Here is a 144,179-nt window from a genome sequence, read left to right as displayed (position 1 = left end):
CTCTTTGTGAGACATTTTGTGAGGTGAACTGAAACTAAGGTTGAATTTTTGGGAAGAAAATGCAGCTCTGTGTGTGTGGTGTAAAAAGAGCTCTGCTACTACCAACATGAAAACATCATCCCAAAGGTGAAGCAGGGAGGAGGGAGCATCACGATTTGGGGCTTTGCTGCCTCTGGGCCTGGAAAGCTCAGGAGTATCCGGATGATGCCACAAGACAATGACCCTAATCATCAAAGTAAATCTACTGCAGAATGACTTCAAACAAAGGGAATCCACCTTCTGCAGTGGTCTAGTCCGAGACCAGACCTTAATCCAGCAGAGACGCTGTGGAATGAGCCGAAGAGAGCTGCTCACACCAGACATCCTGAGAACCTGTCTGAGCTCAAGCAGCTCTCAAAGGAACGTATACAAACATATACATCAGCCATATATCCTCATCTTCACCTGACGGGGAAGAAGCTTGGAATATGCAGTGAATGCGACTCTTAGGTCCGTGGGAATTTGTCGGCATTGACGAGATTATCGCCCCCTGCTGGTGCTGCACCTTCGTACAGGTGGGTTCCTGTTACGTTTAGATGAAGCAAAACATGTCACTGTCACGGTGGACCTGTATTAAACACTGGGTTGGCAGGATGTGCTCGTTCAAAGCTGCCAAATGGAAATAGCTTGTATCTCATCGATAAAGATTTGGTTACCTACATCTGGTATCTTATGTACGATCGGAGGCATGACTACTTTTATCTGTGCAACTGGTCCAATATTTAGTGACGGGACGGTAGAACAAGGACATAAAGAGAGAGTCTTTGGCAAGTAGATCCCTGTGTGAATATCCCTTAATGAGCTGGTGGGCAGCATATGAATTCACCCCCCAATGGAGTACAGACTGCTAGTTAAAAATAACTGTGGATATGACTTCCTGCGACTAAAGACATTTCTTCCTGGAGATGATGATCATCTGAGGAGCCGGATGGATTCGACCTGGACCTGATGAGCTCGTTAAGCTGGACCGAGAGCTGTGAAGGCTGCCTATTGATTAATGCAGGACGTGGTGAAGCAGAGATAACTGCTGCACAATACTGACAGCTATAATAAGTTCACTCAGAAACTTTTACCTAAGTCTGGAACTAATGATGCCTTTCATTAACTCTGTGATATATTTTCATTGTTTTATTAAAAAAAAAAAAAAAAAAAAATCCTATTTCAGATCATTTATCTTGTCTTGTCTCAGAAACAGTGTAAAAGGTTTTCAGTTTACAAATATATAAAATACACAGAGAAAAGCAGCAAATCATATAATTGACATCATTTTCGTACTCATTGAAGCATTCAGAGGTTATATATGTCAACGCCTGGGAACGCCTGGGGATCCTCCAGGAGGAGCTGGGAAACGTTGCTGGGGAAAGGGACGTCTGGAGCATCCGGCTTAACCTGCTGCCACTGCGACCCGTCTTCTGATAAGTGTTAATAAATGGATGGAGGGATGGATTATATATAAAGTGTGATTAGTGTAATTTGGTATTACTGGAGTAAAAAACATAAACAGCGAGAGTTCGGGAATTACCATTACGATTAAGGCCTCCCTTCACCTGGAGACAGTATTCAAGGATATAGATTGCTGGAGGAAACAAGATAATTATAAGTAGTTCACAAAAAATTCAAGGGAACAGTTTGGCCATAAATTACTAAATTGAGATTAAAAAAACACTAAGGCTCATAAAGTTTTGTTGTTCAGGGTCGTGCATACACCAGAATCATTTCTATATATTTTGTGGCATTTATAAGGTGACGGTTGCTTGTGTGATGTATTTTGTGGGTCAGTGTTTGAACTGAACTTGGATCTGCCCGGTGCTCCAGCTGCAGCCTGAGCTCACAACAGCTCCACAGCTCGGCTGCTGGAAGGTCACCAGTTTGCAGAAATGGACGTCTGAAGGCTGAAGCGTCCGACCTGAAGGTCCAGCCCGGGGATCCAGGTCAGTCCACGTCACATTCAGATCTCGTCAGGGATCAAGTCTGAAAAGGTGAGTGCCCCTAATTGGACGTGAAGTGCAGAGCAAAGTGCAGAGTCTTCTGATAAAACATGTCAAAGCCAGTGACCTCAGCTCTACTGCAACAAGGGGACACATTGTTTTACATGATCACCCCCCCTGCACACACACTGTGTCTGTGTGTGTGTGTGTGTGTGTGTGTGTTTCCCCTGACATCAGGTGACTCAGTGGGGGCGTGGTCTGTACAGCAGCTCACCACCACACCTGCAATCTATCACTCATCATCTGCAGTGTATCTGCCCCGGCCTCTGTTTGGCATCACATTTAAAAGTGTGAAATATGAAATATTGTTTTGTTTCCTGTTTATACGGGACAGGTAAAGATCTGGAGCACACACACACACACATACACACACTCTATTAGTGTGTTTGATGTGCTCTCTATAATCCTCCACACCAGCAGTAGGAAGGAGTTTTTTTTTTGCCGCTGGGGGAAAGCCATCATGTAGAACAGCTGCTTCAGGCTCCGGCTGATCGAATTATTACCTGCTTGATCTGACCTGCCTGCTGCTTTGTAGTTTAGCAGCTACTGGAGGCAAACAAATCCCTGGAAAACGGCCTCTGCCCCCGCAAATTCTGACATGATTTTGAAATAACTTTATGATGAAAACAGTTATTTTGTTAGAAAAAAAAAAAAGAGTCACTGTCAGAGAGAGAAATTACAATCAATCAAATGATGGAAATGTTTGCCTCAGTTTGATCTACCCTACAAGTCAATCAAACTTTGTTGCTTCTCTCGACTCGAGCTGGTACCATGCGATGGAAAAGGGCTAAAAGTGGATGGTAATCCAAACCAAAAACCATCTCAGTGTAGTTTTACATTTCCTCTCTCAGGCTTCTGTGGTGTAGTAGTAGTGTTTCATTGTGACATCACAAAGTTACAGGAAGTCCTGACGGCTGGTTTTAAGGCTCAGTTTCTGAATACAGGCTGTGTGCATTTCTCTGTGGACTGAGGCTTTGATACTTTCACAGTATTAATATAGAAGCTAGAGCTGATCTATAATCACACTACACATGGACACAGACCTTTAGACTGGAGGAGCTTGAACATGAGTGGCTCTTGTGTCCTTGTTATTCCTCAACTTACAGCAACCTATGTTGCTACCAAACAATGACAGTTTAGCAAGAATACACTGCATCCATGTCTCACTATGGTGATTGTGAATCACTGCAGTGATGAATGTGTTTTCCCAAAGTTCAACCAATGAGGCATTGTTGTTGTCTTGATTGTGCTTTTATTCTGATTATTAATTTATTCATCAGATTGATAAAAGGCTCCTTGTCACACACATTCTGTTCGATGTTTTATTCACTAGTAGACATTATAACCAACTACACCTCATAGTTTGAAGACTAATTTAAAGTTCAGCGATTAAACAGCTGTTGTATGTTTAAGTGTTTTTCTCTCTTCCAGCCGCGATGCTGATTACTCTGAGGTGAGCAGCGAGCGCAGCCGCCGATACAACTCATTTAATGGCACACACTACGCTTTCATGGCCCCATTTAGATGATTGATTCTGGGTATCTCAACCAGCTCAGCTATGCATTAGTGATGAATGGCACGGTGATTTAATGTTCTCTTGTGGAGGCACTTTGCAATCAGCTAATTCTGTAAACAACACAACACCTGTGTTCTATCAAGACAAAAGAAGGCAGCATGTCACAATAAACATGATTACACAGAGGAGTCGGTGCTGGGGAGTTAAAAATGTGAACAGGAATCTTTTGTACATTGATTTATTTGGTGTTTTTTTGGGGGGGGTTTTGAGCTCCTATACTCACTTAGGAATTTCTTATATGCAACATGAAACAGTATCTGAAATGTTTGGAGATTTATTATGTGTCATGGCTGGTTGTCACATGAAAAAAATTTGCTAAAGTATCTCCTCATGTAAGGTATTTGTGGGTTAAATGGCTGCATGCTCGAAGGAGATTTCTGTAATCTCCTTTGATGCAAACACGATGCAGGATGAACCACAAAACCCTCAGGGTACAATGACATAAATCCTCTGTTGCCTCGGTCACAGCGCACAGTTGTTAAACCATCACAGAGGACATGGTGTTACGACTGTCAACATTAGTATTTGTATCAAAACAGATCATTCCTTCAAGCACCAAGGACAAAAGAATGTGTCCTATATTTCCTGCGTCTTCCTGCACAGGCAGATGGATAAAAGGCCTGGAGCTGAAATGCTGATGAAACCTGAGTGTGTGGCGGTGATGGCGACAGCTTAACACACTGTTCTAAATTAACTTTTTGGCTGAGCTGCAGGGGACCGCGTTGAAATGCGGAGCTCGTCAGGTGTAATTGAGAAATGAAAAAAATAATGCTTGATTTTGAAAATTTTGATTGTACTTAATAACACTCTAAGTGCTCCGCCCAGACTGACTGGAGTAGTCAGCAAGTAGAGATTAAAAGAGGCAAATTGATCACATAGTCAGGCAATAGTTGTATTGCTTAATCATTTTTCCAGGATGTTGTCATGTATTAAAGTTAGAATTTGTCAATTTTCCACATTAAAATGCCTAAAAACAACTAGACTGTGTTCTGTATGTTGTTGAGTTGTGTTCTTACATTATCCCAAATGTTTCCATCAGTTTTCAAACCAGAGAAATCTGCAATTTTAATCATGTTAATGGTACTGATCACTGATAAAAATAATAGATTTTTATTGTGAAACTGTTTTATTCAGTGTTTCTACTTGTTTTAATCTCCTGGTGTGTTTGTTGTGGAGAGGAGGAGACCTCTGTGGATAATTCAGCTGCTGGTAAAAACCTCTGACCCTGAAGGAATCCTAACCAGGAGAATCTGAGGGGTAATGGTGGTGAAGACAACAACTCCCATAATCCCAAGCTATTTCACAACATCAGACAATGCTGTCTTTTGTGATTGGTTTGATTGAGAAACCCCTAACGGCATTTTGAATTTCTGAATTTCTACACATAACGATACTGAAAAGTCATCAACAGCAGTCAGCAACTACTCTGTTTTCCAAAGCTGTATTACATCCATCATAAACTCATGATTCATGTTTTGCTTTAACGCCTCGGGCTGTCAGCCTCTTGATTTAATAAATCTGATGTTCTCCACTATATAACTCTGGCATTAATGACATGATTAGCATTCTGCTGATCTGGTAATACCTGAGCTGGTACAACATTATAAGAAAACAAACTGAGATCACTGATCCTTGTGAGACAAAGACGGGGGGGCAAGGTCATTATCAAAGTCATGAGCCAATTTTATTGCTGCTAATTAATGCGATTTTTCAAGCAATCTTTGGCAAGAACATATAAAGGCTCAATATATTATCCCAGGGCATTTTGGGAATATATCAGCATATTAAGTGCTTGACATTATAATTTATTATCAACACTGATCAGCACCTGCATCTCAAAATACATCTGGAAGTCACAAGAGATGTCATTAAACTAAAATTAATTACTAATGAGGCAAAGAAAAAGCGCCAAAGAGGATGCAACATTAACATTGACCTCTCCCAACAAATTATCTCTTAATTCTTCTGAAAGCCTCATTTGTCAAATTCAAACTTCAGTTCAAGGGTTGACTGCTCCTCTACTAAGAAATACCCCCAGGCCCAGCTAGACTGTGTGTTGCTAACGAGCTAGCTTATTGAAGAGTTTTGTTGCTGTGCTAACATCTCGCTAACAATAACAATAAGAGTTTTGTCTTTGTTGCAAAACTGAAAAGCCTCTTGCTGTCTGTCATGGTTTTTCATTAAAATTGTTAATTTACTGTTATTTGCTACATCCATTAAAGAAGCTATTTGTAAGTTTTGCTAATGCTACATTGCTAAGATTAGCGTTAACAGCTGTATATTTGCCAGTCTTGCTAAGAGCTCCAGCCATCATTGCATTAACAAGACAAGAGGTTGTAATACGTCCCCATGAGCAGCGCTATTTCTTCAGGGCAGCCTGGACGCTACAGTGACTCGGTATTGGAAAGTAACAGGCTGGACCGTGGCTAGCGAGTTAGCATGCTAACTTCAGTAGAAAAAAAGAAGTCATAGAAATAGAAGCAAACAAGAGGGTTGCTTTCAACAGCTGGACACAGCTCTAGTTTAGTTTAATGTTTGAACTCGCAATGTTTCTTCAAGACTGGTAAGTAACCAGCTGCTAATGCTAATGTTAGCTATGTAGGAATAGCAATAACTTACAAATAGCTCCTTTAAAGTTACAAGAAGTGAATTTATAAAAGTTAACATTTAGTAGTCTGCAGGTGAAATAACAGATAAAGCATTATGCAACTCTGACATGTACAAAGTTGTTATTTTGACTAACAGCCAGTGCAGCTGCATCGTCGTGCTTGGCAGCTTTTTTTGTGGCCATTTTTTCTGCTGCCGTCATCATTACACATTTATCTGGACTTGGCAGAGGGAGATGATCGCCATTCCTAATCACACTTGCAAATCTCTAATTGGCTTGGTTTTGTTTTTATAACTGGGGAACCAGCTGAATACGTGAGTGCAACACCAGACCTATATATGTTTTAAATCATTTTTGAATCCCTGAAATGAAATCACAACTATTTTCTAATGGTAGAAATTTCCATTTCAAAGTCTGTATGAACATCTAAACAGTTTAATTTTTCAGTCTTTTCTGTTGGACGTGAAATGATTCATGTTTTTGCTACTGAAGAAGTCCGAGTGTGGCTACCAGTGAGGGTAGGGGTGAAAGTAAGCAGCATGTGTAAATATGAAATGGAATAACTGACAAATTCAGTATTACCTTCCAACAAAGTCTGTGTAATGTGTTTTTTATATGACGGCAGTGTGACAGAGCCTTGACGCCTTGAAGCGCACAGACTGGACGCTGCTGCTGCATGCTGGTCTTCCACAACAATAACAAGCATCAGAAATAAACATATGATAAGCACATAGGAGCTAATGGAGGGAAGAAGGAGTGGGGGTGTGGGGGGTGTGGGGGGATGTTATTATGGCAGAGACGAACATTTGCTTTAGAGCCACATCTTGAAAATAAATGGACCTTCAAATTCTGCACGGCTGAGGAGAATTTTTACACAATTTGCTTACGCGTAGCTAATGTAATAACTCACCGCCTGAATCAACACTATTATTTCTCAGATGTGGAGAATTCGCTGAGATTAAAGCCCCTTTCTGATGACAAATGGTCCCTGTTTTACATCGCACACAATCAATAACTGGTGAGACACGAGCTAATTTTGTTGCATTTTCATCTAAATTATCAACCAACTTTGCCATCTGTGTTTCATTAGGCTCCATAAAAGCACTTTGATTGCAAGATGTAAGAGATGAAAGAAAGTGAATATGCGGTCACGTGATGTGTAGACTAGAAAGCGGCTGTTTTCACGCTGCCTCTTGTTCACGGAGGCGTAGAAATTGATTGGATTTGCCTGGAAGTGAGTCGCTGAAACAAAGCTGTCAGGTGCCCTGGGGACACACGGCGCTGTGTAACGTCATTGGGTCACATACATGTAGATGTGCTTTGATCTGATGAACTACAGTCAAAGCTAATCAGGCTGTTTTTCACTGAGAAACTAACGTATGGATGTGTGCAGCTGGAAGCCGCTGGGAGATGGAAGTCCTCATGTGACCTGCACATTACATGATTAAAACTCATGTGTGGAAGTTTGGCTTTACTGGAGTGTAAGAACTACAGAGAGACGGACAAATCCCACACTGGATTGGGTCGAGAATATATTAGTGAATTGTCCAGGGGCCCGACGGATCCGGGGCCCCAAAGCCTCGGCCTCCACTCTTGTGTCTCCGAAGTTACATTTCTATACAGAGAATGAATGAAGGTTTGGCCATAACTCACACTTCATACACTAATTATGACATAATTTAACTCAAATGTCTATATGGATAAAATTAAGTGATGATGTTTTATATCCAAAAGGTCAAAGGTCAACTTCACTGTGACATCATAATGTTCTGGGAAAACACTTCTGGCCATTTCTAGAGATAACGAGATAATGAGTCCGTTACCTCGACAACAAAGCTGTTATCTCGAGATAACAACATATATGTGATATATATATATAATATTTGCGACTTCTGTAGAGATGTCATTGAGTGGAGACCAGAATCCGTTGCAGCTGGTGGTCATGTTGTGGGAAATGTGGTAAAATATTAACTGAAGCAGAAGCAGGAAAAAGAAAGAGAAAGAAAAAACAAAAACTACACTTTATCTCAAAATACAAAATGATCATTACAAATGAAAGGTATGTGACAGAGAACAGTCACTTACATACAGTGTAGTTTCAAAGTGTCTCTGCCGCTTTAGAAAAATCTTCACACGTGAAGTGTTTCTCACGCCACTATCAACGCTCACATCGCTGCCAATTTTCACTTATGCTCGTTTCACTTTCCCTCCCCCTCGTCAACTGTCTGTCTGTCTGTCTGTCTGTCCGTCTGTCTCCCTGACAGCGGCAGCAATCCGTCGTGATGGAGCGCTTTATCATCCCACACACACTAATGGAGGGAGGGAGAGAGAGAAAGAGACAGACAGGGACCAATTACCATCTCTGTGCCAGACTTAAACCCCAGAGATTGTGGGGTTGTCTCTGGGTTTTTCATTATGCAGAGGATCTTTTCATCGAACTCGCTTTAGCTCAATTCAAGAAAACTCATAACTTCCTCAAAGAGAAAAACAAAACACGGAGGAGCTGGAAAACTTGAGCTGTTAATCAATGCCGAGAGCCTGTGGAGCGAAATCGTTGCTCGCTCGGAATCTGAAGTTGTTTTTTTCCCCATATTAACAAGTTGTCGTGTCAGACGCACACACTTATTTATACAAACATGACACTGATACAGAAGTCAGCTGTGAAGGCTGCAGCTTTGTTTCCCTCTTATGTGATGTGATGTTTTTGATGTGACATTTAAATCTTTCAACTAAATATGTCGGTCTAAATGGAGCACAAGTCACAAAACTGTTTATAAAAAATGAAAATAAAAAGTTCCCTAATTGGTTCGTCAGATTCTTGATCAGAAAACAAACTGTATTTTCTTTACTTTAATTAAGACGCCACACAAGCTGCTGCTTCTACACACCTGTACATCATCATTACTGCAGATAAAGTTGATTGATTGATGGATTGATTGACTTTATTGTCCACCTCAGTAGAAACTGAGGCACTGATTTGTGTTACCAAGGCGACTAGGATAGATTTATCTTAAACTGAAGTGATTGCGAGATTGTGATTGGGTGATTTATGATACTTTTGTAAAAACAACATAAGTTATAATACTCTATTGTTTCTGTTGATTGTTTCAACACAATAGCAGAAAATAATTTCATAAAAAGTACAAGGCCCGGCAGCTGAGCCGCAGCTGCTGACGATGTTCAGATAGAATTGTTGAAAAGGTTAGAGGGCTGTTTATCAGACACCCACTGACTGAAAAACAATCCACAGCTTCTCTGTCGCCGGGTTCGCTGCAGAAAACAAACGGCTGTGCGGCGAGAAGGGACGTTTGAAACTCCCGTGTTGGAAACATCCGCCCCTGGACTCCTGCAGACTCATCATCATCACAGCATCGGATTTAATGTCAAATCAGGGTTTTTGTAAAAGCAAACGTGATATTGTTTTCTTGCTGTGTGTATAGGTAATTATATGGTGAGAATAAACAATTGTGTATAATTGCTTTGTCAAATTCTGAAATACCGCTGATAAACATGCGTCACGGGAGAAGTGGTCCACTTATTTCTGTGGGCTCGTATTGTTTCAGCTTCCTGATGTCAGCAGCTCGCTGTGTGTGTGTGTGTGTGTGTGTGTGTGTGTGTGTGTGTGTGTGTGTCTCTCATATAAATGATTGTTGTAATGGTTTTAGAAGATACCGACAATGTTGTGTGGATGTCAGATTGTGGAATATGAGTCATTTTGGAAGACAGCGACAAACCATATTTGGTTTTGAAGAGTTGTTGACATGATGTATTTATTGTAAAACACCATTATAATCTCTAATGTTTCTAATAGAGCGAGTAACTATAATGCAAAGGCGTGGTGAACAGCAGAGCGGCTTCAGGCCTCCGTCAGTATTAAAGTTGCGTCTGACTGCAGACGGTGAATTAGCTCCGCAGGTAGAAAAATAATAACTGCAGAAAATTGGTATGAAACCTGTAGAACTCTCCGCTGCTTAACCGCACAGAAATAATTGACAGAGTACGTCTGTAACGAGATGACATCCATCAGAAAAATAACCACACAGCCCCCCAAAAAACATTTCATTATCCTCTGATTTCTCTCCTGTGGAAACACAAGAGTCGGATTCGTCAACGACGGCATCAGAGCTAAAAATGGAAGATGATTGACGCACGTGTTCGTACTATAGTAAGACAAGGAGTAACCTTCACCACCGAGTAAACAGGAATCTAAATGATCACAATGAAATGTTCACTGCTGAACACACGTTTCTCTCAGCGGCCCGACTCCTCTTTCTTCTTTTCCTAACTTCCTGTCTCTCTTCTTCTTCTCCTCTTCCTGTTTCTCTCGCTCATGCACCCTCCTTGTCTTCCTGTCTTTCTTCCTCACTCCCTACCTTTTCTTTTTCCCATGATTTCTTCTATCGTCGCCTCACAAATGAATCCTTTTCCATTTTTAATGCAGCATTTTGACAAATGATATTTCCCTTATTCTTTTGTTTTTCATTAGTTTTATAATTATTTACACTTAATGAGGATACTTTAAATTTTTTTACATCAAATTTGTAAATGTTTGATGATGCGTCTGCGCTTCCTAAGTCAAAATATAGTTTCAATACGTTTGATTAGAGAAAAGTTCATCCTCTGAGAAGTTCGACTGTGCTCAGTAAATTAAGAACGTTTAGATACAAGTGAATATTCACACAAAATTTGATGGAAATCTGGTAATGATCACACATGAGCGAGAAAACTCTTTTCAGTTCTCACTTTTTCCTGTGAGGAAAGAGAAACGTGGCGATCCTGCAGCTGCTGCGCTCAGACTGTATTTTTACTGTGTCTGTGGGAAAACTTTGTTTTAACCTTCGGTGTCTGGATGGGCGGTTCCCTTGGTAACAACTGACTGACAATTGAGAGCCGGTGTTGCTAGGAGACGTGCCGTCAACTTCCATGTTGCTTTACTAACTGGAGTATGTCAAGTCTCAAGTGTGTGTCAAGTGCGATGCTGCAGCTCAGTCACAACAACTTAGGTGACACAAATGTTCATCAGAAAATAATCAAATAATTTATTGATTTATTTTCTATTTTGTATATTTGTTTATAATTGATTAATTTCAAACAAACGAAATAAAAGCATTATTATTATTATAAACATTCCCATTACTATTATCCTTATTATCAATATCGCTTAGCTTTTTTTTTCTCCCTCTTTATATCTTTTCTCTCCTTCTCCACCAATAACTGATACGTATCTGTTACACTCACACACACACACACACACACACACACACACACACACACACACACCACAGGTTTGTCTGTTGTGATACTTGTCTTCACTTGTCTTGCGATCTCTCTGCTCTGGATAATGTGTCTCTCTGCTGGTTGTTGCCGGGCAGGTTTCACACAGTGGATGCAAAACCAGAACAATGAGCTCCTGGACATGAGACTTAAAAAACTCTGGAGAACTGCAAACCTGTGGATAATTCTCTCATCCCTGCGAGCGAACACTTATCCTTCCTTTCAATGCTCCATTCAACTTCTAAAAAACGTCTCCTTCTTTAAAATCCACATCGTCACGACTTTCAACGATTCTGAAATCTCTGGCTTTGAAAAGTTGAAGAACTGAAACATTCAATTGAGCTTAATAGTTGTTTTCTTTTTACTTTCACACATGATGATGATGATGATGATGATGAGATGATGATGATGATGGGATCGTACTGAAGCCTTTCCACCCTCTTGAAAACAACACAATTGTTTCTATATGAATGCAGATTTGAAGGTGACTGTGAAGGTCTCTCTACATTTCCACGGTGTGATGACTTGTTTCTCTCGTCTCTCCCCCGCCCCCCACCCCCACCCCCACGCCTCCCCTCCCCCCACACCTCCCTGCCTTTAAAAGAGATGTAGAAGAAACCTCTGTAACCAGCTCTTTGCTGCCGAGTGTGATACACGCTGGATGAGCTCCAGTGCCCTCTATTTCTCTTCTTTCCAGCCCCCCTCTGCCTCCACGTCCTCCCCCTCTCCCCCTCTCTCCACCTCCCCCTCTCCCCCTCTCCATCTGTTAGTCAGATGAAAAATTGGAGAAACATTGTTCTCACCATTTCCCATGACCCAAAATAGACCTGGCCTACTAAGATGGCCTCTTCTTCACCTTCCCATCAGAATCAAGACAAGAATATCTCGTTGGAAAAAGAAGAAGAAGAAGAAGAAGAAGAAGAAGAAGAAGAAAAAGTCTCTTTTTCTCTGGTTTTTCATCCCATTATTAAATAACTTTGACTTACTTGAAAATGTGGAACAGCGGCAGTTACTTCACTTTAAACATGAGAAAATGTAGAACTGATGTAAAAATCCAGCCGAACATGAAATGAACAAGTGAAGGAAATGAACAATGTTCGGTCCGACTGCACCATCAGCTTATAGTGAGCAGAGATATCATTAAAACAAGGAAATGATGACAGAATGTGTTTCTGAATATACAACCACTACTTAGAAACCAATTCAAACACTATCACAACGGTGTATTTCATGCAGATATTAATGTGCTGTATAAACAAAAGAAAAAGTTCCTCCCTCACGTTATAAATGGCGACAGGAGCGAAGGGGAAACGTGTCGGTGACGTAGTTTAAAGAGAGGCTGAGTCCACGTCAGGAGGAGGAGGAGGTGGTGTGTTCGATTCCCATGTGAAAGTAGCAGTTTGTGTCGTAACCAATGACAACAAAGTAACCACGATCTTGCCCTAAGCCCAACCGAGTAGTTCTTGTGGCTAAGCCTAAGGAAGCCATGACCGTTTCTATAGTAACAATGGAGACGAAGGTAGGTGCGCTGCTGTCGGCACAGGGTTTATTATTGTAGCCAAAACATTACTGGTTGAAATCTAAGTAGTCTCGTATGTCTGAATAAGGGTAAGGGTGAAAATGAGAGCCAATCAGTGATGAGGAAAGGACAGGAAGTGAGGTCGGTGAGGAAAGGAAACTACACCATCCCTCACCGTGCACTCTTTCTCTCTCCTTAAACCTCAACCTTTCAGGAGACTCACCTCACCACATCAGCATGAATTAAAGATTGAGGGCGGACACAAGTTTAGAAAGTTTAAAAAGAGGTAGATCGTGGACTCGTTGAAAGTTCAAGAAGAGGAGAAATATCTTTGATAAGCAGTTACTGTCGGGTTCTGGGCAAATTCTCAAAAGCTCGTCAACTTTCTAAAATGTGCCAGAAATATTCAGAAAACAGCCTGTTATTAACTGTCGAACAGATAATACAGAGATAATACACATAATGTTCAGCAGCAGAGAAAAATAAACTAAACACTGCACCAGCAACATCAAAAAAAGAATTGTTGTTTAAGTGTTTCATTTGCAAATGTTCGTTCAAAAGTGCCGTTAAAATCATGAATAAATGTTTCTAAACGTCAGAGGACGAGCAAAGTTAATTACTAACCCTGACGGACACACACACGTATATATATATATATATATATAGGCTACATGCTCAGTCTGGCTTACGCTCATACATATTCACCAACTGCAGTCATTGTACAGAGGCAGCGGACCTCATCTCTGCCACATACTGTCGGGTGTAACACGGCATGAAAGATGCATGCACGACATTTTGGAAAGAGGTTACACCCCACGAGGGAATGACTTTCTGTTCTGTTTTGCTCTGATTGGATGGTTGTTCTTTTTTAAAAGTAGTAGGATCTCTCTCTCTCCCCTTCTCTCTCTCTCTCTCGCTGTGCAGAGTTTGAATGAGAAGTGAAGGTCGTTCTGTCGGTGCTGAACCGAGCCTGGCACTGTTTTAAAAGAATCGAGCTAAATCAGCAGAGCTCTGATGGGTTTTAGTGTGAGAGGTTTTTTTTTCTGGTTTCTAAATAGGTTTGCTGAGTAATGAAGGTCATTCTGTATCTTCTCTGTGGCGAGGCATGGAGTTTTATCTCTGAATTGCAAATGGGAATGATTGTGGAATTAAGGTCACCCTCCGGGTCCGTAATAATGTGTTGTAATGTTAAAATAAATCGAGTGCTTCTCCCAAGGACCTGAATCTGTTTGGCGGACGAATTGATTCCATTGAAAACGTCTAAATCAGTTCAAGTGTTTTGTGTCCAAATATATGACACTGCTAATGTCTACATCTGGCAGAGAGAGGAAGCTTAGCTGTACTTTTGCATCAGAGGTCTCGTGCATGGGAATCACATGCATATTCTGTCACACGCTCCATTGAGATGAATTATTGTTCGGGGCATAATGAGGAGAAGGGGAACTAAAGCCTCGGTTTGTTTCGGTGACAGTTTACCTCCCGTAGACTTTTGATTATCTTAGAAATTAAAAGACCATTAGAAAGCAGATGGAAATATCAAGCAGGGGATTCATTCAGATGAAGTAAAAAGCCTGTGATTTTTACTACTAAAGGCACTTAATGCATATGTATGTTTCATCTCATCAGAATTCAACGGTTCTGTTGTCAGTCAGTTAATGTGCATTAAAGGGCAAGTTAGAACAAGTCACTGAAATCATTGCTCCTCTTCACAGTGACAGTAAAGACCAGCAGAGACTAAATCTGCCGCCCTCATTCACTGCAATAATACATACTAAATGTCAGATGGATAAATCAGCCTGCAGTGAATGATGATGAGGACAAATGATGATTTTGGCCTGTTGAGTTCTGTGTTAAAATAGACTTTTAACTATTTGAATTTGTTGTTTAAATCAGATTATATCTCCCTGAAGTTTAAAGGCTCCATTGTATGTTTACAGTCATCCGTATTAAAGCTGCTATGTGTTTATCAATGTTCTTTTTATGGGAACAAGAATTTATGCCAAAAGAATAATTAGAAACAAAATAATAAAATAACATTTCCACACATAAGACCTTTAATATACAAAAGAAGCAGGTTCTTCTCCAGCTTCTAAAACCATATAAATACTCTTAAATATTCAAAGTGGCTCGTCCCTAAAAATTACTCTTAAGGGCTTCATTCATTGTAAAAATCTTTTAATTGCACATTTGCATGTTGACATGAAGTGACTCAGGTAGAGCTCCTTATTTATTCTATGGAGAGAAGAATTTATACAGAATAATCTGAAACATAGAATTAAAAAATAAAATTTCTCCACGTGGGACCTTTAATATGCACAAACAAACAAGAACAGCTGTGGTCAACAGCATTTTTATTTTTAGACAAACGAAATGTTGAAAAACAGGTGAAAGAAATTTGAAACCTACAGCGAGACCTTCCCCAGAGCAGATACCGAATCACAACAGAGCTCATTTTTATATCTTACATAACAGAAAACTCAACGCAAACTCTTCAAATTAACAGTTGAGTTTCATCTGCGGGAGACAAAGTGAAACAAGCTCCCTCTGGCAGCTTTGTGTGGATTCACCAATCAAAGGGAATAAACCGAACGCTCAGCAGTGCGTCGCTTCTGTGTCCATCAGTTAAGTGATCCGATTTTACATGGCGTCTAACAGAGGCCAGAAAAGTAGCAGCCACTTAAACACTGACTCTGAAAAGATATGTCCATTTCATTATAGCCGTGACCAATAGACACACACGCCCACTCATACATCTCTCTGTGATGGTCCAATTACAGTAATGCTCTCTGGCGTAATGTGCTGCCCTTGCTATATTGCAAAAAATCAAACAATAAAACAAGAAAAATGTTTTTTTGTCCCACACAAACAAATCTTTCTCTTGGCTGTAAACCGCCGCCGCTCGGCCAAATACTTGTTGAGTGCCAGCGAGTCTGAAGCTCGATGCTCCACCTAAAACATAAAACTTGAAAAACAGAACCCACCGGCTCGTAACATTTACAGGCAAAAAAGAAAGAAAAAAAAAAAAAGAATAATAAATTCTTGGACAGATTCTTTGCTCTGCCAAAGTCCCATGTTTTAACTGCAAGCTTGCAGAACTACAGCAGAACTATTGCTTGACCCTCAGAGGCGATTGGACCTTCTCTCAGATGTCATAAAGTAGATCTGCTAACCACTGAGCAGGGACACATTAGTCCTTCTTTATGGCACACTTATTTAATTGAACTGTACACTTTTTTTTTAACTATTTAAAATCTGTTGCTAAAACACAGCTCAGGCTCAGGCTCAGGCTCAGGCTCAGGCTCAGGCTCAGGCTCAGGCTCAGGCTCAGGCTCAGGCTCAGGCTCAGTTCCAGGCCCAGGTCCAGGCTCAGGTCCAGGTCCAGGCTCATGCTCAGGCTCAGGCTCAGGCTCAGGCTCAGCTCAGGCCCAGGTCCAGGCTCAAGCTCAGCTGAGGTCCAGGCTCAGGCTCAGGCCCAGGTCCAGGTTCAGGTTCAGGTTCAGGCTTAGCTCAGGTCCAGGCTCAGGCTCAGGCTCAGGCTCAGGCTCAGGCTCAGGCTCAGCTCAGGCCCAGGTCCAGGCTCAGGTCCAGGTTCAGGTCCAGGCTCAGGTCCAGGTCCAGGTCCAGGTTCTGCTGCTTTCTGTCACAGCTCTGACTGCGAGTTACTTTTTTTGCCCTTGTGTTTCCTCCTCCTCGTGTGTGCATGTGTGTGATCGGCGTTCCTACACACCTGACGACAACCTACTCATCTCCAAGTACCTCCGGTTCACCCTTCACTCCCGACCAGATTGTCTAGAGTTGTATCTCTTGTGTTTTCCCTCGCTGACCTGATTCTCTGCTCCTCAGTGAGCCAGAGCAGAACTGCCAGACTACAACCTCTGTCTTCAGCCGGACACCACCTCCCCGCCTCCCCCAAACAGCCAGCCGGCCTCCACCTTCACCCTTCACCGCCCTTCAAACATTTTCCGAATAAATACCTTGCCAACACTCCAGCTGAGCCTGCTGTCTGCATCTGGGTGCAGATGTTACCTGAACCGTCACACTTTCCTTATTAGCCGATGTTTAAGCGAGGGATGGGGAAGTGTCGTCATGCAACTGTTACCTGGGAGACAGTTTGGGACAAGCTGACAAACTGACTTTCGATCTCAAATATCTTTACAACATAAGCTTCTGTTTAAACTAGAATTACCTGCTCATGGTTTCATGAATATATATCATATAAAATATCAACCATTTGTGTGAAATTTTGTCTCAACTGTTGTGTGAAGTCTCGAGTTATGGCTAAAAAGTGTTTTGTGAAATCTAATCAGTTCATCCATGAGTCCTGATGAATTCACGTTCCTGAGATGTCGTGTCCACGAGAATGGGACGGACGAACAGACGGACAAACTCTGCTTTATTCATTTCTCCACCAGTGAGTCTCCAGGTGCGTCACGTCATAAGATTTTCTATTAGAATATGTCCAGAAGAACTAATATGAGCTCAGTTATTGAAATGAAAACAGATAGAAGAAGAATAGCAGCTCTCACGGACACTGACCCTAGATTCAGAAAAGAAATGTCTTCGGTTGTGTGCATCATCCTTGTCCCTGCAGCTCCTGACTCAATGTTCAGCACATGTGGAAGATCTGAGACTCAATAAACCCAATAAAGAAAAGCTCTTTTCTCTGTGACTGGCTGCTCATCGCTTTCACTGCAGTGAAAAGCACAGACCTGCATGGGGCTAGAATATGTTTTTATATCAGTTTAGAGTGTCCATAGCAACGATCTTCCTCAGGAGAACATAATCAGACCAATGAGATCGCCCAGACATTCCTACAGTTATCAGAGGGAATATGAACATTTCAGTCTCTCAGGCATTCATAAGATCTGCTATGTGAAGGATGTTGGTAACTATGTCTGTATCAGACAGGTGTAGAAAAAAGAACAAACAAAAGGTGAATTTTCCTGCTTTCAAAAGGTGTTTGTGAGGCCGCTGTGTTGTAAAACATAAAATGTCCAGTACATGTCGCTGTACTTACAAAGATTTAAATATCATCCCATCGCCTCATTTAATTGAATTCTTCTTGGGTAAGGTGTTTTAATCTCTCCACACCTTCGACGGCCATATTGTTTTTGGGTTGTCCGTCCATCACACGGCAACTTTATGACTCTGGATAAACAGATGTAACCTGGAACTAGTTTGAGTGGCGGAGGGATAAAACCATGTGATTCCAGCTTTTTTAAGTCCTGTTAACTTCAACATGTATTTTTATTTGAGCCTGACGGTGTCTTTAATCCTGAACACACCATCGAAGGATGTGTCTGGCTCATGCACCTACTCATCTATTGATGTGTCATGTTCTCATGTTATTAAGACCTTTCTGTTTGAATTTGTCAGCACATGAAAATGTTACTGAGGCCAGCGATCTCTTGCTGTAGGTGGTAACGGTTGCTGGTTGTATTCGTCTTCACTTCAGCCATTTTAATCAGCTTCAGACTGTTCGGCCAGAGTCTTGGACGTTCACTCTGAACACACAGAGTGAACCACTTCTCCTGGCCTGTTCTTCATGTTAGCATACCATGCTAACATCAAAAGCAATTAGACAATATTGCGTTGAGTGTTCTACATGTTGCAGTCATAAATGTATCAAATAGACATTTGCATAAATCCAGGGCTCTGGAGAGAAGCTTGTTATTTACATCCTCCATATCAATGCATAATTACATACTGACAATGCAGGTTTTTTCTGATGCAACACTAACCCAGCCACTGTCTGTCAGTTACCCCCTCCACTTTGACTTATTTCTCTGTTCAGTGGCTGCAGGTTGAGATTCGTCTCTCAGAGCCCGCTCTGCCTCACAGTTATCACTCATTTATTCTCTAATCTCTCCATCCAGGAGCAGCCCTGGTCTGGCTCCATATGGCAGAGAGCTGAGGTGGCAGCTGGCCCTTTATCGCAACACAGAGCCCGGCCAGGTTACACACACACACACACTCACAATCACACACACACACACACACATATGCAGTACTAAGCACACAGATAGAGTGCAGACAGCAGCACCTGCACTCTTGCAGGACCTGGCCAGATTACACACTGTGTGACAAACACACACATGCGGTTTTAAAAATGTACACAGAGACTAACATGCAGTGGGACAGCATTAGTGCACACACTGATTGTCAGGAAACTGGCACAAACGGCCGGTGGAGGAGGTGGACACCGGTGCACAGCACAGACACACAGGAGTTAGACAGACTGGGGTGTAAATACAGTTTGGTGACAAATCTGTGAGGGGAGCACAAACAAAATCCAACGGTAATGAAAACAGAGTCAGTGTGAGAGAGCACACACAGTCAGACGGTGCACTTCGACCACAGAATCCTGATTCCATGCACAGTTGAGAAGTCGGTTCAGAATCTGCAGCTCTGACACTCTCCTCCTCCATCAAAGGTTTCTTTTTGCATTTTACTGAAGGCGCCACAGCTGTTGGAAGTCGAGCGCCTTCTGTGGTTGGCCCCTCTGTCATTCTGAGCAGCTCCACATTGTTCATTCAAAGTGATGCAGCGCTCTTCATGTCTCGGTCAGAAGTCACTTCCTCTGTCAGTTCATGCCCAGCGTGCTGGAAATCCAGCATGGGACACAGTCCTGGCCGTGGTTTCATTCTGACGCCGCGTTAGAATGAATTACAGCTTCTGTTGTTTAGCATTCAGATTGTTTATTAAACTAAAACATTATTTTACAGTTTTATTCATCTCACATGGAGCATTTCAAAGTAAAACAACAAGTACAGAGAGTTTAGCATTAGCACAACCGCTAACACTGTGTCAGCCGCTGCAAGTAACAAGCTAATGTTCACGCCCTCGTTGACACACCCCTGACAGGTCTGGGTGGCAGGTAACAGACGTCTGAGCTGAGCTGACTTTACTCCCACATCCTCCTGGTAAATACCGAGAGGACGTGAATATGTTGGCTCGGATCCACCGGTGAAGCCGGTGCAGTCCTGCTGAATGGATGGGACAGAAGCTGAATCGTCCGGCGGTCTAATGTATTATCAATGACTCGATTTCTGCCCACTAGCAGTCAGATGCATTGATACAGTGTGGGTTGACGGTTGAAAGCTCCATTGTCCGCACTGTCAGTACAGCTGAGCCCGAGGCCAAACCGGCATCACTCCTCTGTGTAATGTATGTGGCGACTTAGGACTGAAGAAACATTGTGTACGAGCAGCTCATTAATCAACTCCAATAATCTACCGTGTTATCAATACGTCGACTGCTGGTCAGTCTGAGCCAAGTCTATTGATGCAGCAGAGGTTTTCTTCTCTAATGTGTAATGAATGGGGGTGGGTGGGGGGAGGGGGAGGAGGGGGGAGCTGGAGGAAAGTACATGAATCCATAAGGGCCTCATTTGTAACGGCTGATTTATGTTTAAAGGTAATCGTAGGCTCATTTCTTCCTGCTGGCTCATATGTTGTTAGTATAAAACCTGCAACAGGAAGAAGCTTCATTAATGGATTTTTCAGCTGCATGGGGGGGGGGGGGCTGTAAACACAGCAGCACTTTACAAAGTTGATACTGTGTGAATACAGAGTGAAACTGTACACATCATGCGAGCTCCAAACTTTGACACTTTTTTTGCCCCTCGACTGGTGAAGGTGTAAGAACAGCTAAGTTATCTCTCCATGTTTCATTCATCATCCACCACATTGCTTTTTATAGCCCAGTGTGGCTTTAAGGCTTCCACTTCCTTTAAGAAGGCAGATTGTTCATTTCTGTTACGTGTCGCAAAAATATTTTAGGTTGCATTCACATTTACATATAAAGCTAAATATATAAAATTACACACAGAGGCCGCTGTGAAAAAAGCCTCCACCGATGGGATCTGTCCAAGAGAGGATTGTTGCATCTGCAGAATGCATTGCATAAACCTGTTCAATCGTTTCAGCCTATTTCACTGGAATAAGTTGTTAAAGCGGCAATCTGAATATCTCTCTCTGCCAATCAATATGGAAACGATCTCTTTGCTCTGCTCTCATGGAGAAAGAATCGCTGGGGAAATAAAGGCAAAAAAAGAAGGAGATGGAATGGGGGGGAAAATCCCTCATTTACGAATTCATTTTGACCACATTTCCGCGCGCCTGAGCGGTTCATATCTCCGCTTAATGTGCTTTCATGGAGGCGAGGGTGTGAAGCTTCTTAAAGGCAGAAGAAGCCTCTCGACAGCAGCTGCTGTGAGAGTCGTTCCCTCCGTCACAAGTTAAATGAAGACTGAGGGAAATCTGTGACGACGGCATTTAAGGGAACAAAGAAGAAATAGTGTGGAATTCTTCCCAAAGTAAAATAATACATGGGGCAAAGTTTGAATAGAGTGAGTGTATTAATAATCTTCAACATGCTGCACTTTAATGGATCTTTATTTTTATGTCTTGTTAGTAGCTTGGAGCAACATCATTAATATCTAAATGACTTAGGTACGTGTTTTTTTTAAGAAATGTGTTTAAACTTGCAAGTTAAATTCATAATAAATTAAAATAAAATGCACCGAAACCTGAATTTAAAACCGAGGTCTGTACTAAACCGTTACACTCGAACTAACGACGCATCAGAAAATGTAGGTATCGACCAGTTATCGGTCTGGTCCATTATCTGATGCAATGTTCAGCTATTTCTAATATAAGTTTTTAATAATAACAATAATAATAATAATGATAATAATAATAATAATAATGATAATATATGATAAAACTATTCATGCATCTTTGGGTGAATCAGCTCCCTGATGAAGACAGCTCCAATTAATTCCAGTCAGGCTCTTTGCAGCCTCTGCACACAACGGATAATTACTAATATACACTCAGTTGTCAGTTTATTAGGAACATCCAGCTGAAACTGACGCAGTCTAATAACAGTCCTGCAGCACATCCTCCTTCATGAAGCTTATCATGTTTTTATTAAACTTGTTGCAGAGAGGCGTTGCTTCATCGTGTGATCCCTCTGAGGATGTGGTGTGTGGAGATGTTGAGCTGTATTGCATTGCACAGGTGGCAGGTGTTTCTGTTACCTTGCCTGTCTTCGTTGATATAAATAGGGTGGACAGAATAATAGAAACGCCCTTATGTAGCAGTAGTTTTGTTTTGGCATATTGGTTCTGAATATCAGCCATCGGTCTGTTTCACCAGTTTAAATGTTGGAAGCAGCAGCAGCAGATTCAGACAGCTGAGGCTCATATTTCTCTTTCTTTCTAAACATGTCATCGTGTCATTTAATCTGTTTGTCTTTCTCTCTCTCTCTGAGCTCGTTGCTGTCAGCTACAGTCGCTGGGGGGGGGGGGGGGGGGGGGGGGGGGGGTTCACATCATGTGCTCAACTGCCTGTCATGTAAAAGCTGACTGAATGCCCAACGTCCAAGTCACTTTGTCAAAACCACCGACAGCTGGAGAGCAAACATAACCGCACAGCAAACACCTGCAACACGAATCATCATTTTAAAATGAAGTTGGAAATCTCGTTGAAAGTGAAACGGTGTGAGAAACTTCCTCGGTGGAAATCAGTTGTATAATTAAGGAGCGCAGATTCTCTGCAGGAGGAAGACTTTGAGTTTGACCTTTCTCTATCCACAGTGGGTTCTCTCGCTTCCCCTCCTCACCTGCAGCTACAGGTGGTGATAATTAAAGATTTAATAATGTTCTTCCTTTCTCCAGCGGCTGTGCACCATCGTGATCTTTACTGAAGCAAACGTACGTTCTGTGTAAACGGAGTAACACAGTGTTAATCATAAATGAACACGGCTCCAGACGCCTCATCCAAACACGTGTTATTGGAATATTGGCGTCGCTAAACAAACTGGATGACGCGTAGTTTAACAGTGAACCGAAACGGCCGCACGCACAGCCAGTGTTAACGAGCAGGTGCTGATCGGTCACGGGAACAACTCGGCGCACTGACTCCACTGTGACTTTCATTGACAGCGAACAAGGTGTTTCACCTGTGGCTTCTTCAGGTTCACTCAATACACGGGTCACATGACCAATTATCACCATCGCATCACCAAAAAAGACAAAATGAAGACGGTGGTTGATTCTGACTGACGTGTGGTGCAACATGATTGTGACAGTCTGCCAGGCAGCGACAGAAGGAAACTCACATTGTGATCATTCACTGTGTATCAAAGAAAAAACACAATCTGAAATATAGCTGATAAAATAGATAATAAAATAGATTTGAAGGTCTCATTCTAAACTAATGAAAACAAAATGATTATTTTCATGTGATTAACACTAATGAAAACATAATTCTGAATATTATATAGACCCCGTTTAATCCGACACACATATAAATCCTGTTCCAGCATTTTGCCCCAGAGGCGTCCTGAGTCTTGGATGAGGTCCTGCATTATTTGACTTTCATGGAAAACAGATAGAAGCTGAACCTGTAAAACACTCCATTCTTCTCTTTGACTTGAAATATCTAGTACGTCTACTTGATTGCAAAGTCGAGGCGCTCGTCGGAGCGCTGGAGCAAGAAGGCACCGGAGCACAGCTGTATGATCTTATTCCTCATCTTTTTTATTCCCCCAGTCCGCTCTGTCGCCCTCTCCATAACTCACTGCACTGTCCCTACTTCCTGCCTGGAGTTACAAAGCCTCCAGACTGGTGTTTACATGTTCCAATGGCGGGAACACATGGGTATGTCTCAGTTTACGACTCATGATCACAAGAAAATCATTGACGAAGGCGAGGACTCACGGAGTGACTGTTTGCTAAACTCCTCCACTGAACAGCAACTGATCACTCATAGCTTAGCAACTGCTCCAGTAACCCAGGCAAAACACGTTATTTAAGGTCAAAGGTCAAAGGTCAGTGTCACCTCATAAAACACTTTGTAGCCATTAAGACTCAAGATTTCACGCAGCAATTGTGACAAAACTTCACACTAATGGTTCATATTTTCTATGACTCTGGATAAACAGGGATGCAACCTGTCTGAGTGGTGGAGGGTGATTCTAGTTTACTTAGAAAAAAGTTTAAATTTACCCAGAATTCTTCAGCTTTGTGTGCAGTCTTTCAAGTCTTTTAGATGTAAGCCACAGTCAAACCTTATCTTTGTGAAACCGGCCCCTCGTCAGCTGTCGACATTAAAAAACTCATTTTTCTCACGCATTTTTCTACCAACCTGTGGAGCTAGCATTAGCTTGATTAGCTACTTAGACACAGCTGATAAAATACCCCAGCAAATGTCACCTGGCAAATCTGACAATGAAGAACCCATTGGCTCAGAAATAACTACAGATTTGGAGTGGTGAATCTGCCACGTTCATCACAGTAAACTGCATGTGTCCGGGGGGGCAACAGTAACTAGGCGGGGCGGGGCTCAGCAAACACACAATCTTCAAACGTTCGCCACATTTTGGAAAATAGTTGGTTTAATTTCTTATCCGCAGGATGAAACGTTGGAAACCATCTGCACGCTCCTTTATCTGCAGCATTTATTGTCCTTGAAGGTCAGCTAGCTGTAAACAATTATTACAGCTTTCATCTCTCCTTCTTAGGGAAATGCACGGCGCTCAAACAGACATGTTGGCGGCACCATCTGCTGAACTCATTAAGGCTGCTGTTTGTGTAGAGGCTGATGAAGGTATTAAAGGTAGCAGTGGGGAGAAAATAAGGTAGAAAATGAGAAGGAAAGTGGATGGGCCGGCTCTGTTTACTGAACGGAGCGGAGCTTTATGAAGGTGGGCTGCGAGGAAATGAACATTATTCGGCTGGCTGGGTATGATCACCACTTAGGGTGGTTGATGAAGCATCAGGAAGAGACAGACAGAGGGGATGGAGACGGACAAACGGAGAAAGGATTAGGTTTGCAGCGTAGCTGTTTTTTTCTGTGAGGTTATTATTTCCAAAATGGGGGATGGATGGCTGAAGGTGGATCAGCATTTAGAGAGTAAACAGCAGAGAGAAACAGAGCTGCAAAGTGGCGGAAGAACCATGTTGTTTGATTCAGATAATTTGGCTTTTGTCCGTAATGGCGGCAGATGAAGACACTCACAAAAGAGTCAAGGTCTGCTGCTGTCAGAGGTGACACTCACACCATGACTGGCGGCTGTAATAGAGAGTTAAAAGCAGGGAAAAGCTCTTAGTATCACCGAGAACATACAATTGCAAAGATGTTTAAGTGAAGACACGACTGTAAGAGAAGCACCTGTTTCATGGCTGCTGCGCTGAAGCTCTTATCGCTGCGGGGAGCGTGAGACAAAATTCAAACATCACAACACAAAGGAGGAGAGTTTTTGAAGCTGACTACAGCTGTGGTTTCTGACCATCACGAATCAGATACCTAAACATGGCTGATATTCAGAGATAGACAGATTTCAAGCTTGCTATCTCAGGATAATGATCGTATGATGTGAGGATTAGCTTGATATTTTTCTTCTAATATTCCCAGAAGATTTAAATTGAGGATTAAATGGTTTATTATTTTTAATAAACCAAACTGTGGAAGTAAAATCATCAGTTGCCTCATTCAGTCATGAGCTTCTCTCCTGAGAAACAAAAAACCAGCGTTCTCCCGTTCAGACGTCAAGAGCTGCACGTGGTTTTTGGTTTCATGTAACTTTAGGTTTCATGTGTCTTGGGACAAATACACAAGTAGCAGACATGTGTATGTAGAGCTCATGGATGTTTGTGATTGGTTGTAAGCTGAAATGTATCTCGACCAATCTGTGTCTGTTTCTTTGTCCCTTGTTCTTGCTCTGTAGAAAGAGTTAGCCTGACTCTGACTTTTGAGACACACACACACAAATAAATAAGACGTCTGCAAAAAAACGGAGGTTGGCAATTTCTCAGCGGAGAGGGGAGCACATCATGAAGTGCCCGGGGGTCAGAGCTGACACAACAGAGAGCAACAAAAACCAACAAGAGGCGACAACGTCTGAGAACGGCCACAGCAGACGTTAAACTGGGATGGGGTCATCTACTGTCCCACAGGTGTCTCAGACAGTTTCCTGGAGGCAACAAGAGAAGTTACTCTGGAAATGTCACAGACACTAGCTGCCAGGTGGTCATAGTGTAGCAAAACTACAGCCAACGCTTTCAGCATGAATAAAGAAATAGACAGAGAGCTGATATAATGTTAGGGATGTGGAAAGAACCAAAGGAGACAGATTTACAGAGGGCACTGGTCCAGGAACAGCTCTGGGATTGTAACAGCCTAATCTTTCTTTCTGTGCCAGTTACACCACGAGTCCGAGGGAATACTGATGGTGCATAATTAATTTATACACAAAGAGAGCAGGCTCCATTATAGTCAACACAGAAGGATCCCTGCATGGAGAATGTTTGACTTGGCTGCTGCACACCACCAAACAGAGCGGCGCTGTGTTCATAACAAAGTCCAGCTGGAAGAGTTTTTGTGCATAAAATGAATAATTGAATTAATTCAAGTGACAAATATGATGTTAATCTGTGACATTCGCTGTGTTCCAAGACTGATCGTGGTGTATTTGACATGATTGTGGAACCTGCTTTGTCTAATAATGTCCTCAGTAAAATAAATAAAATAACAAAACAACAGTGACTGCACCACAGTGATGAATAATAACCAATCAGTCTGTGATCTAGGCATGAGTTAACATACTCACAATGCTAACATACTGATGATAAGCAAGTAATGGTCACCGTGTTTATCGTGTTAGTTTAGCATGTTTAGCATGCTAACATTTGCTAATTAGCATGTGCTGTGCAGGAATTTGGTCATAAACCAAAAGTACTGAATAAAAATGTGACCTCAAGCCCCGCCCACCTGGACCCACCATCCAACTTTGCAGGATTTGGTTTCTCTGAGTGTTTTTACCTGAAATCTGCTTTATTTTTATTGGATCAATCAGAAAAGAGTCAGCCAATCAGAAGAGAGGCTCAGAGCCTCCTCTCTTCTGAGGAGGAAAGAAGAAGAGGAAAATATGGGACCTTTAATGCGTCCACAAAATTACACGGCAAATGTCAAACCATGAAATACTTGTTGAGAGATTAAACTCAGAACTAAAACATGTCAACCTGAAGTCACTAGAGGAAAAGTAAAACATTTGCACCTAATTACAAACATATCAAATAATAGCAACACTGTCAGTCATACGTTTCATTTTCAACCTCAGTGTAAATGAGTTGCTTCTCTTGTCGAACAGATTCCAGATGTGGCAGCACAATAAATTCAGAGGCTACTTTTTAAAACGACCTTGAACCAGTCCAGAATAAATATGAACATAAAAGCAGCTTCACACAAAGTCGTCTGTTCGCAGCAGGTACAGGTTTTATGGCTCCTTCTCCTCTGTTTACCCACATGATAGATTGCTGTGCCACAGAATTTAGCCAGAAAAGCGGAGCAATTATATAGAAAGCATCAGCTGATAAGAGCGAAGTGGAACCATAAAACAATTCTGCTTCAGTTCCACTCCTCCACTCAGCACACCAGTCATGCCTGATATTATTTCGCTCAGTCTTGCCATGTGCAGTGATAATTCCTCTGGTGAATTACCACTTCTTGACCTTTCATGGCATTAAGAAAGGGCACTTTCACACATAAATTGTGTATGGAGTATTTCTCCAGCCTCTTTATCGCCAGCTGAAAGTAAGCAAAGGCAGAAAAGGAGTTTTTTCCAGCTATATCAGCAATATTACTGATTTAATACATTTTCTCCCAGCTTACCACCAATGGTAATACAGCATTTGAATAATAGTGTCACTGACTTTCATTAAAACATAACAATATGTGCTGGAAGACATGCGCAAATCCTCGGCTTCAAGTAAATATGAACCTGTAGCACGTCCTGCTGACTCAGTGTGGTTTTGTTTTTTTTAATCTGAAATCATGCACGTCATTTTCCAGAATTATACACACTCTATTTATTCTAATGTTTTCTTTAAAAAGATAATGTTCCTGAGCCCCACACATCAGGACTTCATGGGGTTTTAACTGCTCAGAAATGCCTGAGACAGCGTTGTATGGATTTACAGTATATGGACAATTATCATAGAAACAAGTCAAATAAAACATGTTTACCAAAGAAATATGTTGCTTAGTGCAACTGCAAACATCCAACAAAAAAGTTTAATGAAAACTATTACTGCTTTTAGGGCTGCAATACTTACTTCAACAACTTGGGTCCTAGTCAAACCTAGTTTGACGTCAAATCCAACGTCTTTCTGGCGTTTCTCTGCCGCCTGGTGTTGCTCGCTCAGTTCTAAGGTGAGAGTTTACGCATTCACTGTTGCTTCTTCACCACAAGAAGGTTCTGGGTTCGAACCAGGTACTCCGGCTTCCTCCCACAGTCTGAACACATGCTGGTTCATTTGTGACTCTAAATTGCCTGTAGGTGCGACTGGTTGTTTGTCTGAACCTGCCTCTCGCTCAATGTCGGATGGGATTACCCCCCCGCAACCCTACGAGGATAATGGATGGATTTATATTTTGTAAAAGTCATTTTCACTCACTTTGTTGCACAGTCTGACTGCCACTTCCAGAAAAAGAAAATGCTGACCTCCTCTACTTGACCTTAAACTGCTCCATGATTAATCATTGTTACAAATGGCAGCGGATTTGCCTTTTTTCCCTCTCTAACCTCTGACACACACAATGAACTAATCCTAATTTCCAAACCAGTCAAGCATCATCCTAATCTCCTCTAACCCTTGTATGTGACAGGCAGGCACAGACAGAGCAGGGTTAACTGAAGATTAGCCACATTGTTTAACAGAGTGGACTTGAACCCAGGGTGTGATTGAGTCTCTCTCCCTGTTAATCCTGCTCTTTCTATTCCTGCTCTGGACGCTCAGAGAGAGAGAGAGAGAGAGAGAGAGAGAGAGAGAGAGACAAGCTTATTCCTCTCTCGTTCTCTCCATCTGTACCAGCCTTAGTTGTGACAATTCAATCTGTTCAGCGTCTTCCTGCATGAATTATGGATAAACCCTGCAACCCCTGAATGTGGTGGGGATTTACGATTTATAACTCCTCCTGCTCGTGTCACTGCCTCAGTGTGGATTTGAAAGAGGTTGGAGAAAAATCAAGGTAATTCATAGCGCATAAAGCAGAGGAAATACCAGTATTATTATCATCTGATGGTGGACCGCCGATCGCCTCCTCGGCGCTGAAAGCCATTAGCAGAGCTCATTCAGAACGGGCCGGGCCGTGACTTCCCTGATAAGCAATTACTGAACCGTCATTCTGTCTCGATGAACTGAGCCATAAAATCTGCTCCGCCAGGTCAAATAAGCAGAGAGGCATCACACAAGACTCAAGGAACAAGGGAAATACAAACATGAAAAAACAATATACATGGATACAGAGGCGCACCCAGGAGAGGCCAATCAGGCAAATGCTTGGAACCCCCCCCCCCCCACCAAAGGAGCCCCTCATATTGGCACATTTTGCAATGACAATTATAAACCCCTTATACCTCCCATAAAGACACTATACAGTGCACTGCTGTTGCCCCACCCAACCTCTATTTCTTCAATGTACTGTAATTGGCTTCTTTGCCCCCCCCCCCCCCCCCCCCAGAGTCTAGCCTCGCCACTGCATGTACAAGATAGTTTGACCGTGAGTAAATGTAAAGCTCTCTTTTGATGGTACACTTTAGACAAATACTACATGAAGTCACAAATTAACATATCAATAAAAACAGAAATATACACTATAAAGTAATCAGCACTAATTAAAGCAAAACATAACTTTACATAAAGAAATCAATCTGAGACTCGACGTACTGCGCCACACTGCTGTCCACTAGGTGGCAGTAATGCTAAATGAATGATAAAATGACATTAAAACAACAAACTTCATATTCAGTTCAACACTGAATACTGAACCTGTTCGACTTCTGAATTATATTCATGAAGTTTTTATTTTCCCTTTCATTTGAACACACCCGTCTTCACACCTCCTCTTCATCAGTCACCGTCTGCAAACTTTCAAATGTAGAAAATGCTCATTGAGTGTTCGGCAGAGCTACAGAGCTACAGAGCTACAGAGCTACAGAGCTACAGAGCTACAGAGCTACAGAGCTACAGAGCTACAGAGCTACAGAGCCCTAAACCTGGAAACAAGTTCGCATTTCTGCACCTCCTTGTTTTCTGTAATAATTCGAAAGCAAATAGAAAAATCCCATTTGACAATAAACACATTTGATACAACTCATTTGGCATATTGTAGATGCTATGCAAATTGCTGGATTAAAAATAAACAATCCAAATAAGGTAATGGCACGGTCTATGTTGCAACCAACATCTGACTTAATGAGTAAAATATCATAACCAATAGAACTGATGGTCAAATGAGACACATGTTGTAACAGAGAAGAAACATTAAAGGCTCTGAAAACATATTTTCCCAGTCGATGTAAAAATCTAATATAAACACACTGTTTTCTGTCAAAGCAGATTATTTGAGTGTTAATCTCTTGATACATTATCATTTACAGTGTTGGTTTTTAACATTTATGTAGCTTTTTGAGTCATGAATATTTAATGCTTTAGAGAAATACTGTGATTTACTGAGGAGTGTAGCTTATGTTTAACACAAACAGGACCATATAAAACACTAGTGTTAGCATACTCCTCACTCAAGTGCCTCTTAATTACATTGAAAACCCTGTAATTTAAGCTCTCCACAGTGAAGCAGAGAATAGCATCATCATAGCAGGTGGTAATAGTGGAGCCAACGATCCAGGGCCCCAACACGTGTTCGGGCCCTCAGGAAAACTATAATTAAAATGCAGCTTTTTCAAACTGGAACGATTTTGTTATTAGGGAAGAATTCTCGACTGAATGAATAGCTTGGCAGATTATTGACATATTTTTGTGTCTCAATCAATATTGAAGCCTTTTCTCGTGCTCCTGTAAACGTGATGTGGAGAAAATGGGGCTGATGTGCTGAGATTTCAGGTTGTTCAGATTAAAGCACCTTCAGTATAACGCATTATTGAGATTGTTTCTTTGCTTATGAATAACCACTGCAGATGCTTGTGTTTAGTTTTTTCCAGTATTTGTGCTTGTGGAAGGGGGGGGGGGGGGGCCCACTGAGCTCTCTGTGCAGCAGACACCTGCCCTGCCTCCAATCCAACTCTTCAATTGGAATAATATTTAACAAAAGCTCTCGTTCAGATTCTGGAGTCAAGCATCTTTGGAGCATCTGTCTGAATGAATAGCATTGAGAAAAAACTGCATGAGATTGTGGGGGCGGGGGGGGGGGGGGGGTCTTTCTTATTTGCCTGGGCCCCCACAGACCCTAGGTTCGCCACTGTCTAGAGCCTGAATGTTTACTTCCCTGGATCCACTCTATTCTCCCGCCAAGTCTTCTTTCAAAATAATGAGCTGCATCAAGCTGCTGTAGAGACAATCAGAAAACAATAAGAGGATAGATGTTTGTCCCTTCAAAACAAAAGCACCAATCCTGTCACTTGCAGGAGACGGTGAACATGAGGTGTATGTGCAGATCAACGTAAATCCTTTACATACATTAAGTATGGAGTGACACTCTAGCAGGTAAATAGTTAATACTGAATAAATATAAAATAAATAATATACATATATATATCAAATATACTGAATAGTTAAAAGTATGTTTCATTGCAGAAGCTTTCCTGGTGTATTGTGGCCAATAAAATGCAATATGTAAAGACAAGAGCACAAGGGAACATATCTGAAAAGTCTCAGTCGCATATCGGAGCCAAAAAAGAGAGAAATTGCTACAGAATGGAGGTTTGCAGAACCTGGACTGACACAGTATGGCTCCTTCCAAATTGTAAGGCAGAAATCTTTTCTGTGACATCCTACAGCTTAATCACACACACCGTGGGAAGAGTGTGTTCACAGTGTGTTCACAGTGTGTTCACAGTGTATAATTTGATGGATTAAAGCTAAACTCTCATTTTGCAGCATTTAGGAACAATTAACACATGCAGGCAATGGAAAAAACCCTCAATCACAGGGATTCATTCGATTTCAAATTGTGCAATTAAACTTAAATGCAACACTGCAAAGAAAAGAAAAGCCTGATGTTGAGCACATTTTAGCCCACATGTGTTTCATGAGAATGTCTTTCATTGTGAATCTGGAATCTACAGTGAAGGTGTCATAAATTCCCATCCATACTGTTCCATTATATAAATAATGGAGGCTTTTTTTTTGTACCTGATAATAGTCAAAGTAACGTGTGAGTCTAAGGGATCTTATTGTGAAAGTCGTGGCCGGACGTCGCGTATGTTTGGATATTCCAACTAGCTTGAAAGCAGTCCGTCCCCCCTGCCCCCCTCCCTACCTCCCTCCCACCAGTCAGAGTGAAAGTTGTCTCCGCTTGGAAGAAGCAGGGAGTCTGGACTCGCCAGTTTCCCCACCGCCGCTGCTTCCACACGCTGCTGTTCTTTCCCGGGAAGAGATGAGGCGGAAAGAGAAGAGGCTGCTGCAGTTCGCCGGGCTGCTCATAGCCGCTCTCCTTTTCCTCCCGAACGTCGGGCTGTGGTCTTTGTACAGGGACCGAGTGTTCGACAACTCGCCCGACACAGTGGACGGTCCGGGCGGCATTCACCCGATACAGGTAAGAGAAGCCTCTAACCTTCAGTGGGTCTTAAGAAAACGTAGCCATGCTGCGTATTTTTCCTCACTCTTCAAGTCAAGGGACTCCCGAGGTGGAGTAGAGCTTTGATAGATTCTGCTCAGTACTTGACCGTCTGAAACAAAGGCAGACTCTTCCACACGCCGACTGTATCTACTGTACCGGCTGCAGCGTCAGGACCATGGAGAGCGCCTTAGTACTTTGAGCGCTGCACAGGTTCAGCACCACGGAGAGCGCCAGGACTGAGCAAGAGAGGCTTCTTGGTTTTGTTAACCAGCATCTATGAAGCCTGGAAATACTGTCCACTTAGTTTGATGTTTTACTGGGTTAACTGGTGTATGATGCAGTTTTTTATATTTCATATTTCCAGCAGTAAAAGAGGCTGTAGAGACACTGAGTGGTAAGAAGTTCTGCGTCAGATTATCTCCTGTAAAGTCATCTGTGCTGTTCGCTTTGTTTGCCTTGGATGTGATGTATCTGGCAACATCATTCCTGATTGACTGTACTTTAGACGGTTTCACTCAGTGATCATGATGGTGCAGCCCTTCAGCATCTGGTTTGTAGCTGTTGCCATGGGGAACAACTGAGGCTGCCACTGGTTATCTGCATAATCTTAATTTTAGTGAATGAAATGTCAAGAATGTTGAGAAACAGCCACCATAGGTTATTTTGTCTGATTAACTAAAAACTACATAAACAGGGTAAAGGTCCAAAAATTCACCCTGAAGAAGCTGCAACCAGCAAATAGTTTGGCATTATGACATTTTAATTAATTCATTGAAATATATTGTTGATTAATTGACCAGAAATGACATTACAGCTATGTTATATAACTAGAATTGGCTTTTACAACTAACTAACCAGTCTACATTAAATAGTCATGAAGTGCTTTGTCTCTTTGTTTCTTGTATTTACGCTCAGTTTCTCGAGCATCTCCCTTCAGTAGTGAGTGCTTTAGATCTTCACATCTAGTAGATCAATGACATCACACCAAGCTGTCGTCAGGTATCTTGTTCATGCTGAACGTGTGAGGAGAAAAGCCACCCTGAACTCCAAATGTGATTCACAATCACAGCATGAAACAGCCACTTTTCCACTTTGAATGAGCTCAGAATGATAAAGATTTCAATTTGTCTGAGGGATTAAATATAAATACTGATTCTACAGCACTGAGGTAAAACCACCACTAGTAAAGGCAGGTCATTTAGTATGAGTCGAGTGAAAATTCATGCTTTACCAGACAGCGTAAATGTATGTGTGGCAATTACATTCAATGATCCACCGTCACAGATGTGACAAACAGCAGCAGGTTGAGATGAAGACGAAGGTTCCAGATCATGAATTTCTTCCTAGAAGATGAGAGCAAGTGATTAGAATTTATTATAATATAATATAAGACTGACTGATGAACCTGCCAGTTTAATAGATGGTACAAAGCAGGTCTTTTTTTGGCTAATATTTATTCTGCTCAGATTCACTGTATCAGGATTTGTGTATGTGAGTATCTGAGCAGTTTTGCATTTTCAGATAAAAACTGTCAGATTCACCTATTTATGTTTGTTCTGCGGGAAACAGTCGCACCATCGCTCTGTAAATCAGTAACTTCTATAATTAGTTTTAGCCTTTCAATTGATTTTTTTTTTTCATTTTCCAAAATGAGGGCTCCCAGTCATTCATCCCTAAGAATCCCTTCATGGCACAGTGTTATATTCTGTATAAAATTAGAATAGATTGCTGCTGTACAGTAACCCTCCGCTTCATTTGATATCATCCTGAGAGAACATTTCGCATAGATTCCCCTTAATATCCCTCAAGATTTCAACAACTTAAAGGTTAATTTAATGTATCTTCATTACTGAGTTGCTTTGGAACAATGATCATATTTATTCTGATTAAACTGGTTCTACGCTCCTAAAGACTCCCAGAAATACAGTGAAAACTATGTAAACGTGAAATTAGAGCAGTTAAATTAGGCTTTATTCATGGTTTTTAGACATGTACTTCATGCGCAGGTGTTCAAAGCCGTAATCGTTGGATGGATTATGTTCAGATGCAACATTTTTTTAATGACTGAAACACTGGATGTTGGTTGTACAAAGCAGACGACTGTCACACCAGAGACCAGGTTTTCGCATCCACAGTTCGTCTGTGGTTTAGGCAACGAAGACACTTTGTTTAAGGTCAGGGGAACGTGGTGGTTTTGGGTAAATGTAAATAAACGTATTGTGTCTGAATTCACTGTGGACTCTAATAAACCAGATCAGGATCTGTCTTGAACCTTGACCAGGAGCTGCGAGAGTCTAAACACCATAAAACAGTGCGATGATTTAATGTAATAAGTGTATAATGTAATACTTTATCTATCTATCAGTATCAACATACAGTATTATAAGTATAATTTACCAGATACATAATTTAACAAATGCTCATTACGTTAGTAAATATAATCTAGTCTGATGAGCTAATACAGTCAGTTTGATGGCTGGATGGATGTATAATAAAAAGGATTGTCTTTTGCCCATTTTATGTGACAAAGGCTGCTTTTATTGAGGGATCTCAAATCTCCTACATGATCAATATAACACTACACCTATTGATTTAGCATTTAATTACCGTGAGCAGCAGGTTTTGGCTGACATGAGGATTCTGTGATTGTTTTTTATTTGTTGGAGCTTGTAGAAAACTCTGAGTCGTGAGACCTGAATGATGTGGTGAAGCAGGAAGCTGGTATTTTACTCCCACTGGACACTAAGATGTCATCATGTCGGCATCATGCGGAGACTGAAGGGCGTCTCGGGGGAACAGCAGTGGGACAAACGTTCATCTTTCTGTTCTCTTCCTTCCTTGTAAACTTTGATTAGTGAAAGACAAATGGAACAAAAGGACAAATGAGGGAAGAAGTAAGGAACAATATTTGTGACTGTGTTTTCTGGGTGTGAGTGTTCCCTGTGGGCTGTTATGGCTTCACTGAAGTAGATAAAAATCAATACTCTAATCCCATTCAGCCTCTTTTTTCCCACATAAGTCTTGTTAGAGACGTTTGTTGCAGATATTTTCTCCCCCTCGTTGGGTTCTGTCGGTTTTGCTTGTAGAAGACACAGTGTTTAAACCATCAAAATAAGATCAGAGCAGATTAAACACAAACACTATGAGCTGCTGCCTCATTCATGCACAATCTCCCTCGCACTGATGTGTTAGATCAAATAGAATATAAATGAATAACATTCGCACATATTGTTTTTTCTTTACTTTATTTACCCAGGGAGGAGGACGAGGAGGCTTCAGAGTCCTTGTTTGCATTTATTTGGTGGCACTTTATCACAACCACATTTGTAGTGCAGAGATTTGCAGTTTGCAGTATTTCTTTTACTGCCCCATCAGATCAGACCGACCACCAAACAAACACAAGCACAGACATGTTGGAGGGATTCAGGATTCCTCTGCGCCTCTTAGGCCTTTTCCCCAAGGGTGAGGACAGGAGGATGAATAATGAAAAGCTCTGACTGTTGAAACTGTTGCACCTCTGGTCACACGCCCCCAATCTGTGACATGAAGCCAGGTGTTCTGAGAACCTCTCACCGACTCAACCTCGCTCCTGTTGCATAATTTGGTTAAAGCTTTCCCCCATGAACTGTCCCCTTTAAAAAAAAAAAAAAATGCTACCTTGTGTTCAGTCACGTGTTTCCGGTCCGTCCACTCAAAGCGAAGCCGCCGATGTGGACGGCGCGAGCGCAAACGCTGCGCCTCAGGCTACACCCACAAGAATATGTTTTAGTTTTACCACGTGCACACCTGGCGTTCACGCGACACCGACACTGACGTTTTACTTTGAAAACTCCGGGCTAACGTTGTAGTCTGGATACTTCAACTGGAGACCTTTGGGAACAATGGCGCAGACTGCAGCCTCGCCTCCTGACTGGGATCCGACCAAAGGTAACACCATCAGTTTCACCCTTTTTACACCAAAACCTGCAGGAATTTAAAATGCGACAGTGGCCACAGTGTTTGAGGGTTCAACAGCACCGTGCTGGACAGGTGACAGGTGTGTTTACAGCGTCTGAGCTCTGAAAGATGGGAAAGGGGTGAAATTGATTGTGTTCACCTGGGTGTTTGGGTGCCATTTTTTCTGGGTGTGTGGTTTTTAACTTATAGTTTTGAGCATGTTTTGCCTCCACTGTGACGGCCACAGGGGGAGAGGGGGTGACCACAGGTCGGACTAGCGGTCAGGACTAACCTTTGGTGGCTTGTGCTCTACCAGGTGAGACACTGGGGGTTTTTGACCGGTGGAAAAAAGTTGCTTTTGTTTTATCACCTGGAACACGATCAAATTGTCAAATATGAAGAGTTCATGGTTCAAAAAAAGAGCTACTGATTAGCGGGTTTGTAATAATTGTGATATCGATTTGAAATCATATTGTTCCCGCTGTAGTCTGTCGGCCAGAGATCAAGTTGTGTCCAAAGTGTAAAATGAAGGTTTCAGTCCAGTCACTTCCTGTTTCCTGTGTGACTCAGAGCTGAGTCTCCATTTTATTCTTAGACTGTCAATTCTGATCAAATTTGACATTCTGCTGTGAAACAGGGCGCAAAGTGAAGAAGCAAAACGCTGGCTTCGCTGCTTTACTTAATAAAATGGCCTTGGGGTAACTTGCACGGTATGTGCACACCAGTGTGGCTAAATGCCTTTCAGCAGCACACTGACAGTTCTTTGTGTTAAACCAATTGATTTGCTCCTCTTAACCATATTGAGAATTGATCGCTGTAGTCGAGGGAAGGAGCCACCTGTCTCAGCACAACACAGCGTGACTCAGGCCCAGCAGAGCAGAGCAAGGCTGTTTCAGACGGCCGCGTGTACATCATGGGGGGCGCTGGGAGGAGGGTCAGGGGAGGAGGTGAAAGCCACATCTGTCCTTTAGTAGCCCCATGTTGAACGGAGCCAAGCTCAGAAGCAACAAGCGGAGACAAGTCACCCATCTGTAGTCTGAATCCTGCTGACAGAGAGACATTCACACAGAGGGAGAGAGAGAGGACTGCAGGGCTGCCATCGCTGCTGCTGCTGCCGGTCATGTGACTGTCGCTCTGAGACAAAGACAGATTCGGTTTGTGGCCTTCATCATTGACTCAGACGTGAATCTGTGTCATCATAACGCCACACTGCAGATTCTGGTGCGTGTCCATGTATGTCTAAATCATTACAAGCCATGACAGTGTGGCTGCTGCTATTGTTTCTATCTCGTGTGTGTGTGTGTGTGTGTGTGTGTGTGTGACCATGGCACAATGTGGTCCTACTGTGTCAGGAACAACCACAGAGGTGGTTTTGAAGGCTTTGGCAGGTGTTTATATGACTGTGTGTCTGTGGACACATTTTGTCGACATGAAAGCATCACAACCTGCAAGATACACAAAACGTTACAGGTTTGTAGTTAAAATTAAAATTGCTGTAGTTGAGATTAAAGTGAAAGCTGAGCTTGAAGATGGGTGTGGTCTGACAGACGTCGGCGGCTGGTATGATCCCAAGATGGTATCTAGTTAATTTTGTTATTTAAAACGATTATTTGTCAAAGTGCTTCACAGAAAAGCACAAATCAAACAAGAAAATTAAAAGAAAATTGTATAAAATGATTAAATATAATACAAATAATATTTAATAATACAATATATAAAAATACAACAGATACAATAAAATAAAGTGACTAATTTTTAAATTTTCAAAAGCAGAAGATCCTCGTATCTAAATCACAAAACAGCTGTTTTCTGATCTTCTGCCTCTGGTTCAGTTTCAGCAAACTGCTACACTTGGTAAAGGCTAGAAAAAATTTTATCGTCATGGTTACAAGAAACCAAAAGACAGCACCTAAATCTGACCCAACCATCGACCCCGACCTCTTTCCGAGGTTTTGCTGTGGGACAGAGTCACGCTTTTAATAAATGTGTTTGATGATTCTTTTGATGAGAGAAAAACCTGATCATTCACATCTCACCTGGTGTTTTTTTCCTTGATTTATATATTAAAAAAAAAAAGCTAGTAATGGTGATTATTAAATGATCGTCCTCAAAGAAGCTGCTTATTTGCCTAATAAGCCTTTTCACTACAACAACACATCAGAACACATTAAGCTGAAATATTCCCACTTTTATAAAATGGAGGCTTTTGAGCATTTAACGTCAGGGTGCATTAAAGACAAACAGTCCCATGAAAGACAGCAGATAAGAAGCTGTAATTATACAGTGTTGTGTACAAATGGATAATAGCTGTTTGTAAAAATTATGTTAAAAAAACAACCTAGAATCACCGCCTGCTTGGTATCTGCCCCCGCTACACAGACCAGTTTCTGGTTATGTCCCTGTTTATCCAGAGTCGTATAAAATATTAAACATTTTTCTGACATTTTCTGAAATAGTTGCTGTTTGAAGTCACCACCAACGTCTAACCACTTGGTTCATGAGTCCAGCTCAACGTTTGTGCCACATTTTAAAGAGTTCTCGAGATATCGTGCTCACAAGGCCAAAAGCAAGTTTTGTGAGGTCACCGTGACCTTTGACCTCTGGCAACCAAAATCTAATCAGTTCATCCTTGAGTCCTAGTGAAGGTTTGCGCCAAATTTGGAGAAGTTCCGTCAAGACGTTACTGAGATATCGCGTCCACGAGAATGAGACGTACGGACGGACAACCTGAAAACAGTATGAGGAAAAGAAAAACACTGATGCTGATGAAGCTCATCTGACATGACTGAAAGCTCCTTAAGAGCTAATAAATTGACCTTGAGGTGACCTTGTTTTGCTATTTCCAAGGTCAAGAAGGAATTTTGTCCAGTTCACAGATCAACTCACATTAAAGTTTAATTCATGCAGAACAGCACGCTCCCAGATTTACTGAAATACTGAATTATAGTTCGTCTTGCGCGGTGAACACCGGCAGCTCCCTCCTCTCAGGGGTTCAAGTGTCTCTCCGTCTTTTACCGCAGTCAAAATCTGTGGGTTTTTTTGTTTTTAGCGTTACCTCTGTACCAGCAGACTGCATTTTATTCACATAGAGTTGAAAATGCTGTTATTTTCTAAGCTTCATCTAAAAGCTCAGTGTCTGTCTGTGGAGAGCAGTGAGTCGGCGACCGGCCTGCCGGCTCTGCCTGTAGCTGGGATGAGACGGGAAGCTGCTCTGGGTTCTGGTGGAACCACAACTCCGCAGCACTTAATGGCCATCGTGCAGCATTTCTGTGCCGTTATTCCCCTGCTTTCCTCTCCCTCACACATGATAATAAGGAGCTTATTTGAACAGCTCGGATGGGTTTGGACCGGAGCCAGCGGAGGCTTCAGTTCCAACACAGCTGTAAATTAACACTGATATCCGCAGCAGGTCCATCACGACACGCTTGTTGCTGGAAATTTGTAGTTGTGTCAAAACGCTGTGCAAGAAGCTTCTTTGCTGTTTGTTCAACCAAATACAAAGATAATGTTTTCTAACGTAGACCGACCCTGACCTCTGGCCTCGTAGGTATTTTTGGTTCTATGTGCAGAGGTGTTTGAGATACACTCCTTGATCATATCCTCAATACAGTGGAGCTGAATTGAATGCAATGTGTGTCCTTCAAAATAGTGATTGCATTTCTGAAACTCTGCAGCAATGTGTGTCTGTTTTACCGAGACAACATCCTGCTTTCTCTGAGCAATCCACAGATCTCAGTGTTGACAGGTTTCATGTGGGGACTATTTCCACGGTGGCCCTGAGAGCTCAAAACACTGTAACCTCAGAAAACACATGCAAATGTACCAAATACAAACAACTTCAGAAAACATCTTCATCGATTTGAGCTGCAAATACACACAACACAACCACACACACAACCGAATACACACAACACAACCACATACACCACCAAATACACACAACACAACCACACACACAACCGAATACACACAACACAACCACACACACAACCAAATACACACAACACAACCACACACACAACCAAATACACACAACACAACTGCATACACAACCAAATACACACAACACAACTGCATACACAACCAAATACACACACAACACAACCACACACACAACGAATACACACAACACAACCACACACACAACCGAAAGCACACAACACAACCACACACACAACCAAATACACACAACACAACCACATACACAACCAAATACACACAACACAACTGCATACACAACCAAATACACACAACACAACTGCATACACAACCAAATACACACAACACAACTGCATACACAACCAAATACACACACACAACACAACCACATACACACAGACACAGAGTTGTTTCCAGGGGACATTAAACTTCCGTTGTGTTGTGAGTGTTTGCAGCTCGTGTGTTGTCAAATTGATGAAGATGTACTCTGAATGTGTTTGTGTTTTGTGTGTGTGTGTGTGTGTGTGTGTGTGTGTTTTCTGACCTCTCTGGGCCACCGTACTTTTCTTTTAGCAGAAAGTAGTTCAGACGGTTCCTGTACACATGAATGCGGACTTGGTTGCACACGGGAGTTTTTGCTCAATCGCATCGACTTGTCAGGATCAATTCATGACAGTAATTGCAGTAAGTGCATCTCGGCTCCATTTTTCAAATTAAAGAGGGTTGAAGTTTGCTGTGACTGCACCTGAAACACTTCAGAGAACCTTGACAACAACAAGCAAAAAAAAAAACGAGGAACGAAAGAACCCTGCAGCACTGAGTTTGATCAGCGTTTCATTGTGATTACAAAGGGAAGGAGGGGAGGCTTTGAAGCATTTTTGTCAGCCTCATTTTCAATACTTAACAGGCTTTTAAAAAACAAAACAAGCTCTCTTTTAGCAGGAGTGTGTGCATATGTACCGAAGTGTTCAGGAGGAGTAATATGAGTTTAAGTTGCGATATCTGCATGTTTCCCGGCTGTATCCACCAACATTATTAATATCCCTCAGCTGTTTGGGAGACTCAGTCGGCTGTAGCCGGGTGATAGCAGGATTGCTTTTAGCTGGAGGTGCGGTTGTGTACAGTTGTGCAGTTTGCCCTACTTAGTTTGTGTTAGTGAGGTCTTTTTTATTATTTTTTATTTGTGCTCGTACTGAAAGTGTGTCCGTCCAGTTAGTGTGTTCCTCTGAGTGTGTGCTTCCTTGTTAGTTTGTTTGCTCACTGTGTGTGCAGATGAGAGAGAGAGAGAGAGAGAGAGAGAGACTATTGCTCTCCTGGTTTCAGTCTTGGCTGCAGAGATTTGTGCTTTTTGAAACACAAAAAGCATCAGTGAATTTGGTTCCCAATGCAGAGCGATAAGGTCTGGCTCACTGTCGGCAATCCAGTTCATCCATTTCTTCATGGACCTTGATCTGCGCACAAGGTAAAGTGCAGTCTTGTTGAATCAGGAAAAGCTCAGTCTGTTGCATCAAAGTTGCGAATGCACTATCGATATACCACTGTATTCTCCAGCATGACGAGCTCCTCTAACAGGAAGTAAGGCTACATCCACACTAATACGTTTTCATCTTAAAACAAACTCTGTCCAGACGAGCGTTTTAGCTCTGTATCAGAAATAATCTCCGTCCGTACTAACACGCCTGAAAACATATCACAATATCGTTCACAAACACTGGGCGCCGGTGGAAACAGGAAGCAGATTGCAGACTGCAGTTGCTTAGTTCCAGAAAATACTTCGAATGGGGAACGGCAATGGCGAAAAATAAGAGCAGAGATTTCTTTGTTTGGACTGAGGACGAAGTCGATCTGTAACTAAAGTAACACAAAGTGTATGAGATGGTTACAGTGGCGGAGAACATAGTCTGGGAACTGTCAAATTTGACAATTTATTCATGTTTTAGTCGCTTGTTTATTCATCCAGAAATTCAGAACAGATTTTTGTGTGGAGCTCTGCTAAAACATCCAGCGCCTTTTAAAACAGCAGCTGCACTTTGAGCTTTTACGTTTCTCTTAGTGCAGTTAGAAAAAAAAACATACACAAACAAACAAACAAATAAAACGACACTGCATGTGAACACCCCCGATTCCATCCCACAATCTTTTCATGTCCCTCTTCTTCTTCTTCTTCTTCCTCGTCTTTACTCTGATTTAATAGCTAAAATCAAAAAGAAGTGAGGGCCTGTCTGTAACCGTCCTCTCTGCCTATCTCATGAAAACAGCAGGTGAGCTACACATTTTGTAAGATGTTCATACCACAATCCATCAATATCTGGGGCAGAAAGCCCGAGACCGCAGGAGGCAGAGGACTCCACGAGTCCTGGCCTCTTTCTGGTCCTCTGGCTGCTCTCTCCGTCTCAGCAGGACTCTGGATAATGACTCCTTTTGGGAGATAATGGACTGTGCCGCGGCCTCGCAGAGCTCCTCTTTGAGGGGGGTTTGAAGTGACTCTCTGCAGGGGCCTTCGCCCGGAGGTCCTCTGCCTGGAGCCCGTGTCTGGCTCAGACAGGATGGAGAGGGGACGCCTGGAGGGATTTGCATGCGGCTGCTCGGCCTGTCGGAGAGTTTTGTACATGCTGTTTCACAGCTTCCCTGACGCAGCACAAAGGTAAAACTGACACCTCCTGTCTTTTTAGATTGTGTCTCTCGCAGCTTCAGTGGGATGATGACGCTGCTCCGTGTTAGTAGAAAGATATTTTTGCTGCCTGTTACCTTAAAAGAATTAATTGTCTTTTTTTAGTTTTTGTTGTCAAAATGAAAAACAAGAACATTAAATGGTCGAATTCTGGTGTTTGCAAATTTATTTTTTCATTTTCGTTTATCTATCTGTCTGTTGGCTTGGCTTGTATTTTGAAATATTTACCTTCCATGCCACCTGACTACCTTTTTTCAATTCAACAAGGGGGGGGGGGTTTGTAAACACCAGAACTGTTACTTACAATTTGAAGTTTTTTAAAATTCTGGCATTAAAAACATGTTCCTGTTTTTCTTTATTTCTGTTTTTGGTTTAAAAGGGAACACACAGACCTGGAATGTGTTCTGTCAGGGCTGTATGTCTGAGACCTTTTTGTGGAGTTCTGCTCCTTAGTTGCCAAAAAAAAACCATGAATGAAAATCAGTGAATGCAGCTTGAGTTCCCTCCCTGCGCAGCATTGAGGCTGATAGCAGTATTATCACGTGTAGATCAATCATATGACATATGACTTCATCTCTCTCTATCCTGGCGTCTCATCGCGGCAGGAGTAGGTCAGTTAGTGCACGCTAAAGTTTTGCATTCTTAGACGAGGGAGGGAGCGAGGGAGCGAGGGAGGGAGCGAGCGAGCCACCAGCACAGATTCACATGTCTGTGAAGTGGCTGAAGGTGGAGGAGGAGGAGCAGAGGGTGAGGCAGAACAGGAAAGGTAATTGTGTCTCTGGGGGTCGAGGTAGATCTGCCTCTGATCTGACAGAACAGGAAGGGGAAGAAAAAAAAAGAACAGGAAAGATTCCTCTCCTCTCTCAGCAACTGTCGACTCTCAGCAGGAGGAGAGGAAACAGAAAAAGGAAGTATTGACCCAAGGTGGTCTGATTCATCCTCCTCGGAGAATGAATGGGGAGCTCTGTTCTTATCAGATTTACTGCTCTGCTGGTAATACCAGCTTTTCTTCCATGCCAAACAAAGGCAGTCCAATAGTACTCCTCTGTCTCTCCGTGTTCACTCCTCCTCTTTGTTGTGCACAACAGATCTGAAGGCGGCTGAAAATGATCATCTGTTCAACAGCGAGTGCTAGAAATAAGAAAGCAACAATGGCACCAACAATTGGTTGATTTTTGAGCCACCAGCTGACATCAAAGGTACCACAAAGCTTAGCAACATTAACTTGAACATTTTAACCTTTCTTTCTTTCTTTCTGTCGAGAGTTACATCAGTGATGACAGAGGACGACACACACAAATGTGCAATAACCAAATGTCCGAAGACCTAAGATCCCTTCAGGGTTTATCTTAATATTTCCTTCCTTCATATAAAGATACAGATTTTGTACAGTGTTGTGATTTAATGCTTTTTTTTTTTTTTACCAGGAAACACTCTCAACATTAGTTTAAATATTAATAGTAAATCGTTGTACTCTGGAGGATTCTCCTCGCTGCAGTCGTACAGCAGAAGAGCCTGGAACATACTGAGGGCGATACAAACACTACCCCAGTGGTATTGATTCAGCAGAGACCTGCAGACAAACACACAAAGCATCTGGAGGCTGGGTGGCACCAACCGCCTCGTCTGATAAAAATCTGACAGTCTTAACTCTTGAGTTTCACTTTTTCTCTACAAAGTTTTTCACTGAGCTGTTAAAAAAAAAAAAAAAAAGTTCAGAGGTCACTGGTATTTTGTTCGGATTTCGATGTCACTTATCCCACAGGAGAAACTTTTTTCTCTCTTATTCAATAATGCATCCACTGAAGAATAAAGCCACCGCCACAAAGCATGGTGACGTAACTCTTTGCAGAAAAAGGTGATGCCTCAGAGGTTAGCGTGGCATTTCTATTCACTGCGGTCTTTTCTTTCATTGTGTGTTTTATTTTCTTTTTGCTTTGTGCTGTTCGAGACCTTTTCAAGTCTGGTCAGGTGCGACGTGTAAGACATTTTCAGAAAACAGTGGGAGATGGCAGACAATAGTTAGCAGATATTTCAAGACCAAGAAGTAATTGAACAATAATGAGTAAAAAGTACAATCCTGTGAGGAGCTGGGATGCAGATGGCTGCCGCTAAGCTCTTCCTTCCTTCAAGACTTCCATGTTATAATGGCACATATCCAATTTGCATTGATAACAGTGGCAAATTAACTACTCAAACTTCTTTGTAGTTTTTCACAATGGCTCTTTTTTCCAGATGTAATTAGAAGCAGCTTCTCAGCTGAAACGACAACTGTTGCTGGCCAATTTTATCAGCATTATCTAGATCGTCAGTTAAGCTAATTAAGCTAGTTAAGATAATTCACCGATGGCTGCATACAGGAAAAAGTCACCGTCCTCATAAAGAGCAGATGAAAATAAGAAGCTGTCCTTATATTTCAGTCCTACATAGTGGATGTTTAACTCCTGAACTGTCCTCTTTGTGTTGTAACCTGTAACCCGACATAATGATGTATTTAGCTGTTTCAAGACGTGCCTCCTGTGCATAGTTACAGTTGCTAAGCTGTGATTGGATGGTCAGTATTTGGGTGAGGGGGTGAGCAAAGAGTCGACCGCACTGTGAGAATCCTCTGTCTCTGTCCGTGGTGCTGAAAGAGTCCAAACAAGTTCCTTTTAAGAGTTTTCACAATCAGTCACTTTTTTTTTTTTTTAACACACACACACACATTCATGCATTCATTTGGGGTGTTGGGACTTCAAAATTCACTGAGCCACATAAAGCTCAAATCCACCTTCCCAGCAGTCTTCAAGTCTTTGGGTGTCAATATGGTGATCGTGAGCTATTTGACCGGACACACTTGAACTCAGTTGGACTTCACAATTTAATGAGCATCACAATAACTGAATCCTTGACCTCTGAACAGTCCTCTGACTCCTTCAGGCTGTTGATTAGACCTTTTGTATCTGTCCTTTTTGAAGTCGGACATTAAGTTCCCCATGGATTGAACCCACAACCCACAAAGAAAATCATCCAACACCCTGAACGAGTTGGTCAGACACTTTTGAGTCTTAACTGTGAGTGTTGGACTTCAAAACTTACCAGTCCTTGTTACCAAGTTGAACTTCTGAACTCCCGAACAGTCCTCTAATACGCTGAGCTATTTACTTTAGGATGGTTTAACTCTTCTTCATGAGCTTTTGACTCTGTCGTTCGCGATCTGTCCAAAGGAAAAGTTGTGACCACCTTCGGCAGGTAATGGAGGCCAAGTGAAAAGGAGACCTGTTGTACTTTGTACTTTAAACTTGTACTTGTAGCATGCAAGCACACACACACACACACACACACACACACACACACACACACACACAAATACATAAAAGGTCTTCAAAGTGGAACTCATAATGTTTATTCCTACCTGGGGACAGACACTTTGTAAGCATCAAACATTAGATGAATTGATGAATGGACCATTAAAAGGCTACATGAAAGTTAATTAGTGATCACTCATGCAGGTGAAATTGGCCACTTCCATATCTTCCTTTCTCTCTCTCTCTCTGTCTCTCTGAATGTTTTGCTCAATAAAATATGAATTTCCATTACAGCCTGTCACTTATCACACACTGTGCTTTGTAATTAATGATTGAACAGTTGATGGAGATAAAACATGGGCTGCGTGGCTGGTGGTGTAGCTCCTGTGATGCCCTATTAACTACTCTATGCTGCACCTTGAATACTGATTGAGTAGAAAAGTGCCCGGAGCAGAAATTTGTTTGTGGCAGCGGGAGGCCTCGTCCTTGTGATGATGGCCGTTAGGAAGGAAGCAGCAGAGCACACAGCAGGGAGGCAGACGAAGCATCACAAAGAGGTTTTTTTTTTCTTCTTCTTCTTCTTTTGTACAATGTGAGTGCGACTTACACCGGCTTTTATGAGGTGGGTATTGGAAATGTTTGATAACACACAATACAGGTCCTCAGCAGTGTGGATTCACTCGTGCACCACCCGCCTTGACAGTTGAATTGGATCTTTTTCAAGTGTTGGGGTGAATGAGATGAGGTCAGGCCACCCTGGGGCTGTTATTTAGTGAAGCGGCAGCAGGTGAAGCTCTGTGAGACATAAGAGAGATGATGATTAGGTTGCTAAAAGTTTGCTCGTATCTTCTGAACAATAGCTTGTCGGTGGGTGTTCTGTATGTTGTATGTACAGTGACGATGTACATCACAGCTTAGTGACTTTCCTCCCAACCTGAGTTGACAGGATGTCAGATGCTGCCCTGCTTTGGCGAAGAGGCGTTTTTATTAATGATTGGAATTTATTTAAAGGAGCTATATGTAGGTTTTTTTTTTTTTTTTTTGCTATTGCTGCATAGCTAACGTTAGTATCAACAGCCATTTACTCATCAGGCTAGAAATTGCGAATTCAGCATCTAACGTCATTCTTTTACTCTGTATGGTTAGCATGCTAACATCTTCTCCTGAAGTTAGCATGCTTTCCGATACCGAGTCACTGTAGCGTCCAGTCTGCCCTGAGGACGTGGCGCTGCTCAGAGTCCATATAATAACCCCTGGTATTGTAAAAACAACGATGGCTGAAGCTCTTCAAACTTACATACAGCCCCTTTAATGTGACGGATATCTAACGCAGTAAAAACAAGCTGCCGGATACAAAGTGATCACCGTATCTCCGGCTTTTTATATGGTTCAAATGTTGGCAAACAATATTCACCCTCCCTCTAAGGAGTGTACCAGCAGGAGGTGTGCTGGACCTTTGTCGCCGTGGTAACAGTGACAAACACGCCGTTAAGGTTGCGAATGTTCATCGACTCTATTTTGGAAGCTGCTGTGACCGGAACAGAGGAGCTGCTCCTTCTTAGCTGTGCGCTGGTGTAACGCAGAGTGACAGTGAAACCAAACTGAACCCAACAGAATTCTGTTTAAAGGAAAATGAACTGAATTAAAATGAATGTGCATCTATGGCGGGGAGGGGGGAGGAAATGAAATGGAAGTTCTGCTAAAATGCTGGGTTAATGTGGTGTCCAGTTCCATCTCCTGCATATTAGTGTTGAATGATTACAACAGCTTTTCTGGGAGTTAATTCCCCCGTGTGTTTGAAAGAGAGAGAGAGAGAGAGGGAGAGGATAGAAGAAAGGAATATTTCCAGTTTTCTTGTATGTCTATCTGTAGAAAAACAACACCTAAGCAAAGTCACACCAAAATGCTCACAGAGACTCCGATTGCAGAAAGTTTTTCTGTCTCCTTGTCTCGTTTCTCAAGGTCTTGTTAGAGCAGAAAGCCTCGCTGGAATATCCTGGTGACGTGTACTGAAAATTTAATCAAAAGGAAACGGGCCGGCTCAGTGTCGCTTCCTTTTATTTGGAAACACACAGACGGAATCTCCTCGCATGTCAGGTCCTGGCTTGACTGACACCGAGAGGAGAAATGAAACTTAAAAAAGACAATTGTACTGTCATTTTACTTAAATACAGTAAAGAAAAAGCAGTTTTAAAAGAGATAGAAATCTTAGTTTTTGTCTTGAGGATCAAAGTCGAGGCTGAATAAATCCCTGTGATGCCTCCCATCATTTATTGCAGCGTTCAGTATGATATTGGTGACTGTTTCAGTTCAGCGACCTCCTCTAATCATTCATAATTGACCACATCACGAACGCCATCAATCAGAATAATTAGCCACTAATTATTTTATGCTGATTTTCCCGCACTCAATTAAAGTTAAATGACTGTGGTATTGAAGCTTTGTTTCAAATGCCGGCGCTGGTGCATCAAATCAGCCATTGTCTGTCTAAAAGGCCAAGACACGCCGCTGCCAAGGAGTGTGTGTCAAAACAGCCACCGCTGTTATTTTCTATGTACAACTCACATACACTCGCCGAAGTCCTATTTCCAGCCTCGCCGCGGCTGAAAAAACACATTTTGTTTCCTGGAGAAAAGGTTGTTTTGTACTTCCTGGCTCCCGTAGAAACTCGACCTCCCTCTCCTCACCTCTCACAGTCTCTGTCTGTGTGTCGATGGATGATGAGGTCGAGAAATACAAGGAGCTGTGCGACCCACAATCACATTATTATTAAAAACCGAAAATGCCTGCAGAGCCGTCGCTGTGGAGATTAGCTCTCAGTGCTCAGATTATTACGTTTTTACATTTTTAGCAAAAAATAGACGCGTACAGTAGGTAAGTCACCCATGTCATTTTGTTGTCGTGCTCTTCGTGTGGTCAACGCGCCGCAGCGCAACGCTTCCTGTTGGTGACAGGGGCGGCACTTGACTACGTGATATGACGCGCTGTTTTCAGCTGAACCATTCGTTGCCTTCCAAACTTAATATGCAAAATATTTACTTATTTGTGTGAAACTTTGCGATGCTGATTGTGACGTTGAATTGAATTCAGCAGCTACAGTTTGACGTGCAACATAATCTAAGAGTTGAACAGTGTAGGTGTGTTGTGTGCTCACTATGACTGATGTTGGGATCAGTATGTGCTATGTGCTGCACACGATGGGAGCGTAGCATGGAATACTGACGCAGTGTTCGGGTCGTGTTTTATTCAGTCTCTTCCTCCTCGGCTGATTGGCTTGGCCGTCTCTGAAATGTCAAGTCGTCTGGAAGCAAACAGTAAAACAGAGAGCAGCTGCTGTCGCCGCTCGCCACAGTGGTTTGTTTGACTGTACTGTGGTATCAGCTAACAGCCTGGCTAATGGTATTCCTTGCAGTCAGACGTGTCGCTTGTATTAACAACATTTCACTAATTGCATCCTCCCATGGAACCAATTAATTTACCGTTGTGCTATGATCCTATAATATCTGGAGTCACTAAAAGTCATTTCTAAAGCAGAGAGAATTTCATAAATGGCTGCTTATGCATTTTAATGCTGAGTAGAGAATAATGGCTTATGGTGATGAGTGTGTGTTTGTGTGTGTGTGTGTGTGTGTGTGTTTGTGTGTAATGGCAATGAAATTTAATGTGATTTTCTAGGATTTTTTTTTGAATCTTTACTTTGTCTAAAGCAGCTGTCAGCAGCACACTTTAGGAAGTAAAATGAAACTCCTGCAGGTTTCTGGCCGGCTGCCAGGAGGAAGACTGAAGTGGGTATAAAGTCTGTGTTTCTTCTACAAATGTGTGTTTTATCTTTTATTCAAGCATCTTGCAGCAGCAGTTCTATTTGTGAATAAACTGCATTGCTTATTATGAATCAAGTCTGTATTATTTAGTACTGCAAGGTATTTTCTTTCTTTAACTACCACCTGACACTGCTCACTATTTCAAACTATTGTTCCTGGAAACCTCTCATATGTTTATTGTCATGACAACAATACCTCACTCACACGCTTCTTTAAAGGAGCCATTTGTAAGTTTTGCTATTGCTACATAGCTTGCTACATAGCTAACGTTACAGCTGTTTACTTACAGGGGTAAAAGAAACGTGGCGAGTTCGGCATCAAACTTCATCCCTTTACCTGCCAAGAGCTGATGTTAAACTGTTGTTTTGCTTCTATTTCTATCACTTGTTTTCGTCGACTGACGTTAGCATGCTAACCAGCTAGCTCCAGCCAGTGGCTTGTCTCGTCACTTTCCGATACCGAGTCACTGTGGTGTCCAGTGTGCCCTGGAGCACAAGTCTGTAAACAGCTGTTAATGCTAATGTTAGCTTTGTAGGCTCCTCTGCTCGCTTGCCCAGTGCCTCCAGCAGGTTTACAATCTTCTCCAAAAACAAACTGAAATATACATTATACATTCACAAGAGGAGGACAGCTGTTGTCCCCTGGGTCCAGCATGAGTCTTCGTCCAGGTCCGACGTGCTGCTGCCTCACACGAGACAGTCAGTCGGTTTAACAGGTAACACTTGTGCCAATAAGAAACCTAGCCATGCTCCCATGAGCCACTCCCTCACATCTCCCCCCACTCCTGCAGCTGAGCCCGACACCATACCCTCCAACCACATAACGGTGTGTGTGTGTGTGTGTGTGTGTGTGTGTGTGTGTGTGTGTGTGTGTGTGTGTGTGTGTGTGTCCTCTGTGTGCTCCTGCAGGAGCTGAACCAGATGAGGAAGGTCGCCCAGGTGGGACTTGATGGTGTGCGGCGGACGGACTGGCACGACTACGAAGCGATGAGGAGAGATGCCGCTCGCGTCGGTGGGTCCAGAACTCTTTGCTCATGCTGTTGTTTCACTGAGGCATGTTTGCTGAGAACATCTGCTCTGTTTCAGCACGAGACCACACACACACACACACACACACACACACACACACACACACACACACACACACAGCTGCAGCACTACAACTGAGCTATTTTTTTCTTCTCTTAATTCCCTCTGAGTGTTTTTCCCTCTCTCAGAAACACTGTAAATCAATGCTGCGAGTAAAGTTCTGAGTTCATAATTAAACACAGCTAATATTCTACAATAAGCATTGATTCAGCCTGAGGCCTCGAGTGGGAAACATACCTTTGCCTTTTTATTGCTATTGTAACAGATTTAACTGGCTTTTATATGGTATTAAAAGATACTTAGGTGGAAAATTAGCTGAATTTGTGAGCGAGCTCCAAGTGGATTGAGACTCTAAAAAGATCATACAGTAGATTTAATGGGATACCAGGTTCTGTGATTATGACTTTATTTATACAAGAAAGTTCTGTCCCGTAATTCACTTTTACTTTTTCACTAATGGTTCCTTTTGCTTCCTGAGGAGATGAAACAGGAAGCGGAAGGATGTTAGGTCTGTATGTATCAGCAGCAGCATAATGTGGAGTCACCAGTTGTTTCCACCTTCTGAAAAAATACCCAGATTTCCTTTCAGCGGTACTCACAGTTAATGTGAATGACATTTATGAGTTTAAATATATGCACAGCGTCCTGAATTGTAAGACTTCCAGCAGTGAAATAAAAGTATTTTTTTAATGAGGGATTTTAGACGTCCTTCCTCATGCCTGAGAAATAAGCTCAAAAAATCAAACATTCCTGCACTTCATTTTGCAAATCTTAAGTGAACTTTTTGAGTGAGAGGATCCATAGAGAGACGTTTCGATGTGTAATATGTGCATGAAAGGGGAAAGGTGGGTGATCACTCAGGGAAACACAGCATCGCTCCACTGAGTGTGGGTGCTGCCGCTGAACCGACTCCCTTTATGATAAAGTCTGAAAAAGCGGAATACGTACGACAGCTGCAAAGATATTGGCTTTTGTAAAGCAATAAAAAAAAAAAAAAATCTAAATATGCAACCCTTCTTAAGAAAGAATTCCCTCCATAAAGGTGCCAAATTATGAGGCTTCATGAAGTTTAATCATCTGTCGCTACTTTCAGTGATGTGTGAAAAATGTGCTGCATGTTGTGCAGAAAAAACAAACATTAGATCCACGAATATCCAATTTTCAAGAAGAAAAATTACAACAACAAAAAAAATCTTGACTCCATTAAAAAATAATCTAATAAGTGAATTTTGAACATATTTCTCAGATCACATTTGCCCGAAGACGTAGTACGTAACAAGTTTATTACATGGGCAAAAAAGTAGAGCGTTAAGTAGAACAGTTTATCTTTGAAATGAGGCATTAAAGTGAGAAGTTATTTTCCACAGTTATTACCTTCAGGAATACAGACACACCGTTTCTGCCTAATGGAACAAGGCAGCCCGCTTTAATCTGATGCCCTCCTCTGACTATAGATCAGCCTCCACGCATGCGTCTGCGTGTGTTTGTGTAGAGTGCGTTGATGAGTGGCTAATGAAACATGCAGCACTGTGTAATTTGTTGCGCTGCTGAAATGAGCTCAGATTTCAGAAAGTTTTGTGTGTGGAAAAAGGGTCGTTAGAGAGAGATTAGGCACATACTTGATTTGTGATATATTGTGGAGGTATGAAATTGAAAGAACCGATTAATCAACGGAAAAATTATTGGCAAATATTTTGATAAGCAATGTTTTTTTTTTTTTTTCCCCCAAACTGGTTCCAGCTTCTCAAATGTGATTATTCAGTCTTCTGTGATATTAAACTGACTGCCTTTGGATATTTTCTATTCATTTACACTCATTCAAACTGATTGAGCGTCTTACACGGCACATATAAAGCAAACACACCAAATATAAACAGAGCGAAGAACATGCCGACGCTCCCAGCAAAAAATACAGGAAGACAAGAGAAAGTAGTATACACATTATACATTACAACAAACTAACCCTTACTTTCATAAATATATACTAGCTTTACTTTGAAAAGCATAGGAGAAGTAGATGCTGATGTACTTTTCAAAGTAAAAGTTTTCACTAAATCTATGTAGTTTTCCAGGGTGTACTGCATGTTGTCACGCACTGACGTGTGTGTGTGTGTGTGTGTGTGTGTGTTTGTGTGTTGTAGGTAACGGTGAACAGGGGAAGCCGTTCCCTCTGTCAGAGACCGACCAGGTGGACCAGGCCTACAGGGAGAACGGGTTCAACATTTACGTCAGCGACCGGATCTCACTGAACCGCTCCCTCCCTGACATCCGCCACGCAAAGTGAGTCCTGTGTGTGTGTTGGTATCTGTGTGTGTGTGTGTGTGTGTGTGTGTGTGTGTGTGTGTGTGTGTGTGTGTGTGCGCTTTAGCTTACTCAATGATTCCATCTTCAGCGGTCACCAGTTAAAGTCTTGTTGACTCATTCATCCACCCAAACCTCCTAACATAGACTTGGTCGCTCTTGATACTACGTCACCTGACTTCCCTCTTTGTTCCCGTCATAATTATAATAAAGGTCACCCGTCAGTAAAACACTGTGGGTCGTAACAAGCTGCTTCTCTACGTACTGGAAGTGCTCTTCATTCACACTGTGACGTCACGTGATAAAATGTTTATTTAAAGGTTTATTTAAAGAAGTTTTGTTATTGCTACAAAGCTAACATTAGCATATGGTGAGTTCAGCTTTAAACTTCGCTCCTTTACTTTAGCCAAGAGGCATTAAGTCTTTTTCCGATCACGTCTATAGAAACATAATTTCAGGAAATTGTGACAAAAAAAAAAGATTTTGAAGTTTTAGAATTTCTCTCTAAGAAACCAGAACCTGTCGTGACCCGTGTGCTCGCTTCCAATCCCAGAATGACATTGTGAAAAAAGGCTTTTAATCACAGCTGCTCTTTTTGCCTGACAAGAAGTTTCCTCTGACACTTGACCCTCCCTCTTCTTTCATGTGGAAAGCAGCTTTGATGCTTCTTCTCTGCCAGTTTCCCCAGGAGATCCGCTTCTTTCTTATCTGTGTTTAAAAGCGGGACTTGCTTGACCTTACCCATCTCTTGCCCCGACCCTTCTGTGCTGTCAGGTGCTCAGAATAAATCTCCAAACATTCACCCACACAGAGCTAATATTTTGTTTTAAAGCTAACTGCTGGAAGAAGGGAATCCTGGTCGGGATGCTGGTGCTTCCACATTTGTGCACGTCTTCATTATCAGAGTGCAAGTCCAGATACGAGTCTGTGTCTTCCAGTGCTGATTGTTACACTGACTCTGCATCTTCTTTTCAACAGATCCTTTCAGTGCAGAGGGCGAATAAATAAATATTCAAGGTGTGTGTATGTATGTGTATTTTAAAAAAAAAAAATTTTTACATTCATTTTTAATGTGCCATGATTTTCACGAGTCCAGACTTTTTATATTTTTTTGTTTTTTTGGCGGGGTCCTGGAGGACTGGAAGCTGCTGATGGCTAGTCTGATATAGGGCAAACACTTCACGCTCACATTGACTCCTGTGGGGAATTCAGAGTCTCTGAAACAGCTCTCCTCCAAACCTTTAAATATTACAAGGAAACTAGCTGGATACCAGATACTTGCTTTTTATATTTCACCAAAAACTGCAATCTACATCCATCCCCGACCTGAGCTGCAGAACAATGACCTTTGACCTGACACTAATTAGACCATCGACCGTCATTTGATTTCGATTTTGTCTCTTATACAGAGAGTGTTTGAAACCCATGACCAGAATAGTCACACATTCTGTCATCGTGTTTCTTGTGGATGGAATTACAGTGAAAATAAATGCTGTTGTGCATCACAACAATTCCTCCAAACACACACACAATACGTTGCTTGTCATTTCCCTCCAACATGACTCATATTAGCATATTTTCTGATCTGTTGCACCTTCTGTCTGAGTCAGGGTTTTTTTTATTTTCTTCAAAAACTCATGTGACTATTAGAAAAGTGATTATCTGAGTGTCGTCTTCTTCTCTGCCGCCGCTGCGTTGAAGTTATAGTTATGTTTATGGGCCGACAGACAGGCAGCTGTCATGTAAACATCAAGTGTCTACACGGCAGCTGCTCCAACCACAGTCTCGCTTTAATGCCGCAGTAATTGAATTATTAGCATGTAAATGTGTTAAGTGAACGAATGCTGCTGAGAGCTGATGTTGCAGCCCGGCTGCCAGACACTCATCACGCTCCTGTGTCCAATCAGATGGACACACCTGCTCTCCGCATCAACCAGTTGTAAACCCCCCCCCCCCCCCCAATATTCCTCCCCCACTACCCCCCACTCACTTCATCTGCCCTGTAGGCATGTTGCTGCCTCCTGGTGATTGGCGTGTTGTCTGTGCCTCTGAGGCAGCCGGTCCCAGACCTGCGACTGACACATTCGATTTCTGCACGCTGACGAGATTTAATTGAAGCACACAACGCACGCACACACACACACACACACACACACACACACACACACACACACACACACACACACACACACACCTCCTTCGCCTGTGGACTTGGACAGGCTTTGTTAAGATTCACCGGTCGGCCGCCTGTCGATCACCCGGCCTGCCTGTCTCCCTGCGTTCATATTTGAATGAATAACACGCAGGCTGATGTTCAACACACACATTGATCGACTGACACAGTTCACTACACACACTCTCTCTCTCTCTCTCTCTCTCTCTCTCTCTCTCTCTCTCTCTCCCCATCAGCGAGGGAGCGTAACTCTCTTCCCATGATTAGTTGCTCTGCAGGGGTCCTGCCGCTGGCTGTGATGAGCGTGTGCGAGGCGTTCGCTGTAGCCCGTCATCGGAGCGCGTGTTGGCAGCTGATAACAGCTGCATGTGCTTCAAATAATGAAATTCGAATAGGAATTTAGGATGAAATTAGGATGAACGTATCACTGGCATCACTGCGTGAGCTCCGTTCAGCGACCTGTCTGTCTGAAGGTCCTTGAATTGTAAAAAAGGTCAAAGCTACAACAAACTCCCCAGATGATAATTCATTAATCCCAAGAAAAATATTCTACGTTTCAAATCAATTGAAAATAACTTAATTTATCCGTTAGGATAAACGGTAAGTGAATCGGCTCAAGCCCCGAGCTACAGCTAGCTCTGACGGATGCAGGCACAAAGTTCGACATGGCCGCTTGGTCCTGAGTGTGAGTGACTTCTCCTGCAGCCTGAAGGCTGTGTGTGTGTGTGTGTGTGTGTGTGTGTGTGTGTGTGTGTGTGCGTGTGTGCGTGTGTGTGTGTGTGTGTAGGATTTGTAGTCCTTTTGATTTGAGTCTGTTTTGCTGTTTAGCTGCTTCATGGTTCTCGCTCCGGTCCAGTGATTTTGCTCATTCTGATGGTTTTGTTGAGAGGATTTAAGGTGAAAGCATCGGGCTGTTATGTTGAAGGTGATGATGGATTCAATGAAGCACCTGCAGAAAGCTAATAGATAGAGAGAGGGGTGGCATGGCTCAGGTGGTAGAGCAGGTTGGCGGCTAATCCCTGGGCTTGCGTCAGGAGGGGCAGCCGGTGCGAAAGCTGCGCCAAATCCAACATAAGGCTGGTGATCCGCTGTGGCGACGCCTCGCGAGAGCAGCTGGAAAACTATAACAACAACAACAACAACAACAACAACAACAACCTGTGGAAAGCTAATGGAGCTGATTGGTCGGCCTGGAGTTTGCGGAGGTTCCTCAGGAAGAAGAGGCGTCGCTCACATTTGTTAGAAGGTCTGAAGGCGAGTTTGCACGCCTCCACTCTCTACGCCGCCTGGCCAGTGACCTCCGGTGTAGGGATGAGGAAGTGATGAGGAAGTTAAGGTTAAGACAAACTCTGAGAATACGTCCATCTCAGCTTGTCACCGCCCTTCAGGGGGAGCGACTGTCAGAGTGTTTGATGTTGATAGATGGAGATTCAGACCATGAAAATTTCATCATCAAGATACAAACAAAGATTTAAATTGATGAAAGTGTCAAAGTGTCGTATCTCACAATGTTAAGAAGTGATAAATAAAATTCCTTGGGGTCGTGATAAGCAGCTCGCATGGACGAGCTACAGGAAGCGCATGTCGTTGTATCCATTGCTCTCATGGCAGGAAACGTGTTGCTACTTTATTATTATATATTGTGTTGAGCAACATGTCGGGAAACAATCTGCACTATCAATGTATGTGTGAATGTATGAATCAAACAGAAAGGACTGCCTGAAATCTTTTCTCTCTCTCTCTCTCTCTCTCTCTCTCTCTCTCTCGCTCTCTCTCGTTCTCTCTCTCTCTGAGACGCGAGCAGACACAATTTTCACTGTAAAGCGAATGATAGGAAATGCATTGAAATGTAGTTTTAAAGAAGATTGCATCTGGATTTGAACTGCTGTCCGCCATCCTGCTCAAACACATCCATTCACGCGCTGAATCCATATGTCACCTGAGTGTCCTGAGGAGGCGAGTGTGTAACCAGAGGAATGAATGAGATGCTTTCTTCCTTCCTGCAACAGAAGTGGGGAAAGAAAAGCGAGGACAGGATTGTAAAATGTCCACCATCCCACTGTTAACAGCTATATTTACATGTTTGTGTGTGTGTGTGTGTGTGTGTGTGTGTGTGTGTGTGTGTGTGTGTGTGTAGCTGTAAACAGAAGCTGTATCCAGAGAAGCTGCCCAACACCAGCATCATCATCCCGTTCCATAACGAGGGCTGGTCGTCGCTGCTGAGGACCGTTCACAGCATCCTCAACCGCTCTCCTCCACAGCTCATCGCAGAGGTCATCCTGGTCGACGACTTCAGTGACAAAGGTACAGAGAACACACACACACACACACACACACACACACACACACACACACACACACACACAGAAATATAATATATGACATACAGTAGATGTCCTTATATCAAAAGTGACGTTTCCATGTCTCACTTATAAGCGGATATCTTATAATCACATATATATATATTAGAACATCTATTAAATATCCATAGTACATACGGTATATTAAAAATATCTGAGGAATTTTTCTATAGTATAACATGATGTGAGCATTTACATTAACAATATATATTTAATGTATATATGCTAGTTTATTTAAACAACTTACATATACATTTCTTTATATATGATTTTCTTTATTAATTTCTCATTCATGTTAAACGTCTATTTTCTCATATTGAGAAAATGCTCTTTTTATGTTCATGATATCAACTTCAATTTTATTAATTATATAAATATATTTCAACATTTGTACATATAATATATTTGCATATGGGTCTGAACAGATACAAGCTAAATTTGTCATAATAATTTAGCGTTATTTGTATATTTTCATTTCTGTATTTCACAAGCTGACCCATGCACTGCTGAACCACTGGCTTCTTTTCATAGTCACTTCCTGTTCCTGACGGTACAGATCAGGAGCTTCAGTGCGACTCACAGGGAAGAATTCCCTGTCCGTAAATTAAAGTCACCGATCAGTGACTCGGTTACTGATTACTGAAAGCTACTTGTGAATTCTTGCCGTCTTTAGAATCTTTCTGAAACAGAAACTCCTCGTCTCGGAGGGTTGTTCAAAGTTCTCCGTCTGTCTCTGACCTCCTCGCACAAAGACAGGCTAAACTGTTCAAGCTCCGTTTCTGATATGAGATCTGTGCTGGAAACCAGAGTGATCAGTGGACGACTAGGAATGTCTTTGATGATAACTTGACACGACGCCGCTCTAAACTCCCAAAGCTTGTAAGAAAAGTATTTAAACTGCATCCTATAGATGTAAGATTAAGGCTGAATATAAAACGAAGCACCTTTCTACAACCTCAGAGGAGGGGGGGGGGGGTATTTACCTGTAAAGTGCCACACAGAAGCTTTGTTTGTGTCTCGGTGGCTGAGGGCTGCAGTAATTGGTCATTTCATCATGGCTGCCCATTTTCCACACCAATGATGACAGTTTAATCATAATCTTTCAAAATAAAAGTCACAACATTTCCACTGCAGCGTGGCTCCTCTCTGTTCAGCAAATGTGGCCTTTTGTTTGTGTTTCTCTGCTGCCGCTCGTCTGCTGCAAACATCTCTCTTCTATTGTCGCATAGTTTGGTGTGTGTGAGTGTGAGTGTGTGTGTGTGTGTGTGTGTGTGTGTGTTCATTTTCTCTCTCTGCCTTCCCCAGCTCTCTTAAGAAAGTGTTTAATTCCTTGTTAATTAGTGCTCTTTGTCATCGTCCCTCGTTGAAGGATGTGTTTACCTCTCGTCTCCACGGTAATGAGATGTTTCATTGCCTGAGACTCATTTAGAGGTTAACACCCATCTGAGCCCAGAGGCAAAACTCTCCCACCGCTTCTTGCCGTGTGCAGCACAAACCGCTCCGTGTCTGAAGTTACACAAGATGTCTCAATGTTTTTTCTTTTGAAAATCGCCATTTTAAGACGAGTTTGTTTGGAGCCTTGCTTCTATTGCCAAACAATATCAAGATGTCATTGTGCACGTGTGTGTGGGCGGCGTGTAGCATGGGCTTTGTTTGTTGTGAGATGTTGGATTTTGGTTACTTAACAAAAACAAAATATAAAAGAAAATATCAACGTCAGCTGTCGTCAGTCTTCCACATCAACCTGACGTCGGCGTCGGACGTCCTACTGACACTGAATTTTGGTCACCTGACGCCACAACCTACATTCAACCAAACCATCCACGGCTTACGATGTTGGAGGCAGCTGTGTGCCCGCTGGGAAAAACTGTCATCCAGCAACATTACATTTCCTCCAGATCCTCTTCAGCCAATAAGAAGTGTTTATATGAATAAGTCTTAGAGGAAAGAGCTACAGAGCCCCCCCCCCCCCCGACTCACAGATCCCTGTGGGTGGGAAGCAAAGGACGACTCAGTTGTGTGAAAGCAGCCTGGAACCTGGGACGGGTCCGGGCCCTCTGTCGTCAGGATGGATGGGAGAACATTACACAGCTGCAGGGGCGGGACTTCACCTCTGCGGGACATCTGCTCTGACACTCCCTCTCACCATCACTGTCCTTTGATAAGAAATGAGTTGGGCTGTAATTAAGGCTTAAGAGACACAAGGACGAAGTGAACTTCAATCAGTTCTGGTCTCTGGTTGAGGAGTCGGTGTTACAGCGCTGGAGAGAATAATCCCGGACACTTTCTGTGCGGAAAAGCACAAATCAATGCTCAGCTTTGAACCCTTGCATAATAAATGAAGGCACGAGTGGCTGATAGAGGAGCAGAGGAAAAAAAAAGTGATTTATTATGAAGTGTGGTTCAGACTCACAGTGTGCCGCTTCATATCTGCCTCACATGCTCATTCAGCGAGATGAGAGGTAATTTTCTGTAAGACTGAAGATAAAAGGTGGAAGACTGACGTAACACATGCACCAGTCTTCACTCGTCTTATTATGGCTTATTTGTTTACTTTTTCCTCGCTTTCAAAAATCATCAATAAAGATTAAGATTCACTCCTGAAAAAAAAAAAAAAGTTAGTGTCAGCTTCATGGTGGGAAAAAAATGTTCTAGTACCAGTTACTGCTGCTAGTTATAAGCTCCTATTTTAAAGCTCCATATTTTCTTCTTCTTCTGTGTTTTATTTGAAGTGTTGATCCATAAGAACATATAAAAACCATCTCAGTGTAGTTTTACATCTTTCTCTGCAAGGTTTGGATGGTGGGTCCAGGTGGGCGGGGCTTGGTGACTGCTTTGTTGTGACATCACAAAGTTCCAGAAGTCCTGACGGTTGGTTTTAAGGCTCAGTTTCTGAATAATCTCCCCCTGGTAACGCTTCTGTTGAGTACTTGCAGCACGTTTGTTGTCAAATTGATGAAGATGTTTTTCTGAATTTGTTTGTGTTTTTTCTGTTTGCATGTGTTTTCTTAAGTTGCTGTGCGTTGAGCTCTCCGGGCCACCGTAGATGAGAGCCAAAAACTAAATGATAAATGGATGGACTTCACTCATATAGAGCTTTTCTAGTCTTACTGAACAATCAAAGTGCTTTACAATGGACTTTTTTTTTACCATACACACACTTTCACACACACGTTGATGCAGATCCGATCGTCCAATTAGTGGACGACCCGCTACTCTACCTCCTGAGCCACAGTCGCCCCGAGCGAGACAAACAAATTAGTAATACAAAGGAAATGAACAACTAACTGTCTGCGGTTGTGTGTGTAGAATGTGAAGCCAGAGATGGTCTCATTGTGCTCATTAGGTGCCATCAGAAATGAAGCGACGCTCCTCTCGTCTCAAATGTTTTTCCCACTAAAAGGAAGTTGTCCATGAAATTACCCCCCTGCTGTGAAAGAACAGCGGAAACACCAGGAGGCAGCATCTTCACTTTCGCTTTATTCTCTTAATTTCCACCGTGTGGCAGATGGAAGGTTTTGGACTGCAGCGTCGTTGTTTTACACTTAAAATTATATTTTGTCTAATTACAGGTCTCAGTTGAGGGCAGCTCACTGTGTTGGGGGGGGGGGGGGCCTCTGAGTTTATCTCTCGCTCCGCTTCTCTCAGCCTCTCTCCGCCGCCACATCTGACCAGCAGGCAGCTCTGATTTACAGCCAGCACTCAAGCGTGACACAGAGCTACAAAGTGAGCAAGTGTTGCTATCACAGCTGACAACGGCTCTTTTATATCTCCCTGTGTCAACTTTTCTCTCCCCTCATTTATTTCCCGCTCTGCTGTATACAGTACGAGCCTGTGAAGTATCTGAATTCAAACCCTCAGTATGTGAGAGATTTTCCTGAACCACTAGAATAGTTTTATGTTTAAATCCCACCTTGTTGCCGAGACAGAAAAACTAGCACCTGTCTCCCTCTGTGGTCACGGTTTCACATATTATTGGACATATGTTGGAACTGACATGAGTTTGATGTCCGGAGGAAATAATCATAGTAATTTATCCACTTTGCAAACTGGGAGAAAATTTTCTTATGGATCAACACTTCAAATAAGACACAGGGAGAGTGTAAAATAAGGGACATTTAAATATTAATGAACATGCTGTGTCACAGTTTAAAGTGTTGCGAGTGCCTCATAGGAATATAAAGTCGCATCAAGTGGATATTGTGCAGCGAGATCAGATATTTCGGCGGAAAACAAACTCGTCTTACTGATGCATTCGATTTCATCAAGTCTGCGACTTGTCAAGTCAACAGCAGTAGTCTTCATTATGTTAACAGGAAGCGTGATCCGGACACAGTTACATTTCCTACAAGGCATGTTTGCTGTTGCAAATTGGTTGTATATAAACAGAATTTCTGGGAGACGGGGTTAGAGAGAAAGACCTGAGCACATGCTAAGTGGTTTATTAAAAGTCAGAGAAGCCCCTTGGTCGTCGTCTTAACTGACTGTTGTTACTCTGGATCAGCCCGAGTGGTTGTGCACATATTCCATTGAAACCAGCAGCAAAGGGGAATGTTAGCATCGCCTCCCAGTGAAAGTCATTACACAGATAATTTAACGGCTTTTTGTTTGCACTAACAGATGGAAACAACCACTTGCAATCACGCAAATATTAATGGCCTTTATACTTTTTCCTCTTACGATGAGTTTTATATTAGTAATCACCACCCACTCTTTGTTTAGATCAAATGTCGTATGAAGTCACCAGTAAGGAAGTGCTGGCCCTTTAAATGCCGATAACACAACACCAATATCAGCACATTATCAGCACAGGTACAGTGGTATCAGAGCGGGGTTATTGTGATATCGTTATGTCAACACTCGGCCACACTGATAATGACAATAGTGTGATTCCCATAGACCCCCCCCCCCCCCTGCTGTGTAAAGATGGTCACACTGGGTGAATGGCTGCATGTGTGTCTGGCAGCTTAGCGTTTGTGGCCGAGCGTGGGCGATGAATACTCGCTGGTGAGGCCCAAGTCATTTCACGGATTTATGGCCAGACGGAGCAAAGAGAGAGAGGGAGAGAGAGAGAGAGAGAGAGGCTGTAACTTGCCACTTACATAGAAACAGAAAAGAAGAGAGCTGCCTCCTCCTCCTTCTTCTTCTTCTTCTTCTTCTTCTTCTTCTCCTTCTTCAGGGAGGAGGAAGACGTGTGTGTTGGAGGTGAGACGAGGAGAGAGAGAGAGTGTGTGCATTAACAGTATGTGCCTGGCGGAGCCTCATATGTTCCAACCCATCAGCTTCTCTTGGCTTCAGATCGCCAAGCTCTCGTAGATCCACCAGCCTCAGCTGTTGTCAGTACTTTCAAACTTCACCTCTGCTCCTTATTCAACTGCTGTCTACTTGAAATAGTTCATCCTGAGTATCAGACAACTCACCTCCTGTAGCCTTGAAATGTATTCACTGTAGCTTCCTCCTTCATGTTGGGCACGAGCTGTTGTCAGCTTGGATTCGTAGACGTTTTAGTGGATTTCAGTCGAGACTCACATTCAATTGAAACATCCATAGAAACAAATACAAAATGCTCCATTTTCACACGTCAGCACGGGAGGATGGTTTACCTGCACGCACATCACTCTGTTAGAGGGGAGACATCGCTCCGGCTTGTTTGCATTTCTGCTGTAAAGTTAAAGACATTTTAACATGGGGATTGACTCAATGATGGAGCAATACTCTAGTGGTCATTAGAGGAACTGCAGTTTTTGGTTCTTCAGTCTTGGCTTCATGTTTCAGGAGAAATCAAATCAGGCACATTAGGCCTTTAAATATATATATACTGTATATATAAGTCTTTAATCAAAACCACATTATTTCCCTAAACGTTAGCAAAGGCCTCGGTAGCCTAAAGCTAACAATGTGTGAACCACCTTAAATGGAAAGGCGGGTAAAACAACAGTAGTGATGTTATTTAGCAGTATGTAGAGTAAACATAGTGTTTCATTATTGCATCATTAGTTGTTTTTTTTCTCAGGCATATCACCACCATATTATCACTTCCAGGATGCTGGCGCCAAATTAAACTTCCAAGCTTATTAGCGGGAACGAGTTGACAATTGTTTACAGCAGCAAAACCTTGTTTCCAGGCGTCGCTGATGGGGAGAGTCGTGCACCTTCACACCTTCACACCTGGGACGCTGCCAGTTCGACCACACCGGCACATTAACAGCTCCAGCACAGATTTTGTATTTTTTTTTAATCAGCAGTCTTGGTTGTGGAGCTGATGATGCAGAGAGAGGTGTTATTCATTCCTCTCCTCTGGCCATGTCACCCTGGGGTTTGAAAGTTGCCAAGTAGCTGGTTTGTTATTGTGTTAAATCTAGTCACAGCTGTTCTCTGAGAACTATGGATGATTCTCACAGTCAGAAAAACACACTGCGATAAGTCTGTGTGTCAACTCTCCTCCTACCAGCACTGCAAAGTGCTTGGATACATAACATTGATTTACTGTTTCCACTTCTTTACTCATGCATATTTTATAAACAGTACTGAGGGATCGCGCTGGTGCTCTTTGCATTTTTTCGTCTGATTACTGATCTGCTGCAGGCCTCTCCGTCTTTATGTAGCTGACAGTTGGTTTTAGATCTGTGGTGTGTTCACAAGCTGGAGGAATCTCCAACTTCAATAACGCTCCACACTTCTGGACACTGTTTTTTTTTTTTTTTGTTATGCCTCCGTGTCAGAGGTATATTGTTTTAGGACCACACGGCAATTATGACATTTCACACGAATTATTAATATTTTATATGACTTTCGTTTTTACTTCAGTTTTCTCTCTGAGAATAACAGAATCATAAACTACCAGAAGAGCTCAGTCAGGAAAAAAAGTCACGTACTGTATATTCCATAGTCAATAGTTTGGTAATCCATTCAACCAATTAAAAAGATGCAAAACATCTGTATAGTGTTTCTGCACTGTGTGTTTACTGACTCGAGTAATTGCGGCACGTTCGCTCTCTGTTTCCTCCTCACACTTTAGAACTGGTGAGTGAAAAACAAGCGTAGTCACCTTTGAACCGATCCTGGGCCGTGTTCAGAGCCGGCGTTAAAATGTGTCTCCACATGCATCTCGAGTGTGATCGGATCTCACTCACTTCCCCGTTATATAAGAGAGAGAGAGAGAGTGGATCAAACTTAATATTCTCTCCTCCTCTGTGTATTGCTCTTTCTCGCGCTCTCTCTCTCACTCACACATTAACAGCGGACCCGTCTGTTGATCGGCTAAAAACAACAATGCATACCTGTATATTTACATACAAAAGCAGGGATTGCTTTTTAAATCCCGGTGTGATCTGGCGAACTTGGAGCTGTCCACCTGCGATGGGATCGCCGCTGACGGATGTTAGTGGCAGGTCCGAACAGGGTCCTTGAAGGTGCTGGGGGTAACTCTTCTTCTCCCACTTTATTACTGCAACGGTTCTCAGATCAAACACTTGCTTCAGAGTAACTGCAGGTGAAAACGCTCCTTTATGTTTGCCCTCTGCCGCCTGTTGTTTTCTTCAGCTCTCACACCAAATACTTTTGTAGTATTTGTCAATAACACTGATATTTATTTAAAACAAAACCCCACTTGTTCCATGTGATCGCAGCCAGTATAACAGAGCCTGAGTTTATCCAGCGGGACCACGGTGGCACACTCAGCTACTCTGTGATGGAAACCTGCCATTGGCAGATTGATCATCCAATTACTTTCCCCCCTTCCTGCTCCCCGATGGGATTAGTTGAGCAAATGGCTGCAATACTTCATTTCAGATAAGGAGTGGCCTGCTCTTATGCAAAGTGTCTTTTGATGTATTTCCAGTTAGATGTAGAGGCGGCCTGGCGGTCAGACAGCACGGCTCCCAGCAGGCGTCGGCACAGCCTCCAGCCTGGAGCCACCGCCGAGATGACCGGAAGAGGTCTGCTGCTAATTGTGCAGAAATATGTCTCACATTTTGGTGGGAAAACAGATTATCATTGTCTTCAGATGGAAAACAATTCTGATCTTTGCCAGTGTGGGCGCACCGAGCTGCCAACCACAGCTGCTTGTGGAATGAAGCCACAGACATTTTTGCACCTTCTCCTCTTAAAGTCAGGATTAGGTGGTTCCAAAAAAAAATAAAAACATTTTCAGAATGAAATATTGAAAAGGATAAAATGAAACAGTGCTGCTCTCTGTAAGAATGGCCACTGCATCAAAGAGACAGAAGCTGTTGCTGGTTACTGCCATTCTGTTTTTAACACCACGCTGTGTATCCAACATACGAGAAGAATGACACTAATGGAGTCTGAGCGGTGAAATGTGTTTGTCAGATTTCTGCCTCGGCTCACACTATGTTTCCCTCCAAGAGTCTGTATTTATCTTTGTTTAATACATGAGAGGCTTCAGAATGTGTTTTATCAATACTCTTTTATAAGCCCGTTCCCTCCGAGTGGTATTAGAGGTTATTAGAATCAAACGGTGCATCTTCTGGGAAGCAAGGGAATCTCAGAGCAGTTTTAACCTTCAGACTGAGATTTGTCATGTCCAAAATCAACAAGTTGAACTGAGTTGGATGCTGAAGAAAGATCGTGGAACGTCTAAAATGTAAAGGGTTCATCCTCAGGGGAGCACGGATGCCTTCAGTGAATCTCAGAGCAATCTTATCTGTTAGAGTATGAGATGTGTCATGTGCAAAATCAGCTATTTGAACTGAGTTGGATGCTGGAGGGAAGCTCGTACAGCATCCAAAATATTAAAGGTTCGTCCTCTGGGGAGCATAAACGTGCTCAGTTAATTTCACAGCAATCTGTCTGAAACTTTACATGTTGGAAATTCGGGCTGGATGGTGGCCGCTGGTACTTAATGAACTGATTCAATTTCAGGACAGTTTAATAAATGATTTAGTTGCTCTGGCTTCCTGAGAAAGCTGCTGTCAGCAGTGTGCAGCTACTTTGAACAGTCTTATCAACAGCGGCAGCCTCGCCATCTGCATGATGGAGAGGTGAGGAGAGGAAGCCGCGCTGATGAGGAGATAGGAGACGATTTGTGGGACAGGCGAGCGCGATGGGGGAGAGAGAGAGACAGAGAGAGAGAGAGAGAGAGAGAGAGAGAGAGAGAGAGAGAGAGAGAGAGAGAGAGAGAGAGAGAGAGAGAGAGAGAGAGAGGCAGAGAGAGAGACAGAGAGAGACAGAGAGAGAGAGAGAGAGAAAGAGAGAGGCAGAGAGAGAGACAGAGAGAGACATAGAGAGAGAGAGAGAGGCAGCAATGCAGAAAGACTGAACAAAGTTCAGCATGTTTATTCATTCATGGCATTGCGCGAGAGTGTGTGTGTGTGTGTGTTTCTGTTTGTGTATGTGACTGAGGCTGCAGGGAGATAATGGGGTAATGGCGCTCAGTGAAGTGTGACGGAGAGAGTGATATGAAGAGGGAGGTTGAGAGGGAGACAGACGACAGAGGACAAAAGGAGCTAATTGAGTGTTGCCATTTAGCGATGTAGAGCCATCAGTGGGAGCTGATCGATTCAAACGTCTTTCTGAAGAGGAGAGGACCAGATGAGTCACGTTTACTGTGTGAGGACAAAGTACATGACATCTCCTGTAGCTCCGGTGATGTATAATTGGCCTCAGCATTAAGTTATAACATAGAAGATGTAGTCTAGGGATTCATTTAAAAGCCACTTGGCAAATTCCCCTCCGTCTGATTTGGCCTTCAGGGTCCAACCACTATCACAGTTCTACTTTAGCTGCTGTGTTCTGCTACGTGCTTTTTTCCTTGTGAATGTATCACCAAAAAACGAGTGTTGAAAAATGTTCCGACAGCTGTTTAATGCCAAGTGTTGAAGAGAACTTAAATGTGTTTGATATTTCCTCCATCACCTGCCACCTGCATGTCTGTGGAGGGGCAGCGGAGGAATGTATAAAGTATTTGTCTTTCCAGAAGCGCTTGAAAAGCAGATGCTGGCCGCTCTGGAAGAAAAAGCTGGAGGTTTAACTTTACACATTTATTGTTATCTAACTCTTTTTCTAACGCTTGGACTTTTAACCAATCAGAGGAGGCTAAAGTCAGGGGTGGGAGCTCACAGCTGTCAATCAATAAATGCACACGTCTCTGGTCTACTCTACTCAAGCGAGTGTTAGCTGCTGGAAGACGCCGCTGCTGCTGACTCACAGTTTAGCAAACTCCCGATTCCTGCATTAACTGAGACAGTGAACACAACAAGGATGGGAGAAGTCACTTAGTCACTCACTCAGTTCGGGCTGCATGCCAGTGTGTATGTACAGTAAAGGAAGAGAGAAATGTATAAATAATACACCATATAAACTGTATTTGTTTCTTATTTTCCCCAGTTTTTGCTCATGCATATTAAATCCATCTGCACTTTTAGAAACGGCTTATATTTAGAAAATGAACAAACAACAGGGATTTAATAATCCCCGTACTTGTCTGAGCCCTGGAGTACTGATGTGCACTAAAACTTGGCAAAGATCTACCAGTAAGACTAATGTGATGCTACACCTGACAGTAGAGCTGTAATTGGGGCGGCAGAGTAGAAGAGATGTTCAGGGACAGCAACTCCAGGGTTTTCAGGCAAAAGTATGAGGGTTGACACTTTTCAGGTACGTGGGACAAAACATGTGTTCAGCAGACAGCAGAGGAGGTGAGGAGATGAGTCTCCACCACCTTCGCCTTCGTATGCCACGTAAACCATCTTCCACCTTTTGTTTACTCCGGCTACGGCAGCGATGCAGTGATACTGGACTGCTGAGATGCAAGTATGCTAAAGTATGACGTCATCGGTTAGTCATGCAGCGTCATAAACCTAGCTGTGTTTCCTGCCAGTGCCGCAAACACTGACCTACAACATGCTCAGGCTCTCCCTTCCAGAATCAGTAATTTAACGATAGCAGCAAGAAACTCAAGCTGGCACAGGGGGAAAAAAAAAACTGACAGTTGAGTTTAATGGAGTTCACAAGGGCATTGGAATATTTTTGCTGAGGGAATAACTGAGAAGCTCCGGTCTTTGGTGATGTGGCGCGTCTGGGGATTAATCCACCACCCTGGAAACAGAGCTCAGCGGGCCGTGTGGAATCCACTGTGTCTCAAAGCTAATTGAATTTTTAGAAAAGGCATCAGGGAGGACGTTGATGGTGGTATTTGTGTGTGTGTGTGTGTGTGTGTGTGTGTGTGTGTGTGTGTGTGTGTGTGCATCTAATGCAGGAAGCCCACTTGTAATCCCCAACAGCTCTTATCACATTGAAATCAATTAATACAGTTTGAAACATGGAGCCTGATAGAATTTAAAGGTCCTATCTGTAATTTCTGGTCATCAATTTAAAATGTATTTACACACGTGGCTGTTAGAGGGCAATACATGAAAATATGAATTATGTATTTTTGAATCACAATTTAAAAATATAGGCATGTTTACAAACATATGCAAAAAAGCACAAAATTAGTCTTTAGAAAGAATTTAATCTAAGATCAAAGGTCCAGACCCTGATTTGTTTCCTGTCTCCAGCCATCAGCTAGATTAGTTCCTTTAACCAGGAATCTTTCTTGACTTTAACCAAGTAGTTCTAGTTGCCCAAACCTAACCAACCCGTAACCATAAGGGTGGCAGATCAGAAAAGACTGAGTCATTTTGGAAGACGAATAATTTCTTTTGTTGTTTCTTTCCCCTACGGTGTGAATTATTCCTCACACATGATGTCTTCGTTGAGCCGAATCATTCGCTTTAAAGAAGATATATTACTGACATGGTAGGAGGGGACAAATTGCAGTTAAGATGTTTGGGATGTAGAGGAAGACCAGAAGTGACTAACTGCCCCTTTAAACGCTCCAGTCGGCAGATGTTGGTTTTAGTCATCGAAGTGAGACGAGCGTAACGCATGTACATTTTATCAATGACATTTTAAATGCACACAGACACTTTGACAAGAGCCTGAGGCCAACTGCCGGGCCTTTCATGTGCTAACAACTAATTCATGTTTGAGTGTGGCCCCATGTGAGCAGATGAAAGAGGTCCGGGCGGCTCCGGCGCCGTCCACAGGAGAAATGTGTGAGTGACAGGCTGCAGGGGAGGGGAGGCAAACAGAGAGAGGGATGGATGGTGTAGTGGGAGTTCAGGTGCTGAATAAATGGCCTGGATTTCTTCTCACCGACCATGTTGTGTGAGTAATTCTTCCCTCCGCTCCTCGCTGTGAAATGACCCCGACATCCATGACACCTCAGCCCTCCAATCTCCTCTGCTTCACATTCTAATAAAGACTAATGTGTTTGCCGACATCAGCTCGCTCTCATTAGCGTGATTAATTGCCTCCTTGCTTTCGGTAAACAGTATGAGCTGTATTCCAATTTATTCAGGGAAAATTAACCAATCATAATTAAATACTCTGATCTCTCTCTCCCCCTTACCTCTCCCCATACAAGTTCTCTTCACACATGGGGCAAATGTTCGTTGATTAATTTCGCCTCGCTTCCTGTCATTAGTTGGATGATGTAAGTGTGAGCCTTCATAAAGAGCCAGAGTCGGCCTCGTAGCGGTCAGTTTTTAATGGGCTGATTTATTGCGGAGGCATACACGGAGGACATTTTGCCTTTTCCTCACAGTCTGACGCCGACCTCACAGAGCACCTTCTGCCCTTGTTGCAATGTCACACTTTACAGCGTGTAGGTCAGCCGCTGTGCAACGCAATAAACACAGCAATGGAAAGTAAATACGGCTGACCTTCAGTAGTCCAGAGACAAAAACTGCTCACTGGAAAAGTGGGGATGGAAGGACGGTGAGAGTGGTGGGGTCAGCTTTTGATGGAGTGATATGGAGAGAGACAGCAGGAGATAAGAAAACAGTGTCATGGCTGTAAACTGCATCACAAACACACGCAGCTTGGAGGGATTATAGGTTGAGGAGAGTGTGGTCACTCGCTGAACTGATCGCTGTATTAAAGCCTCATTTCAGTGGCACCAACTCCAACAGCGGACAGTGAGGCCGGGGGTGTGTAACATCTGAACTGAGTGCAGCAGCTATGTGCCTCTGCACAGCATCATTGATTATTACATTTACTTCTTGCAAAAATCTAATTTTTCCTCTTTCTCAGAGTCGAATTGAACCAGAATATTGAGCGTTGAGCACGTATCACACTTGCTATAGTGTGATATGTGTATAGCTATGAAAAACAACTATAGACCTCTTTATAGTTTTAAAAAGTAGCTACAAGTCAAACTGAGACTTTCACCCGTGCACTCATGCATAGATTTTTGCAGCCAAGAAACCCAAACTATTTCAGTTTGCTTTTCAGCTTTTACTTCATTTTAAAAGAAACTATTTGAAAGTTTTGCTATTGCTACAAAGCTAATGTTAGCATTAACAGCTGTTCATTTACCGGCGTATAAAGAAACGGTGAAAGTTCAGCATCAAATTTTTTTCCATTTACTCACCAGCAGCTGTTTCCAGAGGTGGAAGGCAACCCTCTCGTTTTGCCTCTTTTTCTATTATTTCTTTTCTTGCACTGAAGTCAGCATGCTAACTAACTAGCTAGCTGTAGCGTCCAATCTGCCCTGAAGAAGCAGCTGCTCAGAGGGCGCATCATAATCTTCTGTCTAGTAAACACAACAATGGCCGACGCTTTTGCCGAGACCGCTAACTAATCAGCTGCTAATGCTAACATTTGCTAATTTAGCAATTGCAGAACTTACAGATGGCTCCTTTAAGTGTCCTAGAACATGTTTTATATTGAAAATAGCCAGTAAATTAGTTCATCTTGAATTCAACAGTATGTCCTGCCAAGTTAAGAAGTAAAGGGAGAGAAAACCCAACGAAAGCAGTGTATTAAATGGAACTGGACACAGTGGGTAACAAGGTGGTGCAGAGGTTATCTCCATCACCTCCCACTAAGGCGGTTTCTTACCGCCCACCAGGTGGGTTTCCTCTGGCATCACTTTTCTCCCACAGTACATGCAGGTGAGGTGAGTGGCTGTCGGTCTGTATTATGTGCCTCCTCTGCGACTGAGTGACTCTCCTGTGCACATGACACAAGCAGATGTGGAGGATGGATAGAAGGATGCCCTGCTCATGAATGTGGCCATTAGACTACTTTTAATTGTGTTAGTTGTTTTTCTGTTGTTTTATAAGTGTTGTTTTGTAAAGTGCTACGTTAATAAAGTTATTAAGATTATTATTATAAAGATTGTTGCAGAATGAGAATAGATTAATAAACCAGTACTTCTTGTCTGAGAAGAGAAAATACACATGGATAACTGAGAGAAAAGCACAGTGGCAAAAACTTCGTCTTCCATGTCATCACTCATAAACAGCAGTGATAACAGTGCTGAAGTCGGAGAGAATGATTCCTGTCGCCTCCTCTGTGAGGAAAAACTGACTGAGTTTTTATTCTTAATGTGTTGAGATAAAGAAGAAACGGAGAGAACAGATGGAAATGGAGGCCCGGCTCATTTAGCATTGCTCAGCAGTTCTTTACGCTCCCTCACAATATCATAAACCAGACTAGCTCAGTACACGGCTCGACCGTGTGCAAAATTGAGGACGTAGTTGAAAACTACTTTCAATGGAAGTTAGCTGAAGCCTGCTCGAAAAGTTGCTAAATGTCACCAGACGACATAATGTGCTAATTAGCATATTCATGACAGTTTCTGCCCTTTATCTGTTTGTGTCTCCTCCTCTCTGTGATCACAAACTATTCTAATAGAGCTGAATTCCCCATGAAGCTGTTCTCTTTTCTGTTTCTGTCGAGTTTGAAATAGCGACTGAAATGCAGCCCATTATGATGACATGTTAACCAGCAGTCACTTCCAAACACATACATGACGGCGCCGCTGTATTTACTTGTTAAACAGTCACTGAGAGAGGAAGCTGGAAGCAGCAGAATATCTTTCTTATTGTGTCTCTCACAGCCTCTGTCTTCTGTCTTGGTAACAAACTGCTGCTCCTCTGTAACTGAATAGTAGATGCAGAGAGAGTTATACATCTGGCTCACAGGGCGACTCTTCTTCTTTGGAAAGTAGCAAAGGTTTTGTCCCAAAACTCACTGGATTTGTCATTTGTTGGTTTTTTTTCAGCTGCTTCGGGTCTGAAAATGAAAATTGTTGCGGATGCACTGGAAACGCCCTCTGACTGCGTATTAGAAAATGTTGGCACCAAATCATTTTGAAAGAGCAACAGCCAATGGGAAAAGCCCCAACACTTGGCCGACCAATGCTGTAACGTCACCGCTCACTCATGAACGTTCGGGGGATGTGGAGCTGTACTGTGGCGCCACAGAAAGAACCATTATCAGTTATATTTCCTGCAGCTGCAGGTTGTCTGCATGTATTTAAAAAGCACGTTCTCTCTCTCTTCATCTCAGTCGGCCTCGGCTCAGTTAGATCGCCCATTGGCATGAAAGTAAATAGTTTCCAGAGGATGAAGTTAAAAGGTCAACATTTCAACTTCTCTTAGTCTTTTGTGGCTTTTTGTAAAGAAGCTGTCAAAGTAATATTTCATGGTTTGACTGCTTTGGAAAGGATTTCTGTTCAAACCAGTGAAAGCACCGAGGGCTTGTGCTCTTATTCTCAATGAAATATTAGTGTAAAAAAAAAAAAAAAAATCTAATTTTGACATGCTTTCCAAAGAAAAACATCCTCCACAACTGAGATGATGTCGGTTATACGGAGCTGAGATGGCCGACTCTACTGTCAAACTTCTCTTTTTGAAGACGCCTCCGTGCTACCTAAGGTTTGGATGAAGGTCGATCTTTTGTGTGCAAAGCTTATCAATTGGTCAGAAAACATAGAAAACTATATCTCTTCTAAAAAGTAGAAAAAGCTCCTTTCCAAAAATATATCTCTTCACAATCATCCAAACAAATGTCAACAGAGATGACGGGCGCATGAATAAAAGCCTGTAAATCGTTATACAAAGCAGCGAGGAAGAGCAATACACCATGAAAATCTTCAGTCTCATTTAAATCATATAACAAACAAAACCTTAGCTTCTCAGGGAGGCCATTAAACCCACCTGCTCCTATGACTAATGGTAGCTGAACTAGAGGTAACTGCCCATAGAGATATTTGACTTGATTTCAGTGATGGATGGGATTTGATTACAGGTCCCAAAGCCGTCCTACAAAATCAAATCCGTCCACCTGGCGATGTTGATCAGACGAACCTGTGGGCTGCGACGTGCTCGAGCCTTTTGTTTGCTTGTTACACTTCGGCTGGAAGGAAGCCTGCAGCATTTGTCGGAGGTGGCTGGGGAGGGCGGGCGTTTGTTGCAAGTACTAGCAAACAACATTCAGGGAAAAAAAAAAGGGTTGATGTATATTATACAGCGAGAGCATGTATGTTTGGTTTAAGTTAGTTTGATCCACCCTGTTTGTTTCTCTTTGCTCCTCAAAGACCAGGAACTGACGCCAGATCAATTCCATTCGTTCTTTCATTTGAAGACATTTGTTCTGCATCAGTGAAGTAACCCTCTCTTACAGTTTGTCAGACTAATTCATCGCCTGTCTGTAATGTCTGCGTTGAAAATGTGAAACTCCCACAGGCAGAAAACTGAAGGAAAGTGATTTGTTTCTTCTCTGTCAGTATGAAGGGGAGTTCTGATGCAGAGGCATCGAGGGAACTGTGCAACTTTTAGTTGTTTGAAAAGCCCCCCCCCCTTATCCTGAATGTGTCCTTCACTTCTACTGCAGCAACCATCCATCCATTTTCTAAACCGCTTATCTTGTGTCGGGGTGCAGGAGGAGGGGGGGGGGGGGGGGCTGGAGCCCGTCCCGCTTACCAGCATGCAGTGGGCAAGAGGCAAGGTACACACTGGACTGTTTGCCTGTGCATGACAGAGTGCTGCAGTAACCACTGCAATGTAACCTCTGTGCTGGAGATGCACCGGCTTTATTTAAAGGACAAGTTCACACAGGAAAGAAACGAGGAGCCTCGAATTCTGGATCAACTCTGTAGTTTCATCCTCACTGTCAAACATGTCGGCTGCAAACAATATTCTGAGTGTTCCTGCGTCCTCTCCCCCCACCCACCCCTCTGTCCAGAGCACCTTAAGGTTCCCCTGGAGGAGTACATGATGCGCATGCCGAAGGTTCACATCTTGAGGACAAAGAAGAGGGAGGGGCTGATCAGGACTCGCTTGTTGGGAGCCGCCGCGGCTAAAGGAGAAGTCATCACCTTCCTGGACTCTCACTGTGAGGCCAACGTCAACTGGCTGCCTCCGCTGCTGGGTGAGGAACACACACACACACACACACACACACACACACACCACACACACACACACACACAGACGCACGTTTATATACTGTATGTCAATATTTATGAGGGCCTGTGTTAATGCAATACATTTTCTATCCTCCAGCCATGACATGACTGTAAAAGAGTTTTATGATCACATGGCAAAATGAAGGATGGCTGAAGTTTTCATGTTCTCACTCATTTTCAGAAATGTGCCACGTTTTTTGACATTTTTTGACATTTTGAGAAATTTTTCAAAAATTGTCGTCAATTTTCCAAAAAGGTTCCCACTTTCAGAAACATCCTCACTTTCCGAAAAATGTCGCCTCTCTTTTCCAAAATGTCCTCACTTTGTGAAAACGTCCTCACCCTCATGGTCGTCTCAAAGATTGAAGTAGACCAGAGACTCATATCTGCTCTACTTCTGCTGCTGTCAGATTGCTGTATCATACACAGAACCAATCACTGTCACACATAGACACACACACACACACACCACACACACACACACACACACACACACACACACACAGACGCACGTTTATATACTGTATGTCAATATTTATGAGGGCCTGTGTTAATGCAATACATTTTCTATCCTCCAGCCATGACATGACTGTAAAAGAGTTTTATGATCACATGGCAAAATGAAGGATGGCTGAAGTTTTCATGTTCTCACTCATTTTCAGAAATGTGCCACGTTTTCTGACATTTTTTGACATTTTGAGAAATTTTTCAAAAATTGTCGTCATTTTCCAAAAAGGTTCCCACTTTCAGAAACATCCTCACTTTCCGAAAAATGTCGCCTCTCTTTTCCAAAATGTCCTCACTTTGTGAAAACGTCCTCACCCTCATGGTCGTCTCAAAGATTGAAGTAGACCAGAGACTCATATCTGCTCTACTTCTGCTGCTGTCAGATTGCTGTATCATACACAGAACCAATCACTGTCACACATAGACACACACACACACACACCACACACACACACACACACACACACACACACACACAACCCCTACCGTGAGGCTGAGTGCCTCCTTTTCTAGCTGATGGACTCGCTCACCCCCCGAACTCCCTTCCTCAATTACCCCTTTTCCATTAGGAGCTCTGTTTCTCAGCGTGGCGCCACAGAACTATTCACAACAAACTTTATGACCCATATTACCTTAATGTCAATCTGTTTACACAGTATGTGCAAGTAGGACCCGTGTCTGCCAGCGAGTAACATGAACAGGCATTCTGTCTATTACAGTCTGCTCTTGCACTTTGAATATTAATGGAGAGACAGTGGCTGAGACCACATGATTGGTAAAATTACATTTTTTTTCTTGCTAATTTGCATAATGTGCAGCATTAAAACAACAACAATATAACAATCTATAATGACCTATAATTTGCTATTCCAAAAAGGAAGGGAAAAACACACATTTAAAAGACCCTGCAGTACTCAACCTGAATGATGCACAAGTTGCTCTCAGGCTTCTCTCTGCAGCTCTAGTAACAACAGGTCAGTGAGCCAATCAGAAGAGAGGAGGCTCTGAGCCTCTCTTCTGATTGGCTGACTGTTTTCTGAGTCATTCAATAAAAATAAAGCAGATTTCAGGTAAAAACACTCAGAGAAACCAAATCCTGCAAAGGTTTGGATGGTGGGTCCAGGTGGGCGGGGCTTGGTGACTGCTTTGTTGTGACATCACAAAGTTCCAGAAGTCCTGACGGCTGGTTTTAAGGCTCAGTTTCTGAATACAGGCTGTGTGCATTTCTCTGTGGACTGAGGCTTTGATACTTTCACAGTATTAATATAGAAGCTAGAGCTGATCTATAATCTATAATCACACTACACATGGACACAGACCTTTAACTATATATATGTGGCCAAAACATCTTTATTCAGGCACCTTTTTTTATAAATCCTATTATAAAAACACCAGGTTACATTCTTGTGTTATTTAATAGTCTAGTTTGATCTTGCTGTTTCAGTCCATTGTTAAACATGTGTTGTTTTTTATTCTTTATTCACTGTGGTGGTTGCAGAAGTGTTGAGGGAGAAATCAGTGCCACAGGTCAAAACATTTTCCCCGACCCTGCTGAAAAAAAAAATCCACATTTCTAACATTTTGGATGATGAGCAGTGGAGATGACAGCAGGAGCTGTTACATCAGTTGCTTATCCCTCGTCAACCTCTTTTTCACTGAGTGCCCCGCGTCAACAGACTGGCAACCTTTCCTCAGTAACGGTCGATCTGCGTCTGACATGCGTCAAGAGCTCAGTGGAAAAGGGCAAAGCACACAGACACACACTCACTCATACACACACACACTCACACACACACACACTCATACACACACACATATAAGTGTTTTCTTTCTACCTGGCTTCCTCCTTTACCGCTGTGGATGAGGGAAACACTAATACAATATACAAACACACATATAAAACCTGTAACAGTGAACAAATAAATATGTGATGGGAAACTACTTTTTAATTGACTGAAACACCGACCATCTGCCTCTCTCTCTCTCTCTCTCTCTCTCTCTCTGTCTCTCAGACCGGATCGCCCAGAACAGGAAGACCATCGTATGTCCGATGATTGACGTGATCGACCACGACAACTTCGGCTATGACACGCAGGCGGGCGACGCCATGCGAGGAGCGTTCGACTGGGAAATGTATTACAAGCGGATCCCCATCCCGCCGGAGCTGCTGAGGGACGACCCCAGTGAACCCTTCGAGTGAGTGACGAATACTTTCTGCTTCCCTAAGCTGCAGCCGACTTAAACGAAGATGGAATCTATCACTCCGTACAGTTGACAGACAGTTTCTACTTGCTGCTTCTTTCCGATACCAAATTTAAATTTTGTAGGCTTTACACGAACTGACAGCTGAGCGACTTATTGTCATAATATGAGCATTTTTGTTTTGGCTGAAAGTAAATGACGGTTTTCAAAGCACAGTTAGGTTTAACGATGGAGTCTCTGTCTCCTCCAGGAGCTTTTAATTTACCTTCATCTCCCCCTCGCCCCAGCTCATCTGTAAAAAGAACAACATGGCCAAGAATTTGATCCGGTTTCTACATCAAAACCGGATCAAATTCCTGGCTTAGCCCGGATATTTATGGTTGTGGAGCCGGGATGTTCTTGGTAGATTACTATACAATATGAAGTTCCCACCTGTTTACGTTGCTGTTGTTGTGACGGGAGATAGAAGTCCGTCGGTTTGACAAACTGCCCTGCAGTGTGTGATCGGCCTTTAATCCGTTCACTCACCACCACCATCACCAGTAGAGTCCCCTGCGCCGCTGTAACGCAGGGATGTTGGATCCTCACTTAACAAGCCAACTGGAGTCTGTCTGGCAAAGAACAACATCCCCTAACAACCATATACCCCCCCCCACCCCCCACCCCTCCACCACCACCAGCTCACTTAGACTGGTGTGTAGGAGGTGCAGCCAGACTCAAAGCCAGTGTTTCATTACCTCTCAGAGGCCTGTAGGGTGGAAAGCCATGTGCTCATATACCAGACCCCCCCCCCCCTCCCTGAGCAGCCACTTCACTGGTTCACTGCAGTGCTCCTCTAACTGTACAGACTGTGTCAACACATGAATTAAACATTGTGCCCAGTGGTTCTCCCACAGCACTGGACGTGGGAACACCTTCAAAAAGAAGGTTGCATATAATTCTCACTTTCTTTATCGATATGTGCACACTGTCGGCTCGAGACACGTCGGCAGCATTTTATAACCCAGAGCTCAGACGCCCTGATAAAAACCTGCTAAAAACCTTCATTTCTCAGACTCTGAAGCAGATAGTAACCTTTGATTTTTATTGTAAATCATTGGGGCTTTGCCTTGGAAATTGTATATGGCTGGAAAAACATCGATGTTCTCAGTTCGGTTAAACTTTTTTTTAAGGGTTATTTATATTTTTTAAAATGTCGATGAGCATTAGAGTAAAGCCAATGATTTACAATGAAAGTCAAAGGTTTAAACTCTCATTTTATTCTTATCTCATGTTTCTATCTGCGTCAGAGGCTGAGAAATAAATGTTTTATTGACAGAACTGCAGCAGGTGAATCTCAGGTGATACTGGCATTTCAGCGAATCACAACACATTTCATAAGTCACGTGTCTTAAAAACGACGTAACCAAGATGGCGTCGGTGGAGCAGCTCACTCTGAGCTTCACAGCTGCCCTTCAGAAACCTGTGGGTGACATCACAGAGGCCACGCCCCTCTTTATTTACAGTCTGTGGTTTTATTTTCCAGTTAAATTGTGAAATGAACAGACAATAATATGGTTCTGAGAGTAATTAGCGCTGTGCAGACAGTTATATTTTCTGTCTTAAGCAGCACAACACGCACAGAAGCTGAAATGCATCAAGCTGGAAGCTCGGTCGACTCCTCTGCTTCGCTTTGTCTCAGCGGTAATTAAGTCTATTCCCCCACAACGGTTCAAACTGATCCTGTGTGCTCAACTTCATACTGATATGAATTTAGACTAATGTTTTTGGAGCAGCGGGGGTTTTATCCAGGCAAAGAAACACGTTGGTATCGTCTGACCGCAGCTGCTTCACAGTAAAAGACATGTTTCAGTCACGGTTTCTCAGTCACCCATCTCATGGCTGTGTTATCGTTAAAATTAATTACATTTTAATCAGTACAGCTGGCTACACAGACTGTGTACCCATCCATGTTTCCTCCAGTGTACGTGCATCACAATAATTGACTATATATTGGACTATGAGCTCTTCTGAGTGCACAGCAACACTGGCCAAAGGATCCCGTGTAAACAGTAACATAAGTCTGCAGCTGCTGTTGTTGTGCAGGGAAAACAAACACAGCATGAGTCGGTGGAGGACACGGTTTGACTGAGTGTGGAATTCTAACTTCTACAATCTACGTTTTGTGGCCAAAAAGTATGTGGACAATGGAGTCAAAAGTCAACGATATTCTTGACAGCGGTTTGCCTCAAACGTTTGTGTTTGACCGTTTCCTGTTTCGACATGACAAATGCCCTCAGGCACAAAGTCAGGTCCATACCAGACTGGCCCTGAGCAGAGCCCGGATCTAAACAGCTTTGGGATGAGCGGGAACACGGACCGTGAACCACGCCTTGTCGCCCAACATCAGTGACTGACCCCTCCGATGCTCTTGTGGCTGAATGGGAGCAAACCCCTGCAATGTTTTTGTGACCACTGTGCGTCACCACCACGGACTCGTATGTGTGCTCTCCGCTCAGGTGGCGTGCGAAGCCCCCGGAGCGTTTCTCTCTGCTGACGGTTCAGTTCCTGCCCTGTTTCCCTTTGATTGATCCTCCTAATGGACGACTTTGGTCAGAGCAGACGACCTGCTGGCTGCCTGCCTCCGACTTCTACCTGATGAAAAGCCCGTCACTATGACAACCAGGTGTAAGTGTGTGTGTTGTGATATTTCTCCATTGTACAGGAGCGTAATTGCTCTGGGGAATGAAAAGATGAGAAAGATCCACTTGAGTTTTGATTGATTGTAAAGATTAGTGTTACATTCAGAGGCTAAAGGAAGGCGTGAGTTGGAGAGAGTTGGTGGGGGTTAAGGATCAGATCCAGTTGATGAAGGAAGTTCGCCGCAAGAAATCTAAGTGTGTGTGTGTGTATGTGTGTGTGTTTGCACCTGCTGCCCCAGTTTCTCTGCCTCAGGTGTGCAGCAGCAACACAACAGCTAACAAGCCCTGCACTGGGCGGCACAGAGCCTGTCACGGCAGACAGTGCTGCGTTGTGGGTTAATTGCTTCTGCATTGTTCAGAGCGTCGTCATTATCAGGAGAGAAATAGTCGACTAACGCCGCACTCGCCTCCTTGCAGTGGATGCAGTGGAGAGCCAGAGTCACAGGAAAGAACATGTGCATAAATACCTCATACCTGCAGCTCAGCTCACCTCTATTCACACATGCTCAGTTGGTTTCGGAGGGAAACAACCACGAGGAGTTGATTCTAGTTTGATTCATTCTTAAAGACGTCAAAGAAGAGTCTCAGTTCTAATCCTGTGTCCCCGTGTTAAATGTTCCTCTTGGTATACGCCAAATATATGTTACAGAAATCAATTTAAAGTATTTTTATATCAGATTCTTCGTCACTTCTCTTCCTGCAAAATTTTTTTGCAGCATTAGTTCACTGCACACACGTCATATTTAATCTTATGAAACAGATTCCATGTGTATAGAGAGTTTCAAGGATGAAGTTTATAAAGTGCGTCACCGTCTGCATTCGTCTCCTTCTCGTTCATGCATTTGAGTTCAGGGATTATGATGAAGAGACGAGCTCATTTAGTTTGTTACAAAGTGGAAAAGTCTTTCATCAGTTAAGACGTTTTCTTCGACAGGCTGAGACACGTGTTGAGGAAAAACTCACTCTTTGTACGAAACTGTGATGTCGTCCTGACTGTGATCCGTGTGTCCTGCAGGTCGCCTGTGATGGCAGGCGGACTGTTCGCCGTGGACAGGAAGTGGTTCTGGGAGCTGGGAGGATACGACACGGGGCTGGAGATCTGGGGAGGAGAACAGTACGAGATCTCCTTCAAGGTAAAAAAAAAAAAAAGAAAAAAAATCTCATTTTTTATTTCATGCAGTTTTGAAGGTTCAGGAGACACGTGAGATTTCTGTCTTTTACAGTATTTACTCTCCGTCCTGTAACTCCTCAGCTGTTGCACCAGGGTCATAAACATAATGAAAGATGTTCTCTTTGAAATTACACTTGTCCCCAGGCAATGACATCATCTTCCTCTCCTCTGACTTCAGGCACATCTAAGGTTTTATGTATCTGTTCTCTCAAGACTTTATTTGTTATAAAAGAACAAGGAGCGTGTCTTCGTTTTGACTTTGAACAAACTGCTTTGTTTCTAACGTTCCCCTTAAGGTTCTGATGCTTTTCATGCAAATCGTAACTACTGTAATATGTTCTCATTGTAAAACGACGAGCGTTTCAGCAGAGGTAATTTCCGTCCATACTAACACGCATGTCACGGGTCTGCGGGTAAACAGGAAGTAGACTGTCTGACTCTGCAGTGGGTTAGTTGCAACAAGATCAGTAGCGCTTGTAATTGGTTATCCATGAAGCTTTCACCAGGTCTCAGTTTTGACCCCTTCAGACTAAAGCAGGGTCAGCGTCGTTTCCCAAAGTCTCCGTTTTAAGGGGCTCGAAAACCAGGACGCCGGGTGTTAACTCGGTGAAAGCGATGCGTTCTGAAACTAAAAACATGGTAATTCACGTTGATGTCCAGGTTCAGCAGCAGGGCCGGTGACAGTTGGGGCAGTTTGAGGAAATGAAAGTGGCGTGTTCATTTTCTCCTCACGTCTTATTCAGCAAAACATTTCCGTGCTCATGTTCTCTGTGCCGGACACAATCAGTCACACAGCTGGAAGAAGACGGAAGTGAACCGAATCAAATATACAGAACAAGCCTTTTTTTTGGAGTCACTTTTCCCATCCCACCTCAACTTCAGACTTCTTCAACCATGACCAGCCACATTTCTCAGAAAATGCTCTAATGGGTCATTTTGGAAGAAAACGACAAACTTTGCCGTTAGATTTTTTTAGCAACGCCAGTGCAGACAACACCAAACACACAGGAGGAAATGTCAGTTCACCGTCTTTTCCCCGACATATTTCGAGATCTCGCAAAGTCATTTCCAACGCCATTTTTCCTTGAGCGGGATAATGAAAGCAGCACACGGCCTGATAACATCTGACTCATCTGGCTGGTGTTGTGGTGGTGAACCATAAATCATCTCCCACACCTTTGACTGCACCACCGTACGCTGAGATGCAGAGGTGTAATTCCACCTTAACCTTCAAAATCCAAAAAGGATAACCACACACAGGGTTTTTTTGGGCCATGAACAAAAGGTGAGGATTTCTCACATTTAAAGCTGTCAGCGTGAAATGAATGATAGGCCTTGACTAAGACCAGCCGTGACCCCGCGGCTCAGCCTGGTGCCAAGAAGCTCTTATGTTTCAATACTGTTTTGAAGCTTTTCATCTTATTTAAGTAATTGCTGAGATAATATCCCAAACCAAGGTTATTATTTTGGTCAAGATTATCATACTATTAAATTTTGCTATCAGCACATGCCTAGCTGTGCCTCTTAAGTCTACTTTATACCCTCAGATATTCAATTTAGTTTCCTTTTTATTAAGATCCCCATTAGCTGATACAGCGCAGACAGCCAGTCTCCTGAGGTGAGAAGATTAACAGGCTCTCATACTAATCCTTACAACCAAACTGCTGCTCCCACAGACAGCCAGGCCCCGCTCGCATGTGAAACACAATCGCTTCATTCAGCGGTTACAGCTAATCTAAAGCACCATCCCGGTGACACTGGCATGGGAGCAGCGAGCGTTCGCGGCTCACACAGCGAGATAATGTCAGAACCTCCAGCCTGGCAGAGCGTGGAGGAAATATGACCTTACACGCAGAGTGAGACGGCGGCGCGCGGCATAAAAGCGACGGTGGGTTCTTTTATAAAGCTCCGGCAGACTGGAGTTGCAGTTATGCAAACAGTTCTCAGAGACAGAGCTGCTCTGCGGGCACAAATAATTAAACCTCCATGGATGGAGCCAAAAAGAGAGAGAAAAAAAGAAGTGGTTATTCAGAGTAAAAGTTCACTAACTGGCGAGTAGTTGGCAGAGGAAAACTTTTCTAAAGGCTTTTCTTTTCTTTCTTTTTTTTTTCATGGCATTCAGAGCTTTGGATGGATGAGCTACAGAGATAAAACCTCCCATATCAGCCAGCGGTGTGATTGATAAAATAGTCCCAGTATGATGATACGCTGGCTTTTCTGATGCGTGTTTCCATGACAACACCATCCAACAGCCTGTTCTGGCCTGAGAAAACTAACTTCATACTTAAACTTTCTTGCGCGTCGCTTGTTACCAACATCTGAACGAGACTGTCGTCTGCGCGGCGGGTTACTGTGACCCATAGTTACGTTTTGTTGCTAGGCGACATCTAGTGGTCGTAGTAATGATGACAGGAGCAAAGGGGAAAAGTGCGGTGACGTAGTGTCAAGAGGAGGTTGTAACCATGACAACTAGGGTCAGGTATGCGCGTCGTCGTGGGAGCGATGAAGCTGATACATCGGTCGTATCGGAGGGATGAAAAAACCAGGAGCCAAAACAAGCTGAACACAAAAACTGACATTAGAAAAACCACAGGGTCGGTCCGTTCGGATCGGTGTGGGAGCCAGTGCTAACCTTGAAGCTTCTGTATCCCTGACTTTACATCGACTGATGGTCGTTATTATACATGTGGTGGAGGCAAACACACGAACAGAGCCGCTGAAATAACGGTTATACTGAATTGTATGCACCAATGTTTTATTTATTCTCAGACATCGATCGAGACAACTCAAGTTTTAGTTGCACTTTTAGTCAGTTCTGCATTTTGTCTTGCAGCAGTATGTTTTATTCATCAGCCGGAGTGAGTTCTGTTGTTCTGTAGTTTCTCACCATCAGCTGAGCTCTGTTGCCTCATGTGATCTGTACTGGTACTGGAGGTTTTCTCCTTCTCTGATGGAGCAGAGAGACTGTGGTGGTGCAGGGGGTCGTGCTGGTTGTGGCAGGAGCAATGAAATTACCCCCATGTGGGAAGTTGCTTTTTTGTAGCAACAAGCAAACTCAATCCAAGTGACCGTGATTATCACCTGTGGTCATGAGCTCCGGGTAGCGACCGAAATAAAGTCGCAGATTCAAGCGGCTGAAATGAGTTTCCTCCGCAGGGCAGCTGGGCTCAGCCTGAGGAGCTCTGACATCCAGGGGGAAGCCAGCTGAGGTGGTTCGGGCATCGGGTTGGGATGTCTGCTGGGCGCCTTCCGCTGGACGTAGAACCAGAACAAGCTGGAAAGATTATATATCTCATTTGGAAACGTTTGGAAGCAGGTTTTATATAAGATGTGGGGCCTTTCACTTAACATTTAACTGTTGGTTTTATTCTCACAGACAGATGGAGGTGTGGATTTGAGCTTGACGGTTCATTCTCGACCTTGAACGCAGCGTTTTTTATTAACATTAGCGTCAGTGTTTAATTCCTCATAACAATAATTAGCATCTAGCGTCTTCACCTTGTGCTGCAGGGTTGAGGCTAATTGGCTTTCAGAGATTGAAATGTTGACTTTTTTGTTGTCCACCAGCGTGTCAGTGTAATGTTGTTAAATACAGGAACACACTGCTGTAATGACTCAAAAACTGAGTCCGTGTTTAATTGAAGTGGGACCATTTGTGTCTCAGAGTGAAAAATTAAACAACTAAAACTAGACTGATACACTGCAAGGGAAGGAACACACCACATCATTACAATGCTGGATGGAAAAACATATTAGCTGGAGAAAAAAGGCACTTAATGAGTTCATCCCAATGTGAGCATGAATGTGCTGAATGGACTTATGCTACTGTGAGATATGTGGTTTGCACTGTGGGCGTTAGCATTAAGAAGCATGTATTAGGATGGGATTGATGTTGCTGTGTATGTTACCGTGGTGGGTGGACAGGCGGGAGACCCCTCTGTTGAACTCCATGACGTCAGATGTAAAACACGCGTATTTCATGTTCCATCATTTCCGTCCACGTTCTGCTTCAACCCGCCTCCAACCTTCAGAGCGGCGTAAATCCTATTTACATATAAAGGCCTCCACTCTGTAGAAACAATGTGGAGGCACGGCGCCTCTCTGCGTCCATACTTCCCTTGTTTGTTGTCATGTTTAAATCCAGCTTTTCATTTCCCCAAGTTTCATTTTGCTATTGTCTTGAAAACAAAACCCCCTTCTTTTTTTTTCCCCGTCTCGCCTGCCGTCTCTAAGTCTTTCTTTTCTTCTCCGTCCTCTTCATCGTCTCCCTTTCTTTCTCACGGTTTATTTTCAACACTGCCAGCCAAGAAAAAGAATCATCACAGCTGTTATTCCTTATAGTTGGAGGATTAAAACGAGGAGCCACTGCTGGATGCCTCTGTTGGGAGAGATAGACAAGCTAAAAGGAGAGGAAATGTGGCAAATTGCTGTAAAGGGAGGTTTATTTTTGCTCAAGACAAGCACATTAGTCTGCTTAAAACATATTAAAACCTCGTCCTACAATGTCAAAAAAAACATTCAAAGACGCTGCACGCTGTGTTTTCCTGAAAAGCTTTTGCACTTTGCAGTTGTTGTAGTTGCCAGTTTGCTCCTTGTGTTTCTCTAATACCAACAAAGTTTAAACGCTGTGATAAGATACTTAACCCAGCTCTCTCTCTCTCTCTCTCTCTCTCTCTCTCTCTCTCTCTCTCTCTCTCTCTCCCTGCTGCTCAGGTGAAGTCAGGCTATCGTTATATCATCATTTGGTTTTTTGTTGCCTCCTCTTCTTCCTCCTCCCCCGCTCTGCCATCTCATCTTTATTGCCCTCTGCATTCACTCCCCTCTCCTGCTAGTCTCCCAGGATTTATAAGTCTGTTAGACCCACTGTACTTCATGCCCCCCCCCCCCCCCCTTCACCTTCCTTTACCTTTACCTACACTTCTCTGTCTTTGAATCTTTAAGATGGACAACACTTCTAAACACAACAGTGTCTCTGTAGGTGTGGATGTGCGGCGGTCGGATGGAGGACATCCCTTGCTCCAGGGTCGGACACATCTACAGGAAGTACGTCCCCTACAAGGTCCCCGGCGGGATCAGCTTGGCGAAGGTAATTCTTCACGCTGTGTGCCTCCACGGTTCATGACGAAATACAATGCAGCAGATCAGTGACAGATTTTCTCTGACGGTCTGATGCCGGGGTTCAGTGTCCGTCACATCTGAGCCACGACGCCACAGAGGATTGTGTTATAGTGTAAGCAGAACTAATCTGACCCAGACAGTATTAGCTCATGTTGAATGATTTAAACCAGGGTCAGATTAAAGAACGTCTCTGGAAGTTGATCCTTCCTCTGTATGAATGTAAAACACTGCTCGTTTAAAGCTGCGGAGCTGCTTCATCATAATATTCTCATCATTCATCATGTCTGATTGTGTATTGTCAGATGTTGTGGAGCTTTTAAAGCAACAGTGCACTAACTCGCTCGGCCTATAACAGGCCATTCATATTTTGTAGTTACTCTTACACTGAGTAGTTACTCCTCTTTTTTCTGGTCTCTTGAAAAAAGCTCTTATCAGTAATTCTCCTTGATTAAACAAACAACAAATGAAGCAAAATCCAATTATACTCAACTACTCAAAAAAACCCAAAAAGTGACATCTTATCGGTAAAACTGATTTTAATTGTATTAGTATTCTCCAGTGTTCACACACACACACTCACACACACTCACACACTCACACACTCACACACACACACACACACACACACACACACATACGAGGCTCTTCAGCATTTAAATGAGTTCAATTTGGTTTTTACAAAAACAACACATTTGGCTTTGTGCTGTACTGAAATGTGGCTTGATGTGAAACTAAATGTAATTCAGCCCAGGAAATATTCAGGAGTCGGGAAAAGTCATTTAACGCAAACACACACACACACACACACACACACACACAGCACAAACACTGTAAAAACAACATCTGCGTCCCTCAACTTCACCAAACATTGAAACTGAACTAAAACAGGCGTAACTGAATACATCAGCTAACGAGATGGAATAAATGAACCTTCTAATTAAGCTCAAGAGCACGAGTAAACACACACATGAACACCACACATTGCAAACACATGCACTGTACACATAAACACACACGCTCGGTTTCCCCCGTCCTCTCCTGAGTCCTGTCCTCTCTCTCTCCTCCCCGAGTGGAAGCACTTTAACAAAAGACCACCAGATGAGAGTCGGCAGCGCGCGGTGTGTCTACTATCTGCGACTTATAGCCTCTGCAGGTGCTCCTGTGAAGAATGGGCTTAAGTTTCTTTGTTCCCTCAAAGCACCTACACAGAAAAGGAAATAGTCTAAAAGCGCTAAATCATCCGAGGTGTATTCGAACACCATTCATTATGTATGCCCCTGCCGCAGCCTGAAACTCGGCTCCGTTTGGCTCAGTATGCCACTGAAAGGCTCTGGCCTTTTGTTTTGCTCTTTTTGTTTTATTCTGGCCAACCGTCTTTAAACTGGACCTCAGTGGAATGCTGATGGCCCTGGATCAGCCGCTCCCTGCAGATGAACATTTACATAAGAACATTTACTAAAATGAACTGAGTCCTGCTCTCTGCACAAATCCAGGGTTATACCTCTTTATTTGCTAACATTTCTTCCACTTCAGCTTGAACACATTTGGCTCTAAGTGACTGTCAGAAAGTTTTCACAGATGCAGCAAAGTAGGAACTGTTGCTGTGAAGAAATGGATGCCACTGTCAGGACAGACTCTCTGAGGCGCCGACGGAAATCAAGTGTTTCACCTCGTTAACGTTTTTTATATAATACAAGATGATGTGGGGGGGCGGAGCTAAATAAATCTGAAACCTTGTCAGGACAGAGAGTGAGAGTTAGCATTAGCACAACCGCTAACTCTGTGTCTGCCACATACAAGCTAACAAACAACATAACCAGAAAACTATGCTAACCGTTCTGATACGTCTTCTAGCTGCTGATTTTGTTCACAACAATCTCAGAGTCTGCGTCTGACTGAGGCTCAAACACGTGGCTGAGTCTCTCCTCCGCTAACCAGCGCTGCGTCTTCACCGGCGGTGGTGGGCGGGGCACAAGCCCTGACCCAGATTCCTCTATGATGTTAATTTCACTTTTTATGTTGGGAATCCCATCCACCTGACTCTCTTTGATTTTTAATTTCAGAACCTGAAACGCGTGGCGGAGGTGTGGATGGACGAATACGCCGAATACGTCTACCAGCGCCGGCCCGAGTACCGCCACCTGTCGGCGGGAGACATGACGGCGCAGAAGGAGCTGAGGAACCGGCTCAACTGCAAGAGCTTCAAGTGGTTCATGAGCGAGGTGGCCTGGGATCTGCCCAAACACTACCCGCCGGTGGAGCCCCCCGCCGCCGCGTGGGGAGAGGTACAGTTACGAAACCGCTTTGACAAGATTGGTTAGATTGGTTTGACAGGTCACAGGTAACGTTGGAGGCGCGCAGCAATGAACCAGCTGAACTCAAAACTTGTAATTAGCAGCTGGGATTGATCCTGAAAGGTTGTACATCTCTGGTTTCACAACATCATCAGTCAATCTGAATTTATTCGCTCAGCAAGATTCATCGTCTCAGACATGTACTTCAAATGCTCCAATGCACACCTGACTGACAGGTGCGTGGGAGAATGAAGTCGTCTGATAATAATGTAATGAACTCCCACCCACTGTCAGCACTGATACGTTCATTTAAAGGAAGGTCGTCTATTTTCTTATTATTTCAGATGAAAAGAAAAACATCAGAGACAGAAGTAAGAGGGAAAACTATTTAAAAGAAAGCGGGAAAATAAAAATAAATAAAGATTGTCTCTTAGCTGAAAGCAAAGTTAAGTTGAGCTATTGTTTGGAAACGTCAGCAGTTTCTACAGCAGCTTTTACTCTCTGGGAAACTTTTTCAATGCCTGAAGGCTCCTTCCCCAACTAACCAAGTCCAACTGAGGCGGATGGAGCAACGTTCCTGCAGCTGGAAACAGGCAGGGCAACAGTGTGGAGTGATCTGCAGGCAGCACCAACTGTGCATGGTGCAATAAAGTGCACTGGATACCAAGATGACCAACACAAGGTGCACATCATGTTCAATTCAACACAGGTGTTTTTGACCTACTGAAAGAAAAATGAAATACCACTGAGAAGTATCCAAGTGGAAAGCAGAGGGGCGTGCTTCAGGCTAGAGATGGTGATAACTAAATTCCCAGTGGTAACAACAGACAAGAATCTTGTGATGAAACATGTCTGCAATAACAACATTTTTTCCCCGTCTCCTCCTGTAAACCACAAACTACCAGGGCCAAGCCTCGGGGCGCTGCCGTGGAAACTGAGCGGCGAGCTGAACACCCCAGAGCGCTCAGCAACGTACGCTCATCTGTGTATGACAGACAGAGCAGTGGTCAATGCAAAGAAGGGACGAGTGAATGGATTTCTTCTGTTTGGACTCCATGTGTTTGAGTTTTGTTTGGTTTGGTTTGTAGATACGAAACGTGGGCAGCGACATGTGTATGGAGATCAAACACTTTGTGTCGGGGAGTCCCATCCGCCTGGAGAGCTGTGTGAAGGGGCGGGGCGAGGTGGGCTGGAGTCATGGACAGGTGAGGGTCATTCTTTCTCTAGTAAAGTTACTGATGGAGTTTTTCATTTCCTGTCCTGAGAGATTAGAGCTACTTGACATGTAGAGTTATACATTTTTTTTGTTTCTTTATGTCGCATGGTTGATGCTTATTGGTCCTAATTATTTTTTCTGAACCGGTCACTGCGAAGCCAAAGAAGTTGACTTTGTTCAGCAGATCTGTTCTCGTGGCGCGGCTCCTGGAATCCAGCTACTGTGGCCTAGTGAGAGATATTTCAGTAAATGTTGCTTGTACTGCCGTGAAATTTGATAGTGATATTTATGGCCCCCGAGAAGATGAGTCCTGTTAAAGCCTCTAATGATGCTCTCACTTTTCATCTTCTGCCCGGCCACTTGTTCAAAACTTCATTTCATGGGAGAATACTTCTAAAGTCAGTGACCAAATTCCCATCAGCTTCAGATGCTAATCCTAATTTTTTTTTTTAAGCTAATATTCCAAGATGTGAAATGATTATCTTTTTATCCCAAAACCTGGACTACTCCACATCAGACATGGATGTAGACAGCAGAGACGTGGGGTCTTTACATACTGCACTGTGTTCCAGACGTTAGTCGCCACGTACAGTCGTGTGCGTTAGGTTGTGCAGGACGAGTAGATTAGGAAATGTACGCGTGGTTTTAATTTGGAATTCAGATGCTAAATGTTACCCGTCCACGTGTTAAACGCTAGACGCTTCACGTGCTACGCGTTAGCATGTTATCAAAATATATGCATGTCAATATTCTGTTGTTAGTATGTTGGCAACAAGCCCACAAGCTAATAGAAAAGTGGTAGGTTACACTGTCGGTTACAGCTGAGATGTGTTCCCTGCAGGTGTTGACATTTGGTTGGAGGGAGGATATTCGAGTGGGCGACCCCATGCACACAAGGAAGGTTTGCTTTGACGCAGTCTCCCACAACAGCCCCGTCACCCTGTACGACTGCCACGGCATGAAGGGGAACCAGCTGTGGCGCTACAGGAAGGTACTGAGGACAGTGGAGACTGAGGGTTTGGAGTTGTACTACATGTAGAAAATAATGGGGTTTTTTTTCTGTTGAGGTTTCTTTGGTGAGTTAAGCATTGTTACGTTAATTAATGAATCATTTCAGCATTACTCTGGCCATCTGTTAACATCTAATTAAGTGTTGGGAAAAATTGAAAGATGCATAAACAGCAGATACAAGTTACACTTCACCAGCTCCATGTTCCTTTAAAGCCACACTGTGAAGATTGTTTGTGTGTGTGATTTTAGTGTCAAGCTTTTGTTTGTACAAAAACGTGTCAGTCGTGTTAAATAACTAAACAAATTGGTGCACCCTTATATCTCAGTGTCTGGCAGTCAGATTGTTTTGCAACCCTTGGCTTTAAATCTGTGCTAGTTATGGATCAAAAATGTATGAGATGACTGTGTAAGGTGAAAGGTGTTACAACAACACACAAGTCAAAACCCTGATTTATTGTGACTAAATCTCATCGGAGACAGGAGGCGGTGTAAAATCAAGTTAATGAAAGATGGTAGAAACCATAGTTTGTGATCAATGTACACGATAGAATTTGAAAATTTAAGGCCTCAGTCCACAGAGAAATGCACACAGCCTGTATTCAGAAACTGAGCCTTAAAACCAGCCGTCAGGACTTCTGGAACTTTGTGATGTCACAACAAAGCATTCACCAAGCCCCGCCCACCTGGACCCACCATCCAAACCTTGCAGGATTTGGTTTCTCAGAGTGTTTTTACCTGAAATCTGCTTTATTTTTATTGGATCACTCAGAGAACAGACAGCCAATCAGAATAGAAGCTCAGAGTCTCCTCTCTTCTGATTGGCTGACTGACCTGTTGTTACTAGAGCTCCAGAGAGAAGCCTGAGAGAGGAGATGTAAAACTACACTGAGGTGATTTTTGGTTCTTAAAACCACAAATATATCTTCTGATGGATCAACACTTCAAATAAAACACAGGAGAAGAAAAAGAAAATATGGATCTTTTTAAAGAGGCTTCCTGTTTTTTGAAGACTTTTTGATATCTGCACTCTATACACCATTATGAATCATGTAGAAAAACATTTTCAAGGTCAAGGCTGAAGAACAAGAAAGCTAAACACTTTATCTACAACAGTCTGATGCCACAATGTCCAAGCATTGTTTTGAAGCTTTGCAAAAACAGGATGTTTTCTTCTATTCAATATATTGACAAAGACATAAGGTCAGTGGCAACATCTGGGTCGTCTCGGATCACGCTCCAAAGAAAGGACACCTAATGTTTCTTTATTTGTCAGCAAAGAGGGGCCTTACTCAACCATTTCAACTTTTTTTTTGCTTTATTTCAAGATTATTTTATTTTTTTACAAAACAAAACACTCAGGACCTTTAACCACAGTGAAGAGCACCTGATGAAGAGCTGCTTCCTGCTTCGCCATGTGACTTAGAAAGGTCTCTTCTGGTGAGCAGCAATGAGCGTGACTCATGAGAAACAAGCAAACATATTGATTTAACAAACCTCAGAGGCTGTGGACCTCACTCAGTGTAGCAACTGGTTTCCGGCAGGTTTCCTCGTGTCCCACACAGTGTGAACAAAGAGCGATGAAACGGCAGAGACGAGACACACAGGGAACATTATTAAAGACCCAGATAGATAAGAACATTTTCATGTGTAGAGGTATCGAGTTTTACCCGGTGTAGTAATGACACAGACCAGAACTGTGGGAAACAAAAGGACAAACGATTAACCCAAAAACAAGGTGACAGGCTCTTCTCTTTCCCGCTGTCCTTCCTCCAGGACCAGAGCCTGTATCACCCCGTCAGTAACAGCTGCATCGACAGCAGCCCGAGCGAGCGCCGGGTCTTCATGAACACGTGCGACCCCTCCTCCCCGAGCCAGCAGTGGCTGTTCGAGAGGACCAACGCCACCGTGCTGGAGCACTTCAACCAGGGCGCCAACTGAGGGCACCGGGCGGCGAGATGAGGCGTCTTCCAAAGAAAAAAAGGTCATGGAATAATGGTCACCTCTGATCAGGTGAGTACAACAGTAACCTCGGTTTTACCCTTTACCTGCTTTGTGAGGAACAAAACTGCTGGTGTTCGTTGTTGTCGAATATTCTGCTGACGTCGCCAACAACTGCATAAACAGACGTTTAGAGGGACTTAGACGTGAAACCATGAATTAAAACTTATATAAAGCTTGTATTCCTTTGCTTAATAATACTATTAATGATATTATTTAACTGTTTTTGGAGGGGAAACATGATCTTGTACTGCGTTGATCAGATATTAACCCAGCAGCGGCGCAAATTCAGACTGTATCTAGTGTTGTTATGTTTTAACATGAACAAGCAATCCCAGCCACACCCACTCAGGAGACAGGAAGTGGGCGACGTCACAGAGTCTACGTCTACCATCCTTATTTAGAGTCTGTGGTGTTAATCCACAACTCACAATAATCCGTAACAAACGCACCTTTTATTCTGGTCTGAGTAACGTTTGCTGTAAACCACAGTACAGCTGTTTGACTGTATCTACAGCGGGCTCCATTTCCCTTTGTGTGGGATTTGTTCACAATAAGAAAAATAAGATCATTTATATAAGATCTATAGAGAGTTATATTAACTTCCATAACTCAACTTGTTGTCTTGTCCAAACAGCACGTTGTCTGAGCTGCTACCAGCTGGTGATCTCTCCTGTTTCCCCCTGTTGCCCAGATGAGACTGGAAGCTACAAATGAACAACATGCTGCTTTAGAAACATTCCCCGTGGCGGAGCGGTGATCCAGCGCGCTGGCTGAGGGCTCCGAGTGCTGGTCGGACCACACACACAGCAAACATCCAGAATCCAATCATACAGCGTGAGCTCGTGAGGAGGAAGGAGGTAAAAGAAAGACGCGCTCGCCTGAGCACGAATCCCACCGACAGCTGATTTATTCTCATCTGACAATTAAAAAAAAAGAAAAAGGTTCTCCACTGACTGTCTGTATTCTGTCCTTCTGCAGGGTGGGACAACCACAATGAAACCAAGTGTCCTGTGGAAATCCAACCAAAATAAAACTGCACTCTGGACCTCAAGAATTTACAAGACAAACATTTGGAAAGATGCTCTTTTCTTTCATGGCTGGTTTGAATCTGTCAAACAGACTCTGCTGGACTTAATGGATTATCTTTTCTTTGGCCTCTTTTAACCCCGACTTTTCTGCTGTTGCCTTACAACTTCCAAGAACAGGACACGCCTGCTCCTTCTTTTCATTGGTGGTGCCAAACACTTTTTGAAATCTGTTCCTCAATGGAAACTGGTGGGAAAAAAAGCATCAAACATATGTTGAACAGTTACTCCTGCACAGTGTGCAGATGTACTGCAAAAATATCTCTTTTTTTTAACAGGAACATCTTGTACAGACTCATCTTGAAAGTACAAATATTTTTTCTACTGTGTAATAAAGCAAAGAAAAGAAAATTACATGATTTGTGTCTCTTTCTTTCCCAAGATAATTTTTTTTAAAGCTTAAAATATTTTTTACTCTGTGACAGTTTACAAGTAACGTACTGCTCACACATGTTAATGTTATCCAGATCATCCTCAGGCACAAACATCACTAACATCGCTTCATATTACATATGTACACACACACACACACACATCTCTAAATGATGGCTGCTGGCTGTGACCCCAGGTTACATAATATTTTCTCATTTCTCTCAAGGAAATGTTGAGACCTTTAAAGTAACTTTAAATGGTTACCCATTTTATATAAATGTCTCTGTCCATGTGTAGTGTGATTATAGATCAGCTCTAGCTTCTATATTAATACTGTGAAAGTATCAAAGCCTCAGTCCACAGAGAAATGCACACAGCCTGTATTCAGAAACTGAGCCTTAAAACCAGCCGTCAGGACTTCTGGAACTTTGTGATGTCACAACAAAGCAGTCACCAAGCCCCGCCCACCTGGACCCACCATCCAAACCTTGCAGGATTTGGTTTCTCAGAGTGTTTTTACCTGAAATCTGCTATATTTTTATTGGATCACTCAGAAAACAGTCAGCCAATCAGAAGAGAGGCTCAGAGCCTCCTCTCTTCTGATTGGCTCACCGACCTATTGTTACTAGAGCTGCAGAGAGAAGCCTGAGAGAGGAGATGTGAAACTACACTGAGATGAACCACAAATATATCTTCTTATGGATCAAAACTTCAAAATAAAACACAGGAATGTATAAAATAAGGGACCATTTAAAAGAGTTATGATTATAAACAAATAAATACAATTAAAACTGCAACTGAGCTGAGGTAATCTGAGCTGAGGATGTCACTGGCAGAGAAAATATGAATATAAATGATCATGCAGCCTCTGCTACACCCACAGTCTGCATACGCCAGTGCTGTGTATGTGACCACCCAAGTCCTTGACTCAGTACCTGGATATGAGCGCAGACATCTTATTGAAAATCTGATAAAACGGAGGTCACACAAACTCATCATCTCTGCTCAGGCTGGAGATGAAACCTGCACATCGAGCTTAACATTTCCCCACAAAGGACAGCAGCTGCCGAAGCCCAAAGTTCATTTACCACATCCACTTTTTTTATTGACAGAGTGAGTCATCTACCTGAGTGGTAAATCCAATACCCAAGTATGAGTCTGGGGATCTTATTGGCTCTCTAATGCCACCAAGGTCAAACAAACAAACAGTGGAAGCCACTGCATACATTACCCTAACCTTGGTCTTGTATTGCAATAAGGGAAGAAAACATAATAATAATAAAACAGGTCCAATTACCAGACTGCTCATATCAGTCTGAATACACTGAATACATAAGAGCTAAGGAATATCAGGTTTCCTCAAAATGTTAATGTTAAAGTCTTTCAGGTTTTCTCCTTAAGTTGTTCTTAAACTTAAGGAATCACTTAGTCAGACCTTAGCAACCAAAGAAAAGAAAACTAAAGGTACGTGTGACGCAGTGTGGAGGAACTGAAAGGACACCCTTCATGATGAGGAATTGATTTTACAGATTTGACCTGCAGTCATTCCCTGAAGTAACTCCCTCAGCTAAGGAAAAATTAAACTTTAAGGTTCATACTTTAGTGGGTTGGTCGGTTGAGTTTCCTCCGTGGGGCGGCTTGGCTCAGCCTTCGAGATCGGCTGAGGAGCTCTGACACCCGGAGGGAGCTCGGAGTAGAGGCGCTGCTCCTTCATGTTGAAAGCAGCCAGTTGAGGTGGTTCAGGCATCTGATTAGGATTCCTCCTGGGCTCCTTTCTTTAGAGGATTCCTGGGTACGTCTCACTGGGAAAAGACCCGGGGGAAGACCCAGAACTCGCTGGAGGGATTGAACGTGTCAGGATCCTCCAGGAGCAGCTGGAAAGCGTTGCTGGAGAGTCTGGAATAACCCGCTGAGCCTGCTGCCATTGCAGCCCGACCCACTTGTCGGGCTGCAATGCCCGACCCACTTGTCTGGCCATAATGATTTGCTTCTTGTCGGAGTGGTTCACGTCTTCCCACCTGCCCATTTCTCCAGAATCCAACACGTCGACTCTGTGAACTGACTGTTCACTCTCCACCTAGTGTATCTGAGACGTTGACATGTGCTGTTGCCACGAGATAAGTAACGTTATCCGTTTGATCTGTGAGAGGTCGTGATGTCTCGGCTCATCGGTGTGCATACAGAGCAGCTAAAAGAAGCTGCGGTGAATTAGATGAGTCATTTCAGCTGCCACAGAGTACAAGTAAATGGGCAATTGAACCCGTATAAAGAAATGTCAAGGTTTAAGAGACACCTGCGTGGGAGAGAGGTGAAGAAAAAACAAAAAAGACTTTCTTGAACATAATGTTAATTTTGGAGCTGTTCATTACTTAGTACATGAATCCTCCAGAGTTTATCCAGGTATCTCTCCGGTGTCGTGTTTTCAACTTGTTTAACCCGAATCTGTGAAGAAAATCCTGCATTTGTCGAAAGTTATTCATTCACACACAAAAATGAAATAAATCAACTCTTTTCCTGCTGATACACAGCGTGTGTTGTGGTTGTGCTCATCATGTTAACGTTCACAGTGGCAGAGACCTTTGGTTAAGGTGAGAACATCAGTCTGGTTTGGGTGGAGTTCCTGTTTCATAGAGAGTGAAATGAATTCACTTGAATCACCTCCTGGTGGTGGTTTCCTTCACTGTGATGTCACAGTGAAGTTTGACCTTTGACCCTTTGGATATAAAATGTCATTACCTCATCTTATCCTTGTAGACATTTGAGTTAAATTGTGTCATAATTAGTGAATGAATTTGTGAGTTATGGCTGCAAATGTGTTTTGTGAGGTCAACGTACTTGTTCACTGAGGAGTTGGTGCAGATTTAACAATCATGCAAGTGTTCAAAATGTCTTTTCTTTCACCAAAGATTCAGTACTTTATTTTGAAAAACCTTCCTGCACCTCTCACTGCTGTCTCGCTACTTTAGCTCCTTTCATTTCTTTTGTGCATTGCGTTGAGGGACAAAGGCGTCCATCGTCAGCACACTGAGAAGACGTCACGTAAATTAAGTCGTGGAATTAAAAATCCAGATAAAGAATCTGTATTTTCCTCTCTTTAAAGGTAAAGAATTATCAGAGATTGCATTGACTGCTCACTTATGAAAAGATGAAGATAAACATCAAGGAAAAACCATCATCCTCTGAGGCTCTTTGTCTTGCTTTAGAAATCTGAATGGCTGCATGTGCTTTAATGATGGCTGAAATCTGCAGCACTGGGCTTTTCCACACAATTAATTCAAGGTTTAAGAAAAATAATGGTAGACATCATAATTGGTTTCGCTGCTCTGAAGTGAAATTGGGTTGAAGTGACAGGCTGGTGCGTGTTTTGATTAAGCAGAATATTTCCACTCACTCTCTGCTCCTCGTTGTGAGAGCCAATTGAAAAAGACATGCTTCAACTTTGACCACTTGAGCTCTAAAAACAGATGCAGAGTTTTACAAAAGGGGGAGAGACCGGCCGTCATTTAAATTCCATTTCCAGCTCCATGTTCGCCTCCATCATATTATGACCCTGCAAATTGCACTCTCTCCTTTTGATGATCAGGCAGCATGAAATGGAAAGACAGATGTGAACTGGAGACAAAAACTGAAACAAACAAAACAAAACAAAAAAAATGCTAATTGAATCCTGCCCTGAAAAATAGAAAAATTTCCCTCCTCTAGTGTCAACTTTTATCTTTCACATCTGGAAAAAATGTTTAGAGAAATAGGTCAGAATGAAAAGCACATTATTAGCTCGTGTGTTAACCAGGGTAACAGAAGTATTAGTCGCATGTTGGAGATAAAACTGAAAGGAGTCCTCGGATGAACCACAACTCCTGGTGAGAATGAAGGCTCCTCTCTCTCTCTCTCTCTCTCTCTCTCTCTCTCTCTCTGGGGAGACGCTTGCTGCCAGCGTGACTAATATCCAAACGCTCCTCCTGGCGTCTGATTGGTTCAGTCCAGGGGAAGCAGGAGAGGTGTGACAGGCCTGCTCTGCTCATAACCTATCAGCTGAATAATTACAGCTAACCTGCTTCTCCACAGGGCTTCGCTGCTATAAACGGCCCTGCTGTCACTCGCTAATGGAAAATCACGGCAGTGGCAGCGGCGCAGCGGCGCAGCGGCAGGCTCGGGGTCACAGGGGACCTGGGTCGACGTATTCGGGTCAAATCCTTTAACATGCTTCACTGTTTAAGAAAAAAAAGGCAGGTCAGAGCTTTTTGGAGGTGGTCATATTTAACACTTTCTCCTGCCATCTCGAAGTCCAGTGAAATCAGATTGTAAATTACACGTCCCATGCTGCACTATACGTCTTTGGTGTGATGATGGCTTGGTTTTCAGTTCCATTCAGGATACCGTCGCTTTTCTGAATACATTAATGTAGAACTAATATGCACATCAGTTAGTTTAACTTAGCATAGAACAGGTTAGCTTTCTTGCTAATGCTTTCTTCCTTCCATGTTCCCGTGCTTCTAGAGAAGAAACGTGGCCCTCGGTTGCTGAACAAGCAACCGAAAGAACATTCATCAGGGGAAATATAGGCTACGCTGCGAACGCCAGTTTGTGGGCTGGATAGTTAATTACGTAGCTGCTGCGCCTGAATTTTGAACACCCAGAGATGTAGCATCCGATGTCAAGAATGGTCAGTTTAGATGCTAAATTGTGTGATATTTACTCATTTATACAGCTGCTAACAAAACACTTATTTTTGTATTATATATTTTATAATTATCCCCATAGATTTTTACATTCAAACACAGTGATGTTTCTCCACAGATGTTTTCCCGATTGAAATGAACTTTGATGCAGATGTTTGACTGTAAAAAACAGATGATTTTGTCATTTCAGTTGAACTTTGTTGTATTTTTTTAATATACTGTACACCATGTGGCCTGCTGCGCTAAATACTGCACAGTCCAAACATGTGCTTAATGCTACAGGCACCTAAAAGCTACAGATTCTCAATTAGTGTGTATGAATGAAGCTGTATCTGAAGTTGTGCTGATCCCTGATCCCTCCTCTCCTCTTGGAGTAGCATGGTTTTAACAATATCATGTCAAAGTTAAATGTCTGTCATCCTTCATGTTGTTTTCACTCCTTCAACATAAGAGCTTGTCCTTCAGTCTGCATGTTTTTATCATCATCCCTCCAGCTGTGAGGCGAATGATTTTTTTCCACCCCGCAGTTTGTCTGAGGCTCCGTCACTTAGTTAAATACCTGGTGTTATATTTACATAAACCCATTCAGCCCGGGTGAGTAAATCGCTGACTTGAGCCGCAGAGAAATCAACGGCGCGTTTTGACAAGGACGTGCAAAACTGCAGCTCATTGTACCGCCGTCAGTTACTCGCTGCTTTTTCGGAGACACGCACATGGTGCTGTCACTTCTGTCTTTGAACAGATTTATACAGCCAGCTATATATTCTGTTCAGGTTGCCTGCGTCAGGCACATGTCCAAAAGCAGCTCGTTTACAGGAGCCAAGCTGCTCTTCACCGACGCTTCACATGACAGAAAGCCGTAAAAAATGTCAGCTGGAAACTAGAGTTTACATTACAAAACAACATCCTCACTGGTGTTTTTGCCTCTTGTAGTCCAGTTGCTACAAATCAGCTTTTTACTGCTGTAATATAGTTTATGTTTTTTCAAGTTCAGTGGTCTATCACAGTGAGCATCATGTCTGCAAGAACAGTGAGCAGGACTACAAGAGATAATGTATAATTTATGTTGAGTGTTACTTGTTAGTCAGATCAGGCTTTCAGACATCCACACTAAATCTGAAAAACCACACGCTGTTTTCGTGGTCCACAGTAAAATGCAGTGGCGAACTGTGAGTACTAGAGCCGTGCCTTCAGCTGGGGGGTTTTAGGTGCGCCTGTTTTCGTCAGTTTGTTGCCTACAAATTGGAAATGTCCCCGCAATGTTCTGGTGAGTTTTCACCCCAGAAGGGTCGAGTGTAGAAAGCGAGCGAACCCCTGCGTGACACCTCTGGCCTCGAGTCTTCGGGAAGGCCTCGGGCAGTTCCGCTGGTTTCACCCACCATGAATCACGATGTGATTTTGTTGTTAACTCACCTGCTACTTTCCGGTATGTTCCCCACTGGTGAAATGCCTCACAACGGGAGAATCGTGAAATCTTTTTATTCCTCCTCATTCAGTATCACAGTGGGAAAATTGACTTGTTAAACGTCCATTTTGTCCCTTCTCCCTCCAATCAGAGCGTCTTTAAGGATGTTAGACAGGGTGTTAGACAGGGTGTTGTACACTGTGCGGACTGTGAAGCCCCATGAAGCAAATTTATGATGTTTGATTTTGCACTGTACAAATAAAATTTGTCCTGGTTTGACCTATCCCGTGTTTTAGCACAACCATGGTTGGAAATCAAGCTAACGATAGCATGAGACTCCAAAACAAACCACTCTGATGCCACCCCTCCTTCTCTCTGTTCACCTAAGATGTGTTCGCTGTCTCAGCTAATGCAGGAATCGAGAGTTGTGTGAGCCCCCACCCCTGACTTTTGACAGAAGCCTTTGACCTCTCCACATTAAGATGTGTATTGGAGAACATTTCAATTAAGAATATCAGAACAAGTTTAGATAATAATGCTGATGTTTTACCCTTTATTTTATTCCTTCCTAATGAGTGATGAGAACCACTGTGGCTGGTGGATAACAGCAAATGCCACCTTCTTCTAGTGTGTCTCTCTGATTGTCCAGAGACAATTATGACCAGGGTCACATGAGGTCACATGCTGTGAGGTACATTCCCTGCCTAGTTTTTATCATGTTACATTACTGATTTGACATTGTACCAACTGCATCCCCTGACAACCACTGTACTGTATGCAGCCAAAAACAACAAGTCAGAAACTCCCACCGCTGCCATGCCGGAGATAATCAGAAAGCCTGGAGAAGACATCCCGTGTGAAAGCATCTGCCAGCCAGTGGAGAATCAAAGCCTGTTCCCGTTTCCAGTTCCTCTGCAGAGCGGCACGATATTCATGAAGACAACAGAACAAAACAGGAGAAAGGATGACGACACCGCAGCTGTGTGAGCAAACAGCCTTTAGGATTCTCAATGACACATGGAGGGAGCAGCAAGTGAAAGAACTCCACATTCACAGAAACACAAGCGAGAGTGAGTTGTGTGAGCTATTTTGAGAATCTTCCTGTGCGAGTGACTCGTCATAAAACACACAATTTATCTTGAGGATGACAGTGTCAGTTCGCCAAAACCCCTCAGGTAGTAGCGTTGGTATTTTGCTCTTAGATTTGGCTCGATCCCCAGAGGAGATTTCCTAATGATGTAGGTGACGCCCTGACATTTCATCTAGTGTCAACATCAGGTCAACATGTCTCACTAGCAGTGATCACTGAAGGACTCTGGGTTTAGAAGACATTTAGCGGTCAGATTGCATTTGATATTGATATTCATTGTCCCCAGAGGACGACCCCTAATGTTTTCGTTGACCTGATGCTCATCTTCAAAACAATGTTTTCTATATGCAAATAGAAAAGAGAAAAATCTAACGGGGCGATTGCCATGAAATTTACGGAGTATATGACTTTAGAAGAAAATGGATGACTACTCTGTTTATGTATCGTGATCAGATGGGCAGTTTAACCTTTCATAGCAAATTGTGAATGAGTCACATTGATGTGTATGACCAAATTATGAATCCTATAAAATCCACCATCAATAAACTTTCTATTCTCTCAGAGTCTTACCACTGGCGAGGCTCTTAAAATAGAAAAGTCGCCAATATATTGTCCATTTAAATACAATGGGATGTTATGAACATTAAAGGTCTAAAAAAAATCACAGTCATGTTTTGCTGTACCAACAAACACTAGCATTTAGTTCACATGATCTTGTATTATTCGCCTACTTATAAGGCAGCAGATATTCAAGTCTTCAAAAGGATAAATTATATAAATGAGGGGGAGATTGAGACTCTCACATTTGATTGGGGGCTCTGAGTAGACTGAGCGTACTGTGGAGTGATATCTGCTAAATTAGGCCAATCTGCAGACGAAAGCAGCGGCATTCTTCACCCAACTGAACGGGGCGGGTGGAGCCGAGATGGATGTGAAGCCCGGGTTTCTGAGATCACACAGAAGTGCTCACTTGAAAGCCGGAGAGCTGAAAAAGAAACACTTTTCTTTCTGCACCCCTGAGATGCCCCTATCATTTAAATTCCATTTCATCTTGTTTAAAGTCACATCTCATGGCATGTGGCGTGCTCAATGCTAAATTTGAGTCATTTATCTAAATGCTCCGGGGGTTTTTATGTGATAGAATGATGACACCTAAAGAAAAACCCACCCTCTCACCTTGTTATTTATCGTCGCTTTATGACGTTCGCTGCGATCCAGGAGGTATTTTTCTGATAAAGTGGTATAATTTACTGTCTGTGTACCCATTTACACTCAAATCTGCCTCACGCGCTTCTACTTCAGTTGGTAATTTCCTACATTTCCCAGAGTGCCCTTTATAAATCCCCATACATTTGGCATGTAATGCCTTCAGCAACACATGTAGCCAAATAAATCAGAAGTGATAGATCACTACTCTGGGTGGAAAAATGGTCTCTGTGCTTTTTCTATCATGGATTTATAATGGTGGTTGAACAATGGTACAAGATGGCAGCTCTAGCAAGGAACTCAATATTCACTGTTCCCTTCATGTTCTTCAAAATGTGACTATGGGGATTTCTGTCGACTCATATCACCCCTGACTCCTCCTTACTCTTCCTCCAAGTCTAGTTTTGAATTCATTTTGGATAACTGATATATTTTATTGATCTGCTGAATCCTTTCACATTCTGTAACCCAGGCAACCCCAGGCTGATTATTATCAATCCATACGTTGATTTTCTCAACCCACATTTGCCCTTTCTGCTCCTCTCTACAAACACAGACTTTCCTGCTTGGCCCACATCCTCATTTCCATCTCTCTCTCGTCCATCCAGTGAAGGTAATTACTCATTTCACATCAAGTCCTCAAAGCACAGAGGTGCTCATTCCTCTAACAATAGAATCAATCACAGGTAGTAAAAGAAAAAGAATATAGTAAAATATGGTAATTCATTCTTTCAAAGAATGGCCATCAGAGACAATCTATAATGAAAGGGTCAGAGAAAAGAAGAAAAAGCACATTGTCTTCATTTTAATTTCATTTCATTGGACAAGCAAGCCACTGAAAGCCAAATGTTCAGATAATCAGAGCTACAGTATGTACTTAAAAGGAGCTATTTTTAATCTTTGTTATTGCCACATAACTAGTGTTAGCATTAATAGCCATTTACTCACCAGTCTCGAAGAAACGTGACTTCAGCATCAAACTTCATTCCTTTACTCACCAACAGCTGTCTCCAGAGGTGGAAAGCAACACCAATGTTAACTCTTGTCTCTATTGCGTCTTTTCTTATACTAAAATTAACAAGCTGACCAGCTAGCCCCGTCACTTTCAACGTCAAGTTGCAATCACCATCATCCATTTTTATGCCTTACCATACTAGGATGTTTTTAAGACTTTTTATGTCTTACTATTCTATGATGTTTTTATGCCTTACTATATTATGATGTTTTGTGCCTTGCTATACTATGATTTTTTTATGACTTTATGTGCTTTACTATACTATGATGTTTTTATACCTTACTATACTGTGGTATTTTTATGACTTTTTATGGCTTACTATAGTATGATGTTTTTATGCCTTTTTGTGTGTTATTATACTATGACATTGTTTGACTTTTTATGATTTACTATACTATGACCTTTTTGTGACTTTTCATACCTTATTATTCTATGGTGTTTTTATGACTTAATATACTATGACGTTTTAATGACTTTTCATGCCTTACTATACTATGACATTTTTATGCCTTACTATACTATGATCTTTTTATGACTTTTCATGCCTTATTATACAATGACATTTTTATGACTTTTCATGCCATATTATACTATGATATTTTTATCACTTTTCATGCCATATTATATTATGATATTTTTATGACTTTTCATGCCTTACTATACTATGACATTTTTATGACTTTTTATGCCTTATTATACTATGATATTTTTATGACTTTTCAAGCCTTATTATAGTATGATATTTTTATGACTCTTCATGCCTTACTATACGATGACATTTTTATGACTTTTCATGCCATACTATACTATGACATTTTTATGCCTTATTATACTATGACATTTTTATGACTTTATATGCCCTATTATACTATGACATTTTTATGACCTACTATACTATGACATTTTTATGACTTTTCATGCCTTATTATACTATGACATTTCTATGACTTTTCATGCCTTATTATACTATGACATTTTTATGACTTTTCATGCCTTACTATACTATGATATTTTTATGCCTTACTATGCTATGACGTTTTTATGACTTTTCATGCCTTACTATGCTGTGACATTTTTATGACTTTTCATGCCTTATTATACTATGGTGTTTTTATGACTTTTCTTGACTTATTATACTATGACATTTTTATGTCTTTTTATGCCTTACTATATTGTGAGATTCTTATGACTTTTCATTCGTTACTATTGTATGATGTTTTTATGACTTAATATACTGTGATGTTTTTACGACTTTATATGCCTAATTATATTATGTTTTTATGCCTTACTATATTATGTATTGTGCCTTACTATACTGTGATGTTTTTATGACTTTATATGCCTTACTATACTACAGTGTTTTCATGCCTTTTTATGCCTTACTATTCTATGATGTTTTCATGACTTTTTATGAATTTATATGCCTTAAAATACTATGGTGTTTAATGCCTTTTTATGCCTTACTATACTATAACATTTTTGACATTTTATTATTTACTATACCATGACCTATTTATGACTTTTCATGCTTTACTATTTTGTGATGTTTACTGCCTTACTATACTATGACTTTTCATGTCTTACTATACTATGATGGCTGTATGACTTTTCATGCCTTACTATACTATGTCATTCTTAAGTCTTTTTTTGACTTACTATACAATGTTGTTTTTATGACTTTATATGCCTTACTATACTATGATGCTGTAATGAATTACTATACTACATCATTTTTTTCATGATTTAATTTGCCTTACTATACTGAGACAAGCACAAAAGTCTTTTCCTTCTGTTCACAATAAATTTGAATTTGCTTCAGCTTTCGTGCTTTCTTGTTCCTCTATGAATCTCTACTGATTGAACTAAATAAAATTATATCTCTTACTATACTATGATTTTAATGCCTTACTATACTATGACGTTTTTATGACTTTTTATGCCTTACTATACTATGACATTTTTATGACTTTTCATGCCTTACTATACTATGATATTTTTATGCCTTACTATACTATGACATTTTTATGACTTACTATACTATGACATTTTTATGACTTTTCATGCCTTATTATACTTTGACATTTTTATGACTTTATATGCCCTATTATACTATGACATTTTTATGACTTACTATACTATGATGTTTTTATGCCTTTTCATGCCTTATTATACTATGACCTTTTTATGACTTTTCACACCTTACTATACTATGATATTTTTATGACTTACTATACTATGACGTTTTTTTGACTTTTCATGCCTTACTATACTATGACCTTTTTATGACTTTTCATGCCTTACTATACTATGAAATTTTTATGCCTTACTATACTATGAAATTTTTATGCCTTACTATACTATGACCTTTTTATGACTTTTCATGCCTTACTATACTATGAAATTTTTATGCCTTACTATACTATGACATTTTTATGACTTTTCATGCCTTATTATACTATGACATTTTTATGACTTTTCATGCCTTACTATACTATGATATTTTTATGACTTTTCATGCCTTACTATACTATGATATTTTTATGACTTTTCAGGCCTTACTATACTATGACATTTTTATGCCATACTATACTACAACATTTTTTTGACTTTTCCTTTCTTACTATACTATGACGTTTTTTTGACTTTTCATGCCTTACTATACTATGACATTTTTATGACTTTTCTTTCTTACTATACGATGACATTTTTATGCCTAACTATACTATGACCTTTTTATGACTTTTCATGCCTTACTAGACTATGACATTTTTATGCCTTACTATACTATGACATTTTTATGCCTTTTCATGCCTTACTATACGATGACATTTTTATGCCTTACTATACTATGACGTTTTTTTGACTTTTCATGCCTTACTATACTATGATATTTTTATGACTTCTCATGCCTTACTATACTATGACATTTTTATGCCTTACTATACTATGACATTTTTATGACTTACTATACTATGACATTTTTATGACTTTTCATGCCTTATTATACTATGACATTTTTATGACTTTTCATGCCTTACTATACTATGAAATTTTTATGCCTTACTATACTATGACATTTTTATGACTTTTCATGCCTTATTATACTATGACATTTTTATGACTTTTCATGCCTTACTATACTATGATATTTTTATGACTTACTATACTATGACGTTTTTTTGACTTTTCATGCCTTACTATACTATGACCTTTTTATGACTTTTCATGCCTTACTATACTATGAAATTTTTATGCCTTACTATACTATGAAATTTTTATGCCTTACTATACTATGACCTTTTTATGACTTTTCATGCCTTACTATACTATGAAATTTTTATGCCTTACTATACTATGACATTTTTATGACTTTTCATGCCTTATTATACTATGACATTTTTATGACTTTTCATGCCTTACTATACTATGATATTTTTATGACTTTTCATGCCTTACTATACTATGATATTTTTATGACTTTTCAGGCCTTACTATACTATGACATTTTTATGCCATACTATACTACAACATTTTTTTGACTTTTCCTTTCTTACTATACTATGACGTTTTTTTGACTTTTCATGCCTTACTATACTATGACATTTTTATGACTTTTCATTCCTTACTATACGATGACATTTTTATGCCTAACTATACTATGACCTTTTTATGACTTTTCATGCCTTACTAGACTATGACATTTTTATGCCTTACTATACTATGACATTTTTATGCCTTTTCATGCCTTACTATACGATGACATTTTTATGCCTTACTATACTATGACGTTTTTTTGACTTTTCATGCCTTACTATACTATGATATTTTTATGACTTCTCATGCCTTACTATACTATGACATTTTTATGCCTTACTATACTATGACATTTTTATGACTTACTATACTATGACATTTTTATGACTTTTCATGCCTTATTATACTATGACATTTTTATGACTTTTCATGCCTTACTATACTATGAAATTTTTATGCCTTACTATACTATGACATTTTTATGACTTTTCATGCCTTATTATACTATGACGTTTTTGTGACTTTTCATGCCTTATTATACTATGACATTTTTATGACTTTATATGCCCTATTATACTATGACATTTTTATGACTTACTATACTATGACATTTTTATGACTTTTCATGCCTTATTATATTATGACATTTTTATGACTTTTCATGCCTTACTATACTATGATATTTTTATGACTTTTCCTTTCTTACGATACTATGATATTTTTATGCCTTACTATACTATGACATTTTTATGACTTTTCATGCCTTATTATACTATGACGTTTTTGTGACTTTTCATGCCTTATTATACTATGACATTTTTATGACTTTATATGCCCTATTATACTATGACATTTTTATGACTTACTATACTATGACATTTTTATGACTTTTCATGCCTTATTATACTATGACATTTTTATGACTTTTCATGCCTTACTATACTATGATATTTTTATGACTTTTCCTTTCTTACTATACTATGATATTTTTATGACTTACTATACTATGACGTTTTTTTGACTTTTCATGCCTTACTATACTATGACATTTTTATGACTTTTCATGCCTTACTATACTATGATATTTTTATGACTTTTCATGCCTTACTATACGATGACATTTTTATGCCTTACTATACTATGACGTTTTTATGACTTTTCATGCCTTACCATACTATGACCTTTTTATGACTTTTCATGCCTTACTATACTATGAAATTTTTATGCCTTACTATACTATGACATTTTTATGACTTTTCATGCCTTATTATACTATGACGTTTTTGTGACTTTTCATGCCTTACTATACTATGACATTTTTATGACTTTTCCTTTCTTACTATACGATGACATTTTTATGACTTTTCCTTTCTTACTATACGATGACATTTTTATGCCTTACTATAGTATGACCTTTTTATGACTTTTCATGCCTTAATATACTATGACATTTGTATGCCTTACTATACTATGACGTTTTTATGTCTTTTCATGCCTTACCATACTATGACCTTTTTATGACTTTTCATGCCTTACTATACTATGAGATTTTTATGCCTTACTATACTATGACATTTTTTAGGCTTTTCATGCCTTATTATACTATGACATTTTTATGACTTCTCCTTTCTTACTATACGATGACATTTTTATGACTTTTCCTTTCTTACTATACGATGACATTTTTATGCCTTACTATAGTATGACCTTTTTATGACTTTTCATGCCTTAATATACTATGACATTTTTATGCCTTACTATACGATGACATTTTTATGCCTTACTATACTATGACGTTTTTATGACTTTTCATGCCTTACCATACTATGACCTTTTTATGACTTTTCATGCCTTACTATACTATGAAATTTTTATGCCTTACTATACTATGACATTTTTATGACTTTTCATGCCTTATTATACTATGACGTTTTTATGACTTTTTATGACTTTTCATGCCTTATTATACTATGACATTTTTATGACTTTTCCTTTCTTACTATACGATGACATTTTTATGCCTTACTATAGTATGACCTTTTTATGACTTTTCATGCCTTAATATACGATGACATTTTTATGCCTTACTATACTATGACGTTTTTATGACTTTTCATGCCTTACCATACTATGACCTTTTTATGACTTTTCATGCCTTATTATACTATGACGTTTTTGTGACTTTTCATGCCTTACTATACTATGACATTTTTATGACTTACTATACTATGACGTTTTTTTGACTTTTCATGCCTTACTATACTATGACATTTTTATGACTTTTCATTCCTTACTATACGATGACATTTTTATGCCTTACTATACTATGACCTTTTTATGACTTTTCATGCCTTACTATACTATGACATTTTTATGCCTTACTATACTATGACATTTTTATGACTTTATATGCCCTATTATACTATGACATTTTTATGACTTTTCATGCTTATTATACTATGACATTTTTATGACTTTTCATGCCTTACTATACTATGAAATTTTTATGCCTTACTATACTATGACATTTTTATGACTTTTCATGCCTTATTATACTATGACGTTTTTGTGACTTTTCATGCCTTACTATACTATGACATTTTTATGACTTTTCCTTTCTTACTATACGATGACATTTTTATGCCTTACTATAGTATGACCTTTTTATGACTTTTCATGCCTTAATATACTATGACATTTTTATGCCTTACTATACTATGATGTTTTTATGAATTTTCATGCCTTATTATACTATGACGTTTTTGTGACTTTTCATGCCTTATTATACTATGACATTTTTATGACTTTATATGCCCTATTATACTATGACATTTTTATGACTTACTATACTATGACATTTTTATGACTTTTCATGCCTTACTATACTATGACATTTTCATGGCTTACTATACTATGACATTGTTATGCCTTACTAAACTACAACATTTTTTTGACTTTTCATGCCTTACTATACTATGACATTTTTATGACTTTTCCTGTCTTAATATACGATGACATTTTTATGCCTTACTATACTATGACCTTTTTATGACTTTTCATGCCTTATTATACTATGATATTTTTATGACTTTTCATGCCTTACTATACTATGACATTTTTATGACTTTTTATGACTTTTCATGCCTTACTATACTATGACATTTTTATGCCTTAATATACTACAACATTTTTTTGTCTTTTCCTGTCTTACTATACTATGACGTTTTTATGACTTTTCATGCCTTACTATACTATGATATTTTTATGACTTACTATACTATGACGTTTTTTTGACTTTTCATGCCTTACTATACTATGACATTTTTATGACTTTTCATGCCTTACTATACGATGACATTTTTATGCCTTACTATACTATGACATTTTTATGACTTTTCATGCCTTATTATACTATGACGTTTTTGTGACTTTTCATGCCTTATTATACTATGACATTTTTATGACTTTATATGCCTTACTATAATATGAATTTTTAATGACTCTTTTTCACTTACTATAACATTTTTTATGACTTTTCATGCCTTATTATACTATGATATTTTTATGACTTTTCATGCCTTACTATACGATGACATTTTTATGACTTTTCATACCTTATTATACTATGACGTTTTTATGACTTTTCATGCCTTACTATACTATGACATTTTTATGACTTACTATACTATGACATTTTTATGACTTTTCATGCCTTATTATACTATGACGTTTTTATGACTTTTCATGCCTTACTATACTATGACATTTTCATGCCTTACTATACTATGACATTGTTATGCCTTAATATACTACAACATTTTTTTGTCTTTTCCTGTCTTACTATACTATGACGTTTTTATGACTTTTCATGCCTTACTATACTATGATATTTTTATGACTTACTATACTATGACGTTTTTTTGACTTTTCATGCCTTACTATACTATGACCTTTTTATGACTTTTCATGCCTTACTATACTATGAAATTTTTATGCCTTACTATACTATGACATTTTTTTGACTTTTCATGCCTTACTATACTATGACATTTTTATGACTTTTCATGCCTTACTATACTATGACATTTTTATGACTTACTATACTATGACGTTTTTATGACTTTTCATGCCTTATTATACTATGACATTTTTATGACTTACTATACTATGACGTTTTTTTGACTTTTCATGCCTTACTATACGATGACATTTTTATGCCTTACTATACTATGACCTTTTTATGACTTTTCATGCCTTACTATACTATGACATTTTTATGCCTTACTATACTATGACATTTTTATGACTTTTCATGCCTCACTATACGATGACATTTTTGTGACTTTTCATGCCTTATTATACTATGACGTTTTTATGACTTTTCATGCCTTACTATACTATGACATTTTTATGACTTTATATGCCTTACTATAATATACATTTTCTTTTGACTTACTATACTATGACGTTTTACATTACTTTTTATGCCTTACTATAATATGAATTTTTAATGACTCTTTTTCACTTACTATAACATTTTTATGACTTTTCATGGCTTACTATACTATGACTTTTTCCATGACATTTTATGCCTTACCATAACATGTTTTTTTATGCCTTACTATAATCTAAATTTTTTTTGCCTTACTATACTATGACCTTTTTATGACTTTTCATGGCTAAGTAAAACATGACATTTTCATGACTTTTTTTGCCTTACTATACTATGACATTTTTATGAGTTTTTATGCCTTACTATATTATTACTTTTTTTTTGCCTTACTATACTATGACATTATTACAACTTTTTCCATTACTTTTTATGCTTCACTGTAATATTAATCTTTTATGCCTTCCTATAATATAGCATTTTTATGACATACTGTACAATGACATTTTTTTTTTACTTTTTCTGACTTACTATGTTATGACATTGTTATAACGTTTTATGCCTCACTATACTATAATTTTATTTTGCCCTACTATACTATGACCTTTTTATGACTTTTCATGCTATACATTCCTATAATAGAATTTCTTTCGCTTTTTTTAAAACTGTCCATGCCTTACTTTATGTTTTAATATTCTGACATTTTGATGAGTTTCCATTCCTTACTATAAGATGACATCAGATGAAAAAAACGTTGTCTTTTTGCAGAGCGCGTGGCAGGTAACGCCAGTTACTGCTGAACAAGAAGAATTGGAAGAAGAAACAATCACACCCTGCAATTTCAAATGGATTTTGGCAAGGATGAAGTGACCATTTCATCCTCCATAACGGTTTTGTTGTATTGTTTTCTCCTTAAATTAAACGCAGCTGCAGGAAAAAACACATTTACTCTGTCTGGTTTGTTCAGAAACCCATTCACAGCAGATGCCTATGAGCAGAGGGGTTTTCAGAAAACTCATCAGTTGGGCTCTGATCCAAGGGATATCTCCACGAGGGAAAACCAGTGTCTGTAAATAAAAAGCTTCCCTCCAACACACACACACACATCCAATATATATTACATGAGAAAATGACGATCTTAGTATTATACACGGTGTGTTTGTTATCAATAAAAATTGGATAAATTACTCTAAATCCTAATGGACTCCCATTTTCTCTTAAAAGGCATAATGAATAATAAAAAAGACCTACATTTTTCATTAAATTTCATCCGACCTTAACGGATAAAGTTTAAATGAGAGGTGAGAAGTGTTGCTCTCATGCTTGACGTCTTCTTGGACAACTGAGGAGATCTGTGTGCTGCTGGAGCTGTTGAAATTCAAGCTGCATGAACAGACACAGCCAGCAGACACAGAGAAACATTACTATTCATTTGGAGTCGTGTTTGTACGACTTGTACGAAGCTGATGAATGTAAGTTCAGCGTACACTCGAGTGGTTCTATATGATTTGTGACAACTCCGAGTTAACCGCCTCTCTTGCAGTCTGCACACAGAGCCCTCTTTAAAAAATGAGCCATAGTTTGTCTTTGCAGCAGGTTATTGTGACCCATAGTTACGTTTTGTTGCTAGGCGACATCTAGTGGTCGTAGCAATGATGACAGGAGCAAAGGGAAAAGTGCGGTGACGTAGTATAAAGACAGAGAAAAGTCCACATCAGGAGGAGGAGGTGGTGGTGGATGAATGTGACACAGGAGAGCCGTGTGTTTGATTCCCACATGTTGTTTCTGTTGTCCACGGCCGTTCGACAAAGTTAATCACGTTGTTACTATTGTAACTATGACAACAAAGATCGTGTAATGTTGAGGAAGTATTTTCCCTAAACTTAACCAAGCCATTACTGTTATTATAGTAACCATGGCAACGCGAGTAGGTACACCTGCCGCCGTAGAGGTGCTACTCCTCTGGGTCGAATCAGAGGGTAGAAAGAAATGACCTGTATGTTTGTTCAGGTCGGAGGAGTTGTTGGAACACGGTCAGATTCCTCCTCCGATCGTCGGGGGTTAAATCAGGTCAAAACTGCCGCAGTGTGAACCAGGCGTGAGGGAAATAACTGGCTCTTTAGCTGCTAAAGGCAACACTTTCTTCATCAGCCAGTTACCAACCTTGTCAGTGTGGCGTTTGGTTCCAGGCAGGTTGTGTAAACTGAGTTAGAGCATTGAGACTTATCCTTATTGTAAATGTATTTAAAAGTAATACGACGAACTGAAAGAGGCTGAAAAGCTCAGCAAAATGGCAGAAGTGGGTCATAATTTTTAAGTTGCCCAGACTGAGCCGAAGTCATTACCAACACATGTGGAGCCCACTTGGATATGCTGCCTGTGTGCTTCAGTCCTCAGACTTCATACTGTAAACATGACCTACTTAGTTCCGTTTCATCCAGCCCATGAAATTTCATTAATCCTTCATAGAGCAATTTTCATGGCAGACAGTAAATCAAACACTAAAAACACACACACACACACACACACACACACACACACACACACACACACACACACACACACACACACACACACACACACACACACACACAGAGTAACCTTCAGAAACTTGGTCCATGCTCAGTAGCATGAATCTATCATATAAAAGGAAACATGAAGAGTGACGAGCCTCTCTAATATTCCCGCCTTGCCTCCATTTACTGTCCCAAAAAAAACCCCATCTAACTTGTCAGAGTAATTTTCTTCACTTGAAATTAGCTGCTTCTAATAAAATTTTAATTCAGTTATTACAAGCACAGTAACGCCTCAAGTGCTGCCCTGAAGCCCTGTATAGTTTATGGAAATGTACCCGCCAGATGCACTTAAGCCTCATGCAAATGAATTTTAATTTGGTGGAAATTGGTTCTGTTCATTAACGCGACATTACCCATGTCAGAAATGGAGTCTGACCATTTGTCTCTGCACGCGCTGGCATCCGTTCAATTTGGCTGAAAGAGCGTTCTGCAGAGCGACGGGGGTCACTCCTCTTCACAATACTCACGGGGCTCTATGAAGTCAGTCACTGCATTTACACCAAATGACTTTCTGCAAAAACTTGCAATTGCAATTTCCCCTCCTCCAGCTGCTCCAGTAATGGCCTGGAATCAGTCTCGGAAAGGAGAGAAACTGTGACGGATTAAAGACAAATTTCTCTGGGGGGGGGAGGCACGCACACACACACACACACACACACACACACACACACACACCATTTGAAAGGAACTTGTTTGGAGATGCATCTAATGCATCGTCATAGAGACAACAGTGCATTTTAGAGCGTGTGGTGATCCTCCGGGTGAGGGAGAATAATGCTCATATAAGTACAAGTAGATGTATCTCATGACAGCCTGACAGCTTTTTAATAATCCGTCACATCGAGGCTTTTCTTTCCACAAACTATAAGTGTTTACAAATATACAAACAGCTCGCAGCACAAGCTGTCTTCTGTTTTTACGCTCTGAAATATTAAATATTAGCTGTAGTCCTCATGAATTTAAGATGGATCCTCACATCAGTGTTGCTCCTCCAGAAGCTGTCAGCATGTTTAGTGACTAAAGGGACTCGGCGGCCCGGCGAGACATCATTACTGTAACCTGATTCAGTTGACGTGCGTGTCCTGCTCAAGTGCACTTGAGCAAGGCACTCACCCCGCGGCATTATTCATTTGTTGAGTCGCTGTGGAAATCAGAGAGCAGCAGAGTGTTTCTGCGGTTCACCTTCAAGCCTCCGAGACGCCACGTCTCGCACGACTCCGAGGAACTTATGGCACGTTAAAACGCTTCTAGAGTCTCGAGTCTCAGGAGCGTCAATAAGTTATTTATGAAATGTCCTTTACACAAAAAAACTCAAACTCACAAAAGACGGTGTTGGATGATGTCATGAAATAGTGTGGGATCATGGGAGTTGTTTCTCTCGGTTAGTGATGTCACTGGTTCAGAAGGTTTTTACCAGCAGCTGAATTATCCACAGAGGTCTCCTCCTCTCCACAACAAACAAACATCTTCCTCTGATAACTTCAGATCCAGACGTCCGACGACTAAAATCCTTCATCCGGTTCAAATATAGAGATGAAAACCACGAGGTGTCAAAAGTGAATCTTAAAAAACTGAATAAAAAAAGTAAATTCTGAGTTTCTGTCAGACAAACACACTGACACATGATCATAGAGGAACCAATGACACGTACTGTTACCATGATTAACACAGATTTCTCTGGTTTGAGAATTGATGGAAACATTTGTGAGAATGTAATAACACAATTCAACAACATATAGAACACAGGTCAAGTTGATTTTAGACATTTTAATGTGGAAACTTTACGTGGAAATATATTGTGACTTTAAATTAACAATGTTTTCCACGGATCACAGACTTTTGGACTACTCTGATCTGGATGAAGGACTTTTCTGATTGTGATGCCACGACAGGACGATCCCGCTGCAGGTACAGTGATCTTACAGGTTGATATCACAGAGACAGAGAGAGAGAGAGAGAGAGAGAGACAGAGAGAGAGAGAGAGATCTAATAAAAATGTGATATATCAGTCTTGAAGCACGCCTGGTAAGTCTTGCCATGTAAACAGAAAAATTGACAAACGCATGATCAACACTCAACATCCACATGCTCCGCTGTCCTTTTTCAAGATGCAGCAACAACATCAAACAAGCTCTGGCAGTAGAGCTGGCACTGTTCTTCTTTCTCTTTAAACCGACCATATGTTCTATTTTCTATTTTTAATGCATTTCCATGCCTCTGTAAAGCACTTTGAATTGCCTTGTGTCTGAATGGTGCAATATAAATAAACTTGCCTTTGCCTCACCATATGGTATTTCCCCTAGATGTGCACCATCCATAATAACAGTACAGTCAGAAGACAATACACAGCGCATATCGCACACATTGTGATCCTTTGATGCGTTTCTGACTGATGCGGCGTGTACTGGCTGTCAGAGTGTGATTTAGGACCACCGTTCAGGATTGGCACCCTAAGGCTTCACTGCTCCCTGTAAGAGCTGTTCTCCTGGAGCTAATCCAGTTCTGAGTCCCACACTGAGGAACCATGCAGCCCTGTCTCGTAGGTCTCGAAGTTTAAGAATGACTCCAGAATATCAGACGACGTTAAGCTGCGTCGTGTCATGTATCACGGTATTTGAAGGCGTTACTAATGCAAATCTGAGCTACATGAATTTCCTGTAGTCTGCAGTTTTTGCAGTGATGCTTTCTAAACCTGATGGGAGCGACTGAGTGCTCACATGCAGGAATGAGGGCACCTCAGAAAGATGAATGTGCGTATATGTAAAGTCGAAACGTCTTCATTTGCTTAATGTCTGAATGGTGCTGACAAATGCAGTCCCTAAATGTCTGGGCTCAAGCCATAATTCATCAGTCAAGGCCGTGTAGGGAGAAAACGACAAGCCTGAACGGCACCTGATGGATGGTTTCTTGGTAAAATATTTTCCGTTGTATTTTTTTGAGTAGTTTAAATACACTAACATGAACTCATTTGTGGCTGTTGATGGCCTTCATGAATCTGCATTATGTGGAGGCAGATTATTCTCTCTGAATCTGGCCCATGATTTTCAGATGCTACTTCCACATCTGGATCAACTCTGGAACACACACAGAAAATTAAAGTTCCTCTGCAGACATGTTTTTAACTCTGTAAAAATCCTCTGCTGTGATTAATATTCTGTTGAACATGGTTTTCACACAGAAAAAGTAAAAAAAAAAAAAAAAAAAAAAAAAAAAAAGTAAAACTGGGTCTGAAGCTCATCTCCTCTCACTTCCTGATTGAGAAATCTGAATCAGGCCCCGCCCACCACCTGCTGGCTCCAGGTGGACAGGTGAAAGAGCAGAGAGCATCAAGATGGTGAGAGGAGGAAACATCAGAGAGACTCAGTCAGACCCAGACTCAGAGGAGGAGTCTGAGACCAGAACCAGAGACTAGCAGACGGGTCAGAGCGGTTAGCGCAGTTAGCATCTTTTATTTGTTTATGTTGCTTGTTGTTAGCTTGTAACTGGCAGTGGCTGACACACTGTTAGCAGTTGTGCTAATGCTAACTCTCGCTCTCTATGTACTGACAAGGTTTTGGATTTATTTAGCCCTGCCCTCCTCCTAAATGTTCCCTGCCCAGTGTTGGATAGGTATGCAAACACAAACACAAACACAAACACACACACACACACACACACACACACACACACACACAGTAGCCTGTAAACCAAAGTGTGAAATGTGCTTTAAGATCTCAAGCAAATAAAGACACACACACTCCTCCATACAGCACATGCTTACTGTATCGCGTTGCCACGACCCATCCACTCACACCGATGATTATCTTGCATTAATAATAGACCGGAGCTGAACATAAACACGGCCTGCCAGTTTTGCTAAACTTGAAAAGCAGCTGCGAGTGAGGAGCGGGTGAGTAAATAATAAATGAGCAGAAGCTTCTTGTTTTCTCTGCTCGGGTTTTGTGGATGTGTCACATTCCAGCGGATCTGGATCCAGAAATATGGTATTTGAGCTGGGAGAGACACAAAGTACTGTATCACACAGGAGAACGTCACACGTGGTACAGCTGCTGTTTCATTCCTTCCAAATGGAAATGAATGTGATTGATTTTATCTTAGCTTTTTTATTGTTCATTTTTCAAAGCTCTTCATCCAGTTCTCTTTGCAAACATGAAGCTCAGCACATCAGGTAATCTCACCTCCAGAAGCCACAGCAACTAAAACACTCAAACTCCCAACATTCAAGTGCCAGAGTCTACAGACAGTAAAACGTTGCTACTCGTTACACCCTGACCGAACGACATTCACAACAGGTGCTATTATAATATCTATGACTGTTGTCTCTGAACTGTTGTTTATTTATTTTAGCAGAAACAGATATTGCTTCCACCGGCAGAGGAGGGTGGAGCTGGGAAAGACACTCAGTGTGGGGTGTCACAGGGGAAGAAGGACCCAAACTGAAGACAGCAAAAGGAGAGAGGGAAAACAAAACTCTGAAAATCCAAACCAAGGTAAGACAAACGACTCACGAACACACGAGGGACCGTCAGAGGAACTCGACCGACAGACTGACGAAGACAAGTGGGAAACAGAGACTTAAATACTCACGGAGGGAGGGGTAATTGAACACAGGTGGAACACATTAGGGCGGGGCAGACAATTAACGCGAGACAAAGAAAGGAAGTAAAGTAACATTAGACACACAAGGGAAGCGGTTTCAAAATAAAACAGGAAATAAAACAAATCCAAAACCAACATAACATGTCCAAACACAAAGAGTCCTAAGGCGAACCATGACACCCAGGTTCCCTGAAGGCATCGTGGAGACCTCAGAAAAAAGCAGGTGGTCTCGCTGGAGGTCACGGTGGAGAGAATGGAGGAAAAGGAGAAAGAAGAAGAAGAACAGGAAACACCAGCAAAGACTCAGCAGTTGTCTCCTGCTGTACTGGGAGTAGTCTGCTGCAGTGAAACAGATGCAGTGTGTGTGTGTGTGTGTGTGTGTGTGTGTGTGTCTGCCTCCAAGCAAGGCCGTGTAAAGAAGGAGAGGTCAGGTAGGTCACATCCACATATGAGTGTATATTAAATCTATATATATACACACACACACACACACACAGCACAGTGGTAAAACTAAATACGAAACAGTATAATAACTGTATGAACACCCTCCAGCCAATTAGCATCAAGTATTCTGCATGGCAACAATAGAGTAACCACTATATGTAAATACAATATTAACATTCAAACACTGATTTAAATAAAAGGAAGATCCCAGTGGCATTACACTCTTCGTCATTGATTCGTGAACATTATTGATGTGGGGGTCAAAGTCGACCAGGAAGGAGGACGACTGAAGGAGAATCCAAAGTGTTTTAAACAGTCACACTCTCTTCTTCACGGCTCCCAGTCTCTACGTTACTGTGCTGGTTGTGTATGTTGTAAATGTTTTACGTGACTCTGTGTAATCTACTTCACACTGTCGTTAATTTCAGCCGGGCTTCTCTCGTAAAAGAGATGATGAATCTCAAGAGACTTCCTGGTTAAATAGATAAAAATAAATCCGACCATACGACCACCTGCTATCATGTGACCAAAGCTGAGTCATATTTACAGTGACATATATGAAGACATAAGCTCTTGTAACGCTTGAGGTTTTGAGGTTCGGCAGGTGAAGGTCACCAGGTGACCTGTTGCAGACAGAGACTGATTTAGGATTCGTCCACGCGGCTTCTCCTCTGTCACAGCTTCTCTGGCTCATTACACCGACCCAGCTCTGCACCCACACAACATCACCGCTCAGAGGCCGTGTGACAGATGGTCACCGCGTCGACTCCATTAGAGCTAGACGACAGCGACAGTCCCGACGTAAGGTCACCGAGCAATGGAGGAGGGGGCGGGACGGTCGCTGACCTTCTGCTGTGCACGGTAACAGAGTTCAGCTTGTCGCCCTCCAAACACTATAAATATGATGTATTTGTGATTTGAAATTCATCATGTGATTTAAAATTGTCCTTATAGTGTCTATTTTTTCATATTTAAATGAATAAAAACAATCCATATATTTCATACAAATCCTATAAATCAAGTTAAAGTTTTTCTCCTTGTGAGGTGAAAATGACACAATTGGGGAATTTACTGACGTATTTCATGTCGGAGAATTAAACATGAAATTAAAACAGCATTTTAGACAGGAAGCGCTAAAATGCTAACGAACTTCAGGCTCTTAGGACTCATCCCTGCTGCACTTCACCTGCTCCATCAGCCTGCTTCCTCTCACACGCTTTAATTGAGTGGACTGGAAACCAAAACTAGTCCCTTTCTCCACAGCTATTTGCTCTGATTAAATAAAAAATAGGTGCCTTTTACATCAGTTTTCCCAGGATGCACCGGGAACTTTTATTAAACTTTGATCAAATAACTTTGCATAATTAAAAAAAAAAAAATGAATAGACGGAAAAATGTAATTGGATGAGCATCAATCTACACACACACACACACACATACACACACACACACACACACACACACACACACACACACACACACACACACACACACACACACACACAGCACCTGACTAAATCATGATGTACTAAATGCACCAGACACACGTTTGAATGCATCAAAAGTTCTTTTCAGCCGCGGCCGCAAAATTAGACTTATCAGTCATAAAGCAGCTGGAATCAACATTTAATTAATCAAAGTGTCAGCTCAGTATTAAGACACAAGCTCCTCTGCTTATTGATTTACGTTGTCACTCCCATTTGAAGCTGCCGGGGTTTAGAAAAATGGCACCGAGCTGACAACTCACAACACAGGATGTTTAATGGAATCGCGAAGCAGTTTTTGTTTTATATGACAATAATGGACGAGCGGGAACACAGCAGCTGCTTCACGCTCTTCAGGACGTGCAGTCCATCTCTGGGTCTCTGCATCTTAGTGTTGCAGTGAATGAAAAACATCAAGGAAGTAAAAATCCCTGTTGCTGAGAGAGAGGTCACACGAGGTCATTCAAGTTCATCAGCACTTATTCAGTTGATGGATTTCATTGTTTAAGGCATTTTTCATGTAAAGATGCCGAACATGTCGATGGGTTCAGGTTCTCAGACCTTTCTTGAAAAAGTTTCATGGATTAAATCATCTGTATAGATAAGATAAACAGCAGATTAATCAATAATGAAAATAATCTTCAGTTGCAGCCCAATGCAACGTCTCTGTCTCTGCAGTTCAAGCCCAGGACCTGAACACCCTCTGCCAGAGCACGCTGTTGTTTTATCAGCTGGTTCAGAGTAATGAACACCTTCCACATTACACACCCACCTGACTCGGTTTCATTATTCAAAACATCACTCAGTTTAAGTTTAAATGCATTCGGTGACATTAAAAAAAAACATAATGGAGTGCGGCCTCACGTCTTCAGCTTTGCTTGCAAAAACTTCAGCTCTAATGTATTCAGCTTTCTCAAGATGCAGCGAGTAATCCATCATTAAAACAATGGGCCCCATAAAAAGTGCATTCATTCATTGTGCAGCAGGAACAGCGTTACAGTGGGAATCTGATTATCTCATCAGAATTCTGCGTGAAGACCCGCTCTAAGAACGAGTTTCATTAATCAACCCCCCCCCCCCCCCCCCCGGGGTCCTCCTCATTCAGCACGGATCTCAATAAGGACGTTTTTTAAGAGTGACCAGTCCAACAGTGCACGAAGAAATGTCTTCTTACTTTATCCACTTGTTAAACATCAGATTGATACAGAGGCTCAGACTCAGTGGCTGTTTCATCAGCGGAGTCCGCCTATTCTCTTTTCCAGAAAAATGATTCATCACTGGTGGCGCAATGAATCTTGGGATAGGTTGGATTCACCCGCTGGACGGATCCTTTGTTTCCCGGGAAACGAAGGACGCAATTCTCTGCCGAGAACTGAAGGAACCTTTGAAATGGGACGGCCTTGTCTGACGCAGTCATGACCTACACGCAACAAACCTTTTGAGGTGATTTTATCATGATTATTTTACAGGGAAAGATTAAAAGTAGCATTGAATATGTTTTAGTTGGTATTTCTCTGTCTGCATTACATATTTTGCAGATGTGCACGTTTAGATTTACAGTATAAAACCTTTCACCGTTCAGCAAAAACATTTCTACAGAAAGAATTTAATAGAAAGAGTTTTGTTAAATAACGTTGATTTCAAGCTGAAACAAATGGGTCCATTTACATTTACTGTAACTGAGTCATTTCATGTAATGTCTGTGTAAATATGGGTCTAATCTGATACTTAAGTGAACATATATGCAATTTAATCACTTTTTCTATTTGTCTGCAACAAGTAGTTCCAAGTTATTTTCCTCTCCATGTCTGAACCAACACGAGCTTCTCTCACGGCGCCACGGTGAAAAACTGTGGTGAAGTTTGCACGGCGCTACGAGGTTCAAGGACGTGAGCAGATGGAGCGACAGCCAGGAGAACAGTTTCCTCCCGGACGCTCTGCGTGTGAACGTGGACGCGAGCTGACGGGAAGATTATCATCTGACAATAACTGCTTCAGTCCCAGTTTGTCATCTGTATCGTTCAGTGCCTTTCCCTTTGTCTCTCTCTCTCTCTCTCACACACACACACACACACACACACACACACACACCATCGGTCTGGCTCTGAGTGTGTGAATCTGTGAGTCCATCTGTCCGTCAGGATGGAGAAGAGGAAGAATCACATTCGCAGTGCTAACTCTTAGCTCACGTGGCAGAGAACAGGACGGACACGTCAGCGGAGGAGCGGTTGTTTTACGATCTGTTACACACAGTCGACCACCGTCACCACACACACCAACACCGCCACCACACACACCAACACCGCCACCACACACACCAACACCGCCACCACACACACCAACACCGTCACCACACACACCAACACCGCCACCACACACACCAACACCGCCACCACACACACCAACACCGCTGAATATCACCCGCCTGTGTAGTCGACCTTTCCTGTAGTGCAAGTGTTGGTTTATATCGGTGGGTTGCATTTACTTTGAGAGCAAGGAGCAGGTCTCATTACTGTTTGAACTTTGTGTTCAACATTTTACCTTCAGTTAAAAAGTCTATTTTTATCTGTGTTTACCTGCTGTCCCTCACAGACAGAAGTTGTGGCAGTTTGACGGTTTCCTGCTCAATATTAAGCCGAACTCTGTGGCACCTGAAAATGATAAATATATAAAAACGTAACCGTGTGGAAACAGCCAACTCCCTGATCCGTTTGGTCTTTGGTCTCATTTGTGGGATATACATTTTCACAGTCTTTACTTGCAAAAGCAAAACTAAATACTGATATTTTGATGGAATCGCTCCAGGTTTTTGTGTTTTCACAGACAGTTTAGCCCACAGGAGAAAACAGCTGGGTACCCGTCCAGATTCAAACATCTAGTCCTAATGTAATTACCCCACCGCAGGCTGCAGCTCGCCGTTTCATCTCTCAGAGTGAGACTACCACTCAATTAAAAACAAACCCAATTCAGATGGATGGTGGTGATGACATCTGTCTCTGCAGCTCAATGTTGTGGGTTTAAATTTAAAATAGTTTTGAACAGCCAGAAGCAACAGACAAACTATATTTTTCAAAAGCCGTCATAGAAACTGGAGCCGTCCCTCAGTCTGTGGTTTCAGCTCCGACCTTAAATGCCCCATCCCAACTCAGAGCTGCGTGTCCTTCACAATAATTGGATCAGGTGTTGAAACGTTTATGAAAAGGCTCCTCCAGTGTAAAGGTCTCTGTCCATGTGTAGTGTGATTATAGATCAGCTCTAGCTTCTATATTAATACTGTGAAAGTATCAAAGCCTCAGTCCACAGAGAAATGCACACAGCCTGTATTCAGAAACTGAGCCTTAAAACCAGCTGTCAGGACTTCTGGAACTTTGTGATGTCACAACAAAGCAGCCACCAAGCCCCGCCCACCTGGACCCACCATCCAAACCTTGCAGGATTTGGTTTCTCTCAGTGTTTTTTTTATTACATCTCAAATAAAAATATCACTCAGAAAACACTGAATATCAACACTTCAAAATAAAACACCATGTCCCGCACCGTCATGAGAAATCTGTTAAATATCGTCTTTATCGCTGCCGTTTTTTTAAAGGATTGAACTCACAACATCTGTGTCCTTCACTTTGTTTGTTACTGCAGTTGTTCCACATCATTTCCTCAGAACAGCCAATGTGCTACAAGGGAAGCAGATGTCAAAATGTGTTTCTTTTCTCTTCACCATCATTACATCCTCATTATAAATGTGTTCTCTCCCCCCAAGCATCAATTAAAACTACACTTTCTCAACCTTCTCTTTTGTCTTTTTTTTTTGTCATCCTAATTTCATGGCCCAGAATTCACAGCGAAATTCCCCAAATACAAACCATTTCTTGATATGGCATCAGTGTGTGCGGGACCAGCTGTCCTGTCAGCAGCACAGACGGGCGTCAGTAAGCTGTCTTCACCACATGACGGAGAACAGTAGTTTTACATTTGGATCAACGGGAGGATTACAGGAAAGAACTTTTTTATTTCTCCCACACTGACTCTATACAGCCATAGATATACAATATATAGATATCATCAATGTCTATAAACTGTAAAGTCATTAGCTGGTAGTGACACATGAATACGACATTCTTCCATCTTGTCTTCCATCTTTTCTCTTCCCTTCAATCCACACCAACTCTGTCCAGTGTTACAGTGCAGCAACATGTTGCTTCACCTGATGGGCATCAGAGTCCGTGGACTAATACGCTGGTAGAAACAGAAGCGTTTCCGTCCTCCGAGACGGACGGGTGATGGACGTCAGAGACATCACAGAGAGGCTTCCAGAGCTGTGTGGATTTACAGACAGAACATACGGACGGAGACAGGAAGATAACGGGCTAATGATGAGCGAGGGTCCGGCTCTCGCTCTCAGATGCAGGTCACACTCTCCAATCAGTTTCCACAGATACATAGTGTTCGTGGTAGATGTTAAAGGAAAGGGTGAGCGGACCAGTGACCTTGATTGGTGGTAAACTACTCGAGCAGCGTGCCAGGACTTGTAATAAAACACATTGGTTTCAATCAGCACAGCTGCACCACTGTTGGAAGACACCTTGTTTTGTCTTTACTGCCCTCTAGCAGGTTATCGATCCCCCCCCCCCCCTCAGCAGCTCCCTGCGACGCTTATTAACCCTGCACATTTAACCACAGTCAAACCAGTGAGGCTCAGAAACAGGAACGAGCAGCTTTTTACTTCCTCCACCTCCTTCGTCTCTCCAGTCATTTCATTACAACTTGTGGAGAACTGAAACTTGTTCGAGTTGGATCATCTTTGCAGACGATGAATGGCAACAATGGACCTTTATGTCTCGTAGTTAGTAAGTTTTTCCTGTTTCAAACAGAAATGCTGCCAGAGATCTGATAATTCTTCCTCCATGATGCTTGCAAATGCAAAATATGCAATAAATATATATATAGAAATTAAAATGATTCAGCAAACATAAGTTATAGAGAATTGTATTTTATAATAAAGACCATTTGTAGTTTAAACAGGATGTCTACAATCAGGCTCAGTATGATGCCCCCCCACCCCACCCCCCACCCACCCACGTCGATCTGCTCCCAATCACGCAGATGTGTTCTCTGCAGTGAGAGGCATATTGCTGTTGCCAGGCAACGAGGCACAGCTGTCAGTCACTTGTGAGCCAGTGAGCTACACAGAACTTTCCAAGTTTGCTGTATGCAGGTAATTACAATGGTAAATAGAGACTTTCTCCCTAAACACACAGCGTGATCTACAATTTCCATGCGAGGCGCTGGTCCAAACATCAGAGGCAGCTTCAGGCTCATTGTCTTGCTGAAGGACATTTCGACATGTGGACATGCAGAAAAAAAAGTACAAGTCCTAAAAAACCATTGTGTCATTCTGGAAAATATTTTGAATTTCTCGTCTTTTCCTTTTGCTGAGAGCAACAATGTTCAAAACTGTGACTTTTCTCTGTTTAGAATTTAAATCGACAGCACAAGAAAATGTACAGAAAATGGTCTGAATACTTTCTGAAATCACTGTACCAGCCTTATGTCATTCCAATGTACTGGAAAATCTGTTGTTCAACAGAGTGGGAACACTGTGAGATCAGATCGCTTTGAGCAGGTCAGCAATCACTACTCTTTGTCACAGGTTGTCACGTTTCTTTTTCACTGCGTGGAGGCATTAAATTCATGTGAAAATGGGCAATCAGTAATCAGTGATGATCCAAGAATCTGGGAGGGGGCAGACTGTTGGTAGATTGGTGTTACAGTCTACAGATGTTCCCTGAATGCCTCACATGCAGACTATCGGTACAGCACACATCATTAAGTGGGGGGGGGGGGGGGGGCGTCTTGGTGCAGCAGCAGCAGTACAGTGTCTTTATTGGAGGTTTAAGGGGGTTCATAGTTGTCATTGCAAAATGCTCCAATATGAGGGGCCATCGGGGGCCCATTTTCCCCTTGGGGGGGGCCCCAAATCTTTGCCCGGTCTGCCTGTCCCGACCCTGGGCCTCTGTCAGTAATGGGAACACCCTTCATGCAAATGAGCTGAAACGTTAAAAAGCCAGTTAGGGTCTGGTGTTTTAATTCCAGAGATTTCCAGAGCTAACAGAGAGCAATCCTCCAGATTTGCATTTAAAACGGTTTCTCATGCACATCAGTGTGACACATCACCGTTAGCTCTCTTTGACTATTGATACATGCACAGCGAGTGCAAACACATCCCCATAAGTGATGCAAAGTGAATGAGCGGAAGTATCTTCAAAGGCCCTACGAGCGTCTCCAGAGGTTCGCCACCTGAGCTCACTCCAAATGAACCTGCTCATCTCCAACATCTCACACACCCGTACGTGCACACAATGTGCAGTATGTATATTAAGACCCAGTGGAACTTGATGAGGATATAATTTAATATTCCAGTTATAGGACAGGGCTGCTTTGCCGCAGGGAAATCCATCATCTATTGCTGCAGCTTCAGGTTCGGGGTTGATCAAATTAAATTCCTTCTGCATTCTCCGCTGCTTTTGTAGTTTTCCAATACCTGCATAAAAAAAAAAGAAAAGAAATCCCTAGAAAACAGTTTGAACACCTGCAGTTCTCTGAGCAGAATTTCCCTCATGTCCTTTGAGATTATTTCAAGGTACCTAATAAGGAGAGAAAAACTTGTGCGCGCTGAACATGAACGGTGCACTGAAGTAAACACATTCTCCTAGTTTAATTTTCACAAGAATTGAAGGTGAAAATGTTTCCCGTTCCACTGGCGGTGGAGTCAGTGAAGTATGCTGGGAAGTCTGTTTCAGGGAGCCATTCAATCTACAATCTGGAAATGTTTTTTTGGTAGAAAACTACAGGTTTCCACCTTGTTTCCAACTCAGTCACACAAAGTCTTTTGTTGCCTCCATTAGCAATTTCAGTCGGTCACTTTCAGTGGTCAGTTATTAAGTCCCAGCTGGATTCCTGTTATGTTTGCTCTTGATATTCACAGACCCCAGAGGATGAAGCCTAAAGTCTATGTACCAAAGAGCCAGGGATTGACCCTCCTTTCCGCCCAGCTTCATTACGTCATTGAAATTGCAGTGGAGTGTCGTAGCATCGAGGATTTGCTCTTTTATATTGTTGAACAGTTGAGTTCTGGGAATTTGGGCTTTAATCTGGGGAATGGAAGTCGGCTGAACCATCATTACATTGACCAATAAGCAGGTGATGACATTGATCATCAGCTGTGGCCCTCTCTGAAAGCATCTTTAAAATAACTGAAGTGCAGTTGGAGTTTATTCTTGCCCCCCCCAGCAGCTTCTGCTCTGTATCAGAGATACAGTAAGCGACAGCCCACGTCTTCCTCGCTGCTTCCTGAGCGGAGGATGAGCCGAGGTGACGCTCTGCCTCCAGGTCTCTGGTTTTAGTTAATTTCATTCCAGGCCAGAAGCAGCAGACATCCATTATGGAGGTGTCAGACACGGTGCAGTGTAGCAAACACATGCATCACATCCCCCGTGTGTCACAGATCAGGCCTCCAAACAGGAACCTCTGGCTCGCTCACAGAAGTGACCTCATTATACCTCAAGGCGGAGAGAGAGAGGGGGGGGGGTCTCTGCAGGTCATGACCCTACTGTGTCTCTCCCAGATAAACTGTGATATGAGAAGAGAGACATTAATCACACCTGCTGAGCTGTGATTCAACTGAATGACTGTAATTTGCAGGAAATGCGTTTGGAATCCAAAGTAGAAACTACATTTGGAATAAAAACATGATCTCGAGTGTGAATATCAAGTGCTCCTTTCAAAACTCACACAAGTTGCTTTCACTGATTAGAGGACAACTTCTTGCAGAGAGCGAGCGCTCGGTTGAGTAAAATGACAGCCTGCACGCTCTTGACCCCGGCTTGACATCACGCTCGCCGTGATTAAATGAACACAGATGTTGAGTTTCCCGTGTGTTTCCGCTGCCTCGCTGCTGTAGCGCGTTGTCCTGACGGGAAATACAGCAGTGAAACTCTGAGCCTCTGTCTTACACACCAGTCTTTCCTGAGGTAGGACGCCGCAGAGAGGTCATGAAAGTAAACCTCAAAGTCATTAACAAAAACATAGTAGAGACACAGTACTGTTGCACGACCGTATATGTTTATTTATGTCTCTTCAAAGATGTGAATTCACTGACAATATTTAAAACAAAAATAGAGGAAGCTCCACATCTGGAGGAACGCAAGAGTGGAAGTAAGTTTTTATGGCAAAATGATGGAGCACACTGAATATAAAGACAAATTGACTCTGGTTTCCATCAGTGTTTTTCTGTTGCAAGAAATTGTACCTGAATCAAGGCAAAGAAAAATTAAAAAAAGACTTCCAAGGTTGTTTTCCTGAGTTTCAGTGTGAGACTAATCTTTACTAAAGGAATAACAACTAATAAGCGGTGGTTGAAAAATAAAGTTTAAAGACAAAACAGAAACCACGTTTCCGGGCTGAAATGAAAAGTTTAACATCGTCCTGAAATCTGGAGCTGGAGGAGTCTGGTCCTCCGATCTGGAGGTAAAGAGAGTCAGTAATGTTGTAGAAAGCAGATGTGCCTTTTCTTGACTGAAAGGAGATGACAGAATTAAATTGCTAAGCCACATTCACTGATGGTAATTTCACAGTCTGGGGATTTCTCAGAGCTTGTTCTATTAGCTCTGGGTACGTTGGACATGTTCAAGATCCAGCGGCCGGCAGCTGCCAGCTGCACAGCTCCTTTAACCTTTACCTACCCAGGAAGGGTATCAGAAGGGTATCCTGTCTGCCATTTTATCAGCAGCAACCTCGCTCCACATTTCTCCACTCACAGCTGGGACCTTCTACGCTGAGCCGAAGTCTCCTTCTGTTCTCTGCGAGTTCACATCTGGAGCGAGGAGACAACCATCCAGACTTTTCTCTCTTGATACTGATTCTGCAACAAGTCCTCCAACCACTGAAACCACCATGCGGGTCAGAGGTTAGAGGACGTTCGTCTTCATGGTTACGGTTGAAAGGTCGTGGATATGAGAAACATCATTGACTAGCTGAACAAGCTGGACCTCCTGATGCAGACTGTGTCGCTCTGTGTAACACATCTAACTTCCTTCCTTTTCTTTGCTCCTGAAGCTGCAGTTCCTCTAACGACCACTAGAGCCTGGCTCCAACAGTGAGTCAATCCCCATAGACTCCCATGTTAAAATATCCAACTTTACAGCAGAAATAACAGAGGCTAGGTCCATCTTTAACGGGACTTAGTTAGCTTGGCATGCTAACATTTGTCCATTCTAAGTTAAAACCAACAGGAAGCACAGTGTCGCCTACTTTGCCATTTATTGCCTTTATTTTCAGTGTGTTGTCACAATAATCTGCTCGCAGTCTCTGATTCTGATATGTACTGTAGTACCAGAACTCCCACATTTTAAATCTATACATGTAATGCATACCAAAGTAAATTATCATGAGGCCAATTATTTTTTTGCCCAAAGAAGCTCTATGACTGAGCTGAGAGGTGACTAACTGCACTGTGTTTGATATGATGAAAATCTTCAGATTATAATTTTAATGAAAACTGAGTCAAAGTGGAAAATAATGAAGCATATTTCATCAGTGTTGGTTAAAACTTTAATTGGATTTCTCTGGCAAGGTGTAGTGCGGATTGTCCGGGGGCTGGGAGCAGGGCGTGCTGTTAGCAGCATGAATCACTGATCAATAAACAGATAACTGCGTTATCTGGTTAACTCCTGACACAGGCTGTTGGAACTGAGGCGGCAAACCTCTCTGTGGGAGTTCAGCCACACAGATCCATTCTGTTCAGCAGACAGTAGACGTTAGAGCCATATGTCTCACTGAGGTGGCTGTACAGTTTCAGCCAATGAAAATAGCTCCACCCTAGACAGAGTTATTTATTTCTAGTCATGAGTTTCTTTCGTCTCCAGGATATACAGTGAAGCTGTAAAGCTTCATTCAACCTCTCCATGACTGGTTTTGCAAGAATGTTTTTCCCACTTCATTTAATCATCAATTAATTCATCTTAAAACTCTTCTCCAGTCAAGTTTTAAACTACGTTTACCCACGCTGCTATGATTAATATTTTATATTTTGTTTAACATGGTTTTCACGCATTAAAAGTACAAAAAAAGTGAAAACTGCGGCCAGAAGCACATCTACTTTTGCCCCGCCCACCACCTGCGTGCTCCAGGTGGACAGGTGAAAAAGAGCAGAGAGCATCAAGATGTTTAGTGTCTGTAGAAACATGAGAACGGTTGTTGTCAGGGTTATGGCTGTGGCTCTTGTCTTAGCACATCGCCACGGTAACATTTGCTGCATATACCAGGAGTTCGACATCCACACATACGCTGCACCAACGTGTTGGGAGTTACCTCTTCCACCAGGGTCTGATGAGACACCCCCCTTCCACCCCCCTCCATTAAGAGGAGACCCTCATTATGGCAGAGGACCATCTCCTCAGCAGGAGTGTCCTCCTCTGTAAGAGCCCCCCCCCCCCCCGCAGCAATGTCAAAGTCATTTTATTGTGCTTTTGTAAACTGATATGATCCAACAACAGAGACTGATTGAAGCGCTAAAGCTTCGTCCTTGTTGTGCTCATAAGAGATGACAGTTAAATCTATTTACCGCTGTGAGTGATGTTTCTTTTGTTTGTTTGCGGCGGTTGCAGCTGAAAGAACGAAGCTAAAACTGCAACATGTAAGTTTAATGGAATTCACAGATGTAATTACAGTCAGATCAACTCGTGCCCTTGTGATCGGGCAGTGATGTTATAAGCCTATTAACACACAGCCAGCTGTCCTTCCTGCTCTTAGCAGCCTGGATTATGTTTTTTAGTTTAGCTTCTGCACATTTGTCTAATACTATCATCGGAGACAATAAGGCAAGGCGAGGTGAATTTATTTGTATAGCACATTATCACACTCAGAGGTCACTCAATGAAATGAAAGAAGAGTAAAAAATAGAAGTAAAAAGCATAAAACTGATAATATTTCATCAGAGTGCATGGAAACTGTTGAAAATACGCCGCCCTGCTGCCAGGAGACCTGTCCATGTTTACGATCCGTCGTATGTTGTAAATCCCGCCCCTTTTTATATGAGCGCTAGATTGGGAAAACCTGGGTCGACTTAGCGAGTTGATAACCGCCGTCGTGTGATTGGAGCACGATTGCGGTTCTAGGGAACGAAAACAAAAGTCTGAGTAAAAGAAAATCATGTCGACAGTGTTAAAAAGCCTTGATTTCAATTTTTTAAAATAGTACAAGAACCCTGGAAAGTGTTCAATTAAAAAAAAAGTATTAAAAGTAGCCGAATTAGCGATTAGCTCTGATGTTGGTATGGATGAACGGACAGCTGTCGTGGGATTACTCTGTGGCAGAAGGAAACTTAATGTGAAGATTCTCAGGCAAGTTCTGGAAATATAAGTGTTTTCTTTAAGCGGATTTATGGAAGTTTATTCACAAAGGAAATCAGTGATGATGATGGAATATGTTGATCATGTCCGTGTGTCCTGATTTGACGGAGTTGTGACTCTAAGTGTGATATTAGATGCAGATATTGTCCTGTGTTTTTATTAAACACCAGAATGCACATGCCCCCCCCCCCCCCCCCCCCCACGCTGGCAGGAACAACAGATGGAAGGTGAGCGCCATGACAACCCCTGCATTTAAATTCCCTCTGCATGTTCCAAATTTAAAATTGTAAAAACACGCCATCGTCTTCTTGTTCTTTTTTGTAGAAATTCCCAGAGACGACGTGCCAAGAGGAAGCGTTCCAATTTTACCTGCGCGTGTTGCTAAAGGGATTATACATCATGGATTCTCGGCTGGTTCTCTCGTCCACTGAGACGCACTCTGCCTGAAAATGTGAAAAAAGCTGACGAGAGAAAAGGTTTCATGAAAATGTGCCACGGACTCTGAATATCCCGCTCTGTCTCCGTCCTGCACGCCTCGTGTTACACATCAGGGAGGCTGTATAGAAATTTTAAAAGGCCTCCTTATCTTGTATGAAGGTTAAAGCCTCCGTGCCCACTGGCTCCATCCATGTTAAAAATGCATACAGTGTAATGACACTGCTGTAGAGCGCTCGGGATACTGAACCTCCACCAAAGAGCATCTGTTATGGGTTTTGTGTCCAATTCTATGCTGGTTTGGATTTTTTTTTTTTTTTTAAGGCGGTACGATTCTTCCAGCTCACACCTCACATTTCACGTCTTGATGTTTATTGGGAACAAAGTCCCCCTGTGGCTAATGAGCATCTGTTTGCATGGATAAGATACGAGCGAGGTGCAACAGTCAGCGCCGCTTAAAGAATCATTTCACATTCAAGTCATTCGAACAGACAGCCAGAGGACGGCGCGGCCCACGTGCCCACCAACGAGCCCAGTGAGACCCTGCAGCTGTGATAGGAAATGACAGCTACACATATATGACTGTTGATTTGGGCTTTTAATTTTTTTTTTCTTTTTTCTATTTTTGTGCGGAAGCCACGACAGAAACCTCAAAGGAACATACAGGGGAAAATATTCCAAACACACTCTGTTTTCAACCTAAACATCGATGTTCCTCATCAGAGTGTTTCAGACGAAACAAACAGGAAAATGCTCAGGAGAACAATTTCTAATAAGGCCATTCTTTCTGTAATTCAGTGAAGCCTGCAGGCACGTTCATGTGTGACCAGTTGGACCCATGGTTGGATGGATGGGCATCATTAGTGTTTACTAAACAAAAATAAAATCCACTGGTGGAATTAAACTTCCTGTAACCGACTGCAGCTCTGAGTTCATGTAAGAAAAGTAGAGTCAGCTCCTTGTTACAGGAGATACAGTCACACTCTCTCCTTCCTGAGTTACTGCGCTGCAGAACATTATGATGTCACAGTGAAGTCGACCTTTGACCTTTTGGATATGAAATGTCACCACCTTATTTTATCCATATAGACACCTGAGTTCAATTGTGTCATAATTGGTGTGTGAATTGATGAGTTATGTCCAAAAATGTGTTTTGTGAGGTCACAGTGAGCTTGACCTTTGACCTTTAACCTTTGACCACCAAATTCTATCAGTTCATCCTCGGCAAAAAATATTCACTTGGTGAATATTGAATATTGGTGAAATTTGAAGAAAATCCCTCAAGGCGTTCCTGAGATATTGCATTCACAAAGCCAAAACTGTGTTGTGTGAGGTCACCGACCTTTGACCTCTGACCATCATGCTTTATGGGGGAAGTAGTTTGGTAACAGAGGGTCAACTTTAACCGCAGCCGATGATCTTTGTCCTGCATGAAATCTACGATACTGTACGGCTGAACACAAACTCACCAGCTTCATCTGGAGCTGAGACTTTTCTGTGTTTATCATTTTATGCTTTTGCCAAATCACCAAGATTTCTCTTTGAGCTCTTTTAATGGAAATTTAAACGCTGAGGGTTTGGACAAAGCTGCAGTGAAATAACTGTGGGTAGAGAGGATCTCAGCCCGTCTGGGAGCTTCGTTTACCTCGGCTTCGTTAGATTAAACAAGTCCTTCACTTTCTGTGCCGGTGCAACTTCATGCTACTTCCTCTTTGCTGCTTCGTGACCAAGTACAATCCTTTCAACCATAAACAAATGCTGGTCTTCTTCTGGTGACGAAACCAAAACATTTCATCAGGACCAAGATGACAATTCACAAATCAGAGGGATGGTTTCAGTCACTTTAGGAACTGTACACAACTACAATACTTATTAATACTCAGCATTAAGTGCACATGGATTTTAATATGGTTCAGTTACCCAGAGGAAACAAACTACTTTCAATGGAAAGTAGCTGAAACTTCTTGAAAAGATGCTAAATTTTGCTGCACGATGTAATACTCTAATTAGCATATTCATCGTGCATTCAGTCTGGTTTCAGCCCTTTAACATTTGCTTCCCTCCTCCTCTCTGTGCTCACATATACAGTATTTTGATAGAGCTAAATTCACAAGAAAGCTCTTCTCATGGACATTGGTCATTTTTTCTGTTTCCGTTGTCTTGAAAACGGAAACAGAAAAACATGTCAATAACCAACTATGATGTCGTCCGACAAAATCACCAATCACACGAGTCAAAGACAAAGACTGAGCTGTGATTTCAGCTGTATTTACTTGTACAACGATTACTCACAAAGGAAGGCACGCAACAGTTTTTACCTCTATTGGAGGGGGTCCAAATCTTAATCACGGGGGTCTGAGCCCCCCCCCGTAATTCGAACCCTGTATATAAAGGCAGACAGACAGTCAGTCAGGGGAAAAGCTCCAGCAGAGAAACAAGATTTAGGTTGAAAACACCTGCAAGCTCTCCCCGCTCTGAGAGCTGCAGGACATCACAGAACATAATGCGCAGCCTCATTAGGTAGATATGACAAGTAATGAAGACATAATGAAGATGTAAAGTTAACAAAAAACATTTAATTTACATAAAATCAACAAGGAGTTTAATTATACTGAATGAGCAAAACACAATTAGCCAAATATATATGCTAATTGTACAAATGTGGGATGTTTTGAAATCCTTTGGCAAAATGCCACAGCAGCACCTGTTGTTGCAAACAGTGAATTCACCATAAAGTAAAAATACATGATGCAATTCTTCTCAAAGAAGTGCAAATAAATACTTTATAATATAAACTCATTAAAACATAGAGTTTTGCTCTTCGTGGTTGTTGGAACTCAGGAATTTGGAAAGTAGACATTTGTGTGATAAATATTTGTCTCTATTACCAGGGCAGCATAGATCCTGACGGTCCTGCCTCAAATTCTGATTGAGCACCAAATTACCAGATCGCTGTTGCATGAGCGGCCTGACAAATGTCTCTGCAGGAGGACAAGGGTGCGCTTCATATGAAAGATAGTTTTTAATTTTGTGAGTACCAAACTTTCATTCACTTTCTTTAGACAAATACTGCAGAGCCCCCCCCCCCCCCCCCCCCCCCCCCCCCCCCCCCCCCCCCCTTTCTTAGAAAACGGTTACGGCTTTCTGGCGAGCTCACTGGTGAAAGAGTCATTTTATCTGGGGTTTTAAGAACGTGACACACTGTGCAGGTTAGAGATGAAATCTGAGAAAACTGTGGAGAAAAGGTTGAAGAGAGCAACATGTCAGCAACACGCAGACGTTTGTTCCCGATCTCTCACCAAGATACGTTAATCCTGAATCAGATCGGCTGCATGGGGCAGATAGGTCCCAGAGAGAGTCGCATGCAGCTTTCCAAGGAGAGAAAAGACCCATGAAAACTGTAAGGCTTTGCATTATACAATGGTATGGGCTGTTTTTGTAACGTTTTTTTTTTTTTGGCTCTTCATTTTTGGGGGTGAAAGTTAGCTACATTTAACTTATTGATCATGTGCACCCACTGCTGTTATTTTTTCATGTCACTTTAAGAAAGGAGCTTTAGAAATTATGAATGAAAAGCAAATTTATGCTTATCCAATATTCATATTTAAAGTATAACAGTAAAACTGCAGCTTCATAATTATTCATTTTTCATGTAAGTAGGGAATAATAGAGGTCCCAGTACAGAGCCATGTGGAACTTTTGCAGAAAAGAAAATAAGGCAAATAAAAAAAAAAAAAGCTGTTGGTCTAAATCAAGAAAATTTACAGTAAGGTTTCATAAGATAAACAATATAGTGAGAAATTGTTGAAGTTTTTATTTTTTCTAAATGTAATGTCATAACCTGCTTTATTCTTCCCTGTCTATAAAACATGTGAAGCAAGTTGATTTCTAATGGAATCAGGTAAAAAAAAAAAAATGACCTCTGAAATTTTTCAGTGCAAAAAATAATAAATTAAGCGTCTAAATCGAATGAGTGAGCTAACCGATATTTCACCTCCTCCTGTGCTAAAGTGTTTAAATTTCTTCCAGAATACCTCAATCAATTTGCAGAACTGCCAGTGTGTGGTTAGAGAACAGTGCAGGAAGCTGTAGAAAGTGTAAAAGCTCTTCTCCCTCTGCACACTGAGCTTCTTTCAGTAAAAAGCTGTGATATTTGTGTCATTGAGATTCCATATTCCTGTGTGTAGATAACTCATTGAACCCACGCACGCCGCTCGGTTTCTAGCAGAAACTGCTGACAGAGAATGACTAAAAGCTCGCCGCACTTCCTCCCACATCAGCCCAAACTGCAAACTTTTCTCTGTCTCTGTTAAAGTGTCGAATGCAGATGACAAAGTTCACTTCCTCGCAAACTTTCCCAAAGGAGAGGAAAAGTTTCAGTGAGGGATTTCGCTAACAAGAGTCAACAACAGTCAGGAGTTGAAAGTTTAGAGAACAAAAAGGTGCTATCAGATTTGCAGTATTACCTGCTAAGCGCTGCCTCCTGCGGCGCTGGAGGTGGACAGACTGAGGCTGACTGCGGCGCCTTGTAGCGCTAGCATGTGTGTTTCAGTCACCGCTAATGAGGAAGACTACCTGACAAGCCCTGCTGCTGCTCACACACTCACACACACTCACACACACTCACACACACTCACACACACTCACACACACTCACACACACTCACACACTGCCCTACATCCATACATATTAAACACCCTCTTTTCATGTGTGTAGCATTAACCCTGCTCTCACCCTCCGCCTGACAACACTGACAGAAACATGCAGTGTTTGTGGGAAAGGTTAAAGCCGGGGTTTGTTTGTATTTTGTGATTGTTTGGCTGCAGGCGGAGCAGCGGTGAGAGTGCAGATACTGTACATAAATTGCCAAGAAAAAAGTCTGTGAACCCTGTGGAATGACCTGGTTTTCTTATCTTCTTTATCTTTATCTTTCTTTATCCTCTTTCTCTCTTTCTATCTTCAAGTCACAAGTTTAGTTAAACACAATGTATTTACAATAATAACACACAAACAGAAGTGAACCCTCAGACCTCCGACCAGCTCCTCCTGTAGCAGCTGATCAGACCTGCTCAGTGTTCAGGAGGAAGTTTGGACCATTCGTCCTTTGAGAGCTGCTTGAGCTCAGACAGATTCTCAGGATGTCTGGTGTGAGCAGCTCTTCTCAGCTCAGTCCACCCACAGCATATCTGCTGGATTAAGGTCTGGGCTCTGACTGGACCACTCCAGAAGGTGGATTTTCTTTCAGTTGTAGATTTACTTTGATGTTTAGGGTCATTGTCCTGCTGCATCACCAGCTCCTCCTGAGCTTCAGCAGGTGCAGACAACCTGACATTATCCTGGAAGAGACCCTGATCAACTTTTCTCCTTGATGTGGAGCTGTCCAGGTCCAGAGGCGGCAAAGCTCCAGATCATGGCGCTCCCTCCACCTAGCTTCACCTGTGGGACGATGTTTTCATGTTGGTATCTATTGGGCTTTTTACATCACACATAGAGCTGCATGTTCTTCCCAGAAAGTCTTACCAGTCTTATCTCCCTCGACTACCAGTGGTGAATACGACGTGATACTGAATTACAAGTGTTAATGACCTTGCTGTCTTTGCTAGCAGCTGTAGTTCAGTTAAATTACGTATTTTAACACAACCATCGTCTTTACTGTTCCTCCTTCCAAGTATTTTGTGCCACTAATCAACTGCAGAGAAGACAATCTGCTTCCTGTTTACAATGGCTCACACATGCTCCGTGCACGTGAATGCTCATAAATATATGTATACATATATTGTATATATATATATATATATTTAAGCCATTAGCTGTTTCTCTGAGCTTCTTGTGTTTACCTCATTACCTTGGAGTCAGCTGGGCGTCCACTTCTAGGGAGAGGAGCCACAGCACTGAATCATCTCCATTTATAGAGAGTTTGAAACTCTCTGAGATGATTCTGTGACACTTTCAGCTTCATGCAAATCAACAATTCTTAATCCGAAATCTTCTGGTTCTGATTTTTACAAGTCAAAGTAATTCTGTCTCGACTCCTGACTCTGATTTGCTTTTGCTGAAGTCATTAGCCGAGGGGTTGACAAACTTTTCCCAACGTGCACTTTGAATATTTTGATTATTTATTCAGTACAAGAGCGATACTATGATTTGTGTGTAATATTAAAAAATTTAGTTGTTGTGAGTATATTTTAACTGAGATGAATGTCTGAGCATAAGACTTATATATGTATATATGTATATATATATATATATATATAATATATATATATATATATATATATATATTATATATATATATATATATATATTTAAGCCATTAGCTGTTTCTCTGAGCTTCTTGTGTTTACCTCATTACCTTGGAGTCAGCTGGGCGTCCACTTCTAGGGAGAGGAGCCACAGCACTGAATCATCTCCATTTATAGAGAGTTTGAAACTCTCTGAGATGATTCTGTGACACTTTCAGCTTCATGCAAATCAACAATTCTTAATCCGAAATCTTCTGGTTCTGATTTTTACAAGTCAAAGTAATTCTGTCTCGACTCCTGACTCTGATTTGCTTTTGCTGAAGTCATTAGCCGAGGGGTTGACAAACTTTTCCCAACGTGCACTTTGAATATTTTGATTATTTATTCAGTACAAGAGCGATACTATGATTTGTGTGTAATATTAAAAAATTTAGTTGTTGTGAGTATATTTTAACTGAGATGAATGTCTGAGCATAAGACTTATATATGTATATATGTATATATATATATATATATATAATATATATATATATATATATATATATATTATATATATATATATATATATATTTAAGCCATTAGCTGTTTCTCTGAGCTTCTTGTGTTTACCTCATTACCTTGGAGTCAGCTGGGCGTCCACTTCTAGGGAGAGGAGCCACAGCACTGAATCATCTCCATTTATAGAGAGTTTGAAACTCTCTGAGATGATTCTGTGACACTTTCAGCTTCATGCAAATCAACAATTCTTAATCCGAAATCTTCTGGTTCTGATTTTTACAAGTCAAAGTAATTCTGTCTCGACTCCTGACTCTGATTTGCTTTTGCTGAAGTCATTAGCCGAGGGGTTGACAAACTTTTCCCAACGTGCACTTTGAATATTTTGATTATTTATTCAGTACAAGAGCGATACTATGATTTGTGTGTAATATTAAAAAATTTAGTTGTTGTGAGTATATTTTAACTGAGATGAATGTCTGAGCATAAGACTTATATATGTATATATGTATATATATATATATATATATATATATATATATATATAATTGCAGGTCATTTCGAAGGGCTCACTTACTTTTTCTTTCCCGTGTAAACAAAAACAGGATGGAGGAAAAGATGTGTGATTCTTTTTGAACCGTCTTTGGAGAGAGTTGTTTATTTATTCTCCATAAATGTGCACTGAACACTTTTTTTCCAAATTTGCAAATTTAATCAAAAATATTTAAATGAGAAAAGCTAAACCTTGAGGATGTTGACATGAGGCATAATTTATTTCGGTTTCAAGAGAAAAATAAAATGTAAATTTCTGATGAAAAACATTAATAATGCAAAATTACAGATATTTTCAGCACAAACATTCTGCTGCATTCATTTATTTTATTAATGTGTATCATACATTCCACACTGTAATCTATACACTATACAATACATGCATAATAATAAAAAGTCTATACTGAAAATGATAATTCATGCAAAAATCACATGATAGAAGTGCCACTCTCACCACAATCCATTCTGTTGATCAGCTTTTACTGTATTCATGTGTCACACCGCACACTGTAAACCACACACTGTAAAATGAATGTGTAATATTAGGATAAAGCAGATTACAGACAGACTGGAGGATTAATAGTCTAATAACTGGAAGAGCTTAAACCACAGACACACCTTCCCTCCTGAGTCAGGACTCACCGTGTGAGGAGACGATTGTTGTTGTCGTTGTGTGGAGCTTGTGAACGCACCCTGAGCCGCTGATGGAGGAGCTTCAGCAGCAACACACAGAAGGTAATAAAGGGGAGGCTGATATTTCTCTGGCTGTGCCGTCTGACACTGCTAAACCCTGGAGAGATGCGCTGTCTGACTCGCCTCCTCTCTGGCTGTCTGCAGGTCTGAGCTGATCTGCTGGTCTCTCTCTTCACATCACATGGGGTTTATTTTCAGGACTGAACAATCGCAATAAACCCTAAACACGACTGTCTGAACACAGATCCACTTATTTTAGCTGAATCCTCATCGTGTCAACATCTCTGCTGGGTGTTGCTCAGATGTTAGAGATGTTGAAGAGCGTTCTGCATCAGAGACATTTGGACACAGGCTTCCATCAACATGTTCTCATCCCTGAAGTGAAAAGCACAATGAAACACATTAAGTGTGTGTGTTGTTGTCAGAACGGTCTCTAGGGAGAAGAAGAGGTTGTATAAGGAGACTATTTATCCCATTCACTGACTCATTATCTGCATTCAGCGAGCAGATGTTTTGTTCACTGCTGTTAAACTCTCTCACTCACTCTCATTTATTTTTCCTCTTCTCTTTATCCGTGTGTTGACCCCGCCATCCCTCCTCTACAGAGAGGGGAGTCGTGTTTTCCATTTCATTTCTATTTCTCATTGTAACCTCGCACAGGATCAATATCCAATTCTATCCTGTGTCATATGAAGAAACAGTCCTTAACCCTGCGTCTTCCACAGCGCTGATTTGATTCTTTTAGTTATTTCTTGATACTGACGTCCCCTCACACCTGGACTACAGCGCTATTTAAGTCCTGCTTAATGTCCTCAATAAGACCTTCCATCATCGATGATGTGTGTAACATCACAATCTGCATCAGTTTCACTGGTTCAGTCACAGAAAAGAAGATTAACTGTTTTCCCAGTCAGGGAAAAGTTTCAAGGTTTCTTTAAATTTTCTGCACAACCCTCAACCCTGTTTTTTATTATAATTATTATTATTATTATTACAGGTCATTATTGTTTTTTTTAAATTGTGAAAATCAACAAAAATGAAAAGAAACTCGATACAAACAAAAAAAAGAGTAAAAATCAGTTTTAACATTATAATCAGCAGCTTATTTCCTATTTCTGCCCATTTGCTCTGAACTTGTCATCACCTGACACATTCCCTGAGCTGTCAGCGAGGACGCCGTGAATTACACTCTGTGGTGATCAGTGTCTTCGTGTTGCAGGAAGAACATTTTTTGCTTCTGCATCATTTAACAAAAACAAATATCATGATTTTTTTTTTTTTCAGAAAACTGACAGTGATGAGCCACAGGCATGATTTAGTATTCATACTTTTATTTTGTGTTTGTGCATGAAGGGAGCTCCTAACTGAGTCATGGTGTGTAGCTCTCCCTCTGAGATGATTTAATACGTTACATTTATATTTATTCATTTCTTAGATGCTTTTATTCAAAGTGACTTACAAGGGAGAGACAATACTAAAGCTTCAGTGCAGTACGAGACCTTGTACTAAGTGCGTCTGTATGTCGATACACTACGGTGGCCCAGAGCAGAATAAAGAATAGAAAGCCACTGGCTGTGTGGCGTGTGTGTGGCGGCTGTGGAACATCTCACACGTGAACAGGTCAGAGCGGACACACGGCCTGCCACGTGACACGAGTGTTTCTCGCATCGTGGCTGCGTCGCGGGATGTAAAAATTCTGCGTCTCGCCTTTTTTTCACATGTGACACGTCTCCCTGCAAAACCAGACAGAGAAAAGACCCGTTGATGTCATAGTGACATGATGATAGCAACATGACATAAAACTGACACTTTCCACTGTACATGAAAACATAAAAATATATTTACGATTCATTTTAGCAGCTGCATGTGGAGACAGAGACATTTTAGTGACGTTTTCTGTCAAAAATAAATTAGAAATTAAAAAGAAATAAGAAAAGAAATCCAACATTCAAGTAGCAAACTCTATGTGGAGCGATAGAGCTGCAGCAGCAGCAGCGATGCTTACAGCTGCTTTCTGGATCAGGTTTGTGGTGTCACCATCACGTCCTGATTCTAAAGCTCTTGATGCTGCGAACACAGTGAAAAGCTTTCAGGCGGCGGCCGACGTGATGATGATCGTCCGACGTTTTTGTCAGTCTGTCAGTGCTGAAGCAGGTTTGTGATTAGAGAACATAGACAGCTCGCAGGACACACACACACACAAACACACACACACACACACACACACACACACACACAGAGGAGTGCAAATATGGTTATTTGGAAAAATCGTTTTTTGACAGTTTTTTTTTGTTTGTTTTTATTTATTTATTTATTATTTTGAATCGCTTGCAGAATTTGTGTCAGATCTTCGGTTGTGTATCAGTGCCGCCGTGACTCTGACTCCATCATACACAAATATATATTGGTTAATATTTACATCCCTATAACCTAGCATATAGAAACAGTGATAACATCGGATTCATAGTTTATTTAACTAAATATGAATCGCCCCTTATGTGTGAGTGGAGTCACTGAACACAGGGCACCAACCTGTTGAGGGTCAAACCACATTATGACTGATTTTCCCATCATCCTTTTGGTTTCAAAATGTCTCGTTGAATGTCAAACTATAAAATTTCTGATCTAAAGTGTCATTATCACGACATCAGGAGGACTTCTGCGTGTGCAGGGATTCCAGGTGAGTTTCAGACAAAAGCAGATTTCTCTCAACTTTCCACTACAGCCCTGTAAATTCATTTATTCATAAATTCATTTTATGCATATTTCCTCTTTCTCTGGAGGTTCACTTCATCTCATATGACAGTTTAAACCAGTGGAGCAGCTCATGGGATTTTATTTGCTGCC

At 41.8% G+C, this 144,179-nt stretch overlaps 1 protein-coding gene across 3 annotated transcripts; it reads left to right on the top strand.

Moving 5' to 3' along the window:
• The first annotated feature begins 32,306 nt into the window (after window positions 1–32,306).
• Window positions 32,307–95,071, top strand: LOC130183020 (polypeptide N-acetylgalactosaminyltransferase 10-like). 3 transcript variants are annotated; one of them, XM_056398324.1, is made up of 14 exons: window positions 32,307–32,566; window positions 51,153–51,255; window positions 53,474–53,612; window positions 57,944–58,110; window positions 75,207–75,392; window positions 77,949–78,132; window positions 81,835–81,952; window positions 86,969–87,076; window positions 89,172–89,393; window positions 90,491–90,607; window positions 91,460–91,609; window positions 93,403–93,639; window positions 94,322–94,487; window positions 94,609–95,071. In XM_056398324.1, exons 1-12 carry the CDS (start codon window positions 32,408–32,410, stop codon window positions 93,565–93,567), a joined length of 1,818 nt encoding a protein of 605 aa, XP_056254299.1. In that variant the 5' UTR covers window positions 32,307–32,407; the 3' UTR covers window positions 93,568–93,639; window positions 94,322–94,487; window positions 94,609–95,071. The 3 variants fall into 3 exon arrangements, with proteins under 3 accessions (XP_056254299.1, XP_056254301.1, XP_056254302.1); XM_056398326.1 differs by having other exon boundaries at window positions 94,265–94,487; XM_056398327.1 differs by lacking the exon at window positions 32,307–32,566 and adding an exon at window positions 35,968–36,517.
• The last annotated feature ends 49,108 nt before the right edge of the window (window positions 95,072–144,179 follow it).

Source organism: Seriola aureovittata, chromosome 15 (genome assembly GCF_021018895.1).
Source record: "Seriola aureovittata isolate HTS-2021-v1 ecotype China chromosome 15, ASM2101889v1, whole genome shotgun sequence".
NCBI classification, from domain to species: Eukaryota; Metazoa; Chordata; class Actinopteri; order Carangiformes; family Carangidae; genus Seriola; species Seriola aureovittata.
This window is presented reverse-complemented; position numbering and strand designations above follow the sequence as displayed.

Bases quoted from the DNA above. Each gene is read 5' to 3' on its own strand.
- LOC130183020 (XM_056398324.1), top strand. From the start codon at position 32,408: ATGAGGCGGAAAGAGAAGAGGCTGCTGCAGTTCGCCGGGCTGCTCATA. The intron at 58,111-75,206 runs GTACAGAGAACA...CCCTCTGTCCAG, and splicing joins CGACGACTTCAGTGACAAAG to AGCACCTTAAGGTTCCCCTG. The intron at 75,393-77,948 runs GTGAGGAACACA...TCTGTCTCTCAG, and splicing joins CTGGCTGCCTCCGCTGCTGG to ACCGGATCGCCCAGAACAGG.